General features: G+C 40.1%; 11 protein-coding genes across 20 annotated transcripts in view; 7 read left to right on the top strand and 4 right to left on the bottom strand.

The window, feature by feature from the left end:
• LOC308407609 (uncharacterized protein) overlaps positions 1 to 20,902 on the bottom strand; it is a 23,156-nt gene extending 2,254 nt beyond the window's left edge. Inside the window, exons 1-7 of one of the 3 annotated variants that reach the window (XM_080899396.1) lie at positions 20,538 to 20,902; positions 10,750 to 10,976; positions 9,754 to 9,811; positions 9,506 to 9,584; positions 7,369 to 7,832; positions 2,144 to 2,281; positions 1 to 144 (exon numbers count right to left, since the gene is read on the bottom strand). The exon at positions 1 to 144 is cut by the window's left edge and continues 2,254 nt beyond it. In XM_080899396.1, the coding sequence (XP_080755522.1) occupies positions 1 to 144; positions 2,144 to 2,281; positions 7,369 to 7,832; positions 9,506 to 9,584; positions 9,754 to 9,811; positions 10,750 to 10,883 (1,017 nt within the window). In that variant the 5' untranslated portion in view covers positions 10,884 to 10,976; positions 20,538 to 20,902. Of the gene's footprint in view, positions 145 to 2,143; positions 2,282 to 7,368; positions 7,917 to 9,505; positions 9,585 to 9,753; positions 9,812 to 10,749; positions 10,977 to 20,537 lie in introns of all 3 variants that reach the window. The other 2 variants (XM_080899397.1, XM_080899398.1) reach the window with 2 other exon arrangements.
• Positions 20,903 to 22,563: 1,661 nt separating this feature from the next.
• Positions 22,564 to 25,036, top strand: LOC308407302 (uncharacterized protein). Of its 2 annotated transcripts, XM_080898871.1 has the most exons (6): positions 22,567 to 22,709; positions 22,900 to 23,062; positions 23,519 to 23,665; positions 24,074 to 24,248; positions 24,378 to 24,543; positions 24,696 to 25,036. In XM_080898871.1, exons 3-5 carry the CDS (start codon positions 23,611 to 23,613, stop codon positions 24,541 to 24,543), a joined length of 396 nt encoding a protein of 131 aa, XP_080754997.1. In that variant the 5' UTR covers positions 22,567 to 22,709; positions 22,900 to 23,062; positions 23,519 to 23,610; the 3' UTR covers positions 24,696 to 25,036. The 2 variants fall into 2 exon arrangements, with proteins under 2 accessions (XP_080754996.1, XP_080754997.1); XM_080898870.1 differs by lacking the exon at positions 22,900 to 23,062 and having other exon boundaries at positions 22,564 to 22,709.
• Positions 25,037 to 27,089: 2,053 nt separating this feature from the next.
• Positions 27,090 to 36,486, top strand: nkain5 (sodium/potassium transporting ATPase interacting 5). Its single transcript, XM_080899471.1, has 7 exons — positions 27,090 to 27,336; positions 28,292 to 28,429; positions 30,522 to 30,602; positions 32,184 to 32,381; positions 35,700 to 35,760; positions 35,896 to 35,966; positions 36,058 to 36,486. The coding sequence occupies exons 1-6, from the start codon at positions 27,283 to 27,285 to the stop codon at positions 35,949 to 35,951; spliced, it is 588 nt and encodes a 195-aa protein (XP_080755597.1). The 5' UTR covers positions 27,090 to 27,282; the 3' UTR covers positions 35,952 to 35,966; positions 36,058 to 36,486.
• Positions 36,487 to 36,937: 451 nt separating this feature from the next.
• On the top strand, positions 36,938 to 46,432 carry ythdf1 (YTH N6-methyladenosine RNA binding protein F1). Of its 4 annotated transcripts, none has more exons than XM_080899468.1 (6): positions 36,938 to 37,891; positions 38,262 to 38,289; positions 38,801 to 38,886; positions 40,157 to 41,770; positions 45,161 to 45,205; positions 45,328 to 46,432. In XM_080899468.1, the coding sequence occupies exons 1-6, from the start codon at positions 37,862 to 37,864 to the stop codon at positions 45,340 to 45,342; spliced, it is 1,818 nt and encodes a 605-aa protein (XP_080755594.1). In that variant the 5' UTR covers positions 36,938 to 37,861; the 3' UTR covers positions 45,343 to 46,432. The 4 variants fall into 4 exon arrangements, with proteins under 4 accessions (XP_080755594.1, XP_080755593.1, XP_080755596.1 ...); XM_080899467.1 differs by having other exon boundaries at positions 38,792 to 38,886; XM_080899470.1 differs by lacking the exon at positions 38,801 to 38,886.
• Positions 46,433 to 51,086: 4,654 nt separating this feature from the next.
• LOC308407264 (voltage-gated purine nucleotide uniporter SLC17A9-like) lies at positions 51,087 to 61,559 on the bottom strand. Its single transcript, XM_080898823.1, has 14 exons — positions 61,432 to 61,559; positions 61,176 to 61,335; positions 60,070 to 60,267; positions 59,802 to 59,941; positions 56,886 to 56,985; positions 56,673 to 56,797; positions 55,156 to 55,252; positions 54,936 to 55,032; positions 54,755 to 54,842; positions 54,619 to 54,653; positions 54,075 to 54,190; positions 52,702 to 52,757; positions 52,586 to 52,615; positions 51,087 to 52,491 (listed from the first exon to the last, which is right to left on the bottom strand). The coding sequence occupies exons 2-14, from the start codon at positions 61,298 to 61,300 to the stop codon at positions 52,322 to 52,324; spliced, it is 1,377 nt and encodes a 458-aa protein (XP_080754949.1). The 5' UTR covers positions 61,301 to 61,335; positions 61,432 to 61,559; the 3' UTR covers positions 51,087 to 52,321.
• Positions 61,560 to 62,567: 1,008 nt separating this feature from the next.
• LOC308407265 (glucose-induced degradation protein 8-B homolog) lies at positions 62,568 to 67,812 on the bottom strand. Its single transcript, XM_080898824.1, has 5 exons — positions 67,615 to 67,812; positions 67,133 to 67,259; positions 66,843 to 67,039; positions 66,401 to 66,598; positions 62,568 to 63,130 (listed from the first exon to the last, which is right to left on the bottom strand). The coding sequence occupies exons 2-5, from the start codon at positions 67,251 to 67,253 to the stop codon at positions 62,957 to 62,959; spliced, it is 690 nt and encodes a 229-aa protein (XP_080754950.1). The 5' UTR covers positions 67,254 to 67,259; positions 67,615 to 67,812; the 3' UTR covers positions 62,568 to 62,956.
• A 2,172-nt stretch (positions 67,813 to 69,984) lies between these two features.
• Positions 69,985 to 72,793, top strand: LOC308407435 (tripartite motif-containing protein 16-like). Its single transcript, XM_080899069.1, has one exon. The coding sequence runs from the start codon at positions 70,034 to 70,036 to the stop codon at positions 71,723 to 71,725; it is 1,692 nt and encodes a 563-aa protein (XP_080755195.1). The 5' UTR covers positions 69,985 to 70,033; the 3' UTR covers positions 71,726 to 72,793.
• A 3,497-nt stretch (positions 72,794 to 76,290) lies between these two features.
• dnajc5aa (DnaJ (Hsp40) homolog, subfamily C, member 5aa) lies at positions 76,291 to 81,985 on the top strand. Its single transcript, XM_080898331.1, has 5 exons — positions 76,291 to 76,434; positions 77,266 to 77,394; positions 77,476 to 77,689; positions 77,777 to 77,948; positions 78,850 to 81,985. The coding sequence occupies exons 2-5, from the start codon at positions 77,285 to 77,287 to the stop codon at positions 78,951 to 78,953; spliced, it is 600 nt and encodes a 199-aa protein (XP_080754457.1). The 5' UTR covers positions 76,291 to 76,434; positions 77,266 to 77,284; the 3' UTR covers positions 78,954 to 81,985.
• A 2,254-nt stretch (positions 81,986 to 84,239) lies between these two features.
• On the top strand, positions 84,240 to 91,126 carry LOC308407186 (tumor protein D54-like). Of its 2 annotated transcripts, XM_080898703.1 has the most exons (9): positions 84,240 to 84,332; positions 85,242 to 85,351; positions 85,455 to 85,603; positions 85,835 to 85,882; positions 86,316 to 86,417; positions 88,975 to 89,001; positions 90,552 to 90,587; positions 90,689 to 90,737; positions 90,811 to 91,126. In XM_080898703.1, exons 1-9 carry the CDS (start codon positions 84,320 to 84,322, stop codon positions 90,886 to 90,888), a joined length of 612 nt encoding a protein of 203 aa, XP_080754829.1. In that variant the 5' UTR covers positions 84,240 to 84,319; the 3' UTR covers positions 90,889 to 91,126. The 2 variants fall into 2 exon arrangements, with proteins under 2 accessions (XP_080754829.1, XP_080754830.1); XM_080898704.1 differs by lacking the exon at positions 88,975 to 89,001.
• Positions 91,127 to 94,011: 2,885 nt separating this feature from the next.
• On the top strand, positions 94,012 to 96,612 carry ppdpfa (pancreatic progenitor cell differentiation and proliferation factor a). Its single transcript, XM_080899067.1, has 5 exons — positions 94,012 to 94,169; positions 95,625 to 95,727; positions 95,840 to 95,917; positions 96,012 to 96,105; positions 96,200 to 96,612. Exons 2-5 carry the CDS (start codon positions 95,673 to 95,675, stop codon positions 96,354 to 96,356), a joined length of 384 nt encoding a protein of 127 aa, XP_080755193.1. The 5' UTR covers positions 94,012 to 94,169; positions 95,625 to 95,672; the 3' UTR covers positions 96,357 to 96,612.
• A 7,428-nt stretch (positions 96,613 to 104,040) lies between these two features.
• nol4la (nucleolar protein 4-like a) lies at positions 104,041 to 138,526 on the bottom strand. 3 transcript variants are annotated; one of them, XM_080897851.1, is made up of 11 exons: positions 137,295 to 138,526; positions 124,555 to 124,710; positions 121,388 to 121,499; positions 118,994 to 119,103; positions 115,879 to 116,020; positions 114,898 to 115,190; positions 114,614 to 114,799; positions 112,504 to 112,692; positions 112,295 to 112,414; positions 111,961 to 112,150; positions 104,041 to 109,615 (listed from the first exon to the last, which is right to left on the bottom strand). In XM_080897851.1, the coding sequence occupies exons 1-11, from the start codon at positions 137,634 to 137,636 to the stop codon at positions 109,398 to 109,400; spliced, it is 2,058 nt and encodes a 685-aa protein (XP_080753977.1). In that variant the 5' UTR covers positions 137,637 to 138,526; the 3' UTR covers positions 104,041 to 109,397. The 3 variants fall into 3 exon arrangements, with proteins under 3 accessions (XP_080753977.1, XP_080753978.1, XP_080753979.1); XM_080897852.1 differs by lacking the exon at positions 137,295 to 138,526 and adding an exon at positions 129,172 to 129,249; XM_080897853.1 differs by lacking the exon at positions 137,295 to 138,526 and adding an exon at positions 125,992 to 126,044.
• Positions 138,527 to 141,187: the final 2,661 nt, after the last annotated feature.

Here is a 141,187-nt window from a genome sequence, read left to right as displayed (position 1 = left end):
GACCACTACACTAAACCCCCCATCCCGGTCTCGGTCCCGGTCACCTCGACCCAAGGTCCGGAAGCCGGGGTTGGCTGGGGGAGACCCCGGCACAGCTCTCTTCTTCTTTCCTGGTTTACACACCTTAGAGTACATCTCGGCCACCTGCAATCAAACAAGTTCAGAGATTATCTTCTGTAAAAAGGACTTTAAATAACCCACTCAACCTGCCATTTTATTCACACTATAGCTAAAAGTTGTGTTAGGCAAGCTGCGTAAACCTCCAGAGCTGAAGAATAAAGCCAGCAAGAAGCACCCAAAACCTTATAATCTCTGCAAGACTTCACCTTTACCAATTTGAGTCCCTGCATTTGTACTTCTCACACATATTGTTGACCTTTGGAAGCTTTTAATCTGCAGTCATCTGATAAATGGTCTGTATTTGTATAGCGCTTTACTAGTCCCTAAGGACCCCAAAGCGTTTTACAACCAGTCATCCACCCATTCACGCACACACCACCAGTAGGCAACAGGTGAAGTGTCTCGCCCAAGGACACAACGACCGAGGGCTCGAACCAGCAACCTTCCGATTACAAGGCGAACTCCCAACTCTTGAGCCATGATCGCCCCACAATAAGTAATGTGCTTTTCTGAGTGGTAGAGCCTGTCAAACACATTAGTTTTTTAGTTTTGATAACTGAAATTCTTTGTTAGCACTTCTACATTGTCTTGATAGGGCCAAGGCCTAATAACTTGTCATTAGTGATCACGAGTGACTACAGCACTCTTTGCCAGCAGGATTTGTTTGAGAGCACTTGTTGGATTAATATTTGGAACAGTGAGGAAGTCCAAGGAATTCAGTGAAGCTCCAAGAAGGAGAACTGTAGATTTTCACAACTTGAGAAGGTCTCTTGGAGCCACTTATAAAAAACTGCGAAATCCAACATCATCATTTCAAAATATTGTGATAAATACACATTATTAAGATGTGTAACCACTTTTTCAAGACCTTCAAGAGCCAAGCTGTCACTCTCAGATGAGAGAAAATTGGTAAGGATATTCAGGAACCATCAAGGCTCAAGCCTGCCATGAAGTGGAAATTTCTGGAACACCAGCATCACTGTCCACAGTGAAATGAGTTTTACATCATCATGGACTAAGAGGGTGCTGACCAAGTAAAAAGCCACTGCAACAAATCTGACACCTTAAGGCTCCACTGAAATTTGAAGTTGCCCTCATGGCCAAACCAAATGCCTTCTGGAGAAATATTTTACAGTCAGACAAAGATGGAGCTGTTTGGCCACAGTGACAAGATGTATGTTTGGAGCAGTTCAGGTGAGGCTTTCAAACCTAAGAACACTGTACCAGCTGTCAAGCATGGTGGTGATAGCATCATGCTCTTGGGTTATTTTACTGCCGGTCCAGTATCACCTCAAATTAACAGCTACATGGTGGAAACTTGGACAGAATTGGGTGTTTCAACAGGACAATGTTTAGTAATGGATAAAGGAAAAACAGCCCATATGCTAGAGCCACTACAGGTAGGGAATTAGTACGTCTAAAGCTCACCAATTTTCTTTTACATCATTTATTAAACCTTACAGAAACCCAAAGAAAAAAGTAAGAGTTTTGGGTTTTAAAAAATCACTGCTCCCAGACAAGAAGTAGTCCTGGTCATACAGCAGCATACACAGTTTTATTTTCCAACAGACTAATCAGTTAAGTTTCTTATCTGTACACTGGGGGAGTCAGGATGCACACAGATCCAGGCAAGCTGCTTCCTGTCATTTATGCTCAGTTATGTGTCTCCTGGGTCCTGCAGATATGAGGTAGTCTCTCGTAACCCTTGGTAAGAAAGCCATGGCTCCTTTACCTCTTTACCCCATAAAGACAACCTCCCCTATACCCTTAATGATGAGTTTTGAAACCTCAGTATAGGTCATTAAATGCGAGGTTTGACAACTCTTTTTTTCCAAGGCCAGACCTAGTAACCCATATAGGAGGAGATCATCCTCCCTAACTTCTAAGGAAAACCCAGTTTTTAAATGATTAAATCAATTAAATAATGTGCGTGAAACATCTTGTTAAGCATTCATTTAAGAGGGAATGGGGAGCTCTAAATGGGATGATCCATAGACGGAAAAAATAGAAACCCCCAGCTTACCGCAGCAGCAGACGGCTGTATATTCTCCACTGTGTGAGCACTCAGCGGGCCCAGGGCTTTATTTTGGAGCATGAGCATGTCATCATCCTCTGGAGGCTTCCAGATGTACTGCTCTCCGTTGCCCATAAACATCACTTCCTGTCAACAGAACAACAAATCACATTTGGGGCAGAGCTGGTCACATGGTCATGCGTGAATCTGCACTGAAAGAAATGAGCATTCATGAATTTAAAAAGCGGATTTTACTAAACAGACGCAACAGGGCGGATGCATGGCAAATTAACCCCTCTTAAGAATCCTGCGGCACATAAAAACATACTGGATGGATTTCATACAGGGGTGAATAGATTTTCCCTGGAAGGTGGAGCCTGCTTATATTCTGGATGACTCAATTTCAACACCTTGCGTCATCCACGGGAAAATCAGCAGTGAACAGGCCTGTGAGCAAACTGCTTACACATGTAAGCCTGTGAACTGTGCGTGCTGTTGAACTCAGGTCACAGCAGATAGAGTGACCCCCCTGACCTCACGCGGGGCAGCAAATGGTTTCCCACTGTTACCTGGAGGGGTGCACAAAGCCTTACAGCCACAGTAATAGCAGACAGTCTGCCTACACTCCTGCTGCTGCGAACATATGGAGGAGGTGACACTGCTGAGAGCAGAAATACCCCACTATCACCAAAAACTCTTCGACAAATAAACACCGCTCAGCGCCTAGACTTCAAAGAAATTCTAACATATCACAGCACCATGCATGATGTAGCCAAGTGCTCTGGAAACTGCAACACTGGCACAATTACAACCGAGCAGATCCTCTGCAGTATCAACAGGAACTGTGAAAGAAATACTCTGCAGATCCTGATCACAGCACCACAAACTGCATATTAATGCGTCGTACTGCTGCTGACAGAGAATAACAGAATGAAATAATGATCACAGTGACATTTCTGACATTTCTGTCCAAACAGAAACTGATGGCCCCATGTTCTATGGAAACTTGTTATCCGTTTACTTGGCTTCTGTCATGTCTATATGTACAATAGCGGTTGCTCATACATGGCTTCACACTGCTCTAAGCGATCAGTTTCAGACAGTTGATTTTTTTTCTCATGGCTCTGTTCAGTGTCAGAGATTAGATATCACTAATGTGGACATCTCAGGCACACAGCTTTGGCTGTGAGCACAGAAACCCCACCCACATCTTGGCCTAACCTTCTGGTTTAGAGCAATAGCCAATCAGAAGAAAGGGGGTTAAAGGAGGAGGGACTAAAACTGCTTGTTTTAGAAAGTGGATGACCTGAGATACTGCACCAAGCTCCAGTGTAAGGAGTGGAAAAAAATCCAAGGCTGATCTGCACAAGACACTAAAAACTCAGCAGATAATTTTTTCTCTCCCTCTAGACATCCTCCTTAACTTCCTTCAGTTCATAAAACCGACCACTTAAGGTGATGCTGTGTTTCTGTGGCTTATTGCACAGAAATATGTAGCTGTCAGGCATCAACATTACTTTGGGTTTTATTTATTTAGGAATCACTTTGCATTTATTGCTTAAATGATAAATATTACATGTTTTCCTAAGTATCGTGATGATTTGTAGAGAGGCATATCCGTCAGTCTTTGTCCTCTCATTTCTTGTGTGCATCTCAGCAAAGTGCTGCTAAGTTTTGCCACCCAGCTGCAAAATGTGACAATGCTATCATATGAGAAAAGGTAATTAACTGCATGTTTTGGCAAGCTAAGTATAATTTCACGAGCCACGCTAAGGCCTGATTATTGCCAGACCTGTTGAATCGAGAAATTACTCAAACAGATCCTTTTGGATAAAATGATTTAAAATATTTAGAAAAACAACACCGTGCCACAGTCTAAAGAAAATCAAGAACTACTGAGACACAAAGTCATGGACATCCATCAGTCTGGAGAGCATTATAAAGCCATTTCTAAGGCTTTGAGACCGCAGTGAACCACAGTGAGAGCCATTATCTACAAATGGAGAAAACTTGGAACAGTGATGAAACCTTCCCAGAAGTGGCTGGACTACCAAAATTACACCAAGAGCGCATCAATGATTCATCCAGGTCGGAAAAGAACCCAGAACAACATCTAAAGAGCGGCAGGCCCCGCTTGCTTCAGTTAAGGTCAGGGTTCATGTTTCAACAATTAGAAAGAGACTGGGCTAAAATGGCATCATGAGCGAGTTTGAAGGAGAAAAATAAACACAGATGAGTGAAAAGAACACAAATGCTCGTCCCACATTTGCCAAAAACACCTTGATGACCCACAAGACTATTGGGGACATATTCTGTGGATTGATGAGACAAAAGCTGAACTTTTTGGAAAGTCTGTGTTCCTTTACCGCTCGTGTATTACCACTGGTTATCAGTTCATGCCCAGAAGTTCAAGCACACTTGGGCTATGCAGCAGGATAATGATCCAAACCACATCATTGAGTCCACCTCTGAATGCCCCTAAAAAAACTTGCAGTTCTCGTTGCCGTGTGGCACAAGCTATTTGGTTTAGGAGGCAATTACTTTTTCACACAGGGTCAGATAGGTTTGGATGACTTTATTCCCTTAAAGAATGAAATCATCGTTTAAAAACTGCTTCTTTTATTTACTTGGATTATCTTTGACTAATATTAGAATTTGTCTAATATATATTTATATAATATAAAACATGAAAAAATAAGAAATCAGAAGGGCGCAAATTTTACTACACTGTACCTGAGAAGTTATTTTTAAGAATTATCTTGATTAAATTGAATTTTTAAAGTATCTCTCCCTCTTTTCATTAAAATGATCACTTGAGTGTTGTATAAAAACCACGTCTAAAAGTCATGTGGAGTCAGCATCAAGTATAAATCACACCTGTGACAAGTTTTAAAAGAATAGTTTAACATCTGGGGAAACAACCCGTGCTTATTTTCATGCTAAGAGTTAGATGATAAGATTTCTGCTGCTTTCATGTCTCTAACGGAAATCTGAAGCTTAGCTCTGTCCACAAGTAACAATATCCTATTATCAGGGCTCACTAATTAATTTGTTTGATCTAATTTGATAAATTCCCACTTAAAACTGATAAAACTGAACAGCAGGAGAAAAAGAATGGTTTTATTTCTATTTCTTTCCTTCTGTTGTAAATTGCTCTTTTTCAAATCAGTTCTCTAGTTCCAGGTGCAAACACCAGCTGTTCAGGTGTTAGTATTTTTATAATGTGCCTGAGAAAGTTTTATTTTTCTAAACTTGAATGTGTAATAACCTCAGAAAGTACTCAAAAGCTGTTTGCGCATCTTATTAGGGGTTGGGAAGCTCATCTTGTAACCGGAAGGTTGCCGATTCAATCCCCAGCTCTGTCTGTCTTGGTCGTTGTGTCCTTGGGCAAGACACTTCACCTACCACCCAACTGGTGTTGGCCAGAGGGGCCGATGGCGCGATATGACAGCCTCGCTTCTGTCAGTCTGCCCCAGGGCAGCTGAGGCTACAACTGTAGCTCGCCTCCACCAGTGTGTGAATGTGAGAGTGAATGAATAGTGGAATTGTAGAGCGCTTTGAGGGTCTCGAAAAGCGCTGTATAAATGCAATCCATTATTATTGTGTTGTAGATTCCATTTGAAAGGGAAAAATTATAAAGTGAAAATAGATCTTTGGATTTTTGTTGCAAACTTATTGAGATCAAAAATTGAAAGCTTATTTATAAAAATGTTCTGACCCTCAGTTCAATGCTTTTTAAAGCCCCTCTGGCATCCTTTAGAGCATTGAATCGTCTTAGGTTAGTCTCTGAAGGCTTTGTACACCTGGATTTGGACAGCTGATCCCATTCGTTCTGGCTGATTTTAGTGGCAAAAACTTCCTCCTTCTCAAAATTATTGAATCCACTGTACTCCTGGGGGCACTCGAAGCTTTAGAAATGGTGTTGATCTATACTTCACCACATTTTTATCATGGAAGTCTACAAAGTTACTTAAACTTTATGGCTTGGTTTTTATCCTGACCTGCAGGAAGAAGCAATGTGCTTTTTGAAACTGTTCAGCTGATTTATTTTCTCATAAGTGGAGTTCGGTTTGACTTTAAAAACAACTGAAGGTTTATTAAAGCAAATTATTATTAATCATTATTTATGATCATTTCTCATGTTTAGTTTTTTGAAAAATCAATATAATAAAGGTGTTTTTAAGTTGTGGTGAAGATTGGCGTTAAAGCAAGCCTTTCTTATATATGGGAACATACCTGAGTGGTGAACGACAGGTATATAAAAGCAGTAATTGAGATGAGGATATCTGATATTGTGAGACAAACAATTCTGAAATGTTTAATAATAGTCTTTGTAGAAATTAGAGAATATTTAAGCGAGAGCTCCAACTGGAAAGTTATTTGTGTAGTTTAGATCATTCTAGTCGGTGTTATTTAGCATGTTAGTGGTTTCCCAGTAGATATGGGCAGATTTTACGGAGTTGAACATATTAAACATTTATGTGACCTTTGTAGCTTGGAAAAACTTGGAGATGAGTGTCATTATTTGAATGCAGTCAAAAATATCTGCCTGTGTATTTTAGGTTGAGACCAAAGGTTTGGAATAGTTGTTTAATACTTAGGATAGTTTACTGCCTAAACTTGCAAAAATTAGTAAAGAAATTGTATCTGTATTTGGATGTGGGTGATTTGTTGACAGTTTTCTTTTTTCTTTTTTGTTAACGATGATTATTGATGATATGTATTATATAACCCTATGTTTTGTTTGTTGTATATTTTCTCTTTTACCTCTGGAGGAAGTTTAATGGGAATGAAATAAAGTCTAAAGTCTAAATAAAGGCAATCTCAGCGTAGAAATGCCAAAAAACTGCAGTTCCTCTTTTGGTCATTTAAAGCCGAATTCAAAAGTGAGTCAATAAGCTTAGAGTTTAATGTTAAAATGCCCATTTTTACACAGCATAGTTACAAAAAAATATGGGTTAGGTCAATCTAGCAAATTTCCTCCTTCATGGAAAGTATACTTGTAATTATTCTCTATGACTTATTTGTTATAGCTACCCATTTCTGCTGCATCAATCTTTTTTTGAGGTTTGTTGCAACTTGGCTTCATACAGTCTACAAATGCATCTTACTAACCAGCTGATTACTCCAACTTCTGATCCAAACACGGTAACTTCAAATCTAAAATGTCAAACTCTTCCTATCAGATCATAAAGATTAGGTTTTCAGCATGCAAAACATTTAACCCTACCAACCTTTGGGAAGGACGGGACATTGAAGGCCTCGACGTTTCTACGGGGCAACTTGGTGCTGTGAGGGTGTGGTGGAGGAGGAGCTGGATGTGAAGGCGGGGCATGTCTTGGAGGCGGTGCCGGTGGTTCTCCCATATCCGTCCCGCTGTCCCTCTTTTGAGGCGCCTTATCTGCTTTCCTCAGCTTCCTGACGCAGGCGTACTCGGCCGTCTCCGGAGGGTGAGGGGGTGTCATGACCTGGGCCTCAGGTTCGGGGAGCCCTCCTTCCACATCGCCGTCTGGGTCTGGGGGCGCCGGGGTGTTGGCAGGGACGGCCGGAGGGGCCGGAGTGTCTGTCTGCCCGGCCCTGCCTACCATGGCGTAGAGGGCATCATCAGTACGTGAAGTGGAGGAGCGCCGGCCCACTTCAGAGTAAGTGTGCTCGCCGTCCTCTCCAGTCCCAGAGGGGATCTGGGGAAGCTGCCTGCCTTGAGAACGAAGGTCAGAGTTAGACCGGCGGCTGGGCAGCAGCAGAAGGTCCGTGCTGGCTAGCCTTTTCTTTTTAGATGCCTCTGCAAGGCACATACAGCCTGCTGTTCTACCGTCCGTGCAGCCGATACCCCCCTAGGGAGCAGAACTCACAAACTATGCTCCTCTTTTACCGGAAGGTTCAGCAAACATTTGTGAACATGAATAAATCTCTCACTGGTAAGAGGAAATCTGAAGCTGACAGTAAACTGGGAACTGACATAGATGTTTGAGAATATGCATCCAAATGGGCTTCATTCCACTGCAGTGGAAGCAGGACAAGTATGAAGCAGGACATATGCTTATATTTCTTCAAACTCTCTGAGGCTACTGTCACAGTGCCCACAAACACAGTTCCCCTGTTGACTGTCAGCGATGTAGCTCCAGGATTTATCTTGGCACTGTGATTTGTGTCTTTGAGAGCGAGAGAGAGATGCACGTTCATAAATCAAGACTGAACCGTCTAGTGGAATAAGGCTGAGTTGTAAATGTAATGTGAATTCTGTTTCAGGGTAAATTTCTCCGCAAATATGTCCTCAAATCTTTTCAGAAAAGAAGATTTGTGGATTTAGGGCCAGATCGGATAGTACGGATGTGGAGAAAAAATGTTGCACTTATTTGCAATATTTACATTAATTTTTTTTATCACCGCCAAGGAAGTTATGTGATTGGTTTAATTCTTTTTTTTCCTTTCTTTCTTTTCTTTTAATTTTTACTTTGTTGGTTCGTTAGCAGGATTACTCTAAAGGTTACGGATGGATGTGCATGAAATTTTACCAGAGATGATTAACTTTTGAAGTCAATCCAGATCCAGCTCTTCATCCAGGAAGTTTGGGAGGATTCTTTACCAGATAGGGCAAAATTGGACATTTTCACATCATAGCTTCACAAATACATTTCAGATTGAAATAAGAAAAAATCTGGAGATGTCATCGTGATGACCTCAAAACAATATCACAAACAAGTCTCAGGAGGGAGGGAATTTTCAGTCTCAGATGACTGTTTGAGTCAGACTGTGACCTGGAGGCTGAAAATGAGGACAAAATGAGTAAACAGATAAATATATGTATAAAAAAAAATCCATTAAAGTCCTTTCAAGTGTTTCGCTTTTGAAGATTTCTTAAAATCTGACTGACTTTTGGAGTTGACCCAGACTTGTGTCCAGCAGTTTTCCAATACATGATTACAAAACTGGATATTTGTATAAATGTATAAATAATAACTATAAAGTTAAACAAGCCAAAACAGAACAGATAGTGGTTACATTTTATTTATAGTACTTCTACTTGTTATGCTGTTAATTGGCTGTTACATTTTTCAAATTATTTTCTGTTTTATCATTTCATGCACAAATTTGTTCTCGCTCTAGTGTATCTCCAGCTTTGGTGACTGACACGGATTTAAATTAACAAAACAATTACAAGCTTCTAATGTGTCTAAGGAAAAAATGAAATACCCCATCCCTCTGAAAATTCCCTCCAAACCCCCCTGCATAATATCAAAAGTGCTTTGTCATGCAGCTGGTCGGCTCCTAAAGAGCTGATATCATGGCGATGCAAGGTTTTCGTCTGACACCAGCGGCGTACCATATAAAAAGCCCAGGTCAGGATTAGTACGTAAAAGATGCACTCACTTTTGCCATTGCAGTTCATCTTGTTCATCTCAGTGTCTGATTTACTGATGGACCGCAGCTTCGACTGCCTGAGTATACCCTGACAACACAAACGCACACAAACAGACAAACACAGGGGCCAGTTAAACACTAATTAAGACTGAAGAGGTGCCCTCTGAATGATAGTGCGCCCTGCTGGATTGAGTTTATTCAGCTACCTCTGCTGCAATACAAACAAAACACTGAGGAGCATGTTGTCTGATACCTACCATGTCCATGAGGCGGTGTTTTCCACCCTCGCCGGGGACATTGTGTGTCTTCCCCTTCCTGTGACAAACACAACCACTCTGTCATACACGATTCAACACTGTGTGTGTGTGTGAGCCTTGTTTGTGTGCGGCTGAGTCATCCTATGACTGTGCATATGTGAGAGAGACATTCAAAGTACATTTGCACATGTGCATACCAGTGGTGGAGGATTACTGAGCACTCGAGCACTGTAGTGCAGGTTTGATGTTCTCTACTAGATTACAAGAGCCCTTCGACCACATTTAACCAGATTTCAGATTAATATGCATTTTTTTAAACAGCAAGTTGTTAAACTTTAAACCGGGCATGTCAACCTTTTTGCTTTTTTCCTCTTCAAATCAGTTTTGCATCAAAAATAAAGATTAGAAGAAATTCAAAGTTTAAAACCTTTTTTTTTTGTTATTAATCGTGTTATGAACCCTCACTTCTGCCTTTTGACCCTTTGCAGGGGGCCTAATACTTATGCTTGAAACCACAGGATTAAACCACTCAAGTAGGTAAAAGTAGTTCCAGCTTGGATTTTGCCAGTGGAATAGAGCTTCTACTTTATTTTACTGGCACTTCTGCTGAAGCTTATTTAAAAGGTTTGAAATAGGGATTCATTGATTGTGACTCGCAGGGAATCATAATTTGGTCTAAAGATGCTGCCAATACCAATTTGTTTTTAGTCTTTATATTTTGTTTTTGTTGTTTAATTCTTCTTTGATTCTAGCAAAATAAAGTAATCTTTCTAAAGCAATATCTGACTTGTTTTAAAGTCTTTCTGCTCGTATCACACAATCTTTAGCTGCGATAACTGACAAATATGAGTAACTGGCATCCATAAATCTAAACTCATCCACCAATATACCAATATCATTCAAAAAGGCCAAGAGCAACCAATATACAGATCTTAAAAATGAACATCCTGATTCTGAACATGTGTGTACGGTCATTCATGCGTGCATAGCGCTCACCTCTGGCAGCCCACGCAGAGCACCACAATAAGGATCGTAACTACAAAGGCTGAGGCAGCAGCGATAGCACCCAGCAGCAGGACCTTGCCGTAGGGAGGAGCCGTGAAGTTCAGCCCGTCCTGCATGGAGGCCATGTGGGAGCGCTGGCGCTCACTTGCTCTCACACACACTCACACTCACACCCTTACACTCATGCACGCCGGGAAGTGCCACGGTCTCACTGGGATCTGCAGGGAGAAGGCACAGAGCGGTGCTTAATTACAAAGTGATCTAACCTTTACGAAACATTAAGTACGTTAACAAAGCAGCGGAGCCAAAATATTATATTCACGGTGCAGAAGGAGAGCAGCAGTTTGAAGAGAGAGTGAATTCCCATCCAGGATGAAGCACTGAAGTGAACAGACATTACGCCTCAGGCATGTGCTGCTGCTTTACCTTGTTTGAGGGATTACCGAGCTTTGTGTCACACCTACATAGACATCAACAGCATACCTGCTCGGCAGCATAGCATCTATGTCTAAACATTACCGCATCGATCCAACAATACATTTAAACGGGACCTACAATTTTTTTTACGTTTTTTTCCCTTTTCAGCAGTGAGTACATATAAAACTCAACCAAAGTTGTCCCTAAACCAATTTGAGCAGCCAAGGAACAGAACAACAAGCTCCTGCCTTCAGCTGCTACCTTTCAGTCATTGCCCAAGATCTGTGAGTAGTGATTGTAAGAACAAGATGGTGGATATGAGCGGCAAAAGTGAGCTTCCATCAAAGGGTATCGGGGCTCAGCCAAAAGGGTAAGATGAAGAGTATTTGGCAATGTGGGAGGACTTCTGGCAGAGAGAGTCTCTCCTTTACTGCACCAAAGGAGAAAGTTGAGGTAGTTCGATCATCTGATTGGGATGCCTACTGGGTGCCTCCACTGTCCAACTGGGAGGAAACCCCGGGGAAGACCCAGGTCACGTTGGAGAGATTATGTGTCTTGGCTGGCTTGGGAATGAACAAGTGTTCTCTTCTTGAAGAGCTGGAGCAGGTAGCTGGGGAGAGGGAGGTCTGGGTATCTCAGCTTTAGACTGCTGCTCTGGTCACCCAGACTTGGATACACAGCAGAAAAAGGATGTATAGCCAGATTTTCAAAAAGATTGCAGTACTTGAGTCGGCAAATCTCAGGCTACACACTTCTCTGAACACTCAATTTCAAACACTTGTTTTCTGCTCTTGACTCTGCATGATGGAAAAAAAACAGAGCAGATATCCTTAACATGGCCATCTCAGCCCAAACACTTATGGCTGTTAGCACTAAATGTGCACACACTTGCTGTTTTAATCTTTAAATTGTGAGGGCCAGCCAATTAGAAGGATGTTATAAAAGGAAGGAGAAGGAAGCCTTTTTTTAAGAAAGTCTATGAACTGACAGACTGCAAGAAGACCCAGAATAAGATAAACTCTTTAGAACCATGAATTATACAAAACTACTCTAGAAAAGTCCAAGAATGCAAACATAAAGTTTGAAACAAACATAATAGGCCCCCCTGTCACTGAATACACTGTTCTAACTAAAAAAAAAAAATCTGAGCAGTTTTGTGAGACACCGTGCTATTTTTCAGGTTGTTTTAAATGGTTAATGTAAATTTCCCTGTTTTGCTTGTTCTGCCATGAACAAACTTCCATATTGAGGAGGTACAATGAGTCACAGTAAAGCCGAACATGCCAGCATGCAGAGTGACCTGAAACACCGAAGGAGACAAGTGTGAAAGCGGAGCGAGCAGACACACACATCTCTCCCTCTTCCTCTCTGCTGCTTGGTGCTTGGCAGACAATTTTCACATTTGGCAGCATAATATGTTTCAAGTAAACAATAAAAAACACGGAGCTATAACAAAAAGACCAAACAAACAAGCCTAATCTCTGTCAAATTATGCCATCTGTCTACTATGACAACATCTTTTCATGTGTGTTAATGCGTGTTTGTCACTTGTCTATCAGCAAAAACGCTGCAGACTGCAGGAAACATACTGAAGTTGCATGTATCTGATTCTTATCTGTTTATTCAGTTTAAAGCTACAGATTTCTTTTTAAGCAACACAATCTATTGGACTGTGTCCTTTTAGACAGACTCTTTGTAAGGTTTGCGTATGGGCATCCTCTTTAAACAACGTAATTTAGTTTTGGATTCCACGCAGACAATTTCCTTCTATTCAAGATTTAATCACCACAGACTGAATTACTTTACCAATTTGTCTGGAGTCTTGTGAGCAACATGTATCCTCTCTGAAGGTTAACTAAAGCCTTGAACACCTTCGGGCTGTTTTTAGGAGGAACTACCACATTACCACTGGGCTTTTCAGAAACAAACACATCAGCCTGAAGCGGCTCCGGTAATTCAGCCCTTGCACTGCATTCTGAGTGTGAGGCCAAATAAGGATTCAGATCAAGTGTGAATTGCTGTTATACTCTTCTTCATTCTTCCTTGTACCTGTGCACATTCACTGTCACCTTGTGATTTGGTTGAATACAGTTTGGGGTTCATTTTTCTTTGGGACAGTCATAGATTTGAACTGTATTTCTGGTGATTCTGTCCACAAATATTTTATGTACCAAGTACCTGGTAACAAATAAATTACTAATTAGTCTCTCATCCAGCTCATCAAGTCTTAGACTACAGTCCTTGTTCCTTGTTAGGATCACTGTGCATGAACCAGAACCAGTTATCCACCTGCCACAGGTTCAGCTTTTAGAGGCCAGTCCAGCTTACGACAGATCTCAGAACAGAAGGAGGACTACCATCATCATCTTCAGTCCAGGATAGTGGAGGCAGGCAGCTAATTAATAATAACAGTTCTCATGACGTCGAGTTACTGTTTAGTCACTTCCTGTTTTGTTTTGAAATCTATGTTTGTTATGAACATCAGTTACTCCTTTCTTTACCCGCCTTTTCATGCCACAACTCCTACATAACTCCTCCAAGTTGACTGATTGCCCAATTTGTTATCACCATTCAGGATTTCATGCCATTTCTTACTGTCCCCTGTTTTGGCGACTTATGAATGTTTTTGTTTGTTTTATTTGTAATTTATGCTTTTTTTGAGCATTTGCCTATCTTGATAGATTTGTTTCCGCTCTCCAACTAAACACCTGTATATAACCAGTTAAAAGTTCTGAATTTTGGTCTCCTGTGTCTCCCTGTGGGAAGGTTGCTCTTGCCTCCCAGCAAGAAAGTGCTGTGTTTGAATTCACCATCTGGCTAAGGCCTTTCTGTGCGGAGTTTGTATGTTCTCCCTGTGTCTTCTTGGGTACTCCAGATTACTCCCACAGCCAAAAGATTTGCATCTAGTGGGGCTAGGTTAATTGGTGAGACTAAATTGCCCAAAGGTGTGAATGTGAGTGTGAATGGTTGCATGTCTCTCTGACTGGCAACCTGTCCACGGTGTGCCTCTTGCCTCATGGCACCTGGGCTAGGCTCCAGCTCCCTGTGATCCTGAATTGGATAAATGAAAGAACACGGATGGATAGATCCCTATAAACAAACAGTTATTCCAATTCATTCTGACTGGGGATGAAGATTTTGTTTAAAACCCTAAATGAGAACCTGAAATGGTTTGTCAAATCTTTTGTTAAATGTTGGTAGATTTCACTTGATGATGAAAACTTTGACCTTCTGATGGCCCTACAGGAGAATCACCAGACAAAATTTGCCTTACGGGAATTATAATTACCACTACCAAATTTTATGGCAATACATCCATTGAGTGCGGCTATATACTGTAATAAGTGGAAACTAAAAACTTTAAACATAAACCAGGTTTCAGCCAATATTGATCTGTTTTACTCAATAATGAATAAAAAATTGAGGGAATCACCAGTAAAATGTATACTTTGGGAATATTATGAAAATCTTACCAAATTTGATGGCTGTCTCTATCAGATATTTATTTTCAATTAAAAAAAACTCTGCTGTGGCCTCTTCACAATAAAAGTCTTTGTTGTTCTCCAGTGGAGTTGTACTGTGAAGGAAATGTTGACTGAGTATTAGCCACATGAAAAAAAGCTGCGTGAAGTGTTGAGTTTAAAACAAAAAACAGTCAAATGTTTCTAAAGTTGCCTGAGAAACTTTGCACAACTCAGAGAATGGTGGGATTCTTCTCGCTTTTATATCAATGGTCGCTGCAGTAAACCCACAATATTTGATTACAATGACTATTATTGATTCCCGTGGCTCATGCTAACATTTATCCCAAGTTAACAAGAAAACAAGTCTAATCTCTCACATTTCATGTTATCTGATGTACCTTCATCTCTCCCACAGCCCTTAACAAAGCATGAGCATGTGTCTCCATGTTGGGGGAATGTACATTTGAAGCTATGAAGAACATTTAAATAAAAGTGACCCAAGTTTTAAAGGCAGACATAATGTCAGAAAGGGGCTTTTAACATTTATTTTAGTTCCTGCTTTCTTAGTCTTTCCTCCAATCGGTTGCTCAGAACATATTGTTTAACTCAGTTAATCACATAAAGTACAAACATATGGCATTTTTGAATGTCTCTATGGTATTGTAGGAGTTTTGCAGACTTTTGCTAGTTTGCATTTGTTCCAGTAGAAATCCAGAGATGAACTCAACTGTTCCCACCATCAAATCTAATTTGCACAAAACTTCCTACACGGTCGTGTTGATCGGTTTTTATGCGCTCTGGTTAATTTTTCTATTGCAAGTTCAGTGTGATCTAACCAGAGCGCTACACTAACGAGCTTTGTTTTCTTCAGTGATTGTTATTAGTAAGATCCATGTCACATTTTCCCACAGTGGGTAAAATGCAATTTTTAAATTCTCTGAGTGTGTCTCAGGAATCTGGTTTCAAAGCACATCTGACAAAACTATTCTGGCTGTGACCTGCTTTTAATGCCTCTTAATCATCTACCGGTGCTACGCCTTAGCTGAACAACTTCCAGAGCAAGTAGTCTGAAACATCATGTTGGATTTAAAGAACCATAGTCACCTAGGAGGCAATGACCAGTTAATTCATAGAGTAATTATATGTGTGCAGATTTGACAACAGAGCAGAGGAGTGGATATGGAGCGGGAGAAGATAATTAGAGAAAAGAAAGGGAAAAGATGTAGGTGTGGAGGAATAGAAAGGAGAGAGAGGAGGGAGGAAGACATGTGTGGGAGTCTTGTGGCAGGTGTTTTTGAAAACACTGAAAGCAGATGATGAAAAGAGGCTGTCACATTTCCTAACAAGGTTTCCCAGCCTTCCTTCCTTCCCTCTTGCTCCTCTGTGTCAGTGAGTGTGTCCACACCTCTCTGGCCATTCTTCTTTCTCTCTATCCCCTTGCCTTCGCCTGCGGTGTTGAGCCAGAGTGACGCCTCAGCACTGCAGTGTAATCTCTGGCCCTAGAGCTGCTTCGTATGAGCCAACCAATTGAACGTAGTGCTCAGAGCAAGAAATGGCCATCCACTGGCTGCCTTTATGCTACACAAAGCCCACCCTCCCTCCTGTCTGTGATGCTTAGTGTGCTCATTACAAACCACGGGCTCTATCCTTCAATACCTGCAGGTGTGGATTTGCCAGGTGTTGCCCTGACTGTTTATCACAAATGAGATGAGACCGTATGTGACCAGGAAACTGGAACATCATTGATCAGTATTGGTTTTGACAAATGTGGTTCTTTGATGATTCAAAATATCACAAGGGAGCGCGATTTTGACTTTTGGGAGTAACAAAACGCTATTGATGTGGTTAAAAGCTCCCAAGGCTAGAGCGTAAGGTTTTGGATCCAGTTTTGTCTTCATATTTTGTATATCTTCATCTCTGCACGCATCAGGGGAGAAAAGGCTGCAAGCGCCGCAGCAGTCAGTCGATAAAGACAAAAAACAGTTAAAAATATCTGACACCGTTTCGTTGATGTCAATAAATAGCCTGTTTTGTTCAAAATATTTTTAAAACATGAATTGATCACATGGTCATAACGCATTGACTGTGGGAATGCAGCGATTATTCAGTTAACTGACTCACAGAAAACTGATTTGATGACTGACTAAGAGTTGAATTTTCACAGAGAGGATTTGTTATGTTTGGTCTAAGGAAAGAGTAAAAGTGACAGTGCGATATTACTACAATGCAATATCATACATTCACCACAATAATGATGGCATCACAATACAGCAATTCTACAACACATGCAAGCTATTCATCTGTGATGCATTACAATTACTGTGTAAATAAAGAAGAAAATATTGTATTTTTTGCTTAAAAAAAAGCTAAACTCCACATATTACTTAAAGCTGACTCATTATGCTCATTTTCATTTCCATATTTTTATTCTTGGAGTCTAATTGGCAAACTTTGCATGGTTCCCCTTTCAAAACAAACCCTGTTTCTCTTCCTCTGGGGCTCAACTCATCATGTATCTGAAACAAGCTGTTTTAGCTCCCTCTTTCAGGTAACTGTCTTCTGATTGGCTGCCCCTCATATGCAGAAAGTTTAAACAGCATGTGGATGGAGCTTCTGTTCTCACAGCCAGATCTGTGCCTGTGATTACCCTATCAGGAATATCTGCTCTCAGTGACATCATCCAGAGTCAAGAGTAGAAAAAAACTGTTTGAAACAGTGTGTAGAACCGTTTGAACTTTCATCTCACAGGGATTAGAAATGCACTGACCTCATTATGTAACAGTATATCTAAAACAGTTTCTTCTTTTCACCACAAGCTGACTTCAGCTTCACCTTCATTCATTTGATAAGCACCACTATGAGGAGTCATGAAGCGGTGACTCTGGTGAGTCAAACTGATGGCATGTTTTAATAAAAATAGTGAAATATTTTGCTGTGTTTTTATTGCATTCCTGTAATTTCCACCTTATGATAAACTGGTTGGCAAAAATTTAGAGTGTTTATCAGATGACGCAAAAATATTTGAGAAAACAGGAGATTTTGCACTGATCTCCGATGTTTTACGGACCACAGCGTGAATCAGAAAAGCGGTCGATAGCTGCAGGTCACCTGTTGACTTGGACCTGATTGGAATGGCTGCAGAAGAAGAGGGATGGTTTACAGGACTGATGTGGACTCATACTCTGTAACCATAAAATTTCACCCTTTTTTTTAACATGTACATGATTTCAAAAAATAACATGCTCATTTTCTCTATGTGTGGCATAAAACAAGCGCATGGGGATAAAATACAGAATTATGGTGTAAAACCCACAGAAATGCATCTTCAGGAATACATTTAACGCTAGAAGCAAGTCATACTAGTAGGCCTTTAATTTTCTAGGAACATGTGTCATCCAGGGAAGGACGGATGTTGTTTTGCTGTGCTGTATTTTAATGTGAAGTGTACTTATTATTTTTTATATTGCATGTATTGGTTATATTTTGTGCAGTGTTTTATTTAGTTTGCATGTTTTAGTTATCGTCAAATTGTCCTGGAGAGACTCCGCCCTTTTCCCCGTTTTGACTAATTGGACACACCTGAAGAGGAAAGGAAAGGTAATTTACAGAGTGCTCAATGACACATAAAAGGGTTGGAGCCGGTGTTCAACGGAGGATGCAACACGAAGAATGCGAGACAGACAGAGGAAAGACACAGACGATCAGAGGGGAGAGCGAGAGACGATCAGAGAGTAGAGATGATCAGATGAAGCAGATGACCAGCGACTGGAGAGCGAGAGATGACCAGCGACTGGGGAGGAAAAGAGATTACCAGTGACTAGGGACGCGTAGCGGCAGTCAAGTGGCAATAACGACAAGAGCCAGCTTGTGCACTGCGGGAGAACAGAAGCAGTGAGACAGCGGTACCGATTCCAGTTTAAGGAAGCGGCGGGCGGAGTTGAGAGCTCTGCCCACCCGGGTAAGTCTTTGACTTATCCTTTTTATAAAGTAAACTGCCAAAGGAATAGTGACTGCCGCTCCCTCCCTTTCTTCAGTGCACCAGGACGTGGAATGCGGGGAGGAAGGCGAGGACTCCGCTGGGTTTCCCTCTTTTAATACTACGCTGGACCTCTTAGTTTTCTGTGACTTTTAGGCCGTGGTGGATTCCACTGGACTTTTAATGTTGTGTGTTATTGATTTTTATTGTGTCTTCCCTTGGCCAAGGTTGTTTTAATTCATTTTATATTTTTAACTATTTAAACATAATAAATTATATTTTTAATCTTACAGTTTAAATTGTGTGCTTTTCCCTCGGCGGCTCCACTGCTCTGCCCGCTTTGAGGAAGGTTTCCTTCCTTTTAAAAAACACAAACCATCTTGGAAACATAATCAGCCTTTCCGCTCCGGTGTCACACATGCACTGCATTCACATGTTTGTTCATTATTAATAATCCTGGAGCTCCTTTCAAACAAGCCCAGCCAGCCAACAGTGGCCTCTCCACCAATCTGCTCAGGTTTTGATAAACCACCTGGGAGTTCATGTGGAGCAAAAAAAAAAAAAAAACCTCACCCTCTGTGTGACACAAATAACAGCAGTGTGTGTGTGTGTGTGTGAGAGAGAGAGGGAGGGAGGGAGAGGAGTCTGCTATTGTGTGAGAATGTGAATTAGGTCAAATGTTTGCTTGCAACAACGACTAACCATGCCCCTGTGAGGAAGAACGCTGAAGCCCGTGTGGAAGAGGCTCCGTCTTTATCCGTGGCTACCCCTGCCTCTGACACCATGTGACACTTTCCTATCTAAATCAAATCAGAATAAATATAATTTCTTGAGATCATATGATTGCCATCCTATCCGAAGTGAGATGCTGGAGAAATGGTGTGTTCACACTCAATGATAGCCCTCCACGAAGGGCTTGCGTGCGTGCGTGTCTCAGGGGAGGTTGTATGTATGTGGCTCATGATGGCACCCACTCAGCAGGCATCAATCACACACTGGGTGACGGTTCGGCTGCTGGCTGCCCGGCTCGCCGCGCCTCCGGCTCTGGCAAACTGCAGTGATGCTGGTGACAACAGGTTACAGACCACGACTCAAATGAAGCCGCCTGAGACCGAAAACCATGCAGGGTGTGAACGGGGATTATTTAGGGTGGGAGGAGGGGGTTAAAAAAAAAAAAGAAAGGAAAAGATGCCCGTGCAGGTAGATGCTATAGGCGGTTATAGAAAATGAAAAATGTCAGGCTGATGCAGTGTGCTTTTATCGTGGTTTCATTAAGCCTGTAGCTCATTTTTCCCTCCCTTTTCTTCTCCTCTAATCATCAAAGCGTTTCCGATTAATTCCAGATCAAAGTGAGGATGGTAAAGGATGTTGTGTCCCTGAGGTCAGGTGGTAACTTACACGACAAAGCCTGTCCCCACCACCACAACCACCCCAACCCCCTGCTCCCCAATTTATGAGTGCTAGAAGGGAGGGAGACGGGGGGGGGGCTGCAAATGTTAAGGGCAGGTCTAACGTTAATGATCTTTTACGCTTTACAGTCAGAGAAAAACGCGTGATCGGAGGTTTCCTGTGCCCCTCTCTCGTCAAATCACTACTAAGTTCTCTGATGAATCCCTTAATTTCGGGGTTTAAATCACGCAAGACAGCGCAGTAACGCTGAGGTGGGTGCACACGTGTCTCTGTGTTAAATGTATGACCAGGGGAAATGAAGAAACGGCAGGTCGGGCACAAAGAAAAACAAGAAAAGCTGCACAGGCTACAGACCCTGGATGAATTAAGGATGTTGAGTACGTGTGCAGCTTATCGAGCTGAATGTATAGTCACATATCAATGACCCCCTCCGTTCACTCTCTCCCTCCTCCCTCCAGCCTGTCACACAGCCACGGGCACAGAGCATTGCGCTATAGCATCCCTGTACTCACTCAGCTCAGAGATTTTGGGAGGCGCAGCGTCAACCCCGGTCGCTTCCTTCAGTGTCTGCTTCCCCTCGGACCGGCCGCTCCCCGCGAGCATAATCAATCAAAGGCGATAACTTGGCTTTCCTGGGCTTCACAAAACAGGAATGCACCATATTGCATGTGGCATCCTTCGAGCGCCCGCTGACCCCCTCGTGCGCCCTGTCCGTGCTCCTCTGCTCCCCAGCCAGAAGGGAGGCTGGGAAGTGTTAACCTGCCTTTCTGCTGCCGCGGCTGTATCTCCACTATTATCTCCAAGGGCCAGGTTTTTCCTCCACAGTTCCTCAAGCCCCCTCCATCTCTGCTCGCATCCCCTCGACTCAGCTACTGTGCTTCCATGTGACACAGGCAGAGCTGGAGACCCCCCAATTATGATTTTTGTCTTTTTGATTCTAGCGTCATCCCTCGGCAGGACTTGGAAGTGCAGGTGGAGGTCTAATATATGGAGTGACCCTGGTTTAGGAGAGTTTAGGAGGGTTTCTCAGTCCCCGCTGTAAAATCAAATCAACGGTTCTGTTAATTCTGATGCAGAAAAAATACAATTTGATCTGTATCAAAAAATTTGGAAAATTCAGTCAGAATTATAGGCAGTGTACTGCTGAAAATGAACAAAAATAGTTTAAGGAGTAGTATTTTTGTCCTAGAAATAACTTTTCTGGGGTTGTTTAAATGGCTGATGTGTGAGGCAAGGTTTATGGCAGCCTACAGTAAAACCTTTAGTGTCAGAAAAACTGCCATGACCAATTTAAAAAAAATTTGAACCTGGACGTGAGATCACACATAAGCTTCACAGCACGATCATGACCCCTATAAGAGCCTCTAGTGTGAGATACATTTACCCTATCCACTTAGGTGAAAGCTGGAGTCAGGGCAGATGAGATGAGATATATCACATTTCCCTAAAGTTATTTTATGTCCAATGTGATGTAATAAAGGGATATAAAAGTAGGCCAGTGATGATTTTTCACTGGTGTAGTTTGGCGTAACCTTGCCATACGCAGACCTTTGAAGCCTTTACCTCTACCACTACCACCACCTGCTGGTGTTTTCAGAGCATTGTGGAAGCGCAACCGCCAATCAGGGCGCAGTAGACGGTGTTGCTGTATGAGGGTCGATCCGTGCCACAGAGGATCGTAGAGGACAGGTACTTTAACACTGGAAGTTCAGTAAATGTCCTGAAATAGTTCATATGTCTAATTGTTGTTTGTGTTTCATACTGGCACTAAGCATATATTCTAAGTACTCATCTTCCTCAAACCCTGACCAATTTGTTTTTGCAGCTTCACTGTTAACCTTTGCTGTATTTTTCACAGTAAAATACCACAAAATGCCCAGTAACTTACCTGAAAACATTTCTACAGTTAATTACTGTAATTTGCTTTGCATTATGGGTATATTAAGGTTATTTACATTTACTTACTGTATTTTTTAAAATTGCGGTAGTAGTTATACCTACCGTTAACACATTAGCAGTAGTGCTACTGTATTATGTGATTTGAATGGTTCATCATACTGTTTGTGTATTTTTACTCTTTCAGTGGTTGGTTGCAATAGTGCATTACATTTTAACTCTTTCACTGCCAACCATTTCCAGATTTTCCTCCAACCTATGCCATTTGTCAGTATGATACCAGTGAAAGTATTATGGTTTTGACTTTTTAGGGGACTTGCCTGTGTGTAAGGTTCAAGAATTCTGATCATCTAATCTGCTGCATGCAGTTGTATGCACATGCACAGCTGCTGCAAATGTGTGCTTGCCACTGCGTTGCCAAAGGCGAACTTCAGTCAGTGGAGAATATTGTAATAATTTGGCGGAGGCTTCTCAGTCGAGCAGTAACTGAATTGCTCATTTACTGAACGTGCAACATGTACAGAACTCTTCTGGGAACTAGTCAACCCAACTTAGTGAAACACACACTGAATGCATGCTGGCCCCGCCCACCCACCTACCTCTACCAACCACCACTCACCACCACTCCATATCCTGACTGACATGACCTGTGATCCAGTGATTGACAGGAGAGGAAAGACAGTCCAACTTTGTTAACTCTTCATTACGATATGCTCGAGAGGACAAAAGATTTTGCACCTCGTTATTGTTGGACCTCTGTGTGGAAACTGCAAACAGGACGTCATAAGGTAATGCAAAGGACTCTCCTACCTAACATACTCGTTTATTAATTCTTAAGAGCATATATATTTTTTGTGTGGGGGGGGGAGGGGGCTTAAAATCGGTGTTAGCTTGGTCGAAATAGCACATTAGCTGAATTATTCTGGAAAAAATAGGTTGTGTGTGTTTTTTTCTTTTCTTATTTAAATATATATTTAGATATATATTTTCCACGGGGAGGGGCGAAGAACACAGGCACAACGACAGTCTTTGTCTTTTTCCCGCCGAGTGTGGTGCATTGTCCTCCTGCGCTTCTGTTCTATGACTATTGAGAAGCTGGCCATGCTAACAGTGGGACATTTAGCTTCAGCTAAAGCAGCAGGTAAAAATACACATTTAATGAGAATAAAGAAAGACAACTTTTTTTTGGAAATTTAGAGACTGCTAAAACAATCTTATCCAGTTTTGAGCTTGCTCATGTAGGTTAGCCTGCTTTATTTAATTTTGTGTGAGCTGCAGTACACAACACTAAAAAGTTAATATAACATTAGGTTGGTGGCATGAGGAACTCCAACCTAAGTTTAATATTTATTATTTTTTTAAGTGGGAAGGGGAGCATGTTTTTTTTCCTTTAATACAACGTCTTCCAGGGTCTTTTTCATAGGAAAACCGTGTAACGTCTGTGTTAGGTTGGTCAAAAGAGCAATTAGTTGAATTATTCTTGAAAAGATGGGTTGTGTGTTTTTTTTCTTTTATTTACTTATGTAAATATATTTTTCAAGGGTTAAATAAATGCAACATTAAATTAACAATTGTCTCTCTGTCTTTTCCCGCCCAGTGTGGTGCATTGCTGTCCTCCTGCCCTTGCTGGCTGCGCTGACAGTGTGATGTAGCCTCAGTGTTTGTGTTTTAAAGGCTTTTTCCACCAAGATGTCTGTTGAGAGAGAGATGACCTTACCCATCACACCAAGGGTAATAGCGCTTGGTAAGTAAATAGTTTCAATCCTCTTGTAATATTTTTGTAAAAAATCTATGTAATTATTGTGGTATTTGTACCCACAACAACTTACTTAACAGGGGTTTGTCTGTTTTATATTGTATAAAAATAGAATACACACAGTTTGCTGCTGTTTCTCTTATTATTTATTATACACAATGACCAACAGGAAAAAACAGCCTAACATTTCAGCACAGGCCAAAATGCCAAAACATTAGGCAGTTTTTTCCTGTAATTGATCATAATTTTCATTACATAATAAATAATAAGAGAAATAGCAGCAAACTGTGTGGATTCTATTTTTTTACAGTGTGAGGCCTGCTATCCAGCATTCTTGTGGAAACCTTATTTGTAAGGTTGAGCACATTGTCTTATTGGACTCTTGTCTGTTTTTAGGGAATAATTTCATGTCTGCAAGCCGCTGGATGATCAGTTTGGAGGGCAAGGTATTTTATGAGCCTGAGCAGATGCATGACTTTGCCAGCACCCTTGCTGTCTTCTTTGCGTCATACTACGTTTTCAACCTTGAGTATCAGGAGTCAGCGTCCATCACACTGGAGATGATACAGAGGTAAATACTTTACACCATTTAAGAATGAAATATATGTGATAGCTTGACTACAGTTGCAGAAACATATAGGTGATTGCTGTAATGTATGTTTTAATTTTGAAATTAAAGCAGCCTTTTTTCCGTTAAAAGGTTCTTTGTGAGGATCAATCCAGACATGGGAACAAAATGCCCTGCAAAACTTGGTACAAGCTGCAAGACAGGTCGTGTCGTAAAGAGGAAGGTTACAAGCATCAGCCCTCGGATCACCACCTTCCTCCAGCGGCTCTCTGAGTTTGAATGGAGGACTTCCAACTAGGTAAGAATACAGAGATGATAATATCTTTTACATAGCTGATAATTATATACATACTGTACACACATCCATACAACAGTATGAATGATCTCAGACAGATGTGAACAAGTGAATAACCTGAGCAAACATGAATATTGATGATGTGTCTTTGACAGGTGGTGATAAAGACTACGCTGAACCCGACCATCCTGGTAACGGAAATCTAAATCCCATGTCACATTCTATTTCCTGGGACCCACTGATAATTATTACATTTTGTAAATGATTTTTGTTTTACAATTGTAATAGTTTATTTAATGTTCATGCTGGTGGGTTTGTCCTGTTTTTAGTGGAATGAAAAACTGTTTTCCTTAAAAAAATCAGACACGGAAAGGTGAAGGACTGTGTAGTTTTCATGTACGCTTCTATTTATTTTGGTTATTGACATTGTTTTTATTCAGTTGAAAAATGTTTTTCTTGTTAAAAAAATATCAACAATAAATGTTGGTTTAATTCACTATTCTGAGACTACTTTATTGAATTATATTGTTTTTTGTAAATGTTCTTATATTGAATATGAATGTTAATATTATTTTATATGCTGTAAAACACAATTACAGTCTAAACAAATTATACTGTACACAATTACAGTGTTATACCATAAACCACATTTGCAGTACAGTGATACTATAAAACTTAATCACGGTAAGTCTTTCTAACTGTAAACCACGTTTACAGTAAAGCTGTTATACTGTAATATATGTTTACAGTAAAGTGGTTGAACTGTAAAACATCACAACAGTAAAGATACTGTAGATTAGTAATTACAGTAACTTACTGGCAATAGTGTTGCCAGTAAGTTGCTGTAAAAATACAATAAAATGTCTAACAGTGTTCTTTAAGCAGAGATTTTTAGAAATCTGACTGACATCCTGCTTTTGATTAGAAAAAAACATGAGTGAGTGGGGGGAATGAGAAATAACGCATCAGAGTTTATTTTACACTTTTAAAATGTGCCAGTTTTTATCTAAAACTAAGATGTATCAAGGTTAGTCTAAGTGCTATTTTACTTTAAGCGGTGTTAATATTATTTTACTATTTTAGTTATACAAACTGAATTATTACAGCATCTGCTGTGCTTCGGTTCTGGCAGAAGAACATTGATTTATAAGGAAAGGAATGAAAATTGCTTCCTGGATGAACCCAGGGGCAGTACCAGGGTACAGTAGAAGATAAATATGGATTATTTTGAACTTTGAATCATACATATCATATTTTATGTGGGCTTGTTATGTCAATTTTTTTGTTTTTTATTCTTGGCCTCTACAAAAATGATTTTGCTTGCTTTACAGTATATTTTAGGCTACAATGTGAAGCCGTTCAGTCCTGGGAGGCAATGTAAATCCCTTTGGAGTTGTCTCAGGAACGATATTCGCTTAAAAACAAAGAAAAATGTCTGCCAAATCAAATATGCAGATCTACCCGCTGTGGTTCCCTCTAAGCTGAGCGAGTGAGCAATCGCGCACCGCTCACATGGTCTCCCCACACAGAAAATCTGCACTGCACACACAAAAAAATCCAGTCTGAATTGGAATTAAAGTAAATACATGTATTTATTTTATTTCGCTGATTTTCTGTGCGCGGAGACTGTGTCAGCAGTGCACGATTGCTCACGCGCTCAGCTTAGAGGGAACAGTTGGGGCCCTTGCTAATAAGAGAGAAGCTACAGTCAGCTTTAATACCCTGTATTTGAACATATTGCAGTGCATATTGCATTGCTTTTTGTTTGTTTGTCTGTGGTAGAAAGTACCATTTACTTTGCTGTTGTCTGCTGGGGTTGCAGGATCAGTGCCAGAGATGCCAACAGGATCAGTAAACTAATTCAAAAGTCTGGAACCATCATTGGCCAGAATCTGGAGGCATTTGAGTCAGTGGGGGACGGGAAGTCACTGAACAAACTGCTCTCCATCATACCCACTCCATGCCCCACAACAGAGGCAGCAGAGCGCCGTCTCCCTCAGACTTATTCAACCCCATTTCAGGAAAACGTTCCCACCTTCTTTTCAAAACCGTCAGGCATAAGATTCCTACACTTTTAGAAGCTGTTTCTCAGATTTATAGTGTGCATATTATTTATTCATGCATTTTTTACTACCCTTCTGCACAATATCATCCTTACTTTGTTTTTAACTTTTCTTTAATGTAACCTCATTTTCATTTTTTTCCATTTTTCTTTGTTGTTGTTTTTTTTAAATCATTGTCACAATATAAGATACTTACTAAGCATCTGTAGTACTTTTATTTTACCTAAACATACCACAGGTACGCAAATAAATGTGCAATTGTATCACATAATCTACATATGGCATATTGTGCAGTTTACAAGGTTGAGGTTGAACCGAATTGAAAACCAACAGCAACATGAAATAAATTCAGCAGTAAAAGATGAAAACACAGTCTTTAGTTTCACTGAGCATCACAGACACTTTCTGCCAAAAAAACATAAATAAAAGTTTGGTGTGGCACTATTCACCCTTTATACATCAGCCTGCCCTCCCCCTTCTCCGTAGTTTTCGCGCAGCAGCCTCCGTGTTTTACTCGTGGAGTAAAGGTACCTATCCTCACAGAGTCTGCCACTGGGTGTGAAGCTTCACAGGTCTGGTTGTTGTGTTTGAGCGGATTAAAAAAAATCCTTATTATCCACATCCGCATCCCCACAACCACCATCATCAAACCAGCGGGGGCAGGGAGCAGAAGAAGAAGATGGGGTGCTGCTCGGCGCGATGCATGTTGATCCTCCTGTGTTGTTTGCAGCTGGTAAGAGCTTTTCGCACATGATGCTTCGACATAAACACATCTGTTTAGGCATCAGGCCAGCTGCTGTCTATCCCCTTTAATAACTCAAAGCAACCTAAAAGAAAAAAAAAAAAACAACAACAACAACAGTAAAAATGCTATTTAAAACTGCATGTTAATGACTGTTATGCTTGAATCATTTCTTTGTTGTTTATAGTGAAAGAAGTTCCGCAGCATTAAGCTTTAAGGCTTCAGTTTTTTTAAGACTATATTAAATTTAAGACCATTTAAGGCAAACTGCGACCAAAAGCAGGTTAAACGGTTTTACGCATGTTCTTTCATTCACATTAACTCAGGTTTGTCATTCAATTATACCGCAACAGTTGGTAATAAATTAAATTATAGTAAAATTTGCTAGTAAAATCTAAAAAGCAGAAACGCCTAAACGAACTGCTCTTTTATTATTTGCCGTTTTGTTTTTTGTTTTTTCTGTTAGCGCTTCTGTTACAGTAAAGTCAATTTATTTGGGACTTTTGGTTCGGCCAGTTGAAAATGACTGCATTATGGCATTTTATAGATCAAACAATTAGCAGAATAGGCTGTAATGAAAATAGTAGGCTACTACTTGTTGACTGCAGCAAATCATTTATTTTCTGTAGCGGGCAATTTTAGTTGAAGGTGGAGAATAGCAGTGACCGCCCACCACCACAATAAAGGGCTGCTCCCACTTTGCCCTCCTCCTCTGTGTTTCCCACCCTGCCCCCTGTATGGCTCACTGGGACTGTGACCCCAGAGGACATGACACTATAAACCAGCTGTATTTCCCTGAGAATGCTTTGTCTCCCATGGCTCAGTTGCCTTGGAAACTTATAAAAAGAAAACAAGGTCAAAGATCATGGTCTAACAAGCCATGGCAGCATAGGCTCAACTGACACTCACTGCTGTTTTAAAATTCATTTAAAACTCTGCCCTGCAGATTACAGCGCTGGAGAGGCAGGTGTTTGACTTTCTGGGCTACCAGTGGGCTCCCATCATGATCAACTTTTTTCACATCATCATGGTCATCCTCGGCCTGTTTGGTGCAGTCCAGTACAGATCACGCTACGTTATAATGGTAAGTCTAATACTGAGTGTTGTCTCATAAGAAACAGCTGTTTTTGGTTTGTCATAAAAAAGTTCATTCAAGCTTCCCATCAAGAAGATCAGTACTGTGAATACACAGTAGTCAGGCTCAATATAATGACTGCTAACTTTATTTAGACTTACCAGCATCTCCACAGCTACTTAAATCATATGTTATATCCGGAGTTGGCAGCAGACCATGTGAACTAGAAGGCAACCAACTTTGACAGAGGAGTCAGAAGAGTGCAAAATTATCTGTCTTATATTTCAGGGGCAATGCAGGAGGGAAAAGAGGAGGGACAAATTCTCAAGGTGCAGAAACAGGTCAATGAACTCCCCACACACTGGGGCAGCTGACTGTGAGCACACAATATCTTCAGCACAAAGGTCGCGCTTTAAAACAAGCAGCTCAAGCTGACCTCTTTTTAGTTTAAGAGACATCAGGGCTACTTTCCAAAATCTGACCTGCACATGCCCTGTCCGCTCAGTGTGCTCCTTTGTCATACTGGTTGCCACAATTGCTGCAGAAACAGTAAGATACTCTGAACCAAATAATTAAATTGTGCTAGCACTGCAGAAACATATCTGTCTTATGGGTGTTTAAGTTTTTCATTACCAAACTGTTATGAATCAGTGTAACTTACAGCTGAAGTATATCAGGAGAGATCAGCTGAGTGGGCACAGTGACATTATTGGTCTCGTCTGAACTGCTGAGGCCTCTCTATTATGCCAGTGCTGGTTATATGTGAGATATATATGAGTGGCCACTTCCAGGGCTGAAAAATTCAGTTGTGCAAAGGCTGAAGTTCCTCCAATGACCACTAGACGCTGACTCCAAAAGCATATCAATCCCCTTTGACTTCCATATTAAAATGTTTTTATTGATGTATTTAAAGCCTAAAAGTTAAAAAATGTCCCTATAGGTATTTTCCCCTTTTCATAACAACTGCAGTGTGTATCAGTTATTTATAACTCATCTATTTTGATTTTAGTTTATGCTTTAGTTCAGTAATAAATTGCACTCAAGCATAAGTGTACGAACACAAAGAGATAATCCACCAGCCAGAACTGAGAAAAGCTTTGCAAAAAGAACAATTGCACAGTTATTCACAATATTATCTTATATATGTATACATACATACATACATACATACATACATACATACATACATACATACATACATACATACATACATATGTATGTATGTATGTATGCATGTATGTATGTATGTACATACATATATACATATATATATGTATGATAAACAGTGATATTTAATGGTTATCTTGCTGATGACTTTGCTCTTCTCATTAAAATATGTTTTAATTCTAGCTCTAAAAAACAATATAACAGCAGCCAGATGCTTCAAGATGCAGTCCAGAAACAAATGGGTAATGCAACTGTAGCTATACTCATCTTTTATACACAGTCACAGCCAATAACCAAAACGAGTCCTACTAGAAAACAACATACTAGAAAAAACCACTAAAAATGGCTTTTACACTTCCTTTTTGCGAGAATTACAAAAACAAGATGCAGTTTGTTTAGTGCAGATTGAAGTGCCATCTAGGCTATTTTCTCCCATTTTCATGTCATTGTACCAAGCTAAGCACTAAAATGATCAGTATTTTCTGCACAGACAGAGGTTTTCAGCCTTTGTTTTCCATCTAATGTATGACAAAAAAGGGTAAGACATTAAAAAAACATAATGAAACGCATTTAAAAAAAGCCCCACAAAATATCAGGTAGTCAGTGGAAAAAAGCAGCTCCCTGTGCTATGCAGCATTAACTGTGCTGGTAGTGTATGGTATGGTGTTTGTGACCAAAACCATCTCATGTTAAGTTTGTAAGAAAGCTGAGTAGTATAATAACACCAAGCAGCAGTGAGCTGGGTTGATCTGGATTATGCTGAATATGTCATGGTAGTATAACTTTACTGTATTTAACAGGAAAAATATATACATTTTATTATATAGTGATATATATATATATTATATATATTTCACTACATCTCAGCCCAGCCAACCTCAACCTCAGTCCATGCTGTCATTCCCAGTGTAATTCTGTGCTTCTATTTTCTCAGTACCTGCTGTGGACGTTGTTGTGGGTTGGCTGGAATGTCTTTGTGAGCTGTCTCTACCTGGATTTGGGAGGGCTTTCAAAGGTAACTTTAATGGTCACGTACGTGTCAGGTAATTAGGGACCAAGAGCTCCTAAATACAATGTTCAGCTCTGTCCATGTCACTCTTTTCAAGATCTGCCTCCAATTACAGACTCAGAGTGACAGACACCTTACAGCAATGTGCCTATCCTCAGCCGCAAACAAGTCTCGTTAAGTTGTTTATGTACACTGTCTGCACTCGGGAAGACCAAACCCTAATTATAATTTAGGGAAATGACGACAAATGTTAAAAATAAAACTGTTCAGAATAATTTTCAAGTCAGTCATTCAATCTTGTCTTAGCTCCCCGAATACAAACAATGCTTTATTTTAATTTTAATGATGGTTGGATTCTGTTCACTGATTTAAAATGTAACATTTGGTCGAGTAAAACATTTCTTAGGCATTTCTCCTGCAAATCATCCCTGTGTAGTGTTTTCATAACTGGATCACTACAGTTATGCAATATTTATTAGTGTTACTCTGTTATATCAATTTGAAGATGTAGCAATGCAAGTCTCATCAGCTAGTTACATCACAGCAACTCAATGTATGTACACATGTAGACATGGTCAAGACAATATGGTCAGAGGAGAATAAGCAGACTGCTTTGAGCTGGTACAAGGGCAACAGATACTTAAATAACCACTTGTTACAACCAACATATGCAGAAGAGCATCTCTGAATGAACAGCATGTGGAACCTTGAAGCAGAAGACCACACCAGGTGTCTTTCTTGTCAGCTAAGAACTAGAAAATGTGGGTAAAATTCACACAGGCTTACCAAAACCAGACAACAGAAGATTAAAAGAATGTTGCCCATCTCTATTTGTGCCAAAACATTCAGAATAGGGTCAGAATTTAGGTTAAACAATATGAAGGCATAAATCCATCCTGCCTTGTATTAGCGGTTCAGGTTGCTGATGGTGTAGTGTTATGGGTGATATTTGTTTTGGCACACGTTGACCCCTTATTGCCAATTTACCATTGATTAAATAAATAAATAACAGCCTACCGGTTCTGTATTAGTGTTGACCATGTCCATCCCTTTATGACCACAGTGTAAACATCTTCTGATGGCTGCCTCCAGCAGGATAACGCACCATATTACAAAACTCAAATTCATTTTGCTGTACTTAAACAGTGAACAGATCACAAAAAGAGCACCTTTGGGATGTGGTAGAATGAAAGCAGCAACTGTGTGATGCTATCATGTTAAAATGGGCTAAAATCTCTGAGGAATGTTTCCAGTAACTTGTTAAAGTTATGCCATGAAGAATTAAAGCTGGGCTGAAGGCAAAGGTCAACCTAGCACTGGCAAGGTGTACCTAATAACATTTCTGGTAAGTATATGCTTGTAGCAACACTCTTACGTGACTGGTGCATAAAGAAAAAGGACAAAAAGTAAAATTAGGTGAAATAAGACTTGGTTCTTAGTGCATGGATTCATTTTCACTAAAGTCAGAATAAAATTTGTACTGCATTGAGTTTTTTATGTTTTCTGAATTTTATGGATATCGTGCTGCTTTTCAGGCTTAATAATATTAACAAAATGAACTACCACCTGTCTGTTTGCTCCCTTAAGGATGGTGATATTCTGTCCTTCGGTGTATCCTCACATCATTCCTGGTGGAAGGAGAATGGGCCGGGATGTGAAAGCGAGAGACTTCCCTCTGCTGGATGGAAGAACCAGCAAAATCCAGAGCTTACCACAGTGCTGAGCTGCTGGCTGGAATACCAGTACATAGAAATCCTGCACTGCATCATCCAGCTCCTCGTATCAGTGAGTCTTTAGTTTTGTTCAACACTTCATTTAACAAGACTTTAACACTAGGAAGGCCCAGGCTTCTACCTTTCTACCTTTAAAACCCGCCACCAGCCAAATGGCTGGTAGGCTTTTAGCTAAGCTTTAGCTTCAGGCAAGTGGAAGCTAAATTGGCTAGTCATTCATATGTAAATTGGGTTGTTACCTGGGAATTCTGGAGGGAGGGGAGTGGGGGTGTGTGGATGAGGGGGTGGGGGAGCTGCTAAAAGCGGTGAGCTTCCTTTTGTTTCATCTTGATGCATTCTCAATCATCCAGGGAAACAAATCTCCAAAAGTCACCAACTTGGAGTGTTTCAGTTTGCCATCTTAGGGAGAAATCAACACACATGGGTGTATGTCCTTTGTTGCTGAGATTTATTGATAAAAACAGTACAAAAAATCAACCATTTGTACACATTTTTACAAATAATTATAAAAAGTGAGTGAGTACATTTCAACATTTTCAGCAATCACTCACAATCCTGGCACTGCCATGGTATCTGTAGTCTGCATTTACCTTGGCTTGGCTTCCTGATCAATTGTCCACTACCAAAAGGAAGCCAAGCCCTGTGATCACACCTTGTTTTGTTGTAAAGGGTGGCAGGGCTTGGCTTCCTTTTGGTAGTGGAGCATTGATCAGTCGTCCATTGTGGCATCAATGTGATCACACCTTGTTTTGTTGTAAAGGGTAAATGCAGACTACAGATACCATGGCAGTGCCAGGATTGTGAGTGATTGCTGAAAATGTTGAAATGTACTCACTCACTTTTTATAATTATTTGTAAAAATGTGTACAAATGGTTGATTTTTTGTACTGTTTTTATCAATAAATCTCAGCAACAAAGGACATACACCCATGTGTGTTGATTTCTCCCTAAGATGGCAAACTGAAACACTCCAAGTTGGTGACTTTTGGAGATTTGTTTCCCTGGATGATTGAGAATGCATCAAGATGAAACAAAAGGAAGCTCACCGCTTTTAGCAGCTCCCCCACCCCCTCATCCACACACCCCCACTCCCCTCCCTCCAGAATTCCCAGGTAACAACCCAATTTACATATGAATGACTAGCCAATTTAGCTTCCACTTGCCTGAAGCTAAAGCTTAGCTAAAAGCCTACCAGCCATTTGGCTGCTCTCCGGGTTTTAAAGGTAGAAAAGCCAAATGGCTGGGCTCTGGGCCTTCCTAGTGTTAAAATGGCACCATTGCCAGATGTCGCCTTCACAGCAAGGGCTGGTTAAAAAGTGAAGTGGAAAAGCTGTCTTTTCATGTTATTAGAGCTACACTGGTCCAGAAATCCATAAAAATAAGATCAGCATATGTCACCCCATGACAACAAAACCAAATAATAAAATAGTATGGCAAAAATAAAAAAACATGTGTCATTACCCCAAAACATATGGACATAACTGTATTTATATATTATTTAATGTCATTTTAATTGTAATAAGCATGCATCAGTACACCTGGGAACTAACTGTTGCTTAGCAACAGAATCTGTAGATTAGTAACAGAGCCGATATTTAAGAATAACATCATATTATCACACTAGAGAGAGCTGGTACACACTTTCAGTTTGTGTATTATCTACAAAAGTGAATTACTGTGATATTAGGTCCTGTTTTTGAAAACATTTTGAAGCCAGTTCAATCTGCTGGGTGTGATTTATTTCAATTTTGTTCAATTAATGAATCTATATTTATGTCTTTTTTATACAGCACTTCATTTCTCTGGTCAACACTGGGTTAATTTACGTGACTAAAAGTAGTTTTAATTATTCACTTCAAACAGAATATAAAAAAATTGACGGTTGAGTCTGTTTGATATCAGATGTCGTGGAGACTCCAGCGACACTTAAAGTAATAGAAATCTTTATTAAGTGACCAACATAGTTTGGCTTGTGGCCTTCATTAGGGGACCCTGATGAAGGCCTACTTCCTTACACAAAGTATTGCATATGCTAAATACACTCAACACAGCAGCTCTGCCATAAATTCTGCTTTTATAAAGCGTGTTTTTCAGGTTTGCTTATGATTAGGAAAGGTTGTGTTTTTGAAATACCAGTAGTTGGTTGTGGTGTTCTGGACTCTATTACAAGTGCCTTCATTTCATTGATAAAAAGAAAAATATAGTTCTGATTTGATTTTGGTAGATCTTCACTTCTAGTAATGTCCTCACACATTCCTATTTTGGCCACTTGCACTTGTGCATTTGTGATCTCCTTCTGTGCTCAACTTAAATTTCATGTTGATGAAGGAGATACTGTAGAATTGCAAGAAGCTGTACTTGCAAGTAGAGCAGGTGGACAAAGATTAAGTCTTCAGTGTCCTGTGAGCAGGCATGAAAGCCTCAAACACCTCAGGGGACTAAAGCATAAATCTACACAACAGTCTGAAACTGCAGGGTGCATTCATGGGTCAAAACCTTTATGAATATCATGAAAATGACCAGTATACTCATGTCTGTGCTTCCTTCACACTTTGAAACATAACTGTTCCACTGAATGCTGCTCTTTCCTCTCTGAGTATCAGGAGTATTAGCAGTGATAAACATAAAAGTTGATGCAAAAAGTGGATGCTATTTTGAGGTGCATGCTAAAAATCATTAAAATGCACGAGCAAGTGGTCCTAATAGAACATAAAGGTAGAAAGTTAAGAATAGCCAAATTTCTGGCAGCTCAATGGCAACTTTTTGATTGTACTCCATATATTGAAGACCCAATCACTATTAAACTGAAGACTTGGTCACATGATGTCATGTGATTGGTTGATATTTTCTCTGTATTATTGTGGGGTCCTTACCGTACAGTATAAATCGCCTTAAGGTGTATGCTGGTGAACATGTATATTAAACTGTGTTTGAGTCCTTATGTGAAAATTTCTTCTAGCTGATGAACGTCAGTTGGAGAAAAAGGTTTTGATTTAATAAAGTCATGGCAAGCAAGACGTAGTGCAGAGGTTACAATGAATCTTTTCAATACTAATTCTTTCTTCCTACGCACCTGTTGTTCATTCAGGTGTGCAGAGATTTTAAACCATTAATATCTAAAACAATTTCTTGTGTAATATTTTAAGAGTACATCTACAGACAGATAGTTTCTCTGAGTAGGAATGCAAATAAGATAGCTAACTGGAATTAAGAGGTAAGTTATTATTTACATGTTTTTTTCCCACTAACTCATAAAATCTTTCGCTGTCAGCAAAGTCTACTGTCTGCTTTGTGTTTTGCGTTAATATTAAAAGACAGAAGATTTTAAAATATGCTGTTCTTTTCTTATGCTTTTGTGATAATCCTACAGCTCCCGGGATTTGTTTACGCCTGCTATGTGGCCAGCACATTTTCAGAAGAGGATGACAGCTGTAAGTGTCCTCCTGATCAGTGTCAAATACAATCTCATTTTCTTACATTATCTAATTTATTGGATAACAATCCATTACAAAGAAACGGCATGTTTATGCACGCCTTTCATTCATTTTGTTTTATGTTTATTTTAGTTAACTTCATTGGTGAGTTTCACCATCCATCCAAACCCTCTAAGTTGCTTTTCTAGTGTTACAATCCATTGGTAAGTAGCCCACATTTGTTTGCACTCATGTAAGCTAAGCTAGGCCCATCCTCTGCTGCACAATGTATTTCCTATGTTTTTTGTTTTTTAGATTATAAATAAAAAAAGTGAAAAGCTGAGAAGGAACTAAGAAGAAGATCAAACAACTCTGCAGAGTCTGATAGTGCGTCATCTCTGACATGGTCAATAACACTCACACAGAGATGCCGAATCTCACTGTGTACATTTCTCACACTGTGGCCTGATTCAAAAGAGGAGTCTCCAGTCTATTGCATGTTGATATTTTCTAGTTTTATCCAGTAGTAACGCTACCTCTCAGCATGTATGTGAAAGACTGTTTGTAGGTTCGGCTGTCTGACAGAATACTGTGGTTCTAAATTTGTACATATGCAGCTGGTGTTCTTTCTGATGTTTCATAAAATGTACAAATTATTATTATGTGTAATTTCAATTAGAAGAAGGGAGGACCCCAACGTGTATAATGTGTGTCATCAGTCAGTGGAATAAACTGTGTCCACAATTTGCCTTATAGTGGATTACTGCTAATGTTCATCTAATGTTTATTCATTCATATACAGTTTTACCTCCATTAGTGAAATGTAAGTACATTTACTCAAGTACTGTACATTACTTAAGATTACATTTCTTTGTGTGCAATTTTGTCTCGTGTACAGTTTAGATTAAAAAAAAATGTTGCACTTGTTACACTGACAGCTTTAAATGCTAGCTACATTTAAAATTAATTATGTGAACTTATAAAATATGTTTCATTTATCACCAAACTACCAAACAGTAATAAAAGAAAGAGTAAAAAATAAAGTAATATAGCAATGTTGTCATTTACTTTAGATGATTTTGTACCACTACTGCACAAAAAAGCATTATGAATGTAAGTGACTGTAATTTGATTATTCGTCCCATATTTTGGAAATTATTATTATTAAACATAGTGTTATAGTATAGTGTTCTTGGACCATTTTCAGTTGATTTTTTATTTATTTATTTGTTGTTTGCTTTCAAATATTTTTTCCCCTTAAGAGATTTCTTTTGTCATACTGGATTGTATTTTATTGAGCTACAGTTTATACTGTTCCACTTATTTAGGTTATTTTGATATATTTTGTGTTTAAAGATAAGATATACTGATTTATTTATCCCCAAAATTTGGACCTACAGAAACATTTTTGTCATGCATATTTCAGGATTCCGTAGCATTATCTCAAATGGTTCGACTTAACTAAAAACGTCCGAGAAAAATCCAAATAACTTCTGAGAAATTTTTTTATTTAAATTAACTTAATTTTTGACCTATGATTAGTAAGTTTTTAAAAAAAATCGGTGGCAGAAAAAAAACTTCCATTCCTAGAAAAAATGTTTTCTTAAAAAGCCGTAATTAGAATTAGATTCCATACCTTTAAGAAATGATTTAATCAATTAATTTATTTTTAATTAAAAAAAATGAAATTAATGACATGAGCTCGCTCTGCTACTTCTGCTGCTAGGTAGCCTTGGACGCGTTTTTCACATTAGCGGCGTCATTTCCGCCCCGCAGACCCCGGATGAAGCTGCCGTTTGGGGCAAGTGAAGCAGGGCCACCGAGGCTGGTTGGGTTTTAATTTAGCAGAGAGGGGGGTCGGAGCGGATCGCAGCCCCGCTGGATTAATGTGGACAGGGCAGCGCGGAGTGCCAGCAGGGCTACGAGGAGCAAACAGTCCGGGTCGAGTAGAGACACCGGCTAAAAGCTGCTGCTAACTCTGTTTAACTGTTAGCAGCAAAGTAACGCAGAGCAAGCAGCCAGCTTCTCCGGCTAATAGCCTCTCCACACCGCGGAGTGTGCAGCTTACACACGGCACGTCTCATCGGAGCTCCAGTCTAACACAGCACCTGGTGAATGAATGATGTCTGCCGCTAGCATTGACCCTCAGGTAAGCAGCAAACAGGGGGATACCTTCAGCTTCGGGTTTATATTTCTGCAGGAAGGAGAGATGAGCATGGTGTGCACCCCTCTCTGGAGACGATGCCCCCGCTGCAAGCTAAGGATAGCTGGAAAACTACTCACTGCTGGTAACAAACCAAGGCCTGGACCACAGCTCCCAGTGGGTATCAGAGTGGCCCTAACATACCACATCGCCGAGCGCTGATGCTTTTTATGTGTCAGTGAGGTTTTTCGGAGGAAATGTCTGAATACATCTCAGTGTGAGGCTAGGGTGATGTCTTAATGCTCTGAATTTTCCAGTCGTGACCCACACAAGCTCTCTCTCTCTTTTTTTTCATCCTCCCAAAACGACTGATAAGACATCGAAAGGACAAGATGCAAGCAAAGGTAAGAGATGATGGATCTCTAGATGTTTTCTGTATCTAGAGGGGGACAAACTGGCCTGGCAGGCTTATTACTGAGTGCATCACCACCTAATATGGAACATGTTTCTGTAGCGGTTTGTAATAGTGATAACCACTGCAAAAATCTTTTAAAATTAAGGTACCTCACATATTTCAAAAGGTCAGCTCCTAAATGCTATATTTATCAATCAGGAAGACAGAAAAATCAATTTTAATTCTCGGTACTCATCATTCACGTTGACCTCCTCTCATTTGTCTACAGTTGTGTAGCACAAAGTGCACATCTTTTGGAAACCTATTTGTACATTTAGAGTGAATACATGCTGGTGTTTAGTTTGTATCATTGTTAACTGCAATGTGAATATATCATGAGGTGTCATAATATTAAAAACGGGTATTTTTCTTTTTTTTTAGCTTTGTTTTTTTTTTTCTTTCAAAGTGTGTGTATAAGTTCCCGTGTGCAGCTTTGATTCTATTTATTGCAGCCTTTTCAGTTTCGGTGCAGAATGGCTCCCTCCATCAGAAGGATGCTGTCCATGATAATGACTTTGAGCCCTATCTTACCGGCCAGTCCAGTCAGGTAGGAAAACTTTATTGAATCCCACAGGGGGGAATTCACCTGTTACAGCAGCTCAAAAGTAGTGATGAGATGGAAAGCACTGAATAATAACAATGTAATATAACCAAACTAGTCTTTGAGTTTTAGGAAGTAAAAGAATTAACATATGATCACATTGGTTAAATATACATGTGCGCACATATGCATGTTCGATCTGTTGAAAGGGAAAACAGTGGGGTCACTGTTTCTTTTAACTTTTTGGAGACCTTATAAATAAAATGATTTTAGGATTTTAAGGTTTATCCTCTTATAACTTTGAATCAGTGTAGCGCTGGGCAGTATGACCAAAAAATCTGGTGAATTTTGTTAACATTATAAAAAAATATAAAACTCTTTAATGTCATCATTAAAAAAGAAATAAAATAAAATGAAACAGCACGACCAAAGGAACAAAAAGTCTGATCTTAGACTCTCATACCTAAAAATAGTATTTGGACTATACAGTCAAAACTAATATAATTTTTTTGGGCTGCTGTCTTTAAACAATGATTGTTTAGCTCATTAGCATTAATGTTTAAATGCAGCTTTCAAATAAAAACCATTTGAAATTATTCTTCCCAACTTTGTGGCATAAATTGTTCTGTCTCTGGGTAAAATCGCCAGTTAGCCTTGATTAGCATATTTTCTTCCCATCATGCTGTTCAGTGGTGTCATTAAGTAAGGTTTTCATTGGAATTGAATAGAGGGACACCTCTGGTTGATTGGTTCAGAGACAAAGTTATAGAGGCAAAGTTGAGATGGTTTTTGGACATGTGCAGTAGAGGGATTGTGGGTAGACTGGATAGATGGGTTCTGAATATGGAGCAGGAGGAAAAGACGAAGAAGACAGTAAAAGAAAGAGAATGTAGTGACGGAGGACATGCAGAAAGTTGGCGTGACAGAGGAGGATGCTGGTTTGTTTTGTGACATAATGTTTGCTTTGTTCAACAGCGTGACCTGTGGGTTTATAAGTGGTGTTTCCTATTATCACGTATGAGTCATGATTGCATCCGTGAGTCAAGTTGAGAAGAGGAAAGTAAAATATCTCAAATTCAACAAAGCAAAATAAAGTACCTTACTAAAAGGCGTACTAAATGGAGTGGAATCAGCACGACAATTATCAGGTGATTAAAGCGGTTCAGTATAACAGAGTGTAAGGTGTAGGGGACAGTGGAGTGTGGAGAAAAGGGTGAAAGAGCAAAACATTTACTTTGATTTTGTTAAAAGGATCTTTTTCTGTTTCTTTTTGCAGAATAACAGTTATCAGTCCATGACAGACCCTTACCTGTCCAGCTACTATGCCCCCTCTATTGGATTTCCTTATCCTCTCAGTGAGGCTCCTTGGTCTACAGGAGGTGATCCACCGATTCCCTACTTGACACCCTATGCCCCGCTCAGCAATGGAGACCACCACTTCATGCACGACACGGTGTTTGGGCAGCCGGGCGGGCTCAGCAGCAGCATCTACCCTCACAGGTTTAACTTCTTCCCAGAGAATCCAGCGTTCTCTGCCTGGGGCACCAGTGGTTCTCAGGGACAGCAGACTCAGAGCTCAGCCTACGGGGGGAGCTACAGCTACCCACCAAGCTCACTTGGAGGCACCTTAGTCCCTGATGGCCAGACAGGTTTCCATAGTGACACCCTAAGCAAGGCCCCAGGTATGAACAGCATAGAGCAGGGCATGTTGGGCCTCAAAATAGGCGGGGACGTGACTGGAAGTGGCTCAGGTGTGAAGAGTGCAGGCTCCGTGATCGGTGGCAGCGGCAGTGTAGCGGCTGCTGTTGCCACAGGCAACGGTGGCACACCAATGGGAATGCCCCCTCCGAAGCCGACATCGTGGGCTGCAATCGCTAGTAAACCTGCCAAGCTGCAGCAACAAAAGACCAAGAACAAGCCTCCTATAGTCGGAGGACCTCTGCCTCCACCTCCCATCAAACACAGCATGGACATTGATACGTGGGACAATAAAGGGACTGTGACCAAGATGGCCCCTCCTTTACCCCACCACCACCAACAGCACCAGCCCCAGCTTCACTCCCATGCTCCCAGTCTCTTGCCTCCCCTTCAGCAATCCTTGCATTCTGCCCAGTCCCTGGTGCAGCAGATGACCCTGCAGGGTCCGCCTCCGCCTCATTCTTACCAGAACCACAACTCTGCTCCCACACCTCAGACCCGCTGGGTAGCCCCACGCAACCGCAACTTGTGCTACGGTGGAGGAAGCTTGGACAGCAGCGGCTCCTCCAACGGCGGTGGTGTTGGTAATGGAGGGGGTGGGGTGGGGCCTCCAGACCTGGGATCAGAGTCCCACCCTGTGCTGGAGAAACTGAGAGCGGCCCATAGCTACAACCCCAAGGAGTTTGACTGGAACCTGAAAAACGGCCGCGTGTTTATCATTAAAAGCTACTCCGAGGACGACATCCACCGCTCCATCAAGTACTCCATCTGGTGCAGCACAGAGCACGGCAACAAGCGCCTAGACTCAGCCTACAGAGCCATGAACTCTAAAGGGCCCGTCTACTTGCTGTTCAGCGTCAATGGCAGCGGGCATTTCTGCGGCGTGGCGGAGATGCGCTCGCCGGTGGACTACGGCACCAGCGCAGGTGTGTGGGCGCAGGACAAGTGGAAGGGCAAGTTTGATGTGAACTGGTTGTTTGTTAAGGACGTGCCTAATAGCCAGCTGCGCCACATCCGCCTGGAAAACAACGACAACAAGCCGGTCACCAACTCACGTGACACTCAAGAGGTTCCTCTGGAAAAAGCAAAGCAGGTGCTCAAGATTATTGCCCAGTACAAACACACCACCTCCATCTTCGATGACTTTTCCCACTACGAGAAGAAGCAAGAGGAAGAGGAGGTGGTGAAAAAGGTAGACATGTCTTTGATATTAAATACAAATGAATGAATCTGTTAAGGTTTTGCTGCTGCTGTATGAAAAAAGTTAATGTGGGGGAAGAATGTTTTGTTCACATTTCTACTAAAATATCTTCTTTGGACCCTTGCTTTTCACTTTTGTTTGCACACATGCTCTACAGCATGTCCTGTGTGTTACTAGAGCTTCGCAATTGATCCGATTTTAATTTCTTGTGATTAGCAAATCAAGATAATCAAGAAGGTAATAAAGCCGCTATTTAAATCCATGTTTTCAAAGTGGGAAATCATAATGAATAATCACGATCTCAGTACTATCATTAATAAATCCATCCATCCATTCGCTTCCGCTTATCCTTTTCAGGGTCGCGGGGGGCGCTGGAGCCTATCCCAGCTGTCATAGGGCGAGAGGCGGGGTACACCCTGGACAGGTCGCCAGTCTGTCGCAGGGCCAACACATAGGGACAGACAACCATTCGCACTCACATTCACACCTAGTGGCAATTTGGATTATCCAATTAACCTATCCCCACAAGTTGCATGTCTTTGGACTGTGGGAGGAAGCCGGAGTACCCGGAGAGAACCCACGCAAACACGGGGAGAACATGCAAACTCCACACAGAAGGACCCCGGCCTGATGGTGGAATTGAACTCAGGACCTTCTTGCTGTGCGGCAACAGTGCTAACCACCGTGCTCATTAATAAATCCTTTATTTAAAGACCTTCTCTCATTGAGGTGCACAAAAGAGTTACATTATTTAGTTCAAGACAGTTTAAGACAGACAGATACAGCAACACATTATTCGTTAATGTGCAAATTAAGAACAGCACCTACAATAGCTGTGACAGATACATATAAATAATCTGTGTGAAAATAAGGGTACAGGTAATATTTAACTGCCCTCTGGGCACTGCAAGTGCTGTGTTTTAAACAAAGAGCACATGCGACCAGGTAATCTTTGCAGCACAACCTTGCATGGAAACATCAGACATTGTTGCTGTCATCTGCTATTTAAAGAAGACCATCTCACTTTTGTCTCCCAGTGATGCAGTGCAGAGTGAGAAGGCTCAAAGTGGCCAAAGAAGCGCGCACATAAACAGTATCACCATACTCGAGCCTGTGGGTACATGCAGTGAGTGAGAAACAGGATTTCTTTCTTTATAAAAATACAGTTTTTGTCTTTAGTTTTCTTGACAGGTGTTCCTCACGGGTGTAAAAATTGACTAGAAAATTTGGGATTTTTTTTCCATAATCGAGCAGCAGTAGAACCTGTGCAACTGCAGTCAGATCAGGCATCAAACGGTTTTAAACCTGCCAGCTTCATAGTTCCAGGTCTGCGTGATGTCTGATAGTGCCTGTTTGAGAACAATGCAGGTAACTGTCCTGTGAATTCACAACAAGCGAGTGGGCGTCATGTGTTCTGCCTCCTGCACGCTCTGTTCAGTCAGCTCTCTTGCCTAAACCAAAAATAGTATTTCCAGCAGTGAGAACCCATCTGACGCAGGTTATTTCCTGCTGTGTGCTGCTTGTGAGAAAGGACAGCTCTGCACAACGCTCAGACCTGATTCTGGTGACGGTGTCTGAGGTTCAGGTGTAAAAACTGCTTCAGATAAAAACTACAACACCCCTACCATAATCCTATTGTAGACTTACTTTCTTACACATGGATTATGCCTAATCCTAGACTAAATACAACTTCCTATTGTAGTCGACATTGAATTTTCTTTTTAGATTAGGACTGCGTTCAATCACCGACTGCGAAACCGACTCTTAATGTCTTACAACAAGGTGCTCAAGGTTCAAGGACCTTGAACCTTGAACCTTGTGCACCTTAACCGACTCTTAATGTCTTACAACAAGGTGCACAAAACGTGTACTTGACCTGATTTATGATGTTGCCTTATATGGAGTTATTTATGTTAACTAACCATAGACTTTATATAAAGATGGACATAGCCACATAATATTACCTGAAACTAGTAACTGAGCCCATTAAGTCATCAGGAACAAGTCAGAAGTGACCATATTTAGAAAGTTGCATGCTGAGTTATCAGCTAACACTAATCAAGCTTGATTTGTGAGTTGGTTGATAAACTATTAAGGTTTGAAGCACAGGTGCATTTATCTATACTGATTGATGTTGTCTTTTGGTGGCTACAGATGCAGCTCATCATGAGTTGTGTCATAGATGAGAAAAATACAAAAAGACATGTATAGTAGGTTAAGTGGTGATTCTGAAATGGTTGTGGGTGTGAATGGAGACCTGTTGCTCTTGGTTAAACCTCATTTATACTTCCCTGTTCACCCGAGTCCCAGTTTATATAAATTTCATCATCAGATGGTGAGCGCAAGATTTCATGTGGATATCAATGTTTTTTTTTTGTTTTGGGTTTTTTTGTGTGTGACCATGGGGATTTGCATGCACCTCAGGCGGTGTACTTCAAAAAAGTATAACTGGAACGACTACTCAGCCATGAGGCTTCCACCTGTGTCCACAGTTAGTTTGTCACTAGTTTATCAGCCCACTGATAAACTAGTCACGCACAAGCCTATTATTATGTATTGCGTAAATTATGCTGTAAAGATTCATGGTTTTTCCTGGTTTTTATTGTGGATCATAATACCTATTGCGTGGTAATTATATTTTAAATAAAAGTTTTGTTGCAAAATTTATAGCATTTATGCTACAGTCCCACTAGTGAAAACAGTGGTTGGAGATCCCAACACTACCAAAATTATTGCCACCCATTGCGATAAGCGTACTCTGAAGACTCGCACTAAGTCTGCAGTACTTACAGTAACTGCTGTCTTCAAAGCAACTTTGGTGCCTCGAGATGGTGATTTAAAAATCAATGAGAGAGTCGGTGTGCTGGTCTCAGTTGGGTGAGGTCAAGCACAGCGATTTAACTGCATAATGACACAGGTGTTTGGTGACTTTGCATTTTTATAGGAATACAACCAGAGCTAAACCAGCTGATTCAAAGTCTTCTACTGCAAACAACTACGTTGCAGTCAAGACTCAGATTGATTGTAACATGTAGGCAACCTGTGTGCGTCTATAAACAGACAGCAATTGTTTGCAAACATTCAACAATCTCTCTGAGTGGTTGCAATTGTTTGGAGACAGGCTGCCTGCCACCAGATGAGCACTTCTAATGAAGTAAAGGGAACTTCTTGTGATTGAAATTGGTTGCCCAGCGGTTCATCATCCTGAACCTCTGGGCATCCAGACTACTTGCAACTGGTTGCTGACCGTAAATCACCAAGCAACTACTGAATTTTTCTAGTCGTGAGGAGATTTCTACTCCAGTGTGACTGAGGAGATGCTTCCTAGCATAATTCTCTGCTGAGAACTTCATTAAGTCTTCATGTGTTTTTTTCTAACAGAGCTACGAGCCTGCCTCAATACAGAGTCGATCCCGAATCGATCAGGTAAAGCTTATCTTACTTCTTTCTCTCTCAGGTGGGGGTAAAGTTGGAATGAGAATATGAATTCTGTAGAAACATGGATAACGATTCGTTTGTTTTTTGTTTTTTTTAATTCTCTCTTTCAGGACCGTCAGAAGTAAGCTATAGAAATCTCTTCTGAAAGCTCAGCCGACGGTTGTGTTTGAATGGACATGCTGAAATCTAGGTTTAAAAAGAAAACACAAGGACACCAACAAACACAAAAAAAAATATCTGAAAACGAATATTTTTTTTTCTATTTAATTTTTGCGACCAAACTATTTGAGCCACCGGTTCCAGTCTTCAATATGCGTGCAGGGATGAAGCTCGTTCCACCAGATGAATCGCTTCAATAATATCTATTTTCTTGTTTTTTCTGTATTTTTTAGCCTTATAAATCTCTATCGCTACCCTCGAACATCTGAAATTGGTAACTAATTCTAAATATCTGCACGTCTGTTTGGAAAAATCTCTCGACAACATGCTGCTGATATTCAGTGACTGTTCACTTTGTGGTTTGTGTGTTGGAGAAATGTTAAGTGCTTGTATTGCTTTATCTTAATGAGTGAACAACAACTTTATTGACAAATGTCTGCTATCTGTATGTGGCCAGTTGTATTTTGTATTATCATAAGACAAAATAATGACTTCTATCATGCCCCCTCCTCCTCCTCCTTCTGTTTTTTTTTTTTTTTTTTTCCCCTCATGTGAGGGGTCTCTGAAGGTTTCTATATGCATAGACATAATTGTGCAAAGGTGGTGGCATTAGAAGGCATTAATATTATAAGAATATATTGAAGGATGTATCACCAGGTTTAACGTAATGTTGAGAAAATGTGCGATTTTGTCATTACAGGGTGGAGCCGTAACGTTTCTTTGCAGCGGTAGTGTGGAATATTTTTTATTTCCAGTACTGTACCTCAATTTATTTATTTATTTTTTCAAGCTAGAGATTCAGGGAAAATAAGTCTGAAGATCAAACGCTCGTAAAGGTGGTCCTGCTCTCACTTTAACGATGGAAATTCAAATAATACTGTTTAAGTTGATTTTTTTTTTTTTTTTTTTAATCAACACAGGATCTGCTTTCTTTCCCCTTTCTCTGTTTATGAAATTCTGGGCAATGTAGCATGCACTGCTTTTAGAACTCAAGCCAGGCCCGTCGTTTAGTTTTATTTGTTCTTTCTTAACATTATAATAATCTTTTCATCATTTCCATCACTATAACCTTCATCCTCGGAAAATGTAAGCTTTAATGTACTGGCATTTCTAACTGAGATCGCCTCAAAATGTTTAACTGTAGCATTATACTTAACTGATTTATTGTCAAGTGTATGAAAACGCAGAGACTAGCCTATATGGTATATGTTTGTGACTTTTTTTTTGTTATTTTCTTTTTTTAATTGCTTGCTGTATTGTGTGTGGATGTGGGTGTGTGCGTGGGTGTGGGTGTGTGTGTGTGCGAGTGGAAGAAAAAGAGAGGGACTGTGGAGCAATCAGAATTATATAATGGTATTGGAATATAGAAAATTTATGCAAAAAAAAGTTTTAAGTCACCCTTGAATTAAATATCTATTGTATCAGAGGTCACTATCACATTCTTAGATTTGATCATATTCATTATTAAAGACATACTTATCTGTTGTTTGTGTTTCTGTTTTTATGACCATTCAAGGAAGTTTGTTTCTGAAAAATAAAAAAAGTTGCCACAAAAGCTTCGCGGACAAAATTAGAACGTCTCAGAGATCGATACGGCACGTCTCCAGTTGAGGTTCTCAGTCACTGATCATGGTGACGGTAGGAAGAAAGAACTCTTCTTTAACAGGAAGTGACCTCCAGCTGAAACAGGCACATGTGACAAGTTTGAGAACAGAAAGTATAGTATGGATGCTTGTTTCCACCAAAACAAAAACTTTTTCTCCTGGCACAGTTAAGTGAAAACTTCTTATATTATTTAAAATTTTTGACTATATTTTTGACATCTCAACTTTCTCTGATATTTTTACTAACTCGAAGTTTTGACTTAGGAATAGCAAAAACAAAAAAAGTGTTAAGAAGAAGCTTCCAAGTGTAGAGACTTGCTTGTTGCATTGATTGTTTTCTGGAGGAATTCCATTTTATAAAATGTTGATTAAAATAATTAATTGCAAATATTTATTTATTCGATGCTAGCTTTGCATCATTCAGTTTTAAATAGTCCTTATCTTATATTGAGCATTAGCTCTTCAGTTCACCCTCTGAAACAAGGTGTTTTAGCTCCCTGCTTCTAACTCAGCCCATGATTTCAGGTAGCGAGGAAAAGAGCTTAGTGGCTTTACTGACCAGAACAGAGGCACAGAGGAACCATAGGTGGTGCTGTGGGAAATCAGAAAAGCATGGTTCAATAACCATTAGGACCATAGACTGTATGTAAAAGATGAGCGTAGCTTTCAGGTCACAAAACTGAAGCCACAGCAGAAATACTTTCAACCTTCCATCTTTCTAATGAACAGCAGGGGGCAGCATCTGTAGTTTGAAAAGGTCCGGTTACATAAAAGTCTAGCAAAATTATAAATTTAACTTGTGACCTCAGTAAACACTTTCCTAACGAGTTTATGGCCTCCGGCACCAGTTTTACTTAACACAACATAAAGGTGATTTTGTCTGGTTATTATTACAGCCAGAAAGGATGACTGCATGGGGTGTGCTTTATTGGCTAAAGACTCCCAGCTTCTCCTTCAGACACACCTCCGATCTTTACAAGTTCATGTTTGAATCAGCAAATACATTATTTACAGTATATCAGCTGCTTGTTATCTGATGTCTCCATGAAGATCACTGGAATGCAGAGGTGTTTCCAGGATTTTTTTTAACGAGAGGACCCAAAAACAACAACATGAAGAAATCAATATTTAATCAGATGAAAATACAGATGCAGGAAATAGTCACAAATTTCAGGGTCTACTGAGGCAACTATTACCACTCTTGTAAATCCTATATGAGTAGAATACAAAAATCTAAATCACTGTATCATATGTGTGATTACTGGATTATAATCTTTGCATAATACTCATACTCATAATACTTACATTCTATAGGTAACGTCATCTATAGTATTACAGCCTAACATCTTAGTAGAGTTTTATTTCGTTAAGTAATAAAAGAAATAATGTGATAAAAGCTCTAAAATGAATGGTCTGAAATACAAAAATCAGTGTTTTTATTTAAGCTGTAGTTCAGAAAAGGAAAGTACCCGTAAATAGTAATACTGGAAGTATAATTACATTAAAATCTTTTCTTAATGTGGACAATGTGATTCAAATTTATTTCATTATCTGCTTGGTTGTTTTTAAAAAATTAGTTTTCAGTTAAGGTATCAAGTGATAAAGCTGTTGTACTCTTTAACATAATAAATACAAAGCTCATACCAGTTTGCGTCATGCTGTTTGTGTTTATTTTCCTCCTGAACACAGTTAAACACACATATGAGGACTTTATTGACATAAAGTAATGAACTGATTCATCCTCACTGATAGGAAAGCAGCGACAGGCTGAATATGAGTATTTTGTGGTTACGGGTTCTTAAAAAAAATACTTCTAAACCGATAGAAAATGAGATTAAATGATTTTCTATTACTCGTGGTTAATTTTTGATCAAAAGCGATGGGATGAGAAGCAGCAGATGCGCTCCCTCCTGTCTCAGCAGCCCTCCGTCTCCGTGAATGATGCGGGGATGGTGCAGAGTTTGATTCCTCTCTTGGCATTCACCGCGTGCCTTAATTGTATGGCTAATAAATCAAGGTCCGCCGTGAACACGAGGAGCGGCAACCCTGGCTCCCTTATCGAGGAAAGTTGGAGCTTCTGACCGTCACAGACAGAAAAAACACACAAATAACCCGACAGGCCTGAGCGCCATCACTCTGCATCGCCGTTTACATGTCTTGAAAATATGACCTGAATTTCACACCAACCATCAACATAAATTAAAACACATCACACAATGCGCGCCTTCGTCTTCTTTCCCTCCTGCGCGACCGTGAATTATCAGTCCATCGTCCCCGGCGCGTCTTCATTCCGTGACACAGCACCTGTCCTGTTTTATTCTCAGTGATGGATGTGTGGAGGTGAAGCAGGCCAGACAATGCCGTCCACAGTCCGAGGCGGGCGGGCAAGCCCACTGGTGATGCTCAGCCAGGCTTTGAGTCAGAGGAAATAAAAACCTGCGTCAGCCCTCCGGACTCCGAGGTTTAAGTATCTGACAGATATTTTCGGTTTTCTGGATATTTCACATTTCTCTACAGCAAAAACCGCCCCCGTTCTGATTTGCATGCGTCTTTCATATCCCGGTGTTCACAGCTGAAGCAGTAACGTCATGACGTGGATCCGCTATGAGACGCAAAGTGTTTGACCCCATTAAAGCGTCTACAGAGCGTGTTAATAAAATATATGGACCCGATGCCGAGCGGTACTGCAATGTTTTCATTTCTGTGGGCAGGAAAAGATCCGCATGCGCTGACCAGGGTGCTGAAAGCGGACCCGCTGGGAGTCAGTTAACCGCACAGGAGCCTCTATACAGCTTCATCCCCTAAATATATTCAATCTAATAGTTTATAAAGTTGTATTTTCTTCGCTGTAACCGCATTAAAATCACAGAAGAAGCTGCTCCTTGAGGACAACCATTCACACATCCTATAGACAAATGCAACATTTCTAATTATGCAAATAATGGAAAATATCACGACTGTGATAAATAACGAAAATGCATAAATTACAAAAATGAAAACATAAAATATGCCGTTTCGCAGCATTTGTGCAACACATGAGGAACAACGGCTATCAGTGACTCAACAATGTGCATTTTTAAGGGTCTGATTCCCTTTCAGGATACAGACCGACAGATAGAACTGTCCATCATATCTATGAAACCTGAAATGGAAGAGAAATTAAAAAGCGCAACAATGGTCCAGTTCCGATGAAGCTGAAATATATAAACTCACCGCAGAGGGCGCCTGAACACGCCGGGTGAGATCCATTCACAGATACGTCACTAAACAAGAAACAGAATAATGTGCAGCTCATTCATCAGCAACAAGAATTATTGATTTTCATATTTGCGTCACCAACGATCTTTTGCCTTATTTTCTTTCTTCTTTATTGACATACAGTACTTAAATGTATTAGATCACCACCCAGTGTAAGGTTTATGCCAGAGCTGCCTTAAATTAACAGTATTGGTAATTAACAAAATCATTTTTATATTTTTGCAATGGTCGGTACAAAAACAATAGTTATATGATATTATATTGTTATATTTATTGTGGTTATCCGTGGATTTTCAGATTTACAGTGCTGATTTATAGCTGAAAATGATAAAGTGCATAGCTGTTATGATCAAGATGCCAAATTACAGTTATTTACATGCATTCATGAACAATTAAAAATAACTTTAGTTCTTGAATGTTATGCTTTATTAATTCCTGACCTCCAGAAGTCCAGAGTGCCCGCTCAAATTTAAGCATAAAAAGGTAAATTTACTTTGCTATTGAATGTTAAGGTAACTTTCTGAACCAAAAACACTCTGTTTCAGACAGGTTTTGTTCTACTGGCTCTCTATGATGTCACAGAGAGCAATTATCTCAGACACAAGATGTGAAAACATGTTCCACACACCTGCTGTTTTGAACTCATGTTTGTGTGGGACAGCCAATCAGAAGAGAGCTGACTTTAAAGCGGGAGGACCAATACAACTGCTGCCTTAATGTGTTGTGGCCCTTACGATATTTGAGAGAGGCACCATCAATCAGAGGACGCCCTATGAGCACTTGGGAACAGTGAGAAGGAAAGACTCCCTTTAAACAGGAAGAATAAAATAAAAAGACATGTATGCCCCTTTATTTATTAAATTTATATTTTTATTTATGGAACAAAAAAAATAATTTTTTTTCTTCACGATAGAAGTGGACTTTTGTAGTGCACTTTTCCCAATTTAAGCCTGACACATTAAAAAAGTAGTTTTTATGTTACTTTTTTTACAAGACTAAAAGTTCCTATACAAGCCATATACAAGCCTATGCTTTCAAAAAAGTACTGCAACATTTTTACAAACCAAATGACACATTATTAAAATCAGCTGAATACACATTCCTAATATTGTAAACCAATGGTGAAAGTAAAAAGCCACTATTATGTTTTAAATAAAACCAAATTTAAATAGAAACTAAAGGAAAAACACCCACAAAACAAAACACCTTTTTGTAGATGTTAAATATCAACAACTGCACAGATCAAGTATAAACATTTAAAACACTTTTACGACCCAAACTTTACAGCACCATTGAAAACACCTGAATAAAGATGTTTATAATGTCATTATAAATACATATAAAAGAGTTGTTTTATTAATCCTGCTAAAGTTTAACATTAGGTCTTCAGTGCTGGTTAAAACTAAAGTATGCAACATTTAAACAAAACAAAACAAAGGAATTACAGATAACCTGAAACTCCTCCTATAAGCTCCTCCCACTAGACAAGACCCTGATCCTGAACCCTGATCTTCCAGGTAAAAGTCCTTCACCTGATGCATACTCTACCTGTTTTTATATACACTTTTTTGTTACCTGTTCTGAAAAGATCTGTGATTGGCCGAAGTCTCCCATCACATATTACATTTTCTATTAAACCCTGAAAGCAGCCCAGGAGTCCAGCTGCCTCTCAGAAAAGTTTAAATAACCTGACAGGTTATTGTGACAAATTATGACCTCTATACCCTCTTGATGCTCTACTTTCTAATACACTAAATCTGCTGCTTAATAATATAATATAATATATTATTTGGTAAGAGTGGCTAAAATTATTTTGTCAAATAGACAAAGTTTTCGACTCATATGCACACAAAATTGGGGGGGGGGGGGGGGAAACTGCACGATAACTAAGGACATGTGCTCACCATTCAAAGGCTGCACTGCAACTATCCAAAAGTAGAACTTTAAACATGGCCAAACATACATACAGATAAACATTTTTGTGCGATGTATTGTGTATTACCTGATTCATCAATAAATAAATAAATAAATAAATAAAGACTAACATGTTCTGAAAAACATAATTATCATAAATTACTCTGGGTCATATCTCAATAATCCTGGAATACTCCACTAGGTCCACACGGCGAGCACCTCCAAAGATGAGGAAGACACCGAGACCCGTGGCATTTACTAAAGTGATGAGGGCAAAGACCACGGACCATGACTGTGTGACTTCAATCAGGTATCCTGATAAAGACACCAGCACCACCCCTGTGCAAAACAGAAAGATATCAGCCATCAGATATCACCCCCTGTGCTCAGCAATGTACACTTCTACAGTAAAGGTCAGACTTTGGCTACATACCCACAAAAGAGCCCATCATATTCATAAAACCTGAAGCAGGAAAGAAAATTTTATTAGACATTGAAAAAGCCAGACACTGGGCCAGCTTGAAGAACCTAAAAACCACAGAAACTCACCAAACAGGGCGCCTGCACACGATGGTGTCAGATCCTGTACATTCACAGAAACACCACTAAAACAGAAAAATAAGAAGCAGACGAATTTGAAGGAATTTTAACAAAGATTTACAGCAGGAGCAAACACATCAGCTACTGTTTAAAAACAAACTATTGTGATTTTTTGGTTTTTGCTTCTTATCCAGTATGATAGGATTTACCACATCTGTTGCTTAGAGGGAACTAATGTTAAAAAATAAAAACTAATCTCACAAGTATTGTTTTTAAGCAATCATCTATAGTTGAACTTACTGAACAAATTAGATTTGTGGGGGGTTTACTTGAGTCTTTTGTGTTATTTCAATGAAATACTGTGTTTTGATAGGTTAACTATGGCTTTTCATTGACTTCTCTTGACATAACTTTTACAAATTCATTCTAAGCACTAAAACCCAACATGAAACTAAACAATAAAAACTAACAAATACAACCTGGTACATTATCTGGTTTTTGTGTGTCACAAAGCTTTGCTGTCAAGCACCAATATTTTTAAATAAGACACCAGCGAGATGCAGTGTTGTTCTGAGTCACATGGTAATAAATGTGGGCACTGTAGTTTCTTTTGAGTCACTGTCATGCTGTTGCACCAAATGTGCCTTGCTACTGAAAACAGAAATACATTTTGAATTTTCAGGACCATTTGCCAAAGACCTACAACCCAGCTGACTCACAGAGCCACAAATCTATTTTTTTTCTTTCTTTACTGACACTCTGCATATACAGCATGGCCCACATAAGATTCAGTGTCTAAAGCTGGTAATGGGCTTTGGGCTGTGTATTAAAAGGTGTTTCTACTGAGGGCAATTAAATATGCTGTGTTAACTGTTGAGTGTGAAGAAAGTGTTGTCATGACTCATCTTTTAACCAATTTTAGCACTGAAAATAAATGACTTTCTCTGAATATTTTTTACCCTTTCTAACAAATGTCTCTCCACTCTTTGGCAAGAAGCCACTGCAGTAATGGTGACTTGTTTACTTCTGATACTCTCGTAGATTCATATAAGAAGTTACAATAATCCAAGCATGAGGTGACCAGGGCATGAACCAAGAGACCACTATCTAATCTTTCTAGAACACACCCCTTTCTTTCTCAACACAGCACATAAGTCCTGGTTGATGGTTTGGATTAACAGGAGTCATTTTCCACACAGAGTCTACTGACCATATTATAACCTATTCTCATCTAGCGTCAAAAGCAGCACTGAGGTCAAGGAGAATGAGGATGGTGAGAAAGCCAGGATCTGATGTGAGAATGAGGTCATCAAATGTAAAAAGTGCCTGAGAAACCTATTAGTAGCTGGTCTGAGTATTTAGTATAAATCGGACATTTTTACCCGCTGGTGAAGGTGGTGAGACCCACAGCAGCACAAATGTAAATCACAGCTGCAGGAAATGTGACAACTCCAGAGAGAGGTAAAATAAACATACTTGATACTCCCATGGCAAAAAACTGAGGATCAGACAGAGAGACATACAGGTGAGTATTTAAAGGCACAGTCCACAGGCTAAAGATGAACAAAAGTGACAGCCGGGTGAGCAAATTTCTAATGGTTTGATTATGTCAATACTTAATGCAATGCACATGTTCATAGCTGTACTTCAAGATGGTCAGAATAATAAAACTGTGCACATAAAGAACAAGCGTTTGAATTTTTTTTGTAGTTTTTACACAAGTTTACACTTACAGAGCAGATAATGCAGCAGTAATCTAGAGCACTGGCATATAAACAGTTCTATGAAAGCTGCCAGGCTTGTAAATACATGTTTAAAACAGACTGCATAAATTCCCAAAGAACACTTCAGTAACTAGTCAGGACAAATCTCTCACCGCACACACGCTTTTATCAGTTCAAACAACAGCTACGCTCTCACACTTACCTGCATTATCTTTCTCACAGATGCTACACCATATCCTACAGATACCAAACCAGAACATTTCATACATCTTTAATAAAACATATTCTAACTGCAACATAACAAACATCACAGTAGAAGAGCGACCTTTTTTTGATACCTCGGTTAATGAGGAAATCTGAAACGTATCCTCCAACGAGTGCTGATGGGATTGCAGTTAGCCATGGAACAACATTATAGACCCATCCCTGCAGGAACAGACAGCTTCAGAGGGTTGTCATGTAGGTCCAGGAAACAGTGCACCATGCTTATTAGCTAAGTAGCAGTAATGGTGGAAATACCGTGGCATGAGGAAATGATTCTTTGAAGTATGTTGGCAGCCATGATAACAGTGTGTAGGATGTGCTGCACATACACATGTGAGCAAACACCATGGCCCTTAGAGAGAGAAGAAGATAGCGACCAGAGAGAGAGCAGAGGAGAGAGATGCGGTGAGGCTGGGAGACTCACACAAATATGAGGTGGTAATTATGAAAAAATAAAAGACTTTATAAGCTGTACCAGACAGGCGGCTTCTTAAAAAGGCTCAGCCAGGGTATTCTTGACAGACTCCACTCTGAGTTCTTCTTTGTTTCCATCACCTTTGGGGTAAGTTCACCTAAAACATACACTGAGCATGAGCTTAAACTACCATCTTCCATTACATTTGAGATTGATAGAGATATAAATATATCAGTAAATAAAACTAGCAAAAACGCTTTAAAACACATCGGTCTTCAGCACCTGTGTTTCATAACAAGTGCTGAAGACTGATTTCCATAAACTGGCTAACTTGCAGAAATATTTATTTTCAGTGTTTCACTACTAGACCTTCATCAGGCAAATTTTTATGACAAAAAGAAGCAGTGTTATTAAGGAAATGGCTGGAATCTTACAGCCAATCACCTTCCGCACCATAATAAATAGAAGAATGAATGCAGTGTAGTGTGTCTATTACAGGACTGTCACAGAGGGGCGTAAAACTATTCATGGTTTCTTTCACAGCTACAGCCAAATTAGATTCAGCTTTTAACCTAACATTAATGTCGACTGTTAGAGGAAGCACAGGCACAGCGAGTTCATGCAAACCCGACACAGAGGGGCCTCACGTGCAACTGCACCTAATATCTCTCTTCAACACAATATTTAAATGTTTGGGACAAAGACATAGCAGGCGTTTCTTCAAATTCTGTTTGTAGCTTTCAGTAATTTTGGAAGATTTTAAAGTATTTTTAAACACAAGAACTGAAGAAAAGTAGCTCGAGCTCTTTAAAAACAAGGTTACATTTATAAAGGAACTTGCAGGGATGTATCATTTATCTGCATAAGTGCATATAAACATAAAGGCCCATCAAATCAAACATATCAAATCAGACAGTTTGTGGAACTTCTAGATTAAAAAAAATCTCCTAGGGATCACCAGGAGACAAATATATGTCAATCCAAAAAAAGGATCCCTATCATAGAGACGCCAGATTAAAAGTCCCAAAGTCATTACACTTAAAGTCATTAGACATGAATTTATACATAAACTTTTATGCCAGTGAACTCAGGAAATGAGCAGCTGCCACAAACAGCTTCTCCATGCACCACTTTAGCATTTGGGCAACTGATTCCTATCATGATGTTTTTGAATCTACTCCTAATCTTCTGTTTTTAATATGAGCTTTGATTTTATTTTCTAATTTTCCACTTGTAATCACTCATTGGAATGTTTTTCAGTGAACAGACTTGCTAACAGACCTAGGGTGAGATTCAGACACTTCCTGAAGTACATCCAAGAAACCGGAGCAAACCACTCTGTGTGGATGATGGGCAGCTTTCAGAGGCAAGTGCCGTTTCAGGGAATACATTCAACCAGCCAGGTACAACATAAAATCTGGGATGGAACTGTGACACCAAAACTGCTTTTGTTTTCTTTAAAAAGTGATTGAAAATTATAAATAAATAAATAAATGAAAAAATTTGAACTATCTGTCAAAGAAAAACAGTATATTAAGCCTCTTTGTTATTTAAGAATACATGATTCACTGCTGTACCTTTTAGTAAACACTGCCAAACAATGAGAGCCCAGAGTCCGGACAGGAAACCGATACTGTAGAACATGCTTTCCCAGCCATAGCGGTCGAGCATCAGGGTCCCCAACCCACCAGCTAACAATGTTCTGAAAGAGAAACAGAGATCAAGACAAAAGCATGCCATCAGAGATAAATGTATATTCATATGTCAGCTGTTATGTGTGTAAAACATACCCAAGATGTGTACCGCTTTGCAATGTGCTCATTAAAAACCCTCTCTCCCCTTCCACAACACGCTGTGAGCACAGGCTGGCCAAAGATGGGAAAAAAACACCTGTGAGAAATTACAAGACACTTTAAATTCACAGAGTATTCACCAATCAGCTACAACATTAAAAGCACATGACCACTGGGCGTTTCCCCTCTGAGGTGAATTCTGGTGTTTGGCATAGGGTGGTCAGGATCCTTTATATCCAGGATTAGTGTTGATAGCATGCGGCACATATCAACATACAGGAAATGAAGAAAAACTCTGGTGTTATAGTGGTGAGGGCCACAAGCCAAAACATGTCAGTCAAACAATAAAGTAGTGTAAGTGTGGGAGTATTAACCTCTCCAGACTTTGTCCTCTTCCTCTTGGACTGGAAGCTGGTGAAGTTGCACCCACAGTTGTGCACACAAAAGTTCACTACATTTACAGTCAGAAAAAGGACTGCTGTCGTTTCAGATCTATTATACATGTATGCTAGCCAAAAAAAAAGACACCTGCAGAACCCTGCAGAACTCGGGGGAGGAACTTGTGAGCCTGAGCTACCCCATCTACAATATGTTTAATAAACCTGGAGAACTTAAGGTTTTATTTGAAGGACTAGTTCAGCTTGTGGTCAGATATGGCTGCGCTTACTTTTGGAAAACTTATGCTAAACATTATGAATCACATTCCCCGAGTGGTAGCATGAAATCTGTACCAGGAACCAGCTTCCTTAAACTAGAGCAAGCTCAACATGCATCTGTCATTGTAACGGGTCATAGCCACGCAATTACTAAAAACAAAACAAAGCAAGCAAAAGAAAAAACACCATGTTGAACTTGTGTGATTTTACTCTGCCTGACAAAACCAGTATGTTGGCATGGCTACACTTGAAGGTTAATGGCATTAAAATGGCACAACACTCAGCTGGATATGTTTTGTACTTTTTGAAAGTGAAACGAGCAACAAGTCAAAAATTCTGTTTGAAAATCTGCCTGCTCGCACTTCTGACTGGGAACACTCACTTCCTAACATTTATGCTTGTTGCCTAGCAACTGCTCTCAGTCAAGAGAACAAACAAACCACAAATTCCCATTTTTATACTTTGGTTTTGAGCAGCTAACAAACTGGATAAAACAACTTAATTGCTGCAGCTTTTCGCTACTTGGAGTTGTTTTCATCACACTATTTATGCTGCTCATCTCAACAGACCAGTCACAGAGTTGTGATTTCATAGTTGCAGCTTGGAAAAACAAGACTAAAGTGTGGCTCATTTTATAATATAATATTTAAAGATACGATTGTTTTATCCTTTTGTCCACCACAAAGAGCTTTAACCCATGGGACTGAGTTCTGTGTGTCAGAGGAAACCAGAAGTATAAATGTGGAATTAAGCTGTGACCTCGGTAAACACTTTCTTGATTGCTTAATGGGTTTGATCACTGGATTTAGGCAAAACAGGATAAAAGATTGGGTCTGTTTTGCTAATTATGGTCAAAAAAGATTCTGCAGAGCATGCTCACTGAACTCTAACATGCGACGTCTTCTCTTTTATTGTTAGAGCCACAGCTCGCTCACCAAGTTTGGGTTCATAACACCAAGATGGTAAAAACACTCAGCTCGACGATGCATGACTAACTTTTGACTCATAGGTAGCCTGCTCAACCAGGTGACCTGTAGCAGTGTGCCCATTTCTGAAAGCTTTTCTTCTTTTTTGTTGGAAACTTTTGACATCACAGTAACATGATTGGTCATTTCCCATGATGGCCCAGGACTACCATTGATTACAAAGTTATGATAACATCACCAGCTATGGGTTATCAGATCCACCGTCCACCAACTGACTGTTTCCAGTCTCTCTCACTACTTTGTATTTACTGAACAGGCATCAGAGTGTTTTTGTCTTATTCAATGTTCAGCATGAGACTGAAGATGGGCAACAAGCTTGGACTGCAGTAATCTCCAGTGAGTGTTCTCTTCAATGCAGTGATTTGCTGGAAAGCATTAAGAGGGACTAGGAAAGACTGGTTAGGACAATGGGCTCTGCAGTTATGGCATGCAGCTTAAGCCCTTGCATCAGTGGTTGAAAAAAAGAACTAAATAGACAGCTGTCTGTCATGAGCTTGCTCAGTAAGAGACTCCTGTGGCTGTCTTGTACTACTTTGAGATCGAGGAAGTCTTTTGTCTGCTGGGCTGTCCAACTCTTCAGTGCACCACAGAAGGGGAGACAGATCAAGACACTGACTTTTCAGCCTAACTATCTGCAAAGCAGCGTAAAACTCTTAACCCTGGCTCGATTTTTTCTCTGTACACATGCAAATTTACACTTTTTTAGTTTAGTTTAATTCAGTTGCCTGTGTGAAAAAGACAAACTGGACTTCTTCTGTCACCAAAGAGGCTTCTTTAATAAATCCCTGGTAGGGGCCGACCCCTTTGGAGGTGGTCCTGAGGGTTGGGTCATTAACCCACTATTGATCATGTGATTTACACGAGCCAGTGCGTGAAAAAAAGGCATGGGTCATTATCATCACCAGGGGCAACTATGTTTTGGCTACCCACAATCCATGCTTGAGATTGTTTCTTCCACTCGCACCTTGGTGACCCCAACAGCTCACAGGATGGTGGGGTGGGACAATGTCTCACCGAGGTTTCATCCGGTGACAGTAATGATCCACACCGTTTTTCACACTTTGGCCCCCGTCACGGGTTTATTACCTGCCAGTTTTTGGAATTGACATTTTTGCACAGACAAGTTTTTAATAAATGTGTTGTTTTATATTGTATTGCTTTGCACCGTTATGTATATTTTTTGTGTTTTAATGTAAAGTGCTTTGGGATTTTGATCTGTATAAATGAATTGTACATTCTTACTAGAACATAATCACTGGTAGAATACTAACCTTGTGATATTCCCATGAGAAACCTGGCCACAGTCATGAGAGCCAGGGTGTGAGAGCCAAGATGGGCCAGCAGAGGAGTGCCAGCTGTGATCAGAGCCCATGATGATGCAGAGAAGAACAGGACACGCTCTCCTCCCACTCTAATAAACAACAATCATTCACAGAGCAACATCCTGAAACTCAAAATCTAACTTCACAGTAAACAGACCTGGAAGGTTATTTGCTCATTAAGCGAAGTCATGTGTGCTTTAACGCATCACATCCTTACCTGTCACTCGCGTGTCCTCCCAGGATCTGTGTGAGACAGTAACCCCAGAAGAATCCACCCAAAACCACCCCGGAATCAATTTTACTCCAATGAAACGTAGCAGCCATTGAGACGGCGCAGACAGGCATGGCCATCCGCGCACAATAGAGGAAGCAGGTGCCCATAAACAGCATCACGATCCATTTTCGAGCCAGGGATCTGTGAGGCAAACAGCTCTTGCTTATATAGTCAGATTTTGCAGTAAACTGCTTCCAGCGAACTGGGTGAGCGAAAACCAGTCTAGTGATGTCAGCAGCACTAAACAAAGAGTCTATAGCCACTGTGTGCACCTGCACTTGGACAAATGCAAATGCTCATACTGGCAAGTAAATATCCTCACAGAGATGGTGTTTGACGTGCTGGTGTGATAATGTTGGTTTAGTGCTTTAACGTGCTAATATTTGTTAATTAGTACTAAACACAAAACACTCCAGAGGCTCATGGACATCTCAATATTTTTGCAAGTAAAGCAAAGACAAAAGTCATTACATCTCAGGTGCAGCATAATTCTTTATACAGGGCTTCACAGCAGTCTGTGCAATAATCAAGAAGTTTAAATAATATATTTAAAAACACTGATGTCAATTTGTTGGTGCTACATCTAGTTGGTAGATGCTGAGAAACTCCACTTCTAAGTGAAAAATTTCACTTGTCGGTGATAAAATTAAGCTGATGTCTTTAGCAAAATGTAATCTCAGTTCATCTGGGAGTTGCTGAGACATTTGAGCCTGGACAAAGCCAGATGAACATGTAAAAACACACCAAACTAAATAACATACCTAAAAAAGATAAAGAACTACCAGTACCTTTGTTTTCACTACTACTGTGTATCATATCGGTCTTTACATTTCTAGTGAATAGTTACAGTACACATGTAATTTCTTTTGTCACTTAGTATCCAGTTGCCATTGTTCTTATAAAAAACAAACAAAAAAAGGCATTGTGAGTTAAGACAGCCATTTAGTGTATCAAATGAGTACATGTTTCAAGTGAGCTCTCAGTAATACCCTGACAGACTACAATCTAGTCATTAGCTGTTTTCTTAGTCAAATCTTTTGCCGTCTCACCTTGGCCATAGGTTTCGGTCTCCCGACTCCTCTTCTTTACATTCATCAGGCTCACAAATCTTAGGATCCAATAAAGAACCATTAGAGTCCTTCTTGTCGGCTCCTGATGTGTGTTTGTCAGCCATTCAGAGAACGCTGCCGTATCTGTTATCTCTGCAGCCTTTCCGCAATAAAGAAGCGTCATTTAGCTGAACCTCAAAGCCTCAGGCAGATGAGCCTAACAGGTCAAACTTGTTTGAAGAAAACTCAAATGCACCTGGTTGTGATTTGCAGTGCAGACAGCAGAGGTCTCTGGTGGTTTTAGTGGATACAACATTTGCATGTTTCCCCTATAAAGGGCAGATGAATTTCGATATGAATTTTAAATCAAAATCCAGGTAATTTAAAATCTTCAATGAACTTTTATCTGATTAAATTAACTTTAATTATTGCATCTTTTTATAATTTACATACATGTACACTCTAAACTCAGAAAATGCCAAAACAACCAGTTTATGGTTCACAAAAGTTTATTTTAATAATTGCAAATCTGAGCTTAGAAATGTGGAATAATAAAAGGGATGTGAGCTTTCTGGGTCAAAGCCAGTTTCTATAAAGACAACACAACCTTAAAAGAAATTAAGGATGGACAACTAGCAGCAAGTTTGTTTCTTTTTATAAAAATAAACAAACCAAACAAAAATAAACACGCACAAGTACTTTCCCCCCCATTTGGAAAAAAAAAAAAAAAGGGACACTTACATGCAGGTAAAGTGAAAGTACCAATGGCTTTGAAAAGTGGAAAAATGATAGCACTCTTCAAAATACCTGTTTAGAGACCAAAAGTATCAGCTTTGGGTCATTTTAAGTTACTAAAACAAAGCCACTGACTAAAGGAAACTGCTCCCGTCTGAATTAATTTCATACGCGAGGGGGTTGAACTAGACAGTAGCCATAACTGACAGCTCCATCATCCAGATACAGGAGCCCTTTCTCTCAATCCTGCATGATCATCATGCAGGATTGGCTGAACTTAACCAGAACGTTAAACCTGTGCAGCAGGAAAAACCATTTGGAGCATGTTGGAGGCAGTGCACACTGTAGATATCAGAAAAGGCCTCAACTCAGTAAGAAACCAACTCCATTTGGACTCCCTTCACCTTCTCAAACACTTAAATAATGAATTTACAAGGCATCACATAGACACAAGGTACAATCAAACTTCACGGCGTAAAAAGCATGTGGCTGATTTTAAAGCTGACAAAAAAAAGAGGCAAACGAAAATGAGAGTAAATAAAATCATAAATATTACATTGTTAAAATTAGATAAAGTGTAGATTTCCATTTATTTGAAAAATAGTCACTTTTTCTCATTTCACCAGTCTCAAGAGTCTCAATCCCCCCCTCCCTCCCCGTTCTATGCACAGTACCAACAGTGCTCATTCACACCATCAACTTTTCCTGGCAAAGTAAAGTCTGGTGGGGAAAATGTTCACGATAAATAATACTACCATCGTAGCTTAAAAAGACAAAATATAAAACAGCAATTTAAATTTTGTTGTCTCTGAGAGCTACCTAAAAATCCAGGTTCTGTACTGAAACTAAATAATTTCTGCCACTTTGCAAATACAGCAATTTACAGTTTGCACAATGAGTTAAGTCTTACCTCTCATGAATGAAACATGAAAAAAAAGAAACACTGTAGCATTTGTTTTTACATATATGTTACCTGGTTGTCACACAGTCACTGACTGATCATAAATTAAGGGGAAGTGGAAAGTGGTGGTTCTTGTCTGTTGTGTTCACTTGGGGTCCTCGATGGTGCCTGTGCTAAGGTCAGTCATTTTGGGGTATTTCACCTTCTTCTGGTCCAGCTCATTTTGAGCCCACAGCAGCAACTTCAGCAGTTTGGCCAGTTTGGGTGTCGACTCCCTGTTTTCATAGTCCAGCACAGCCTGGTTCACCTCACTCCACACCTGTGCACCGAGATGTGTGCGATAGTCAAATTGAAATAAACAAATTTTTATTGCTGGCATTCACTGCGCTCTTAATGTTTATATTCAGCTTCACATGACTCCACAAAACAGGAATTAAAACACTCTGAGACAGCATACCTGGCAACCCTAACCATATTTTGAAGAAAGTCAGGACTATTTTTTAAGTTAATAATTTTTTTTATATCTGCCATTTAGAATTTTTTTTTGTTCCCTGTATGCCAAGACGTGGGAAAACAATTTAAGACAAAGAAAAAAGGAGTAAAAATATAAACAACATTTATCACAAATGTCCTGGATGTTGCTGTTTATGATCATTACAGCTTATTTTCAGAAGTTTGTTTATCTGTCAAAACAAATACAAGCTGATTTATTAATAAGCATCATGTCATTGCCAGGATGACTGACACATTTATTAGTGACTTTCTTAAAGTGTGCATTACCAAAAATGTCATCATGTGATGAAATGGACAACTTCTAAAATACAGTTTCTTAAATTATTGACTGCCTTGCTCCTGTCAAAAGCACCCTGGAGAAACAGCTAAAAGGTAAAGATGGCAAAAAGAATCTCCAGGAGATCTGAGAGAAAATACAGACAAAAGACAATTACAAATTAATTTTGTAATCTATAAAAATGCCCTTTACTGCTACACCAATGAAACCAAATCAGCCAGACAACCCTTCACATCCCAACTGATCAACAATAGCCAGTCTAATTCTGCTTTTTCATTTTAATGCATTGATAAACTATTTAATCCCCAAAACCATACCAACTGAATTTGTTTCAACAAATAAATGTGATGAATTTGCATCTTTCTACAAGAAAAGGTAACATCTCAGCCTTTCAAAGTAATTTATCTAGGATGGACTAGGGCTGGGCCATATCATACCGTTCACGGTAATACCGGTATAATGTTGGGCAACAATAAGAAAATGAAATATCGCAATAGAATATGGGTAAAACGCGCATGCGCAGTGCCTTTGTTTTTATACGCACATGGCGGAAAAAGCATGGCGGCGACGGAGAATGAGAAGAGCGAAAGCGGATCGTTGAATGAAACGGATGAACCAGAATTGGTTTGTAAAAATGCTGCAACTTCAGTGGTGTGGAACTGGCTTAGCTTTCGTCCATCAGATACACAACAAAGCACTATTTTTGCTAAAGCATGCTAGCAAAAATGTTATTACCGTGTTATTACCGTGTTTTTTTGGAAAATACGGCACACTTAAAATCAATCCTTTGTTTTCTGAAAATGGACAGTGCTCCTTATAATCCCGTATGCCTTGTGTATGAATTCTGGTTGTGTTTACTGACCTTGAAATGATTTTATGTGGTACACGGCGCTCGAAAATCTGTCAAATGTTTTAGTACGACTTTGCTAAGCTATGAACCCGCACCGCTTGATGGATTGTCGGAGCATTACGGCTATCGTAGGCAAGAGCCTCGCGGAGTGATACGTACTGTGCTTCAACATAATATTACCATATTGTGTGTGTATAACCTCTTTTTAAGTTTTGTGGATATTCTACATGGTTATGCTGAGGATATGTCGGCCAATTTCCACTGGAAATGCCTTTTGGTTAAACTGTCAGCAAGGAATTTGCATTTGTACTGTTAAATTTTTATATAACTTTAATGCACACAAAAAACAGCTGCTTGTTTAAGTAAAAATACATTGATGGGTTGTTGTTTTTTTTTTTTTGCACTAATAAAGTTGTGGAGTTGTAAAGTATTTTGTCTAGTGTTAATTATATCGTCAGTTATATCGTTATCGCAAATTTTCAAATGTATATCGTGATAAATATTTTTGGTCATATCGCCCTGCTCTAGGATGGACTCACTTTCTGATCAAATTGCTGCCACAAGATCAATGTCCACTTTGTCACCTGTAAATTCTAAAGATCTGGAAGAAGTTATTTAAGAGTTAAAGCCTTGCACCTCTTTACTTGACCCCATCCCCATCAAACTATTCAAATCTGTGTCTCACCATTTAGAAATAATTTAGGAAATATTATTAATTGCTTAAATGTACTGTAATCCCACCATGACCATAGAAATGACTTCTATCCACTGGTAATTAATAATTATAATAACCTATTTCTATGTTTCATTTCTCAGCAAAGTATTTGAGGAGTTGCTCAAGAGTCAATCTTTTGTTTATTACCACCTCCCACTTGGTACTGTCATAAAGAATAATAATATAACCTGTCATTCTTATGCAGATGAAATACAGCTGTGATTATCTAACCTCTGTTCAAAAAATAATAATGTGATGGCATTAACTGTTGGATGTCTCAAAACGTTTTAGAACTTAAAAGAAATAAGCCAGGAAGCTTGTTGTTCCAAAAAGTCAGAGACCAAAAATACTGTTCATATTTTCATCCATTTCTCTGAAACGCAGTGAGCAAGTCAGGAACCGTGGCATAATTTTGGACAGTGATCTCAGTTTTGATAACCACAACATTAAGGTTACCAGAATTGCCTTCTGTCACTTTAAAAATACATCTAAGGTTAGAATTTTCACATCTCAAACCAACACTGAGAAAATGTACCGTGCATTCATCTAGGTGAGATTATTGCAACACTATTTGCAGGCCTGTCTAAATCACCACTAGGACATCTTAAGCTTATCCAAAATGCAGCAGCCAGAATCCTGACAGGACAAACCCTCCATTGGCTTCCAGTACAATACAGAATCACCTTTGAAATTCTTCTATTAGTTCACAAAGCTCTCAATGGTTTGGCCCCCAGTACATCTCTGACAGTGTCTCCAACCCAGTCAGACCTCTCGGGTCATCAGCTTCAGATCTTTTAACTGGTCCCAGAATCAGATCTCAGTCTACTGAGTGTGCATTCAGTTACTGCAGTCCTGTTTTTTTAATAAAAGCTGCCTGCTGACTTGAGATCAATTATATCTGTGTGTACATCTAGAAATAGATTCAAAACCTTTCTATTCACACAGGCTAACAGTTTATATGCATTTTTCTTTTCTTTCATATGGTTTTGTTCTGTTTTGCTGGTTTCATTGCCTTAAGGGATTGTAAACCTACAGTTATTAAATTTCTTTAATTTATGTGTTAAGCCCAATGAGTTTCAAGTGATGAAATGTGCTATATAAATAAAATGATCATCATCTGGCTGCTGGATCTCTTATTCCAATTTCAGATCCACAAGAGTCTACAATACTGGATGCATGCAACATAAATGTCAAATAGATGGCCAGCTTTACAGTCAGACTAAAGCCTGCCCACCTTTTGCCGCTGCATCATGTTGAGCAGATCTCCAAAGGGTGACTCTTCTGGGTTGTCAAATGCCAAAAGGGCTAGCGTTCGCTCCATCTCTGTCAGACACTCTCGGCTCTCCTCCCCCTGCTCTGCCAGCTGTGTCTGAGCAAACTCCAGCGCTGACTCAGTTTCTCTTAGCCTGATTAACTCAATCAAATGTTGCTGCTGCAAGAGGGGAAACGAAGCAGTGAGTGTTGACGTTCAGGCTTTGTCTTGTCAAACTTTATCTAATATCACAATAACTTCCTTTTCCTGTGGGAGGAGAAAAAGAACATAATCTCATCACAGGCAATGGCAGGATAGGTTATTAGAGAAAATGCACTGCAAAGCAGAGCAGACCTACATCAGATGTCTTACTGTTATTTCCAACGTTAAAATTAGAGCCCTGCACAGCTTTTCGGAAACGCACCTGCAGATGAAAATACAGGTATCGATTGGTGTCGAGCAGCTCCGGGTGTAAGCTGTTAATGAGTGCAATAGCTTCCTGAATTTGGCCCTTCAGGATCATCTCTCTAATCTTTATCCTTTCATCCAAAGAATCCAGGTCCACACTCGGCTCGATACCAGACTCCATCCGGAACTTCTCTGCTGCCTCTTTGAAGCCCTCTTAAATCAAACACAGACAGACACAAAGAGATAAACAAGACTTTACAATTTGTAAATTCAACTTACAGGTTGTATCTTCAATCTATGCCTCACCTGTCACCAGGTAATTCATAATGAGCCGATTCATATCCGCCCTCTGTATGTGAACGTTGTTTAATTTGTCCATCCACTCTTCTTTTGTGATGTCCTCTGGCTTTTCGGCATAACTCATCATTGGATCCTGAAAAGTATTAAAAAAAAAAAAAAAAAAAAAACACAAACAAACAAACAAATACTGTAAACGTGAGCAAGACTGACACAGCTTGGTCACAGTTTGTACCTACACGAAGATCGACGGGACAACCGTGCAAATAAGACCAATATTACAAAATGAACACGCACAGAAATCAAACACGCAACGGGTTAAAAAGTAAAATTAATAACACAACATTTCTGATGCCTAAATTGGTTTTACACGATTGAAAATCTTGCTAAAACATAACGGGAAAATTCTCCGAGGCTTTCAAAACAAACCCATTTCCTCCTGAGCAACAGCCCTGACCAGTTAGCAGACAGCGAGCGTTTTCATGGCTTACCGTGCAAACACAAGGTCCGGCGATTATGCTTTCCTGCACGCGTTAGGAATCAATAATCAATAAGCACTGCTCAGCCCTCTCAGCGCTTTAGAAGAATAAAATAAAATCATAAACAACGGACACACGTTCAGGGTTTCCGCAGCTAGCTAACTAACCAAGCTAATGTGATAACCTCGCGATAGATGCGTCGGTCTTGCGAGCTCTTCGATTGGCGCTAGGTGTGACGTCACGGTTGCCGAGGAACAGTAACGGTGAGTGCAGTGGGAGATAGTGATGGGAATTCCGACTCTTTTTAGAGAACTGACTCTTTCGGCTCGTCTCACTAAAAAGAGTCGAGTCTTTCGACTCCCAACCGACTCTTCAGGTTGTTTTGTTGCTTTAATTTATTATCAAGAACAATATAAAGTTATGCACAAAAGGAATTACAGTGGAACCCCAACTTATGAAGACCCCATTTAACGAAAAATTCAAGTTACGAAGGCACTTAACAGCAATATTTCTGCCCGTGGTACGGCAAAATGCCTGCGTAACGAAGTAGATAAAATGCAAAAAATTTTAAAAAATAAATTAAATTCCATAATGTTATGTACATGTGCACATACGTATGTATGCATTTATACGCATGCTTTCTTCAACCTCCGCCACCTCCTCCTCCACCAAGAACTTCGTCTTCAGCCAGCATCGCCTCACTCAAAAGGTGATGGAAAAAGGTGCTTCGACTTACGAAAATTTTGACTTACGAAAGACCCTCTGGAACAAATTAATTTTGTAAGTAGGGGTTTCACTGTACTAATGTAAAAAAAAACAAAAAAAAAAACGTGGTTATTTATATATGTTTACATGTAAATATCCGATTGCAGTTTGTAGATGCTTCGGAGTTTGTATGTGTTTTGGAGTTTGTACGTGCTTTGTCTCTAGGGGCCACCATAAATATACTTTTATTTATTCACTCCACATAAAATGTAATAAACAAATCATATAATGCAAAAAACAACATTCTTCAGAGTTTGTACGTGCTTCTGAGTTTGTACGTGCTTCTGAGTTTGTACGTGTTTTGCAGTTTGTACATGCTTCGGAGTTTGTATGTGTTTTGGAGTTTGTACATGCTTTGTCTCTATGGGCCACCGTAAATATACTTGTATTTATTCACTCCACATAAAATGTAGTAAATAAATCATATAATGCAAAAAACAACAATTTACATACAACTATTTATATTTCAACTTTTAACTGTTAAATTAAATTTAACTATTAAAATTTTCAGCTTATCCTTTTAAACAAATTTAAAGTGAAACAACACAAAACACTGAAAACCACAACATAATTAAATATAAATTAAAATATACAAAACAAAAAGAAGATGCAAAAAGAAAGATCTGTCATATAGGCCTGCATGAATAAACTTCCTGAACTAAAAATTGTTGTGGATGATTACTCTACCTTTCTAATATGATGTTGTTGTCCTTGGCTCTCTTTCTCTCTCTTTCCCTCCACACTGTTCCTGTGCTACTGCAAGTATAACTACCGCCCCTCCCCCCTCTGCTCAGCGCTCGCGAGGAGCGAAGCGGAAAAAAAGTGCGAGAGAGAGAGAGGGTGAGAGAAAGAAAGAAAAAACACAGCTCCCAATAAGGAGTTGGATCGCATCGTTCACTTCAAAGAGTCGGCTCTAAGAGCCATTTCGTTCGCGACCGACACATTACTAGTGGAAGAACCAACCGGAACTACTGATTAAATTAAAAGTCGGACAGCATTTTCTTATTTAATGCGCCCATAGGTTCAGTTTGAAATTATACAAACATTTAGAGGAACAATACAGACAAAAATAAAGAAAAGATGGACAGATACATGTCATAATATAAAAATATTAACTTGTGAAATCAAGCCCCTACCTCATTTTTAATCAACTGAGAATTTAGCAATAGTAAACTGCTAGTAAATTGTGGACTTTATTAATATTTATTAAAATACTAATATGTACTAATATAATAAAATTCTGTTATGACAAGAAACTATAGGAACAAAAATTTAAAAAAGAATATGTGTTCTGTGTGTCCCGTTCTGTGTGACTGGTATGGGAAATGCAGTTTATTTCATGTGTCTGTATCTGACTTTGGGTCAATTGCTGTTGTTTTAAATGTTATAGCTGTCTTTACTTGACTATATATGACATTTAACTGAGTACAGCCTAAACACAGAGTACTGTTCCTCTTCTTGGAATGAAAAACAGCTTCTAACACTTCTTCTTTAAATACCGGAGCTCCTCTCTGTCTAAACATTTGTGTGTTCCCTCCCCTTTGGACCTGCACTTTAGAGATGGGCGTAACCAAAATGTGGTGACGTGTATTGCGCAAACACGATTCTTACATTCAGTGGTCAGAGCAGTTTAAGTTCTCAGGAAACGAAACTCACACAGGCACAGATGCTGAGAGGTAAAATGGCACAGAAAGGAGTTCAGCTGCACCCAGAAAGCTTCTCTTGTTCAATCTGTTTGGATATACTAAAGGATCCGGTCACAATTCCCTGTGGACACAGCTACTGCATGGACTGCATTAAAACCCACTGGGATGAAGAGAAGAAGAGAATCTGCAGCTGCCCTCAGTGTAGGCAGGCCTTCACACCGAGACCTCTCCTGGTGAAAAGCACAATGTTAGCAGAGTTAGTGGAGGAGCTGAAGAAGACCGCACTCCAAGCTGCTTCTGTTTTTCAGGGCTGTGCTGGTCCTGAAGACGTAGCCTGCGATCTCTGCACAGGAAGAAAACTAAAAGCTGTGAAGTCCTGTTTGGTGTGCCTGGTCTCTTACTGTGAGCAGCACCTTCAGCCTCATTATGATGTGGCTCTTTTAAAGAAACACAAACTGGCAGACCCCTTCAAGAGGCTCCAGGAGAACATCTGCTCTCTTCACAGTGAGGTGATGAAAATTTTCTGCCGTACTGATCAGCAGAGTATCTGTTATGTCTGCTCTTTAGATGAACATAAAGGCCATGAAACGGTTTCAGCTGTAGCAGAAAGGTCTGAGAGGCAAAGAGCGCTCGAGGTGAGTCGACTGCAAATCCAGCAAAGAATCCAGCACCGAGAGAAAGAAGTGAATGTGCTTGAGCTGGAGGTCAGGGCAATGAGTTTCTCCGCCGATAAAGCGGTAGAGGACAGTGAGAAGATGTTCACTGAGCTGATTCGTCTCATCCAGAAAAGAAGCTCTGATGTAAAGCGGCAGATCAGATCCCAGCAAGAAACTGAAGTGAGTCGAGTCAAAGAGCTTCAGGAGAAGCTGGAGCAGGAGATCGCTGAGTTGAAGAAGAAAGATGCTGAGCTGAAGCAGCTCATAGACACAGAGGATCACAATCTGTTTCTGCACAACCATCCTTTACTGTCACCACTCAGACAGCCTACAGACTCATCTAGCATCAATATCCGTCCTCTGAGGTACTTTGAGGATGTGAAAGCAGCTGTGTCAGAAACCAGAGAGAAGCTACAGGATATCCTGAGTGAGACATGGTCAAACTTCTCACTCATAGTCACTCAAGTGGATGTTTTACTGTCAGTTCCAAAACCAGAGCCAACGACCAGAGCTGGATTCTTAAACTATTCACGTGCAATCACCTTGGATCCAAAAACAGCAAACAAATGGCTGCTCTTATCAGAGGGGAACAGAAAGGCAACATTAATGAACCAACAGCAGTCTTATTCTAATCATCCACATCGATTCACTGCATGGTCTCAGGTTCTGAGCAGAGAGAGTCTGACTGGACGGTGTTACTGGGAAGTGGAGTGGATAGGGATAGGATCTCACATTGCAGTCGCCTACAAAAATATTGGCAGAGCAGGGTGGGGGGATGAATGTAAATTTGGACGCAATGAGAAAAGTTGGGCTTTGAGTTGTCACAAAAAAGCATATGAATTTTGGCACAACAACAGCCACACTTCCACCTCAGGTCCTCACTTCTCCAAAATAGGAGTGTACCTGGATCACAGTGCAGGCATCCTGTCCTTCTACAGTGTATCTGAAACTATGACCCTTCTCCACAGAGTCCACACTACGTTCAGTCAGCCGCTCTATGCTGGATTTTGGCTTTTCTCAGGTGTCAAAACCACTAAATTCTGCAAACTCAAGTAGAGAGGAATCTTTCATTTGTAGTGGCTTTAAAGTTGTATTTCACCATTACTTTCACACTTCATAAAGATCAGCTTTCAATCAAACATACACGCTCTTGTATGCAATTAGCTATTATGCTATATGGAAGGTTGTTTCTGCCACTGAAAAACAACATCCATAAAATAAAACCTTGGGTTATGTATACTTCCTCAGTGGCAGAAACAACCTCCCATAGGCTGCTGCTCTGCATGATTATTTTTATTTACAAAACTATTTCTGCACATGACATTGTAAACTGCTTTACATATTTGCCAAAAAATTCTTTCACTTTTGCCTTGAAAATAAAAAGCACAGTGTTATATGAGAGCAACACATTTACAAGAGTATAAACACAAATGTTAAGTGAAACACAAAATCCAAACTGTAACTGAGATGTTTGTTGCATTTTTCATTTTTGAATTTGTCTCCACATATGTTGCATTTCTTAATTTTTTTTCACTCCTGTATAAATGTTGTCTTTGTCGCCCTCTTAATGTACAGTTCACTTAAAACCAAACATAGCCTTTGTGTTTTGTTTCTCCAACATTAGTTTGACATTAATGGTAGAGTTTCCTCTATGATCTTTCAGTGCTTACACTACACTGTACATGTCTACTTTAGAGACATTTCTGAGACTGACCTGCTTGAGAACATTTTAGCCATGGATGCAAAAGCACATGGACTGTGCTACAGTTTCCTTTTTCATATGATGGACTGAACACAGGAGGTATCTGCTTTTGACTATGCAGAGATGAATCTGATCCCATTTCTACCTGTGTCTACTGTTTTATGATTTCACTGAAGTTTGCTCAACTTTAATTGTCAGGATATATGTTTACTCCAGCTCTCATGATGCAAAGGAATGAAACAGACTTATCAAATGTGCTTCGATTAGGTGCACAATGTGAAGTTCATCATTTTTCTTACAAATAAACATGTAATGACAAACGTGAACAGCTGTGCTTATTTGGGAGACACAGAATGTTTTGTAAACAACTTTATTTTGTATAAAACAATATTGAAGTCATGTCTTGACCCTGTGCAGTGTGTGGACGCTGTGCACACAATCGCCTCATTCACTGCAGTAAACACGCACGCTAGTTCACATGACTGACTCTGTCTCCATGGTTACATTATATTGTATATTATTAAACAGATTCCAAAGATACCGCCAAAGCCCTCTGCAGCTGTAACACTTTCACTCTTTGTAAATTATTTCATATTTTTGACAGTTATGAAGAAAGGACATGTTTTTTAAGGTCATACACTAGGCGGTTGCTATGGTGGTTGCTGTGGGCTAGGGTGGACGGCGCGTTCAATTCCTCATGTTAGCCGTCTGCCTTTGGAGGGCTGCGTTCCATTTCAAAGTGGCGACTGTCTGCTGTAACTCGAATTCAAACCCAACTTTGGTCTTTAAGAAAAGTCCTTTCATAGCCATTCACAACACACACACAAAAGCACTTTGCCTCACCATGGTAATGCAGCTTTACTAAAACCTGATATCTGATATAAAACAGAAAAATGAAGCAACTAAAGGTTTAATGATGAAGACTTGGGGGTCTGCAGTTCTACTGAATTATAGAATTGACTGAATTGGAGTTTAGAATCCACTTTTTTAGACTGTTACTGTTTCATTGTTCACCTTGTTACCTTGTTATATCATAAATAAGGTTTATCTATGTGAGTTTGATGAACTATGTGATGGTGTATTTTTCCAGTGTTAGTTCTGCTCGCTATTGTGCAGGTAGAATATGGTAAGTGTTCATAGTAATTCATAGAAATTCAAAAGCTGGCTCTATCTGCACCCCTTTAATATTTAATAAACTCTTAATTACAGTTAGAGTGTGGCTGGTAAAGATGAAAAGACATACAGAATGCAAAATGTCTGAGTTTGGTGATATTTGTGAGTAACAAACAAACCAAATAACTGATACCAAGTAACCAGGTAGTTAGAACTGGATGGCAGCATGTGTTTAGAGTGACTGCTTTATAGTTGCTGTAGTTAGGTAAGTATACTTACCAAAAGCAGAAGCACACAGATGAACAAGAATCAGATGCTGAATGTTGCAGGAACATGCTCATGTGTGGTGGTCACTGAATGCTGCTCTGTTCTTTTGTCACTTGTCTCAGTCCTTCTGGAAGTTGGCATGTTAGACAGTCCAATAGTGATATCCTGTCAAAGATATCTACAGTCAAAGTTGGATGTTCATTTTTGTCTTTTAAACATGTTCCTGTATTTTAAAGTACTCTAATTTAAGGCTCAAATGGCTCTCTAAGCCATTTAAGAAAATGTAGTTTGTTTCCTGAGCGCAGGGCTGCTGCAGCTTGTGTTTCCCTCAGAGTGACTGACCTGGGTTAAAGATGGCAAACAGGATTTAAACGGAGAGCGATGGACACTTAGAAAACTGCACAGCACTTTAGAGGCGAACCCACTTTATGAGCAGCTGATATCCAATCACCGGCACACAGCTTTAAAACCTCCGCTGAGTTTTAGCTCTCAGTAGAGTTTAAACACTGGACATAATTCACTCAGGTTCTGTCTGTTGGGTCACATTTACTTCACTGTTTTATTTACAACTGAGAAAATCAGTTTGGCTCAGATTACAGTTAAGTTTCATAACTGCATAATTTTACTGAAGTTTAATGTCTCACTGGAGCACATGTTAGACTGAACCATCTGGTGCTCATATGTGTTGGATTTTTTTAACCGTGACTTTTGAATTTAAAAAAAAAAATTTATGCAAGGAGGAACGAGAAGGTTCCTCCTCGGATACTGAAAGACTCCTGTCTGTCCAGAAATATTACATTATCTGTTTGTTAATAGTTATTCAACTGTAAAATAAAAATAAATGAGGTTAATATATGATTTGTGAGGTGTTTTGTTTTGTTTTTTGATGTTGGTGTTTCGGTCATGTTACCTTTAACTCTCAAAGGCTTGTTAGAAACTATGAAACACATTGTGCAGACTTCTGGATGTTAGAAGAGAACTAATACTGCTCATGAATGAGACTAAAGGCAGGAAGCTGTCCTTTATAACTAAACATGTTAATCACACCTTCACATGTTTATCATAGTTTATTATATAGCAGGTGTATTTCAGTAATAGCTGATTTATTTCTGTATAGTGGTGTACAGTCACACACCTCACGTGGGCATTATGTATGATACTCCGAAACTATAATTTAAACAACAATTTTACATATATGATCTTAAAACAGGACACAGACACTGTAATTGCTGACCTCATATCAAGTGTGTATGTAGACTGAGTTTATGTTTGACGTTTGTTTTATATCCAATCTTAACTCTCAAACATTTAAACAGCAGCTAGTCTGCAGCTGAGAGAATACAAACTTAAACTGGTTTGATTTTTAAAATCAGCAGGAAGTGCCACATTTTCACTCAGTCTTTTATTTGCTGCATGTTTTAAGTGTTTAAAAGGGGGAATGATGGAGGAATGTGTTGTAAGTGAGCATTGTGCTGTAAATCTCTGCACAAACAGTGTGTTGCATTGTCAATTTGGTTATTGATTATTCACAAAATCACCAAATGATTAATTTGGTGATTTCTTAAATGTAAAAATTTTATTATACTTGATTCTAATCTGCTGCTGAGTCTCCTACTCTGATGGAAATGCAGATAACACAGAACACAGATGACGAACACCTGTTCAACCAATCACATTCATTCATTCATTCATTCACCCAATCCGAAATCATCAAAGCAATTTTGCAAAGAGGCTGTATCTTGACAATCCGACCAGATATCTGAAAAAATAAACCACTACATTCTCGGCTAAAAAAAAAATATTAAAAGCGTGTTTGCTGACACACAAACAGTTTTTTTCAGTACAGTTCAGTTAGTTTCTACATGCCAGGGTTGCTGGTGTGCAGAAACGGGGCCACCAGGCCAAAGTTTTGACTCGATCAGCGATAACCCCGCCCCCTGAGTTTAAGATAAGATAAGATAAGATAAGATAGAACTTTATTAATCCCTCGGGTGGGTTCCTCTGGGAAATTCGATTTCCAAAAAAGCACAGCACCGACAGAAGTTACAGAGTTACAGAATATTATATATATATACACACACACACACACACACACACACACACACATATATATATAAATACAGAGGGCCACCCTGAAAGATAAAACTAATTCATGAACAGCCAGGGGTCAGGACTGCCAAAATGAATTAATTAAATACATCGGTAAATAATTAATTAAATGTGTCAATAATTAATTAATTAAATATTTATTTAATTAATTAATTCCAATTTAATTTAATTACACATTTAACTAATTATTTGATGGTGTATTTAATTAATCCATTTAGTCACTCCTGGCCCTCCATAGAACTCAGTATCCATTTTAAATCTTTCTTATACAACTTCCAGTGGGTAAATTAAATGTAATATTTTTTAAAGGAACTCCCTTTTTAGCTTTCACGACAAATGCGGAGCTGCACATCTTTCCTCTAGCATCCTCCCCGTCGTGCACGCGCAGGTCGGGTCGTCGTAGGGTGGTGGGGGGGCGGAGCCAGCGGACTGCTGCACTGTCCATGGTTGTGTAGTGGGAGCCAGAGAAGGTCCGGGTACGTGCGAGGATATGCGGCCATAGTCACGCTGCACTGTCTAAAATCATAACCTGCTGGGATCGTTAGCTTCGCAGCGCATTAGAGCCTACTGAAAGGTGAGCCTCCTCCTGCATTTCCATTATTTCCTTTCTTCCTCGACACTCTGGTCCTTGTCCTTGAAAATAACTGCTGACGATCCATTCCTGTCTTGCATCAAGAGCAGGCCGGGGAAGCGAACCAACATGGATGCTGTGCGCTATAGCAGTGCTGCTGCTGATGCTTGCACGGAGATTATGCTCTCAGCATCGTACCCAGAGTCTAATCCTTCCTATAGACATCTTTTGGAGCGGGATGCGATTCGTGACGAGTGGAAATTTGACAGCCGTTTGACTGAACATGTAGTTTTTGATGAAAATTTAAGAAATTAGGCATTATAGGGCTTCAAACAGCGTAGTAGATGTTGATTTGTGTCGAGATGACACCCATTTGGAGGCTTCTGTCTTCTTTAAAGAGTGTGTTTTCTGGTCTTCACCTGATGAAGCCTGTGCTGTTGCAGTGCGTTGTCTCTGTGGGTGTCAGCTGCTGATTTACTTAAAGCAGCATATGCATCAGGGGTCCTGCCAAGATGTCACACCTTCAAAAATCAATAAGGAGAATTTATCTCCTGCTGAAAATCTAAAATTTATATCATCAAAATAAAAAAAGGAGAAAAATTCACTATTTTTTCCCCCTTTCCAGGACTTTTTTTTCCATATATTTCCCACACAGCTGGGTGTTTCTAGTAAGTACTGGACATCTGTATTTCATCCAGACAGCACAGGACCAGCTGTTGCCTGCCTGCAGCAGAGAGCATGGAATCACAAGGGCCTCACTTTAGTTGAATGAATGTACATCCTGGTAAAACAGTCCAAGCAGTGCCTCTTAATTTTGTGCATTTCTGTGTGCAGCCTGTGGACGTGAGGCATCATGAGTGAGCAGCAGAGGCAGCGCTCTCTGTCCACCGCGGGTGAGTCTCTCTACCATGTGTTGGGAGTTGAGAAGATGGCCACGACGGACGATATAAAGAGATCTTACAGGTGAGGCTTTACTCTGGTCACCTGGCTTAGCTCACAGAAAGGTCTGATAACCTGTAAAGCTGACTGTGATGCATTCTGCAGGAAACTGGCGTTAAAGTTCCACCCTGACAAGAATCCCGACAATCCAGAGGCCGCAGATAAGTTCAAGGAGATAAACAACGCCCACGCCATCCTGAATGACCCCACGAAGCGTAACATTTACGATAAATATGGCTCTCTAGGCCTATATGTGGCAGAGCAGTTTGGAGAGGAGAATGTTAACACTTACTTTGTCCTTTCTAGCTGGTGGGCAAAGGTAAGACAGGATCGTTTACTGTTTGCTCTTGTACAACCTTTTACACCTGTTGTTTTAACCTTTATTTCATGAATCTGTTTCCTACAGGCTCTGTTTGTATTGTGTGGCCTGGCCACTGGCTGTTACTTCTGTTGCTGCCTGTGTTGCTGCTGTAACTGCTGCTGTGGAAGATGTAAACCACGGCCTCGAGAGGGCCAGGAGCAGGACTTTTATGTGTCCCCTGAGGACCTGGAGGCTCAGCTGCAATCTGATGAGAGAGGTGAGAACGAGCACCGTTTTGTTTGTTTTTTTTCTTCTCACAAGTACGTTTTTTTGTATAGCACTTATAAAAATAACAGTGCTACAAAGAGTGTCACAAAAACACATAAATCACACACACTCAAAATCCAAAAAATCTAACTCTTGCTGGAAACGGGTGGGAACAGTCTGCAGGCTCCTGCCTGAGGATCTCAGACTACACTTGGGGTGTTATGGGTACAGCAGCTCCAATATGTTTTCTGGATACAGGCTGCAAAGAGCTTTAAATGTAATAAGAAAAATCTTAAAATCTCTTCTAAAACAAAGAGGAAGCCAGTGCAAAGGCGTTCAGGCTGGTGTATTATGTTTGCTTTTCCTGTAAGAAGTCTTGCTGCTGGCTATTGAATCATTTTTATTTAAGTATTTTAATTAATAGCATTGTACATTTTACACCTTGCTAGTGTTTGATTGGACCCCTTTTGCCTTCAGAACTGCCTCATTTCTCTTTGGTATAGATTCCACAAGGTGCCGGAAGCATTCCTTAGAGATTTTTGGCCATATTGACATGATAGCATCACATAGTTGCTGGAGATTTGCTGGCTGCACACTGGGCACACTAAACACACTATTATATTCAAGAAACCATATATTTTGAGATGATTTGGGTTTTGTGATTCCTGGTGGACTAAGCCAGTTGAAGACAAGTTCACTGTGGTCATAGAGTCAGCAGCACTCAGGTAGGCTGAACTACAAGGCAGGATGGAGCTACGCTTTTACATTGTTTATGCCAAATACTGACCCTAGCATCCAACTGCAGCAGAAATTAAGACTCATCGGACCAGACAATGTTTTTCAGTCTTCTATTGTCCAAGCTTGGTGAGTTTGTGTGAATTGTAGTGTTTGTCCTTGTGTTTGTCGTACAGAGGCTGGTGGTGAACCTATAGTGCTGCAGCCGTCAGCGACAGAGACAACCCAGTTAACATCAGATGGGCACCACTCCTACCGCACCGACCCCGGCTTCAACTAACCCTCCGTTCCCATCGATCCTGGCCTGCGGTCCTGCCTGCTTCCCTGCTCCACCTCAGTGAGATGAACGAAAGGGGCAAAACATCTTTCCACTTCAGAAAGAGAGCCATGCGGAGGTGAAGGGGACTAGTAAGCATGGCCCATGAAAGGAACTAATGAATTCGCATCCCTTACACCTCCCTCCCTGATCGGTCCGCTACGTATTTCCCCGCCAGTACGAGAAGAAATCCCTTTTATTTCTTCTTTTGTATCTCTCAGCCTTTACTCACACAGGTCGCCTGCCCTACCTTACCTTTCCCATAGTTTGCATTATGGTGTAGCATGCACTGTTTGGAAAAAAAGGTCTCCACGTTTTCTTTAATCCTTTGCAACATTTTTACTTTGCAAAGCCCATCATGCAGGTGCAGTTTTTTCAAATGAGTACAGTACATGAGGAGGGGATAAAGTTTACCAGATGTTTTATGCTAAAGGAACAGAGAGCCATGGCTCAGGGAGGTGCTGGTTGGAGAAGTGCTTGCTGGCTTAGGTGGTCGGTACCATCATCAAACCTCCAAGAGCTAAGTTGTCATACATATTTACACTTTTCTCGTGTGATTCGCAATCGATATTCTTTCAGTTGAAAATGCCACCTGATGTTGTCAGACCTGCAGTGTGCGCCCCACCAGAGTGTTTTTAATGTCAATCATGAGGTTATTAAGGCACAGAGCTTTATTTGCAGACAGTTTGCTATAGATTTCTGCTGACGTTAGAGTTTCTGCTTTAGTTAGTAATTCGCTTTGGCATTTTCCTTCCTTCTGAAAGCCCCTCATCGCAAGACAGACTACTTCCCCCTGTTTTTCCTGCAGCACTGAGCAGGTTGTTATAATTGTTACTTTACATTAATGCATATTGTCTTTTAATGTATTTTAAATCAAATATGGCACATTTCAACCCCATGGTACAGTTCACTGTTGTTTCATCATATCACCAGCTACAAATTGACGATGACACTGGATACATAAAGTAAAAAAAAAAATAAAATCATACATAACCAACATGTTCTTATCTCAAGGAGTGATATAATGTTGTTTTGTCAGATGCCATAAATGTTTCCAGGTTAAAGATAAAATGTCCTTTGGTGACAGTGCCTTAATGCAATGGCCATAGTTAGTCCGTGAAAGTTAATAGTCTGGTTTTAGACACCTATGAAGTCTCTGTTAGGAGGCTGAAGGGGTGGAGGTGCATAAGTTGTAGTTTTGTCATGGAGGAGACCCTGGTTTGGTTCTTGTTTGAACTTATGCATCATGGTTTACCAAGTTGAAAACCAAAAAGCAGATTCAGAGAGCTTTAATTTTAACATAAATGTAAGCAGTCCAACAGAGAGCAGCGATTAGAGCACAGGGAGTCATCTGCTTATCTCGTAGAGATGAGTTCACAGACTGGAGAGAGCACTTTGGCAATGAGTAAATGGGCTCTTTTATGTGCAGGAGGTAATGAGTTGATGGGAAACAGGTACACCAACCTGCCGCTCAGCAAACAGGGGAGAGGACACACCTCTAGCTTGCTCGTGCACGGAATCCTACCAGGGACTGAGAGAGGCCATGGCACTTTGTGTTTTTCCTCTTTTAATTTTTGCTTTCACTCAGTTAGGTTTAAGCCCTAAAACTACTTGGTTGGCCTCCCTTTAAAATAGCAGCCTTGCTTGATGACGTTGGAAGTGACAGTTCTGTGTCACCAGTGCCATAACCCGGTGCATCGTGAGCTGCCACCAAAGGACACCTTGTGCATAAATGAGCCTCGGCTTTGACAAAACAGCGTTATCTGACACCCGACTAATGAGAATGGGCAGATGAAACAATAACATTTCAATAGATTGTATTTATTTTATGGTGACACATCCAGTCTCTTCTTCTCTTCTGTTTTCCTGTCCTTACCTAAGATTTGTACTAATAGTAAAACTATTTTTTAGAGCTACTGCAGCTCACTAAGACTGAGAGACCTTTATTTTATGTTAGTTTTATTTTTCTGCTACGTGAAGCCAAGGAGCTCCAGGTAATCCAGCTGGCTCTGATGAGAACTGCTAAAAGGTAGAAATAACAGATATTTATCAGCAGCAGTGCTGGTTAGGAGGGTGACATGTTTTTAACTCTAGATAAGGTTTAGGGGAAAAAAACATGTTACACTCTTTTGAGTTATTATTATAAAAAAAATAATTAGCATGGAGGATTTCTATTTTCAACTCATTCCTGTGTTTTGAACTGTCCGATGACTTTGATATTTTGTCCGATGCTGTGTGATCGTTCCTCATTGTCGACTTTTCTGAATCCATGCTCATCAGGCATATCATCTGTGAGCCAGTGCTACAGGCAGCTCAGAGTAAAAGATTTTTACATACTGCTGAATTTGCATATATTGCCACACATTTTTGCCATAAATCGCCATGAACATCTTCGCCACTTTGTCAGTTTCATGACTGCTAATGATGTGTTTTTAATGGTTTACAATTGGTGAGCTCCCGTTGCCCACCCTCTGCTATTAACGGTATGGATGTTGACCTCTGTGGCCCTTGTATCATGTTTCCTGTAACCCTTGATGAAACGTAGATGTTCCTGTCATGGCTTTTTCATTGAGATACTGAAAAATGCTACTGTAAATGTTCTAAGTTGAATGCACTGTGTGTTTAAAAAAAAAAATTGTAATGGATCAATGATCAGGAAATGACTCCATAAAAAGACAATATAGTATATAGTGTAACTATAGTGAAATGGTTATATGATGCATTTTTGGAATTTTATTTATTTCATACTTGGTCATGTTTCAGATGATGATCGATTATGATTTTAACTGGTATGGTGTTGTAATGTAGCCATTAAATTTTGCAAGGAATGGTTTAATGGTTAAGGTCGCTTGTACATACACTTGGCCCATATAAAGTATAAACCTTAACATTTATGTTGTAGCATGGTAACTGTGTGTCTGGAAGAAAACAAGTGGATCATTGATCTCATTTGCTCTTGGTGAATAAATGTTCCTCAACATTTTGACTCGGGTTTTTATCAAATTAAGTTACATACAGGTTTTTTGTTTTGACACGGATTTCAGATATTTACAGTAGTAGTAATGATATTACTCAGGTAATGTTTTAAGCCGAATAACCAACAAGTTAATGTCAAGTCTTGAACCAACCTTCATTTCTTTATATTTTGTTTCCAGGGAGCCAGATTTGTAATTTTTTAAGAGGTCTTGAGTGATAGTTGTCTGGACTTTTGAAGGTATGGCTGCTTTTTCACCAATTTTTCCGTCCAGTCGGTGTATATGTACGGAGCCCCGCAGGGGACATGGGAGAAAAAAAATGAAGACTGACTTTGCGAGATCCCGAGTTCGTTTTGTGAGATCTCGCAAAAGTCCGTCTTAATTTTTTTTTCTCCCATGTCCCCTGCGGGGCTCCGTATATATGACCATTTTCAGAGGATTTTTGTTTTTTTAAACCTGATACAGGACATGAGAGATGCATCTACTTGGCCACTGGCCCATCTAGCCTCATCAGAAATAGTGTCAGTGGAAGGAAAACAAGAAGAAAAAGCTCAAGTATGCCAAACTGGAGTGAAAATCAGCAGCAGCAGGTCTTATGGAGCAATGAAATCAAAAAATCTTTGGCCCAGTTCATTGTCATTTCTTTATGAAGGCGGTCAGGAAAGAGGTACAGCTGTGAGTGTCTACAGCCAACTGTAAACTCTGCATGATCAGTTTGGAGCTGCATTTCAGCTGACGGTGTCTTGTTGGTTTTTCACAGTTGCTGTAACATATGAAAGTACTGTCAAATTTTCAATCACCATGCAGAAAAGTAAGCATCTAAATGACAATAACTAAATAAATGTCATATTAAATATTAAAAAATAAGCATGAACACTGTTGAAATCCTTTACACCAATTTGTCTTTAAAATTATTATTATATTATTACTTTTAATTTAAAATATACTGCACATATATAAAAAGAATAATAAAAAAATTTAATAATTAATTTTGACAATGAAATGCTAATGCTAAATGCTAACATAACAGCTGTCAGTTATTACATTTTTGCTCACATGTGAAGGTATTTGTTAGATAAACAAATGTATCTAACTGTAATTAAAAATCAATTTTTTTATGCAAAAGGATATTAATTAAAAAAAACAAAGTAATCTGACTTCCAAATAAATCATCCCTTACCTTCATAGTGTGGTGGATTGTTTAGCCAGCAGATGGAGACAAGTCATTCTTCCAACTTACCTCAGGATCCTTGTACTAAAACATCTCTCAACTGTTCAAACTAGCAATTTGATTTGATTTGAAACTTTGATTTCATGTACATGAGTATAGATTTTATTTGTGATTTTACCCTTGTTTTTTGAAGCTATACTGTGCAGGGGATAAGGCTAGATGCAGCATGTTTTTAGTTAAACTAATTTAAAGGACAAAGTAGGCATATGTGAACATCTTGCTCCTCTTCTTTGCATGGGTTTTAATCTGCATGTGTGGGTGGCCTGGTCAACCATGTTCACAGACAATGATTTCCTTAATAGAATCATACCTGTTTTAATGCAGTTCCACCTGTGGGCCTGAAGATCTCTGAATCTTTTGATGATATCATGAAGGGTAAATGGAAATATATTTAAAGTCTTCACAATTTTATGTTGAGGAATATTATCAAAATTGTTCCACAATTTGCAGATGCAGCTTTTGCAGACTGATGATCTTTTTGAGATCATCTGACTGATGAAATGAGTTAAATATGAGCTACTACTTTTCTTAAAATGAAGCATTGTCTCAGTTTAAATATTTTATATCGTCCTGAGAACCAAGGGAAAAAAATATATTTCAGTTTAGCTGTTGTCCACTACAATGAATAGGCTGGCTCTCAGGAGGATATGCTTTCTATGATCTGTTGATAACATATGGGTTTATGACATTTACACAATGACACAAGTTATTTTAGAATTGGGGATGTATATTATTGTACAACATAAGTACTAATAATTATCTTTCTCTTTTGTTGTTTTAAGTATGTTTTGATGGTTAAACCTTTGACTTCAGTTAAAAAACTCTAAATACTTTTGTCACCAATTTGCAAGACAACGTTCAATGCTACTTTATGTAATAAAGTCGTATTAGATAGGACACTTCTTTTTCCTTTGCGTGAGTTTTAAGGAAGGTTTAATTGTGCTATAGGTTTCTTTAAAAAAAAATCCTGCTCGTGGTCATCATTGTTCCTGTGGTGTGTATGTGTGTGGGTGTAAGCCCATTAACAGCCTCGGTGATCCTGGCTGCCTGCCTCCTGCTGAGCTCAGTGGGGACAGTTGGCAGCAGCTAGCCAGTCAAACACTTGCGAGGTGAAACTGGCAGCAATGAGCAGACAAGGTAAGACCGTCTCGCCATGTCTGTATGGGACCATGTGTGAAATTAGCACCGACATGCATTTACTTTAAAGGTTCATGTTATCAGCTAACAGCAACAAATGTGCAACAGGTGAGGTTAGCTGTTAGCAGAGCAGCTACTTATTAGCTAGTTTTTTGTACAGGAAGAGGGGGAGGAGAGTTCAGCACTGAGGACAGCTCCAGTGTCTGTTTATATATGTCTACAAAAAGTGTTAAAAGTATGCAGAAGTTTCATATGTATCTATAAAAGGCTTTTCTGTGGCTTTTTGTACATAACATCTATATTAGCTATATCGTTAGCTGTGTATATGCTATACTGTGTATCTATACCTACATTTGGTGTATTTTGTTGTTGTTTTATGCATTTTAAAGGCATTTCTAAGTTAGATGAGGTTCTGAAGGCTAATGATATTTATGTCTGGTGAGTGCTATGTATTTATCTGTACAAATAAACAGGAACTAAACAGTTATGTAATAGGTGTTTCCATTTTACATGGCTTTATCTTATAGTTCATTGCCCTCATTGTTCGTGATGGGTTTTTTTATTCTCACTGAATATGTTCTCTTAGGTGTTTTTAATTAAATGTGAACTCTTCATCCAGTGCGCATTTTGTTGTTAATTTGCATGTTTTTCAAAGGCCTGTCTACTTCACAATCAAAGCACTAAATACTATGGTTTGTAGATTTGGTTAATGCAGCATACCTTTTCTATTAAAACATATATTAAATCAGATACAAATACATTATATATATAAGAGCCAGCTAAGTTAACCTGGGCTTCAGTTACACCACAATAGCCAATATTTTGTTAATAAAATAGTCAAAGGTAACAGGAAAGTATCTATATGATTTTTTTAATTTATCTGGTCTTTTCCTCTTTGCTGTTTCTAAGGTTTTGGTGGAGCTTCTGTTCACTTCTCTCCGAGCATACTGGGAAATGGATCTTCACCCACAGATCTTACAGAGGAGGACTTAGATGCTCTACGTTTTGAACTTACAAAAGTAAAGTTATTCATGGGGGTATTTGGGACAATGTGGGATAGAAACCCTGCTCTAAAGAAAAATTGATATGTGTAACATCAGCTTTTTTTTTTCTTTCTCGCAGATAGAGGATGAAATTCAGGCCTTGAGGCAGGTGCTTTTGGCCAAAGAACAATACGCAGCAGACATCAGAAGGCAACTAGGAATGAGTCCGCTCGGTAACATCAAACAGAGCATATCCAAAGGATGGCAAGAGGTCCAGACCTCAGCCCCGTATGTGCACTTTGGTCCCCATAAACATAATAATGTTTGCTAATTGTTTGAAAACTATTGATAGTTTAACTGATTGAAAACACCTAAACCACTGTCGTGATAGATCGCTTACCACACATATCTTAGTGCACTTTTGTTACGTAACCATGGAAAGTACTCTAATGACTGTCGTAGGCTCTCTATTGTGTCAGCGCAATAATCTGTCAACCTGTGCATGTTCTGTCCATTCAGATATCTCACAGCCTCTGCAACTCTGGATGACATCAGCCACTCCAGTGTGTGAGTGTTCCTCATTATATGCACAAAATAATAAACGTTCTTACTATGTTTTATGACGCAGGGATTTTCCAAAGTTTTGTCCTGCACTCACATGCTAAAGAGGGATCTCTTCAAAGAAACAAGGGATGGGATTTTCCTTGTCAAATAGGATTGGTGCCCCGTTAATAGCCTCACAGCCTGACTTAGCACAAGGAGCAGCAGTATTAACGGGAAACAGGAGGACCAGCCTGAAGCGTTCATTAGAGACAGAGTGAGAGATCTGCTTCAGCCAGATGGACTGTCGCCAGTGACGTCTATGAGCTTATTGTTAACGACGTCTGAGTTAATACCTTTGTGCTCCCTGTATGCACCTGCCTGTTATGTAATATATTACAATAGCGAGAGACTTTTCTTAATTCAGATCCTGACTTCTACTGCTAATTTCTCCTTGTAGATATGTGAGGACACGGGACAGTCTCTCTCATGCAGGCCAGGTGACATCTGCTGCAATGTCTAGTGTGGGCGTGGTCATCACCAGGAGACTGGCACAGATGAGGTACACCCATAGTCAGTTCCTCCACTCAATCTTCATAATAAAAGGCTTTTTTTTTAAAAAACTTTTTAAATTAGCTTTGTTCAAAAATGACTCGGTAGTGAGTAAAAAGTAATAGGATAAATGTCGTTAAGATTGTACTTCCTTTAAGTTCCCTTTAGCTTAAAAATCAAATGCCAGGCTTTTCTTGCACATAATGAAAGAGGACTAAGAGTTCACAGTGCAAAGGCTATCATAGGGGTGTTGGAAAAGCTGTCTTTGGCTAGTTCAGCTGGACAGATGGATGGATAGGAGGCCAACAGAGAGGCATGACAAGTGGACAGCATGTCGAAAGGGTGATTTGAAGTGTAAACTGTGGCTTTTTCTTTCAGCTGCTCCCTTATTCACGAGATGTCACCACAGCGGGTGGCTCTGCATATTTGATTTGGCAGATTTACATGTTAGAAAACACTATCAAAGACTGCAAGTTACAAGCATTGCAATTAGGTGTTGAGAGGAGGCAAATGCAGGACACTGAGGCAGACATAGTGAACAGAAAAACAAGTCTTACTCTGATTGTGCAGAAACACAAAATCATAGAAATAATAATAACTTTATTTGTATAGCACTTTTCAAAACACAGGGTAAAACTCGAGAGGAAACACAGGAGAGCAAACAGGAGAATGAAAAATAAGTGGGAAATGATGGACATGTGAAACAAATAAAACACAGCTAAAAACAATCAAAGCAATAAATAAAAGTAGGACTGGAAAATAAAATATAACTGATATTAAAAGGCATAAAAAAAGATCAACACTAACATGAAACATGGAATTAGGCCCCTAATGTAGATCAACAGGAGATAGAATGAGTGAACCAAAGGCAACCCACTCAGTCACACCAATATGCCAAAAGTCCAAAACAAAATTGATTGTTAAAGTGGCAAAATCGTGCCGCGGGCATACACAACCCGAAATACACAAGGAAATAGGACACAATGGGGTAACGAGATGAAGGTGAAGATAATCAAAGACACTTGAGAAAAGTAATTCTACAAAATTAAAAAAGTAAGTGAGACCTGTTTCGGAAACATGATATACAGGAGTTCACACAAGAGAATGGGAGAGGAAAGATACAGGGAATAAAATAAACACTAATACAAACTGAAACTATGAGCCCAAAGATAGGTTAAGGGCTCCTTAATTTGTGATTATGTTAGTTTTATTTCTGTATTTACATCCTAACTCTCGCATTAGGATTCACTTTTCTGTCTTAGTTTAGAGTTTAATGTTGCACAACTGAAACAGCTTGTATAATTTCACATCCGACATCGGTACTGATAATGTTAAGCGCACATGTAAAGTTTCAAATTATGGTACCGAGTACTGACTGAACAGACTCAGACGGAAGCAATCCTTATACATGCTGCTAACGTGTAATCCTGCATTAGTCACAATTATAGCTACTCTAAACTCCACAGGAAAAAAACATCAATACTAACAAAATCCTTCACTGTCGTAACCCCTAGAATTTGCTTTCATAACCATCCTTTCAAAAATGACAAGGATTTCTTCTGATACTAACATTTCCATTTGAGTCTGTCAGATTTTTAGAAATTCAATAAAAATAGCTGATTGTTAACAGGTTAATGTCAGTTAGACCTTCACTAATCCGGGAGTCTTTCATCAGTTATCTTACAAGTCTCTGGGTGCAGTAGGGAGTATGTCATGGTTTCATGGTGGTTTCATTTATGAGTAAATTGTATTTTATATCCAAATACCTTTTAATGGCTCTATATGTGTTTCTTATTTATTTTCCTTCATCAGTGGCAGATATTCAAAAATCTTATAATTGTATTAATTATCATTTTAATGCAAAAAATAGTCAAAAATACAAATTATATAAACAAAATTACATTTGCATTTTTATTTCTTACCAGATCAATTTTCCTTGTTTTATCAATGCTAGAAGAAGATTAAAACTTTTAAAGTGATGGTATGTTTGAGTGAGGTATGTCTTTACAGTGTGCTGGTATTGGTTTAAAACCCAGATTAGATGAACAAGAGATTGCTTGAGGGATTCTAGTCAGGGTGGGGCTTTTTCATCCTTTGCCACTTCCAAACTTATTTTTCCAACAGAATTTCTACAAACATCTTGTTTTTGAAAGATTTATGCAGAAAAATTCCAAACCAAAGCTTCTCCAGTAGTAGATCTTAAAATTCAAGGTCTGGTAACCGTGGCTCAATGCAAAATAGTTACAATACATTCAAAGCCTGTAATGTTAAAAAAAAATACATATAATAATTATATATTATGACCCCATACCACAGCACTGGGCCAGTTCCTGAAGAAAACTATTAAAAGATGTCAAATAAGTAGATTTAGAACTTCCTGACAGGCTCGAAATTTTGGTTGAAGTGCCTCTTGTGTTTATGTTCAACCACTAAACAGCTGTAATCCAATCACCGTGGAGCACCTGGCCATCAGCAGCAGTAGCTGTTGTTGTAATCCTTGTGGAAACAGAAGCTGATGTGATGTTATCTGTGTCTGTCTGTTTATCTTCATGCTGCAAACTCAACAGAGCTCTGCCTCTTCCAAGCCCACCACGGTAAGATCTGTGAGCGGTAAGACTGAAGTGAGCTGCATGAGAGGGTGTGACCTAAAAAGAATAAAGAAAGAAAAGTGGAAAGTGGTGATTTAGAGTGTTAGAACATCACACATTTCACATCATGCAGTCACTGAAATGGAACTGAAATAATCAGCGTGATTTAAAGAAGATGTTAAATTGTTTTGGGGTTTTCTTCATTTCTATCTTTTTAGATCCAGATGTTTGACATGTCAAGTGTTTTTTAAACAAAAACTTATTTTCCACCTTTTTTCTCTCAATTTTTTGACTAATTCAAGAATTTTGAGAACAAGACTTAAATTAATTTATAGTTCAATAAGGAGAAATTGTTTGAAAGAAAAGAACAAATTTGTTGCATGTAAAATGTAAGCATTTCTAGCAGTTATTCTATGATAAGAGGCAAAATCATGGAGCAGATTCCCAGATAAAGGAGACCGTAACTTCACCACCCAGTGTCTAGGCCAGAGGTCTGGAGCCTGTGGATCTGTTGCCCAGCTTTAGCAACTCCCTGTGATTTTGACAGAAAAATAAATAGTATAAAATAATTAATATACTGTTATAAAAATGTGTAATATGTGCCTACATCTAGATATCAACTGGTGCCGTATCTGGTTAATTTTGCTGAACATCAGTAGCAGTGGTTTCCATGAATGCAGACACATAAACACCTCATCATTTTCAAAATGTGCTCCAGCTTCCTTCCCATTTCCTAACGAGTCACCACAGGAGAAGAATCAGCATGCTTGTGATGCCCCAGAGGCTGGGTTTGGATCCTCTACTAGTCTTAAGCCAGAGATCTTTAATATAAGGTCAATCCTCTACACATATGGAGCCACTGAGCTACTGACTCCAAAAATGTGTCGTGGACAGATTTGTTTGCTTTCACTGCCCACGCTGATGTTTTACCATTATACTTCATCTACAGCTGGGCTTTCAAATTAAACTAAAACTGGTCTTCTTTTTTATTTTTAAAGTTTTTGAAAGCTATTAATCTGCTATATGTTAAACTTTCTATTATCAAAGTGGACTCCATAGTGCTGTAGCCATCACAATGATGGCCTAAACATGCATTTCTCCCTTCAGATATTTTTTTAGTTGTGTTACACAGATTAAGATTTGTGTAAAACCCTTTCCACACAATCAAGAGCCGAGCAATAAAAGTGCTTTTTATCTATATAAGATATGACATCATCATATTGGCCAGCAACCGCCTACAAACAGGCTAAAATTTCCCACTGGCATCTATGAGCCTGCAAAACTTTATGAAAACATAATCTGATTTTAATTTCATGACGCTAACATCTAATTAATCCCACAAGAGTTGAATTATTCATGATTATATTATTACATATATTATCACAGATAGATCTTCCTTTCTGAACTAATCTGAAACTGTTATTATAAACGTTTTAACCCTTATTGTACAAATCTACAAAATCTGCAGCAAAATAAAATGTATTTATTTATTTTTTGTAATTTTAAGGCTTATTTGTCTTTTTTAATGCTTAAATGTCCTGCTTTCTGTTTCCCAGCACACTGAGCCACACCATAAGTGTGCCGAGTATGAGGTAAAACACCATGTCTCTTTGTCTCTTTAGATCTTTTCATATATGCATGGCTTAGACATTAACTTTGCTCATCTTTTAATATGTCCTTTGTCTTTCCTCAGGCATTCCTCTACATTCAGATCTTTTGAGGAAATGGTTGGCAATATGAAGGTAAACAGCAGGAAGGTGGATAAAACAGTTAGCTCTGTGCTTCTTGTTTTGAATACTGTCACTTGTTTCATAGGATAAGGTGACTGGCAGCACGTCAACTAATGGAAACACGTCCGGGTTTGAAAGAAGATCCCATCGCCACAGTCAATGAGGAAAAACCAGTCTAATGTCAATAATTATTTTCATGACTTCTAAAGCTATAAAAGAAAATAATTTTGCTCCCTGTCTGTATGAATTTGTTTTTTGACTGTAATCTAAAACCGATTGTCTGATAGAATATGTTAAATTTTTAACTTAAGCTCATTTTGACATAAAACATTTTTAATATTCAATACTCAGTTTCATGGATGTAATTTATTTTGACATGTGTGTGCAGAGACTCATGCAGAAATCAGCTGTAATTTAAATTATAAGTATTTTTGTAATTGAACATTTTTCAATTAAAGTTAATAGAATGGTGTGCAGTCTTTTGAAATGGATGTTAAAATACATTGTCCATATTGTTTGATCACGGACAATATAAAACGATTTCACTTCATAGGTATGAACCTCTAGGTGGTGCAAGAGATACACAAGGGGTGTCAAGGCCATTTTAATTCTAGGGTCTCATACATCCTCATAGATGGAAATCAAGTGGGACAGACTTTGTTTTAGAAACTATTAAAACTTTAATCTTATATTTCTAATAACATAAAAAAAGTTAAATTATATTTATTATCTGCAATTTTCACACTTAGCAAATTTATTGATACACCTATGCTGCCTACCTACTTTGTGTCCATTCTACTTTACTTAATCAGCCTTTAGCTAAAAGCTGCAATCCCAAAAATGAAATCCTACAGAGAAGGACCCAATATTTATAGATCATTTATCATTTATAGATCAAAAGGTTATTATAAATATGTATACCTGGCTTATCATAACGGAACATTTATTAAAGTGTTGAAAATAAAAAGCCATAAAAGTGACAACCACGAATGTTAGCAAGCCTTAATGACATTAACCAAAAGCTTTATTGACTGACCAATGCATTTTCGGCTTGTGGCCTTCATCAGGGCCACAGTAACACATAATAGAAGTTTGCTTAAATAAAAGGCAGGAAACAGAAAAAAATCAAATTAACCAATCACGTCTTCATAGAAAAACCATCTTAAAATAATACATGTATGAAATACATAAGAAAAATATTACAAATATACAAAAAAACTATAAAATGATTACAAAGGAAAGTATTTCATGAAAAAAGGAGTCAGTGCAGCAGTTAGATTAAAAAACAAGAGTACATCATAACATGGAACCACATTTGTGGTAAGGTCCATGTAAAATCTCTAAAATATAAACTTAAAATGTAGACTTAAAACGAGATGTCTAGAAAGCTACTCTTTCTTTTGTTGATGAATAAATAAACATTACCCATGCGAGAATAATTGACAAAACAAAGTAACTGGTAAAAAAGAATAAAAACAGTAAAAAGGGTACAGTTCACAAAATCTCATTGATAGAAAAATCCTCATTCATACCTCTAGGGTGCAGACTCTATCCAAAATGCTTGTCTTTTTTCCTGATAAAATTAATGTTACCACCTCTTTGGTTTAATTTAATGGCTTCAATGCCTAGAAAGAATAAAGGTGAATTTGGATGTTTATCATTGAAGTGTCTTGCAATAGGGCTGGTTAGATCATTCCTCTTGATTGAACTTCTGTCTTCATTAATTTGATCTTTCAGAGGGCGGGATGTTTCTCCTATATATTTTATTGCATGGGCACTGTATCATGTAAATTACATTTTTAGTTCTGCATGTGATAAAGCACTTAATGGCAGTGGTTTTGTCACTTATGGGATCTTTAAATTATTTAACATTTTTGATATATTGAAAATTTATGCATTACCCACATATGAAATTACCTTGTAGGTTATGGCTTATCAGGGTTTTATCTGGAGTATAGGGTCCTGGGAAGCTCTAACAAGCCTATTTTTAATATTTCTTCCTCTTCTAGGTTATCATTGGTGGTTCTCTAAAGGTACTTAATAAGTTTGGGTCATTTTAAAGGATATGCCAGTGTTTTAAAATCATTTCTTTAATGTTCCTGGTTTTTGGTGCAAAGGTTGTACAAAAGACAAGTTTAGGTTTAAGTTTTGGAGATTTCTTACTTGCTAAATAGAAATCCCTGCTTATTGAATTCACCTACTCTTCTGCAGATCTTAACCTGTCCTCTTTGTAGGCTACTATCTTTCTTTAAATTTGTTCAACATCTTTTCTTTGCTCTTATTATATTCATCCGGAATTCACAGATATGTTTGAGTCTAATCAGTTGGCTTACAGGGATGCTTAACCAATTAACCAATACTAACCTGTTTTAAGTCAGCTGGTTTATCTATGAAGACATGATTGGTTAATTTTAATTTTTTTCTGTTTCCTGCCTTTTATTTAAGCACACTTCTACTATGTGTTACTGTGACCCTGTTGAAGGACACAAGCCGAAACGCGTTAGTCAGTCAATAAAGTTGTTTCTCTTCCCTTGAAGTGTTGCTGGAGTCCCTGCATTGTGAATTTTTTCATCCTCCCCACGCACCTTGTAAGCATGTGAAGTTGTGCCAGAAATGTTCGCTGTGATTAACTAAAAGCTCAAAATGTCTTGTTCCCTGACCGGGAATCGAACCCGGGCCGCGGCGGTGAGAGCGCCGAATCCTAACCACTAGACCACCAGGGAGCGACAGTCATTTTTGCGAATCCTGACCCTTTAAAAGAGACCTTCAGCTTTACGAACTCAAAGAAATGCTGTTTTTAACTGAGACAGAATAATGCTGCATTGTTGTCTCATGTGGTTTCCAGTACGGGAAGGGTAATAATTTCGGTTACCATCTCTACTTAGATACATGCTCTGAGTTAAGAAATTTATGAATGAGTCTTTACAAACGAACTGCTTTTACAATGCCTTTCAGCTCAACGTAAGGCCGAAAAACCCTTTAAAAACCACTCGTCCGCTACCTTGTTACTAACTCAAATTTCACCTGTTATTGAAAACGGCTTGGCACTGTCTGCCTGTTCCCATTTCACCTCTAAACTGGCTGGCTAATGTGGATTATCCCACGAGTCTGTGCCAGCAGCGGGTTAACATAAGCCGCTCCAAGCCTGCTTCTCCTTCTCCTCAGTCTGGTGTCACCGATTACAAGGTTCCGCACGTTCAGTGGCCTCGAGCTACCACAGGCCACACCCCGTGGTTCCACAGTGGCACGTGCCAAACCCAGCTTGTATAAAATGGCCCTCGGTGACTCTGCGTGAACCAGAAGCGCAGCAGTAGTGACCGACGAGGTCATCACCGATAGTTCCTTTACAAATGGGCCATAGAAACAACTAGTACCTTTTCTAGTTCCAGCCATCCGCACCTTACAACCGCACCTGGTGACAACGACACCACCCCACTCTTGCAGGTAAGTCCAAATAACATCACTAGAAAAGCGTTAAAATATCAGCAGCTAATTATTTGTATGTTTAATTGTAACCTTGATATGTAAACTTAGTGAAAACAAAAAATGTTAATTGAAAAATATAGAATATTAGTTCATTATTTGTAAGTTAAAGGTGGTGTTTAGTGATGATCATTTTCAAACCATAAATTCAATTTCAAATTAGACTAATTCAAATTCAGTTTTCAAAAGCATTTATTCAAGTTACAATTCAGATTCAATCTGAGCAATTCAAATTCAAATTGAACTCATTCAAATTCAGTTTCTGATGGCACAGATTTCTGCCCATAGGTGTTCTCCAAGTCTTTTCAAGTTGCCTACAAACCATCTCACATCACTGGACAGGCACATTTTTATTCTAATTACCCGAGAGCACACTCTGGCTTTCTCTGTGTACAAAGCAACACAAATATAATGGCCATTAATGCACCAAAGTGAAAAGGAAAAACAAACTAAACTATTGTTAAAGGTATACCCGCTTACCGCAGAAGGCTGTGAAGGTCACAGTTACACAAACACTTTTGTGGTATTTTTTAATGTAAATCTGTATCTCGTGCATTTTTGTCTACAAATGCAGTAAATATTAAAGAAGGCAGGTGAAACTGCCTTCTGGACTGCTGGTGTATCTGTGCGTCAGCTCAGATGTTAATCTGGGTTATCAGGTGCAGACCTGTACCTGCTTCATGAAATCCCTACAGCCATCTGCTGCTCACCTGGTATTAAGCTCTACAGCCTTCAGCTGGTTCTCTGTTAATACGTGTTTTTCAAAAGGAGTCATTTTAAATAAATAAATGTAAAACTACAAATATTATTACTATACTATATTTAGTAATTAACTACCACTAATAGTAAGTTCATTTGGTGGAATAAAACAAACAGAAACAAAAATGCACTTACAAAATAAACTTAATTGCGAAGAAATATCATTAGTTAGCCTGCAGATGCTTATTGTGACTGAGCTGCCTCAATCAATGGGAAAGTGTTGCATTTGTCATAATATAATAGTACTTTTACAAAGTTAAACCTTTTAAAGCACTAAAAATGAACTGAAACCAGTAACAGTATGCTGACCTGGCATCTAAAAATAAAAGTTAAATAAATATATATAAAATTAATATAGGAAGCTATAATAAGTCTGGATGCAGGCCTCTGTTGTGACCTAACAGAACAACCTGATTTTTCTGTGTCAGTGGTCACGCAGCCAGCTCATGCTGACATGTCCTCACACATGTTTTGGTTATTTGAGTCATGGGAAACCATACTCCCTGAAGCAGCTGTTTCTGTTTTAGCACTCTGCACTCGAGGCCCTTAAACTAAGCACAGAGGGAAACGTGCAGCACAGATGTGCAGTATCTCTGTGGTACAACATGAAGGGAATAAAATTATAAATAAACTTTTTTTTTCTGTGTTTGCCTTTAGGTTACCATTTTCCATCTTTGAGCGGTTTTCCACCTAAGGTCGGCAACAATGGCAGCAATTCCATCAAGTGGCTCCCTTATCGCCACCCATGATTATTACAGAAGTGAGTCCCATGTGGTTTATGTACATTTCATTTTTGTGTAAGTTTATTTTTTCTATTAATTTTTTCTTCTAGAATAAGACTTGAATAAAAAGCCAAACTGTGTTTTCTCCAGGGCGCATCGGGTCCACATCGAGTAACAGCTCTTGCAGCAGTGCTGAGTACACAGGAGAGGCCATTCCACACCATCCAGGTATTCAGCATGACCTGATTTTATATGCAAAATTTTTAAAAAGGAAAATCTTCCTCTCTCCGCATCAGATAACGTTCAGTTTTGCTCCTTGCAGCACTTCCACGGCAAGACTCTGACCACTGGTGGACTTCGTTTTTCTTTGCTAAACAGAACCAGCCCGGCATGCAGAACAGCTCTGAAAATCAAAAGTGAGCATTGTAATATTTGTGGAAGGCAGTTACCTTTGATTTTTTTTTCCTTGTAGTTGTTGGTTTTTAAACTGTGGCTTTTTCTGTGTTGCAGGAACAGTACCTACACAGTGGCCAACGGCCAGGTGACCTGCATCGCCAGGCAAATGGTGCTGAACAGACAGGTCAGCGAGAGCAGTGAAAACGGGAAGTCTGAACCAATGAGCCCTCCTCCAGTTACCCCATTCGCACCTTACTCACCCTCAGCTTGACCGTCCATCCCCATAGTCCAAGCAATGGAGATGGAGATGACGATGGTGATGGCAACGAGGGTGTTTTTTCTAACTTTTAGTCGGTAGAGTTTGCTTTTCCTGTTTGCCTGTATAAATTATTACATTTTTGTTATGACCAAAAGTAAAAAAAACAAAAAACAAACAAACAATGTTTTTTCATATAGTTCTTCTTATGACTTGACAGTGTTATCATTAATACTATTACCAGTACTACTAATAAAATGCTTACAGTGAGCACTTGTGTGTCGCATTTTCTTTCTGTTATTGACATTTACAGACTGGTTGTCAAAAGAAACTGAGCTTTTATTTAGGAAACATTATGACAAATCCTCAGATTTGCAGCGGTTCATGGGATGTTTTTCTGTAGGGGGAGAGAGAGGCGCGCTGCTTACCAAGCAACCTTAATCTCTTTAACTTCGTTATGATTATAAATGATTATTACAAGGGGTATTACAGTTTATATAACACTTCACCTTAGCTTGAATGTGGGTCACCAAGCTCCTGGAAGACACACTGCTGCAGAGAGTAAAAGTTAGGACAGTCGGGCATGATTAACAGTTAAATAAAAATGCAGCGGGTTTATTCATGTTTTGTTCTGTAGATGCATAAATTCACTGAAAACAAATCACTGTTTAGACACCTACTACAGCAGCCATGCACCCGCTGCTGTTTGCCACCATAAAACCCACTCAGCATGAATGTAAAGCACTCCTATTAAAGCTCATGCTGCCATTGTTTTCAGAGACGGGCACATTATTGTAAAATATTCAAGCTGTTCATTCTCTAAATGCTGCAACCGGAGAGATTTTAAAGCTCCCCTGTGATCCTTTAAGACTTAAAATTCTACATGTGTTCTCAGTTTGTGAATAAATGTTGATTTCGTTTATATTTGAAAGCACCTAAATACCACATTAAAAGACAAAGAGATGTGCTTATAATCAAATTAAATTAACAATCACATTTTATTAGAAATGTGATTGTAGGATTAGTATGTGATTAGTAAGAGAAGAAGTTCAAGATGGTGATTAGATCCTGATATGCCGGCAAGGATTTAAGAAAATAATGTTTTGAAGTTTAGTGCAACACATGTCAAAGGGTGTAATGAGCTGCGTTCTAGCTTTTCGTTTTTGGTTCTTGTTGAATCCAGAATTGGGTTAAAATTCTGCTTCTCACATAAAGTGGATTGACAGGCCTCTTTGTACCACATCCTCCCACCAGAGAACTCATGCTGAGTCCAGGCTTATTTGTGGTTCTTAGAATGGAGACAGACCTGCTCTCCTCTTAAGATGTTAAGATTAAACTTTCCTTTTTGACAAAACATACAGTTTGGGCTGGACTGGGTGACTCTGAACTATCCTTTAGAAATGTAGTCAGCTGGGAGAAATCCAGTGATGCACACAATATTTATTCTCCACTCTCCTCTTCCCTTTTATTTCTTTTCTTTTCCTTTCAGGTTCATATGTCACTACTGCATTTTATTGACTGTTGTCTATTCCAGCTTTTCCACAATCATTAGAGTGTTCAGTGAAAGCGAATATTACAGAAATTAATTAATTTGGTCTTAAATTTATACACAACATTTTTCTGTGCATCACGAGACGAACATTATTGGTCACAAACAAAATCCTTAATGCTTTCATCATCTACCCAATGACATGTTGTTCCACAGCTCAACCATAAATGTGCTGGACTGTACGCTTTAAAAAGAGCTACTTTGACATCTTGTGCTGATGCATGCAGTGCTACACAGCATTATCATCATCACAGAAATCATTCCTGGTAGAGTATCTTTCATAGTTACCGCATTTAGCAACTGCTCTCTGAAACAGAATGAGGGGAAAATTTTGAATCTGATCCTCATTGGTTGTCGTGAGCATTGTTACATTCTTCTTGGTACTAATTTAAGTATCGGGGTCAGCTCATGCAACCTGAGCTACTGCTGCAAATTGGCAACATAAAGATGCAGAACTAAGTCAACCAAGTCATGGAAGATTGATAAGGCCTTTACCGATCATACATCCTGTTTTCCTCTTGTTTACAAGGATTCAGGTACACAGTGAGAAGAACAGTTGCCAACATCCAACCATACTTTAATTGAACTGTGAACTATCACCATAGCACATTTCCTTTAAAACCAGTCTTGTGTAGCTCTCTTATTAAGACTATCGTCATAAAATAACTATGTAACAGATTAATGATAACAGGAGGATCAATAGGTGTTTCCTTGAACTACAAGTCAGAGAAGCTTTTGTAAACTATAGACTGACAACTAAGAATAAACTGAGCAAAGTCTACGTGCAGTACTGTCCTGTTCACAAGATAATCTATCTGGACAAACCAGAAATGCAGACAGTTCCAGTACTCTATGCTGATCATTTACAGCCGTGTCAAACATGATTCATGCAGTCAGAACTGGTACAACCTGTTCTCAATGCCCTCCAGAGCTGACCTATTCCTGGCGGTGTGTCAGGGAGGGCTAAAAATGTCTCATGATCCCAGCTGAGCACAAGCAAACCTGTGGCAATGCACTACCGTGGGACTTTCCCCTCGTGTTGGTCTTTTTAGTGACTCCACATGGTATCTTGAGTTTCTCTGTACAAAGTTTACAGACCAGAGTGAAGGACAAATACAGGTTAAAGAGGTTAAACAAAAACAACACAGCCCGTGAGGGCATCCAGGAGCAGCAAATACAAGAAACACCAGGGTGTCCAGATCCTCTTTTATTGTCATAGCGCCATGTTCTTCTGCAGTATTTAATGAGTTTTGGTTGCTTATTCACTTTATTAATCTTCTTTCGGTGTTTTTGTTTTCCTATTTGTCTCCAGTGTTTCTCAGACTTTGCCTCTGTCTGTCTTGTCTTTATTTTAGTGTCTTTGTACTCCTTATGTCCACTGTCTTTTTTATTTTGGTTAATACACTTCCCTCCATGTCTGCTGTGCCTTGAGTTCCCTCCTTTGTGATTGTTTTCCTCACCTCAATTTTCCCTTATCTGGATTCCCTGTTTGGTTTATGCCTATTGAACTTTACACATCTTTAGTTCTAGATCAGCTGAAAAAGGCTGGTTTTATTGTTGATAACATTGCCAGCGTGAGCTTACTGAACTTGGGTCATTTCTCCACTAACCAATAAAAGCATAAACCCAAAGCTTTTGTGCAAATAGATGCAAAATAATTACTTTAAGTTTTGAAAATGCCTCGTGGTGGTGGTTTGGTTCCCTGCCTACCATTCTCTCACTTCTTTAATTTGCAAAGGTGAACTTTGAAGGATGAGTGAGAACTGTCTGTTGAAATGGGTCAAAATCATCATGCTAGCTCTTCTTTTCATGCAGAAATCCTACAGCAGGCTAATTTACAATATAAAATATGCTGTCTTTTTTTAAAAATGGATTTAAAACACTTATAATATCTCTGATTATATGACTTTTTAGTTGCACTTTTTAATATCAAACTATATCATTATGTCTATTTATAAAGATGGCCTAAGGCCTAAGAGGCCTAACTGGTTTTTGGTTTCCCATTTATATAATCCTAAAGATGTCCCTCCATCTAAGGATTTATTACAGAAGTACACTACTTCAGGTTTGTGTTATTCTTTAGGGTATGTTGTTATTAGACAGACTGAATGTTTTTCTCTATATGATGCATGTCAGTGAAATAGTTTAGGAAATCATATCTTTTCTGAATGCTGACTCTGTGCAGTGAAAGAGCCTGGCATGGCCGCAGAGCTCCCATCCAGACCAGACACTCTAAAGATAAATGGGGAATGTGGGGCAAAGGTATCTGGTTCATGAATCGATGCCTCCCCAAAGTCCAGCCTCTGACTCCCAACAAATGTACAACTTTAAACTGCTTTGATAAGATAACAGGAATAACAGGAATCAGCTTTGTTTGACTTCTCAAGTAAAAGGGTTTATACTGTTTGCAGGGGCACTGCTCGCATCCTTTTTTATGTCTATGTTTGACTGGCAGCATGGCCTAAGAACGTGGGTTCATCTGTCACTGAGGGACATTTCATGTTGAAATCCAATCCTGATTGATTTTCTCCACAGGCCACTGATGTTTGTCTGTGTTTTTGTTAGTATTTCTTCACAGGATCAAGTTTAGCAAACTGAAAAAAATCTGTTTTGATTTGAAGCGACACTCCGAAAAATGCATTTCGAAACACTATGATTTCAAAGGCTTTGCAGTAGCGTCTTTTATCCAACAATGTCTGAGTGAAATTTATTCTTAACTCTATGTAACAAAAAAAAAAAAACAATAAAGTGTTTGGAAATAAAATTAACATAAAAAAAATGGTGGTAAAATAGACCTTGGGTCGAAAACACTCATGTCAAATTGTAACTTGAACTTCATATGGCCTCTTTGAGGCTATACTATTATGTATGTTTGACTTTACTAGAAGATTTAAATGCCTCATTAACTGTTTTACTGGCGATGATTTGAAATAGTTCAAATGATCAGTTTGATTGTTATAGACTCAACGACCACCATGTTACTTTCAATATTAAAACAAACAAAAAAACATTCACGCACTTAGATACGCCAGTTCAGCTGCTACTAGCAGAAACTCACAGAGGAAAGACGATTTAAGTGAGTTTAAATGTGGCATAGTTATTGGTTGGACAGGCTGATCTGAGTAGTTCAGAAACTGCTGATTTACTGGGATTTTCCCCAAAACAACCATCTGTAGGATTTTCAGAGGATGGTCTGAAAAAGAGAAAAGTGTGCAGCAGTTGTCTGGGTGAAAATTTCTTGTTGATGTCAGAGGTCAAAGAAAAATGATCCGACTGCTTCAAGCTGATTGGAAGCCAGATACTGGAAAAATGTTTCCTGGTCTTGTGAGTTCTGTAGGAAGGGTCAGCAATTAGTATAAAACAAAATGAATGCATCAATCCATCCTATATCAAGCTGCTGTGTGTGGGTTAATTATGTGGGGGATATTTTCTTGGCACACTTTGGGTCCCAACTGCAGCAGCCTGCAGCCTACCTGAGTATTGCTGCCTGACCATGCCCGTCCCTTTATAACCACAGTGTACCCAGCTTCTGATGACTGCTTCCAGCAGGATAACACATAGTGTTTTATCCTGCTGGATAACACATAGTGTTTTCGATCCCCGGGCTCTCTGTCCTGGTCGTCGTGTCCTTGGGCAAGACACTTTACCCTACCGCCTACTGCTGTTGGCAATATGGCAGCCTCGCTTCTGTCAGTCTGCCCCAGGGCAGCTGTGGCTACAACTGTAGCTGCCTCCACCAGTGTGTGAATGTGAGAGTGAATGAATAGTGGCATTGTAAAGCGCTTTGGGTGCCTTGAAAAGCGCTATATAAATCCATTATTATTATTATTATGTCACAAAATCATCTTAAACTGGTGTCTTCAACATGACGGTGAGTTCACTTCACTCCACAGTCTTCAGATCTCAATCCAATAGAGCGCGTTTGTCATGTGATAGAAGACATTTACATCATAATACTGGCTTTCGATTGTCAAATGATTATTTTTAATTCCTAATAACATTTTAAGCCAGGTAAAGCCTTTAAATACTAATAACCGTTGAATAAGCTGACATGTATAATGATGTAAACAGACTTCTATTTTGTTTTGTGGGAATATTTACTTGTTCTGAGTCAGTGTACTCACTAGTACAAAGTCAATAACAGAGAACATGTGTCAATAGTCTGTCATGTGATTGCTGATTATTGGAACATTCACGCTTTACCTGTGCAGCACTTGCTGCACACTGTTTCCAGCAGTGAGCACCCTACGTCTCTGACACTCACGATATCCTGATGTCACAGCACTGATTATTTCTCCATGTTCTCGTTAATGTACTTTCACTGTTTTCTGATTTGCAGTCTTTTTCTGCTTATCTGCTCCTATCTCTGGCCTATCTCAAGTTTAGTATTTGGGGGGGGTTTGTGCTTCAGTGTAGGATGACTGATCATTTCATTTTTATTTTGATAAAGAATTTTGTTTGTGTACTTTTTGGTTTTCCTTCCTCCCACCATGTCTTGTTGTCCTCAACTAGACTGGAGAATATGAGCTTCTGAGTATCTAAAGTCCTTTCCTTCTCTTGTTTCTGCTTGACTCTTGATCCACCTGCTTCTGTGGTTTTTGTTTGTTCATCATTCTCGTCAGTCCTCACATATAAACCAATATTAAAGTGTTTGCAATTTCAAAGAAATCTCAAAAGTCCTGGTTTGTCACTTTTACAACCTTAGAAACTGAGGCCCCCACCTGTGTCATGGAACTGCTCCACCCCTCTTCTTCAATCTGGGGTTCTCAGGTCCTCAGATAGAGGCCTTCTCATGATCAGAAAATTAAAAAAGGGATTCTGCCTTCTAAGTATTAGCTCCAAAACAATGGATTAGCTTACCACTCTGTATTTGCTCACTTGACTCTTGGAATCGTTTAAAAAGCAGCTCAAAACTCATCTGTTCAAACAGGCATTTAAGTGTTTGTAATTTTGTACTACTATGTTTATGTTTGGCTTCTGTCCGTCCACTTTGCCTTTGGCATGGGCAGATTTGTATTTGTTTACCTATGAAAAGCACCTTAAATAAACTTTAAGTACTTATAATTTTGTTTTGTCGTAGTGCATTTTATTGAACTGTTTTGCTTTATTTCTATTTTCCTATAGATTGTTTACACATTGAACTACTGTCTGTAAGGCTGTGCTACATGCAGCATTTATTTGGTTCCTTTGCAAACGTTAATCATTACTTTTCCATCTGCTTTCTGTGGCTCTGCTGCCCTCTTGTGCACAATATACTTAATACTGAATAAAATGAGTAAGTGTTGAAGCAGCTCTGTGTTTAATTTTTTTTATTTATTTGAGCCTTCAGTTGATTCAAAATGCTGCAGCAAGAGTACTGCCAGGGAGTAGAAAGAGAGACCATATTTCTCCCATACTGGCTTCTCTTCATTGACTCAGAATTTAAAATTCTTCTCCTTACCCACAAGGTCTTAAATAATCAGGCCTCGCCTTATCTTAATGACCTCATAGTACTATATCACCTCAATAGAGCACTTCACTGTCAGACTGCTCATTTGCTTGTGGTTCCTAGAGTAATTAAAAGATGAATGGGAGGCAGAGCCCTCAGCTTTCAGGTCCCTTGTCTGTGGAACCAGCTCAAGAGACAGACACCATCTCTGCTTTTAAGATATAGCTTCAAATTTTCCTTTTTGATAAAGCATATATTCAGGATTGGATCAGTTCAGCATGAATCCACCCTTAGTTACGCTGTAATAGGTGCAGACTGCTGGGTGCTTCCCATGATGCACTGTTTTGTTTTTGCTTGCTATGTGTTTATTCACAACTTCGCATTTAATAATTACTTATTAATAATCTCTGGCTCTCTTCCATAGCATGGCCCTCCTCCCTGACCCTGGTTCCGCTGGAGGTTCCTTCCTGTTAAAGGGGAGTTTTTCCTTGCCACTCTTGTCTGGTGCTTGCTCATAGGAGGTGTTTTGATTGTTAGGATTACAACAATCTCACAATATAAATATAATACAATACATTTACAATATAAAGTCCCTTGAGGCAACTGGTCTTGTGATTTGGTGCTATATAAATGAACTGAACTGAGACTCTTTATTTTTGCAGAAATTAAAGAAAAAAAGTAAAACACCACGAGCCGAGGTCTCAGTTTGATAGCTCATCGCACTGTTTTATTCAATTACTGACATCTCAGGAGAAGAGGAGAGCCTTGCAACTCTGCTGTTGGTAAACCACTGGTGTTTTTTTTTTTTTTTCATAGCGTTGATGCAACACTGAAAAAGCGCTATTTCCAAACAAACACAGGTCCCTCATTAGTGATATGTAAGAGGCAGAGAGAATCTCACCTGGACAGTTTTGCATGAAACATACAAATGAAACAGGTTCAACCTTTTTCTTTTGTCTTTTTGTAGTTTCACATATAATAATAAATATCCATACCTATAAACACTCCAAAAAATTAAGTCACAGGTACTGGAAAAAGCTCCACTTTTAAATCACAATGATAAATGTACAAAACAATAGACATCTCATATAAATGTTAATGGTTTTCGTTAAGAGATTTAAATCTCATTTCAGAGGAAATCAGCGGATAAAAACTAAACTTGGAGATTCAGTATTACCTGAGGTTTATGGGTTCCCCTTAAAAGGCCAGGAGAGGGGAATGGCTTTTATGTTACCGAGGAGATATTACAACAGGTCAAAGTGTACCTTTCAGGACACCTGTCGGGTTAAGGACAAGGAGTTTTCCCTGACAACGCGGCCGGGATATTAAAAGATTATGAGCACTTCATGTAGAAAATAAATGTACCTACACTCCATCGTTCTCCGTTTAGGCCACAATAGTCGTTTAAAACAGCTGATTAAAGTAATCAAAATCCTTAATTAATCTTTGCTGGTCCACTTTGAGAAGTTGCGAAGCTCCCGTTTTACTTAATATTAACTTTTAAAATGCTGGAAGCCACCACAACGCCGAGCCGACAGCAGCCAGTTGTCACGGCACACTCTGACCATGTGACCAGGTAGTCAAAGAGGTCACGTCTGCACTTGATGCAATGAAACAACAAAAAGAAAATACCTGGGCAAATGTACACAGATTAGAAGGAGAGGAATAAGTGTGAGAGGCAAAAAATATGTCGGAATAAAACGCGAAAAACAAACAAAAGCAAAATATTCTGAAAAACTGTACATGTAAACATCACACTTTCACTGAGTCCAAAACCAGAGGGGAAAAATACAAAGCTTCACACAGGTTTACAGTACAACCTCCTGCACAGAGCTACAGTCACTTATCCGTGCAGAAGAGGCAACAATTGAAATAATATAAATAACAATAGAAGTAATACAGACCACCACCAAATGATAAGTTAAAACAGGCAAGGGCTAAACCACTTTGATTTTTTTTTAAACAGCGCTGTACCCACAGAAAAAAGAAAAGGTTTAAAACATCTTTTATCACTCTTTGTACAGCTATACAGTACATTTATCAGACCACTTTAGCAATCCACAAGCTACCAGGGCATTTTAATCAACACCAATAGATTACATTGTCCAGTCAATACAAAGAGAAAATCCATTGGGCATTATCAAAAGAAACCAAAACGGAACAAAACAAAAACAACAACATGACAACTAATGGTTGTCGTTGATCACAGTAACTCTAGCACAGCTAAAATGTTGCTCAGCGTAGACTTGAGACAAAATATCGATCTGCAAGCAAATGTTTGGTTGTGAAGATGGGACGAGGTTCAACAAGGTGTCACATGTGGAGGATCTGCTATGGCTACAGTAACAAACAAGCAGGTTGGAGGAGACGAGGAAGACGTGTGTGAGGACTCACGTCCCGTGTACATCTATGATTATGTCTGTGTGAGGCCAGAGGGGTGTTTCATAAAGTAAGATGACCAGTTAAACCAAGGCTGTTTCAGCAACATCACAAATTCACTCACCTTTAGGAGGCTTAAACCATAAATTCCATATAAAAGATGGCTCTCATATGATTAATTGGTTTGTGAAGCCTCAGTTTAAGCATTTTGACTGAGACATGTTGGGATTTTTGGAGCCAGAAGTGATCGTATGTGGATAAGAAGGCAGATTGCTGAGATATCAGAAAGCCTGGGACAAAAACTGCATCCAAATAAGTCCAAGCATAGACACTTTTCATCTAGTTAATAAAACACTAGACTTTAACGTGCCAATCACAAACTTTCTGGATATTTGCACTGCGCAGCAAAAAATAAAATGTCTCAGATTTTCCCATAAAAAATTCTACAAAAGGCACGAACAGCAAAAACATGGCGATAACACAAATTAGCCAGGGTGAGGCCTAGCAGACTCTGATTACATCCCCTAACCTTGAGCTTTACAGCCTCAAGTGGTCACTAGAGGAACTGCAGTTTTTGGCACTTGGTTAAAATGTTTCCAGTTCTGCCCATTCTAGCCAATCATGACCATCTACTCCGTAAAAAGCGGGTTTATTAGGATGACTGGCACACCTGTAAGCTGTAGCCCAGTTTCAGTGCTGTATAACAAATTTCATTGCTATGGCCAGCTCTAACTAATTAAGTCTGAAAGCAATTTGGCTCCTTGGTTACATGTCAAGGAAATCATAACTAAAGTATATAAAAGCTGAAAAGATTTCAGACTAACTCTTACATTTCTCTGCTAATTTCAGGCCGCTGAGTGCGATTAGCTTTGATGTTTTTTCAGTCATTTTTTAAAGTGTTTACTATACCTAGGCCATAAGACAGAACAGCTCTTGAACTGCGACTTCATTGTTCAGCCCCAGAGGCCACTGCTAACCTTTTTTTTTAAACTTTGCTGAAATTTTTCTTTTAAATCTCTTTAATATATCTTTCACGGTTATTCAGCCACGAACGTTACAGCTACTTTTCTGTTTTCTTATCTATGAACTAATCAAACTAAAGTTTGAAGTCGGACTTTACCAAAGCTAAGATTACTAGGTGCGGCACAGTGGTTAGCACTGTATGACACTTCAAACAGGCTCCAGCCCCTTGGGGACCTTAACTGAATAAGTGAAAGAAATCTGATTGGTCATTATCAGCTTTAAGGATGGTCTCCAACAAGGCTTATTCAGGCCTTTCATAACAAGCATTGTCCTCTATTATGAAACACCGCTCAGATGGACCGAACACACTGATGAGTTTAAACTCCGATAAAGGAGCTGTCTGCTGTTTTGTTTTTTGTTTTTTTGTTTCTTGATGAAAACTACCTCTGATTGTGACTTATGTCAGATTATCCTTTGTTATAATCATTTGTCAGAACTGAAGCTAATTATTCAAATGAGGTAAAAACACACTCAAATCATTGTGTTACCTTAATCCTGAGCTATAAAGTGCTTCCAAACTTGCAATAGATAATAGAATTTAAATGTGAATGTAAATGTGAATGCAGCCCAATCATGACATGGTAATAAAACACAGGTCCCGACTCACTAGCCAGGCCTGCAGGTGGTGAGAAAGAGGTGAATGACCCTGAAGAGACTGATTAATGATACATGTGATAGGATTTGTGATACATACAGAAATATAGCTCTCTAAACTTTGACAAATCAGTAAGGTGCGAGCCGCTTTCGGCTGCTCGAAGAGTCTTTGTCTGGAATGTTTCAGCCTACTGAATTAAATCGTCACAGATTGATGCTGTTTACAAACTGCGTCACTCCACTTATACACAAACAGGAAATCAACACACTGTCAACATCGACAGAAAGGATTAAAAGAACACACATAAACACACACACATACAGAACTGTCTTTGTGCTGAGTGACTCACCATTAAAAGTTGTGAGGCTGTGCTCTTGATCGGCTTTGAGTACTCGTTTGTGTCCTCAGTCCACACACATGCACAAACATAAACACACACACACCATAGCAGAGAGCTGGGAGAGTAAACTGTGATGTGATTACATCTTTTTCAAAGATTGTCTCTTGCTTCTTTTCAAACTGTGTGTTTTCAGACGTGTTTTTAATGAGACTGTGATGCAGGGTCAGAGGGGACGATTCAGACGGACGCGCGCCCAGACGAAGGAGTTTCTTTTTGTCTGAACATCCCGCCCGCTCGCGCGCTCACACGGCCTCCGCCGCAGTCTCTAATGGATGCATGTGAGCTCTATGTACCTTTTCTAAACGTAAGAATAGTCACTAAACACTTCCTCCACGAAACAACCCGCCCTCCCCTGAAAAAGACGTGCAACATAAAGTCCCGTTTTTTTCTGCCAGGTCCCTTTTTTCCTTTTTTGTCACTGACTGATCCAAGTACACGAAAGTGCCTCAGTTATGAGGTTAGCGATAAAGATCAGTAATCACAACAAACAACAACATTGAAATTGGCTACAATGCTGCATGGGATATCATTACTTTTTACAACTTGACAGTAACAGCAAGAGGGGAGGGTAGTTAACCCTCTTAAAATGCCTCATCAAGTCATTTCAGCAACCATTACCGATTATCTTCAATATTGCACCTTTTTCCACTTTTCTGGTTATAAAACCAAGAGTCTAAACAATAAATTCATCTCCTTTCTCTCCCTGACAGGAGTCTGTGACCTCAATTTGCATACCCAGGCCTCCGAAAAAGCCTCCTTCCCTTTGAGTAATGAGAAACTGCCCGTGATAGAAATATTCATAGTAGGATAAGTGAAAACGAAAAGGTGCGCTGGGTAATGACTCTTTGTCTCGTAGTCTGGAAATCACTCCAACCGAGCAGAGCAGAGGTATAATATTGACCACGCGTTGATGGATCTGCTTGTTTTGGTCAAACTTTACAGGTGAAAACTGTCAAACACTGTCACTGCTGATATTTTCGTGCTCTACTTTGTAACATTTTTTAATCTTATTATTTTTTTGGAGTATATATATATATATATTTATATATATATGAAAGTCAGCATATCCGACAGTAGCTGTTGAGGTTAACAGGTCAAGTGGCAGATCGCCACATCTTTTAGCAGCAATTCATCTGTGGACTTTCAGTTATCCGGTTATCATTTAGAAACGACTCGATTCACATGACCCAATCAAATCACGCCACTGTACAGCATATTTTACACACAAATAGAAAGAAATAATGATGCTAATTCACTGCTAGGAAACTATTCATTTGTCCAAACGTCTGCACAAATGAGCTGACTTGGCGTTACGGTGGTTAAGCTGATTCAACACCTCAGTCTGTGCACCAATTTTTCCTATTTTTTTTTTCACATAGATCATCGCTTCCTGAGACAAATGGAGGTTGAGGTGCTAAGATGAATTGAATGGGATGAATGGCTACAGATAACAGGGCACTATAAGGTCAAAGTGAACCAAATGCATAAATAAACATCTTTCAGCCTGTGATATGTTCTGGCCCGCCCAAAGACATAAACATGTGGGGATAAGTATCATACCTACAGGGCCCACTGTGCGCTGCAGTATCACTCGTGTACAACTGTGTCTTTGTATGTGAGAGTCTGCCCCGAGACGGACAGGCCGAGGAGGGGGCAGGGAGCTGGCACGGTGTGGCTCGGACTCAGTTCTGCTGCAGGATCAGGTTTTCCAGCTCGTCTGCTGAGCGGAGCAGGAAGGCCGCGGACTCCCGGTACCCCGCGATGAGCTGCCTCACCGCTGTCACCTCTGGAGGGCTGAGCTGAGCGGAAGCGCCGCCTCCGCCACCTCCCTGACCGTGACTGTTGGAGCTGGAGGAGGAGGAGTTTGGGCCGACAGATTTCATACTCAGATCTGTGGGACCTGCGGAGGCAAACAGAATATTTTAGGGAAGTCAGACGATACAGGAAATACATTTAAGTGGCTCTATGTTCATTTCTAGCCTCATCTTTGTATTTTTAGATCGTACTAAAGTGGCTTTGGATGGTTCACAGTCCAAAGAAATCTGTAATCCCTCAACTGTTCATGACAGACAGCTGCCCCTCCCTGAGCCTGCTGGAGGTTTCCTCTTGCTAAAAGAAAGTTCTTCCTTCCCACTGTCACCAGTGGGAGGGTGGTCGTCTGACTGTGGGGTTTTCTCTGTATTACTGCGGGGTCTTTACCTTAATATAAATCACTGAAAAAAATCAGTCTATTCTATTATATAAGCAAAAATGATGCTTTAAATGGGCTAACCATGGAAACTGGTGAAGTGGCAGTTAAAGTGTAAAGACGTCGAAGTAAAGGACAGTGAGAGATGGGGGCGTCAAGAAGCCTGTGATGATTTGGACACGTAAAGTAGCCGTCCTCCCCCAGATATAATTGTTTAGTCAGAGGGCTGGTTGAACGTCACATGTAAGCAAGAAGAAGAAATCTCAATTAAGGAGATAAGAAGAAATGGATGAGTGAAATGATGAAGGTGTGGCCTGAGAACTGCTGACAGTGAGTCCTCAAAAGGGAAATACTGCAGATTACAGCCTGCGTCATTTGGTGTAAATGTAAGTTTTGTGTGTATGCTGACACATTATGCCCCAATATATACCTGTAGATCTAAGGCAGGGGCGTCAAAGATAAGGCTCAGGGGCCAGAATCGAACAGCCAAAGTCTCCAATACGGCCAACAGGATGACTTTGGAAATGTGAAGAAGGGTATGGGTTTTGGACTTTTACATGTATTTTCATAAATTTTACAGCTTTTCCTACTGATGAAAACCTCCAGCGTCATTTATACTACATCAAAGTAATGAAGTAATACATGAACATTTAAATGACCGAGAAGTTTCATATTTTTCACTATCTACAATAGAAATTGCTATTTTGTGGCTCCACACAATTTAATAAGAAAAAGAAAAAACAGAGGGTAAAAAAACAAGAAAAAAACTTTGTTTCATTAACAGATCCGATCGGGCAGTTATTACTTACAATTTAGTCCCAAAAGTCAGGCTGCTAGATTTCATATTTACTATAAAAGTATTTCTCTATCATGTAGAAAAACTCAGACATGCTGTTGAAGTACTTTTTTCTTATTTGTCGATAACTGAGGGATTAAAGTTCTTTATAGCGACAAAAACAGGAGCTTCAATGGTCCGGCCCACTTAAGGTTGAAGTGGGTTATATGTGGCCCACAATGTAAAATTAGTTTGACATCGTTGGTCTAAGGGAGGAAGAAGTGACCTTTAGAGTATCAGGGTGGAATCACTTCATTGTATTTAACAGAGAAATTAAAGAGAAAATTGTGGGAGTATGTTATGTATCAATGCACATCAATGCACAGATTATTATTATTATTAGCTTTTTTAAATGTATCTGAATCCATGAACGTTAACCAGTGACTGGAAGAGGAAGTCTTCATATGTATATCCTCAGGCTAACTGGAAGCTCCTGGTGAAAGGCATCATCACCAGAATAACTCACCAGGTCTCAGATTATCTATATGCTAATCTTACCAAGTCACACTGGTTTATTTCAGGCAGGGTGGTGACCATTAAAAGAAGTCACAAAGCAGGCTTCTGAGCTGCAGCTTATTTCACAAAGGTACAGATGTACAAATGTTAGGTAGTTTTGGTAAATCTTAGCAAATGTGTAGAAGTCCTTTTGCCATTGATTACCACTGATTCCATTAATGACAGATAGCCATACAAAAATTCATCCTCATTACCATGCGCAAAGTCTACAAAATGTGGAATATGTGTTTTCAGTGTGAATGGACCAGCCATGGAGCATATATAAAAGGTTTTTTTATTTGTTTTTGGCTCTACCTATGTTTGTTTGTTTGTTTGTTTGTAACTTGGTGAGAGAAACCAAAGTCGATGAACTCTTATATGGCAACATTTGATTGTAAGAAGGCCACACCCAAAACACATCTATTGTCTATTTTACTATAAAGTAAACCCCAGTTTACAAAATGAAGATCAAGTTTCAGATCAAGGGGTCATAAATAAAGTGAGAAGTAGGGTCATTTTTCCCCAAAGGCCTCTTTAAAATGTGGCTTCCGTTTCCTAACCAGAGGTGATGCCCCCTGCTGGCCATAAAAAAGAATACATGTATTTTTACACTAGCTTTTATATCTAGTTCATTAAATACAGTCTCTTAAATACTGTGGGTTTCCTTTTGACCCTTTCTTTTACAAGTTATGAAGGCAGATGATACAATCCAATGAAAGCGACTCACCGTTGGTTTGCGCAACATCAGAGTTTTGCTGGGTGCTGCCGACCGTCCCATATCCCCGCAGATTATAGTTGAGGCCTCCGTTGGTGTAGAGCTGGTCTTGGGCAAAAGCTGCACTGGAAATGGAAAATCCCGAAGGAGCCACGGGGGCTGGGTCCCTCAAGATGGGTTTGTCAATAGAGGCTGGCTCATCCTACAAGAAATTAAATATTTTCAGTTTAGGCAGAACATTGGATTTTGTGTTGTGCAGTCTGCTGTTAATGACGCATGGCCAGCCGAGCACATTCCCAAATCCCTGCTGGGCAGATTCACAAACACCAACTGCCAAGACATTTACCGTCGCTTGGTAGACATCGAGCCGCATCCTCTTGGCAGCATTTCGGGTTTCGCTCTCGCAGGCGGCAGCGAGGATGTTCTCGGCCATGGCAGAGGTGAGGTGGGGAGGTGTTGGTCGTATCTGGCAGTGGGGCGAGTGAGAGGTTTTCATTATGAATGTGAATAGTTATGAGCTGAGCAGAAAACACTTAATCTGGGGGCACTTTGTACCTCAAAACCGCCTTTTTTCATGCGGCGACAGGATTTGAGGTAGGTGCGGATGCGCTTGCGGGAGCGCTCCTGGAATTCTGGGAACTGGCGGCTACAGGACTCAATAATGGCCTGGATCTTCTCCTTGGGCTGTTTGGAGATGGGCACCATGCGGTCCAGATTCTCATCCACGAACAGACGCACAAACATCTGACAGAGAGAGAGAGAAGGGGGAGGGGAGAGAAGGGATGTAGAGCAGAAAAAATCGTGGGGGTGCAGGGTAGAGAGAGAGGGGTGTGAGAGTCAAACAAAAGAGGGAAGGAAAGGCAGGGGAGGAGGTTGGGGGGGGGGGCAGTAGAGGTAGAGTGGAAGAAGAGAGGATAAAGAGGGAGGGGGAGGTGATGACAACAGGAGGGATGGAAATTGAGTCACTGCTCAAATCCAGGGCAATATTTCTGGTTGTGTTGGCATATTTGGAAGTCTACTTTTGCTATTCTACTGGTTTCTTTTCAAACCAGAAATGCACAGAAAATGGATTTCACAGAGTAAATAGGATAGTTTGGAACAAGCTTGTATATGCAAATTCTTCCCATCTAGAAAACTTGTAAATATCATGCCCCACACCCACCTCCACCGCACCAGTAGAAACTGTGGTGTAATGAGCGCCAAACCCTGCAGAGACCCCTCTGTGTCACATAAAACTACATTTCAAAATATCAATTGTCAGTCTGTTTCTTCTTTGATACCTTTATCAACCCTTCTTACTACCACCACATTATTATTTACTTAACAAGCTACTTTTAGCTGCTCCCTTATTCACGAGGCATTACCACAGCAGGTAGCTCCACATATTTGAGTTTTTAGGGATTTTTGTCTCCTCCCAAGATCAAACCAGGGGTCTTTTGCTTGTTAAGAGAATGTGAAAAACTACTACACCACGAAGCCACTTAATAAGAGTACTAATACAAATGTTTTGGGTCATGATTGCCATGATTCATCCTTTGTTATTTGTTTGTTTTCACAATAAAAAGAGCAAATGCAGAAGATATATTATAAATAAATGTATATTGCTGAAAACAAGGTTATTATTGGTAACTAAATCCTCTAAACTCCACCTCTGTCACAAATGAGATAACAATCTCAAGCGAAAGCTTTCAGCGTGTAGTAGAAGATAATCTACACCCCCCCCCCAAGTCCCGCACAGAGCCTTTCCCAAAACTTGATTTGCTGCCAAAAACCCCTAAAAGTGAAAGCCACTGTGTCCATAACACCACCAATCAGAAAACACACATCAGATCACGTGACATTTAAACAGGTCAAATTATCATTATGTTGTTTGTACATACCTGATATGACGAGTACAGTCAAATTATTTATTTCATATCGATTTTTTTAAATACATCATTTCATATTTATCTTTATTTATTCTGAGAACAGTTTATGGTGTAGTTATTGTGTAAGGTCTCCTGTTATTGTCAAGCAATAAGGTGTTCTGTTTTACTGCTGGTCAGTTTGTTCCAAGTGCATCTTTACTGAGTTTTGTCCTCTGTCTTGTCCAAAGAGGCGGACTTTGAGGTTTAAAAAGTGCGCATGGACATAATGAATTTTTGTTGCAAAAGACAAATTTGCTACTAACCAGTGAAGTGACTTAAGTTCCATATCTGAAAAATTCATTTAATTACTAAAATTCTTGTAATTTAAATTGAAGAGAAGGTACCGAACCTGAATGTGGAAAATAAAATTAAAAAATTATTCTTGTGATGTTCTTAAATCTCTGTCTGACAAATACCGCCCATATCGCAAAAACAAAAATTAAGAAAATGATTAAAACTAAACATTATTTACCTCACTTCAAACTACACTAAGCTGAAAGCAAAAAATATTAAACTGAATAAAAATAAAACCTACTGAAAAAATACAAAAACTAGACCCCGTTGTGCTGGAAACACATCATTAAACCATAGGCTGTCATCTTGTGAGACTGATTCAATATGTAGCAAAGCAATAAAGAATAGCATGTGCGCGGAGTAATAATACATATGATTTAACATCTGTGCTGACAGGCTGATGAACAGCTCTGCGCTGTATTTTCCATCCACATTAATTTAGGTCTGCTGCAAATATTACTTACATTGAAGGCTTTAAGTCTCTCAGGGTCCAGCCCCTCAGCGTCATTAATCTTGTCGCTGTCATCATGGTCATCATGATCGTCGTCATCGTCGTCAATTATCTGTGCTCGAGCAGAGGTCAGGTCCTCTGCGCTCATGCTCAGCTCAGTTTTCACAGAGTCATAGCTTCCTGAGCTGTACGGAGGGGACTAAACACAGAGAAACACACAAAAAAATCCATTGTTGTGGATTACACAGACACACGGGAGTTTATCGTGATCAGTGCACATCATGTTTCTGCTGTTACCTTGTTGGTGTACTCGGTTTTTATGGGGTACTTCCTGTTGGGGTCTGCAGGGTAGGAGTTTGGTGGCGAGCTCCCCGCTGGCAGCAGTCTGTCGCTCAGATTCACCGGCTGCTGATCCTCCGAGGAGGATGAAGATGAAGTGGTGCTGAAGTCCAGGGGAGCGCTCACCCCGTTCTCTGCTACCTCCCCGTACGATGCCCCACCATCTGGGACGTTCCCACCCACGGCTAGCACCTCCGGGGAGGTCAGAGCCGGCAGCCCGTTGGCGCTGCCACTCTCTGAGGAGTCGTCATCTGGCAGAGGGGAGGGAAAGAGACACAGACGCAGATACGAAGATGAGCTGTGCAGATGTTTTCATAATTTAGCATTAATGTGGGGCTGTTTACTGGAATAGATTTTAGAGTGGGAGTTGGAGTAGGAGAGGGGACTTCCTGCCTCGTGCTCTGCATAATGAAATTGTGAAGGAAGTGTGCAATGAGGTCAACTGTCACCACAAATGAAAGTTAGAGTAAAAATAGGGAATCTTAAGAGTTTTGCAGGGGAAAAAACAGAAAGAGATGAGGAGGGACCAATGGGGAGAGGGCGAGCCTTCTTTTCCTGCTGTGTGCAGCTTTTAAAGCCAGTTACTGCTAAGATCTCTGCACGTGTCACACCTAGGTTTGGCGAAACACAGAATCAATCCCTTTCAGTGACTTGCCCCAATTTTTTCTCTCTCCTAATCTGTGAAGGTTAACATCGGCCTTTGTCCTACTTCTCTAAGCGGGGTGACGAGTGGATTGGGGCTGTGGTGGTGTCCCACCCTCTGTAAGACTGGATTTATGTGGATTAGTCCACTAAGAACAAGGCAAGCTGTTTCCTGCATAACACCAATCTGTAGCCTTCCAGATGTAAATAAAGATAAAAGGGAAAAAAAAAATCACAGGGCGGAGTATGATGCTGAGATAAGAGAGGACTGTGCTGCGGCGGTTTGCAGCCACTTACCATCTTCTTCTTTAATGGTGGCTGCCGGGTTGCTGACCCTCTCTCCATTCGGTGGGCTCGACTCAGGCACTGGGGGCTGCTCAGCTGCGACCCATGTGGGCTCAGCGTTGTTCATGTCCTCGCTGCTCACCGAACTGTCATCCTGAAGGGAGGCGGCGTGAAAGAAAGACAGCGAGAGAGTGGAAAAGAGAAGTGAACAGGAGGGAAGAGGGCGTGGAGTGGTCCCTCACAGTTCTGACAACTTTGATTACAGTTTTTGCTGCTAAGGGACAGGTTGATACCGACCGAGTTTATCACAAACCGATATGTGCTTCGCCCTGTGTTAGTCCTTCCTTCAGTTTCTATAAGAAGCTAATGTGAGGCTTTATATTGATGGTGGGGATTTTTTTTCACAGATAATATCCTTGTTTTTGCAAAATGATGGCCATTTAAATTGCTTCAAGCTTCAAGCGCTGAAAATGACTGAGTGGAGTAATTTATGACCCCATTATATTTTATACAGGAATACCTTTTAATGGCTTTATTTGTGTTTATCATACCTATAACATTTCCTTTATCCAGTACAGAGATTCAAAAATATTCCAACGTCATTAGTCATAGTTTGTAAACATGCTTGTGCAAAAGGGAACTGAATGCGGAAAATTATACAAGCAAATTATGCTAAGAGCTTACAAAACAAATGTTTTTTTATTTAATATTATAAAAGCTGTACTTATAGTGTCTCCATAGTGCAGAGGTTAACACATTCAGTTGGGAATAAAAAAGTCTCGGGTTCATTTCCAGCTGGAGGAAAAAAATTCCCATTAGGGTGGCGTTAGGAATTTTTTTTTTTGTGTGAAATCTAACAGCTAAAAGTAGCTATCCTCTGAAAAAAAGATGCTTATAGTGTGAGTCTATCACAGTACAATTTAACGGGATAAATGGGTGTTATCATGTTACATCATACTGTTTTTGTCATTTGTTACTTCCGTGTTTCTGTTCCAAACTAAATCTAAACAAACATCTTATTATATTCAAAATATTTTTTGCAGAAAAATTTCAAATATTTTTTTGCAGAAATATATCAACACTGCTTAGGAAGTCTTATTATCAAATAATTACCAAACATTTTACCAATTCCAATAACATTAGTCTATAATGTTAAAATAAAACATATGTACAACATGTATAAATGACCCCACACAACCTTTTATTATTACCTGCTGCACCAATTCCTGTAAACATTCCTGTAGGAAGCATTTTTATGATTAAAAATACCAGAATTGCACATATAAATACATAAATTTGCTGGCTTGAAGGTTAAATTCTTCCAGCGAGGTCTCACTGAGCCCAGAATGTTCAGAGGAAACATCACAGCCACCAACTTCCAGTTCATATGTTTTTGGTGGATATTTTTTGGCTAAAAAGTGATGACATCAAAGAGCAGAATAAAGCAGGAGACTCTCTCTTTTAACTAATATTTTTCTTGGAGCACTGCTATTTTTAACTGTGTTATGCAGAAATCCTGAAGAAGCTTGTTCTAGCGTAAGACAAACATGAGTAAGCCACGAGGGTGAGGATTAAGCAAAGGAGCGCTAAATAATCTCTCAAACTATTCACAGACTGTCCTGAGTTGGCTCCAAACTAAATGCATGAATCCTATTTACATTTCATACCAAAGCTGAGCTTCAAAGTGCAACCCAGGCCGATTTAATTCATGTTCGCATAAATGACCTGCATGCACGCTGTCATGTGTCTCACTCAGAGGGAGCACAACTACCAATGTGTGTCGTGAATGGAGCAGAAATGCATCTCGTCATCTCATTCCCCCCCACACGAGTACACAAATAGGCCTAAACTCCTGGGAATACTCTGTTAGGGGGTTCGTGGAGGACCAAAATGCTCAGTGACAGCTCTATTAGGCACCAAGTGAGCCGTGGAGCATCAAAGAGAGAGAGGGGAGGGTTCCTAATTACATGTTTCTAAGTAGCTGAATGTGTAGCATCATTAATGTCTGTGCTTAGAAATAGATACATAATTTAAAGAGAGGCAAGGTTAACTTTTAAAACAGGCTCACTTCATGCATTGTAGGTTAGATGCATCACTCTTTGAAGATAGTAAAGCTTACAGTGCAGATGAAAGCTTGCAGATGTTTGTCTTAAGATGGACAGAAATCTGCAGAGATCTGCAAAAAAAAATCTATTTGTCTTTGGAGCAAATATCTCAACCTCAACCCAAAATATCTTCTATTTTACCAACTTAACAATTAAGAAACACACCTAGAATACTATTTAATGGCAGACCATTGACTTTCTGTTTATATTTGAAGGCCTGTGACAAACCAAAATGGCCTCTTTAAGAGCACAACAGTGAGATGAAAAGGGTGGAAAACAAATCAAAGACTTGGTTTTGCCGCATGTTCTTTCACTCATTACATCTGCCGTTTGTTTCTTTACCAGACAGAAAGTGAGAGATGAATGTTAGCAGCCAACAAAGTTCTGCAAAACAACATGCAGGCAGCTGAGAAGTGAAGCTCCAACAGACTAAACACACAGTCGTGAATTTACTTGTGATCTGCTGCATTATGAAACAGCTGCTGCTCTGAGCTCCAAAACCAGTGCTGCACAGATATGGAACAAATTACTACAACGCTGAAATAAACCTCTGTGATGGTTAATAATTAAATTATTGGCCTGCTCACACTCTTGTCTGCGCACAGATGCGACCAACAGTCTGAGCGTTTGTTAATTTGTACTCACCTGCGAATCACAGTCTGGGTCATTGTTCCGGATAATCCTAATTATGCGTGAGTGAGGTCTACATTATCAGCATCAAGTGCCGCTCCCTGCACTTTAGTGGCAGCAGTTCCCGAGTGTTTCTGTCACAGCTACACATGGGAGTGGTCTCTCACATGACGTCACCACAGATTTACTAATCCTCATTTCACACTGGGCTGCTCCCCCCTCTGATTGTTTCGTATTACGTCCTATTTTCCCCGTACAGAGCATGTCTCCCTGCTGCCTCTAAAGAAAATAACGAGGTGACTCGTGCAGTCGGTGCAATTATACCTGGGGTGGAAAAGCTTTTATCTCTGCCCACACCTCACAAAGATCCACTTAGAGAGAGAGGCACTTACCCTTTCAGTGGCAGTCATGCACTGCAGTTTCATTTGTTTCAGGTAGGTGGCAGTTAGAGGCATGTTGTAATCGATGAGGTCCGGGACCAGCGAGGTCGGTCTGTCGTTCTCTGGTGAAGGAAAGCATAACAAACATACAGTTTATTGTGTAATTACAGTACAAGCATGAATTAAGGTAACCTAGTCATTATTATAATTGTGTTGCTGCTGTAATTATAATATTGAGGTGCTTTAATATTTATACTATTTAATATTTATACACTAATTATTAGTTATGCCACTACATTTACTTACTTGCTACTTTGAAATATAAAATATGTGATCACATTATAAAATATTCATTAATGAGTTACTACTGAGCCCATGTTAATACATCACTCTTGGGGTACTTGAAGTATATTGACTTTGCTATTTTAGTTCTCCACTCCTTTAACTAGCTTTCTTCTGATTGGTTGCCCCTCGCAGCAGTTTGTTTGAACACTAGGTGGGTGGAGCTTCTGCATTCACGGGCAGACTTGTTGTTGTGTTTCATTTCACTCAGAGGTTTAATTTCAGAGCTGGAAATGACGTTACTTCTAGTTGAGAGCGTTCCAGTAGCAAATTTGAAAAAGCAAATGCTGCTTAGCAAGGTACAGCCATTCATTCATCACTAGCATCACTGTTGTTTTGGGGGGGTTTTGTGCTTAAAAACACAGATAAAGTACGTTCATGGATAGAGCCTTATCAGTGCTCTGTGTATGGCTTATTTAGCGAGTCACAAACACACATCAGTGGCTGTACAGATGACTTCTTTTAGAGTTTTACCGCCGTTTATGTGAATTGCTGCCATCTTACATTTTTAAGTTCGGGTTGGTGGGACTGCTCTGACTTTCTGAATTGGAAGACTGACTTAAGGGGTGTTTCAGTTCAAAGCTACAACTGGAAAGTGTCGCTGAGATGACCATATTAGGGATCTTCCCTCTCAATTACATCATAGAGAGCCAAGAGTAGAAAAAACTGTGAGTAACAGAGTGTTTAGAGGAGTCTAGAACGTTAGCTTCTGGCTCACAGAGATTACTTGTGCATACAGCATACTTAAGATTTAAAAATTCGGCCATATTTAATATGAACATCTACCATTCTAACTGTATCAGAGAAAAGCGCGATAGATCCTTGTATTTACACTGGGTCAGCTCAGATTCTGTGATTTTTATATCTCTGTCTGTGATGCTCTAGCGTGGACGTCAAAGCAGAAGAACCTCACGATGTAATGCAGTCAGCTGTAACACTACCACATTCTCAAAAACTACAACAGAAATGAGATCAGCACATAAACAACTGCAGTTTGCAGTACTAGCAATTAGTGTCTGTCTCTTGAAAGAGTATTTATTTAGCTAAACAACTATAAAACTTGAGAAAGAAAAATAAAACACAACAAAAGTGCACGGTTTCCGAAAATACAACTCACCTGCTGGAATTTGGAATATTTTAAAACAGAAAAACTACTATCTTTCTGTACACGAGTTAGTTTTAACATCATTTGTCATACTTAGTGAGTGACAGCTTTCTGGGACTTAAAAAATAAAGTTTATTGGTGTTTATTAATATCCATTTTCATTACAGTTATGCTATTCTGGCTAGAAACAGCCTCGGGTCTTGTTCAGTTTCTTTTAATATAATTTGTCACCTTTTACTCTGACCCCTTCTTAATGTCTTTTCATTTTATACATTGTCTAATACAGTGAACCCCCCTCTTTTATCTGTCTATCATCTCTTTTTCTTATAGTTTTGAAGAACTAGCACAAAGACTGGACTGGCTTTTCTCCCTTTGCTGAATCCCTCTGTGGAGAAGTTCTAAAAGCTCTCAGTTAATCGTGCAGACAAATGCTTTGTGTACAGCAGAGTTGCTTCAATACCCTGCAAAAGAAATCCAAGTCTCTGCTGTAGTTAACACCAGAAACCAAACAATGTGTCTGGCAAGGTGCCTGCAGTCTCCACACCGACCACTAGAGGAACTCTGTGATCATTTTAGAGGCTGTGTACGGTCCCAGAGAGCCGGCCCTCTTGAGTCTTTGTTACATCATGTCAGTGATGGATACACACATATGTTTTATTAATGAGGGTTTGATTCAAAACTCTTCAAAGTACAAATCCCTCAGATCATATCAGCTCATATTTAGTGTCTGACAGGACAATGTAGCATAATTTCTGTCATCCAGATGCCAACCCCCTCTATCTTATCTCTGTCCTATGTGATAAAACACAGTATATCTAAGAATATCATGATCACGTGATAGTAATTAGCTCTTTTCCATGTCAGTGTGTCAAAGCATCTCAGCATTAACAACTCTTAAAGGTTGATCTCAAAAATAGTGCATCAGTTAATGATGTCTCTGGGTTAGTGTGTGCCTTTACCTTTGAACTCAGCAGTGCTGGGGTTAATGTGCATCCTCTTCTGACACTCTCCACAGCTCATTAGGAACCGAGTCACCGCCTCTCTGGGCAGGAAGGCGTAGGTCTCTGCAATCTGTGCCGGGGTAGCAAGCGGAGGACACTGGGTTAGCAGATTTGGCTCAGGCTGTGGCTGAACTCAAACTGTGTGCAGGTGTTTTTTTTTTGGTTTGTTTTTTAAATTCCTCTATGCATGTGTGAAAGCATGGGGTCAGTGATTATGTGTTATCTCGACATGGCATGAGGAGGAATCCTCCCTCTAGGCGATCGCTGGTGCTTTTGGATGGCCTAATTCCAGCTGCAGCCCCCCTCCGTACTCCTGCTTTGATACCGTAAAACACAAGTGGTGCTCATCTTTTCCGATTCCCTTTCTCTTCCTGTTCTCTGGGGAGCAGCTAACTCATATCTACACCTCTCCTCTCATGTTCAGCCTTCCTTCCCTGTTTGTCCCCACTGCTGCCATGCCACCCTCCCCTCCTCACCCCCTCTGGCGTTTCCCTGTAAAATGCAACCTTCACGTGACCATGGAGAGGCAGTGGGGGTGCCCACCACCCCTCACGGCCCCTAGAGGCAGCTGAGAGGGAAAGGCCACCCAGAGGAGCGCGCACATCCCAGAAGGCCACAGTGACAGTTCCATATTATGCCCGGCCCCAGTGATGCTGCCTGCTCAAAAGGGTACACTCTATGAGACATGACAGGACCTCTCTATGGGGCAAGAGGAACTGGCTTTATGACTTTTTTTTTATTCCTGGGGGGGATGGCAGAAGAGGAGGGGTACCAGTGTCCTGCTAACCCCCCCATCCACCCACCCAGCCATAAATGCTGCCGCTGCACCTCTATGGCTGCAGACAAAGCCCCTCATTTTGTCAGGACAGCTTACACGGCCCGAGACCACACCTCAGTCTGCAGCAGAAACTAACAGAAGCTCTTTGTTCTAAAAGGATGAATAATGTGGCAGAAAAAAACATTTGTGGTTTGATCCCCGCATCGACTTTGTTTACTTAAAGCTAAAAAAAATATATATATATATATATTATGATTCCCAGACTCACAAAATTTGGCCTTCTTTGATTCTCCTGCTTTTAGCCATGTGGATGATCAGAGTCTGGGACCCCCTACAAAGACCTCACTTGTTGCCTCTTCTTTTCAAATCCACTAATCACATTGGGATTATTTTAAGCTCTCTGCAACTGTGGGCCACATTTCACACAAAGGAAAAGAGAGGTTGTCAACACGCTTTTTATAGTCTCCCAAAAAAATCTGTTTTTAGTTACGCAATATTTCCAAGAGCTTCCACAGGCAAATATTCAGGTGAGAAACAGACAGATGATTATTAACTTTGGATAAAAATTACAGCTGCTAGAGCTAGCCTAATGCACAATACTTCTGCATTAGGCACGGATTTATTTTTTCCTTTGAAGAAACTTTATTATGAATTGTGCATTTTCATACTTTTCACGCACAAATGAGTTCACATTACCCAGTACAGCTACATGAAGTGCTCTACATCTTCCCAAGTAGTTTAATCACAGTGGTAGAAAAGTTACACTTGCAGGCCTCACAGTTTTTCACCAGTGGAGGGAGATTATATCTAGATTTTAGATCTTTATTTGTATTGTTTTCTCAGAATCACAACGAGTTTCAAATGTTAAAAAGCACACCAATCACAGTCAGATATTGCAAACTAAATGCAGGCAGGCTTGAGTGAAAATTTGTGCGTTTCCATTCAGAAATCATGGCTGTGTAGTGGATTACGAGTACGTCGATGCTATAAGAGAAAAAACACGTTTGTAACGCTTTACGGACGCCTACTCGGCTACAGTTTAGAGAGTATATCAATCGCTATGCCAATGCCTGCTAGCTGCAGGTTTTTAGAAGGCACTGATGCTACATTTGGGGGTTTTTTTTAGTATCTTTTTACTGTTAAATAACTCATCTTGAATGTAAAAGGCAAAGTAGTACATCAGTCCCAGTGAATGTGTCAATCATCAAACAAGTGTGCTGCACAATGATGCAGAAACAGGAGTATCTGAAACTACAAATGCTTGTACAAAATTTCATGAATTAAAGTGACGTTGGATGGGAAGATGTTCAGGTATATATCATATAAGCTTCTTTATGTTTTATATGTTCATAAACAACAACATGAAAGGGTCGTTTTAACATGTCCACCCACGGAAACACAGACAATTTGTTAAGGTAATTATCTCTGACAGCGTTGTGAATAAATTCATGTAAAATGTGCAGTGTTGTCATCTCGCGATGGGTCGAAACCCTCAGAAAATTGAGCTGTTCAATGTGTGTTTAATTCTGCAGAAGAACTCTTTTTTTAAGTGAACAGATTCCTTTTAAACCCTAATCCTGATCGAACAATAAATAAAAACTGAAGTATATTAGAGACGAAGCAGTGTATCAGTTACATGTTAAAGTGTCTAAATGAATGCACCTCCACCAGCCTCAGCATTAAAAATGGGATTTTTTGGCTCTGAAAACTGGCAAATTCCTCACTTCATGAATTTGCACAAGAACCAGCTGCAATGAGACTCTGCTGTTTGTGTATTTGGTGTAAGGCTCGTTGACGTGGGATCTTTCAGCTCCAGGACATGTTGGAAGATGTAATCTATTACTCCTGTTACAGCTAGTGAAAGGAATGTTGCATGTCTCAGCATAATTTTTCCCCAGAGGACGAATTTTGTTGATGTTGGTGGTCAAAATTTGAATAATCCAAAACTCACTGACCAAATATTTAAAATAAAAACTAAACACATTGGTCTCAGCTGCACTTTGTCTTTATAGCTTTTAAAATACTTCTAAAGATAAGCACGGTGAATCTTATAAACATATTTCTGTTAATAAAATTTTTGGGAGCTTGCAAACTTCAACATGTGAACAACCTCTCATTTTTCTGAGCTGAATATGCTCACTCTCCTGTTTCCCACCACAGGCAGCAGCACTACTGCTCGTCGTAAGGAAACAGAGGAGACAAGAGGAAATAAAATATGATGTTAATACTGCCGAGTTTATATTGACTTCATATAATATTTGGCTGCTGTTACTGTCAGCCCACACACTATCAGCAAGGAGCAGCATGATTACTTGCACCTTGCAGGCACCTGGTTGTGTTTACTCACTGCTTTGTAGGTCTTCTTTTGGCCTGCATGTTTGGGTGCTCTGCCGGGATCGGCGCCCATCTCCACATGCATGGCGTAGATTATGTCAAAGAAGTCTTCAACCACGGCTACGCGCTTCAGGGAGGAGTTCTCCTGGGTTGAATTTCCATCAGAACACTAAAACACAGAGAGACAGGAGTTTATTATGTAGTCAAGCTTCAGGACTTCTTATTTTACATTTTACTGTCTTCACGGCACACAAGGAACTTAAATGAACGACAGAATGATTTGAGTATCGTCCAAGGGACAACTAGAGCTGCACTGCACCCTTGTGTTTAACGTCACAGAAAAAGGTGTTTCAAGTCTTCAAAATCCACTTGACAGTTTAATAGCAGGACATGCCTAAGCCCTCGTGGATTTAGGAAGGATGCTGAAAGTCTGTGAGTATGGCCCATCTACATCCTCAGATGAACCATCCACACTGTTGAAAACACAGCACATGATGAGAATTGCTGGCCAAACCATGTTTACCCCAAGAAATTTACATTTATGAACTGCAGCACCATACAGCCCCATTCCTTCTGGAGAGTCTTCTACAAAGCTGGAAGTGTGCAGAGGTGTGGCTATGAACAGGGATACTTGGTTGGCTCTACACCGCCTGAAATTTGATAGGCCGACCTAGGGCCCACCATAAATTTGTGTTCTTGCATGAAAGCAACCAATTATGGATATTGTTGGAGAAAAGGCGGGTCTGACGCCAATACAGTAGATCCATAAAGTTTAAAGTTCAGTACATTCTCTACTTTCTAAGTCCTCGCAAAGCTGAACTTAGAACAAAGGAGGTGTGAGACACTGATTTTAAGTCACTGCCATCTCCATCGCTACGGGGTTAAATCCTGTGCTTTAATTTAGCCAAGATATCGTTAACGAGGCAGCCACGTCTCCTAATAAACGGTTATGGAGGCAGGAGGTCTGCCCACAATTAAAACCATCAGAACAATTAAAATGTTTTTGAAGTGTCGTCGGGCTTTGGAAAAGAATATTCATAGGAATTTAATTTAATGAGCATGGGTGGGAAGCTTTGAGCAAAGGTGAAAACTGGGATTAAAAGGATTTTTCCTTCTTGTCATAGTTTGAATAAATAATAAATTAGGTAAGTTGGCTATAAAATTGTGTGCATACATGGGTTTTTATGTTTTAATGCGATACATAGGCTGTTTGTAAAAAGATGGGCTTATGAAATATGTGCAATAGCACTTAACGGATTTTCATTTCAGATTTTACTTATTTTCCCACATAACTGTAAGTAAAGAAAAAATCATTCAAACCTACAAATATTCCATTTTGTAAAGCACGTTGGTTTGCTATTTATTTCAGATTTCTGATGGGCCCACTCTGACTTGCTTTCTGTCCCCAGTTTAAAATTTAAAAAAAAAAAAAAAACCCTGTCCAGCTCACCTCCTGCAGTCTTTAAATGTCTCCGTTAGGTGGAGAAGTTTGGGCCCCGGCTGGGTCTGCAACCATCACCTCATCTCTGCTATGTTTAAAAATAACACTGTACAAGACCAACAGTCCCTCCTACCACCACCTCTGGCAGCCATCCTGCCTCCCGTACTGCTGACCCTGTCGCCATAGAAACTGCCACTGATTTCTCTCGGGCAGGTGTGCTGGGCAAAGGGTCATGTGACACACCATAGAAGTAGGATCGCCAGGACAACGGCCTCCATCCGCAGCACCACATGGGGCTTTCCTCTCCTTCCCCCCCCCACCCCCCCACCTACACCCCCACCCCTTCCTCCTTATCTTCCCCTCTAAACAACACCTTCATACAGAACACTCAACACTTTGCATTTTCACCAGATTTTGTCGTTACAGCCGAGCACCTGCTGATATTTTTGAACGCAAAGTCCTCCAGCGAGCGTAAAATGGAACAAATGGATCTGGACGTTTAATTAGTTTTTTTTTTTCTCCACCTCTTCCAGGCAAATACGAGACGGGCTCTCTGACATTTCCTGGAGATTGGGTTCTAGCTGGGGAGTGATCTTTTCGTGTTTGAGTGAGAGGAGGGTCCCGAGTTCAAAAAGTTGTCCCCCTGGCATCGAGGAATCACACTCCCCCGCACACCCCACCTCCTCCTCCTCCTCTCTCTCTCCTGTGACATTTTTGCACACTTCCTGGGATCTGACATTTCCTTTTTTTTCTTCTTTTTTTTTTGTTTTCCCCCAACTGCGTCCTCTCTCCTGCTTGCATCTCTTCATCCCATACCTCCGTCCCGTCTCCCCTCCTCCTCATCCTCTCTCTCCTTGCTCCTGCTCTCCCAAGTGCGAGGTAATGATCGTTGCCATGGCAACTAAAACCAGCTCACAGAGCGGGTTTGTTTTAATCCGGCCCTCCTCTCCCTCTCTTTCTCTCTCCCTCCACTCTCCCCTGTCAGCATGGGCTAAATGTAATGATAATAAATGAAATAATAGCGATCCTCCGCCTCATCATCACAGCTGTAATCTATCGCACTTGGAGGTATCATCATCTTTCCCCTGGTGACATCACCACCACCACCGCCACCGCCACCACTGAAGCTGCTGCTGCTGCTGCTGCTGTTTGGGACAATGGTGTCGGCCCATTCACGCTGGATTTGGATAATCTCACACAACTGTGGGGTGTGCAGTGCACCCACACCACTGCTGCATCCTGCACTGAATTCTGCTACTGCAAAATATCCACAGCACTCACCGGATATTCTGCTGGGAGCGTTTTCTCTGACCTGAAAGAATCACACGCAGAAAATATTGCAGATCATCACAGTCAGACCTGCTGCATGAGCCTGAACCATAACCAACATTTGTTTGTTTGTTTGTTTGTTTTTTTGCATCTATTATTTTCTCTCTTTCTGATCTGTTTGTTAAACTTGTTAAATAAATATGGAGACATTATTATTTTGTTGTGTTTATTTTAAATTATATGTTGGGCTAGTTTTATTTGTTTCTTCACTTTTATTGAAATATTCTACTTTTTACTTTCCAAGCTTTTGTTGTTGTTATTGAAAGTGTGTCTATTTTAAAGCGGCTGTAATGTCGCAATTTACTTAATATTCCCATACATTAAGTCTATCTGTCTATATATAAAAATAGATAAGTAAGAAACTGTACCTGGGGGCCTGTGCTGTCAGCCTCATCATGAAAAACTAGGCGACTGTATGTCAAAAATACATCGTCTGCAAAGTGAAACACATTCTTTCTAATGGCCACCAGGGGGCGACTCATGTATTAAAAAATAAATAAATGACTCCTCACTTGATCTATGATCTCGGCTGTTGCTTAGTTTGAGTTTATTAATTCTTTCCCGTGTTTAAGGTTCTGTGAATGTTCATCTTGTAAAAAGTGGTGTCCATTAGAGTCCAAATGGGAAATAAAGCGGCTGTGCTAGATGGCAGGACTACGTCAGCCCTCGTCATCACCTCTGATTTCAAAGAACCAAAACGGTGACAGCCAAAACGCCAAAATTTAGGCAGAAGGAGGAAAAAGAGATTACTTGATAAAAAAAAAAAATCTGCTGGCTGAGACCTGCAGGGATATCCACTTTGATGAGCTGTTGCGAATAATAGAGCTGCTGAAAGTAACTTTAACTACTAAATGTTAAAAGGTAAAAAATAGATTAATGAATAAATGAAATCAACATAAAAAAACTGCAGTTCCTGTAGTGGCCACTTGAGGCTGGTTTCAACCTTCAAACAGACCCATGGTAAAACGAAATAAACCAGTTTACAGCCTGGTATCAAAGCGTCTACACAGTTCTATTACTGAGTTTATAACAAATAAAGTAAGGTAACTGTTTTTATATCTCCTGCATTTGACTTGCCTTAAACGTAAAGTTTGCTTAGTGAGTGCTGCGGACAGTTTTATCAGCCTGCTCAGCGTCACTTCTACTAACCTAAATCCCTGAACTGGACTTGTTTACCATCTTTGTGGTGTTGATGCCTTTATATGTCAAATAATCTGGCCTCCTCTATGATTTATTTTCCCCAAAGCCATTCCAAGAAGTCTGTGCTCCAGTTTGGTGAGTTAAGCTGGATTTTTTTTTTCTTTTTTTATGCTGTTTAGTGTTTATTAGCAGGCATCTGCGTCTCTGTTTTGCATCCCTACAGTTTATAGCTGTTTAATTACTAACCAAGCTGATAACGGCGCACTCCACCTTCTTCCCCAAATGTGTCTCATTCGAGTTTTAAAAAAACAACATAACGTTGGCCGAAGTACTAAAACTGAGGCTTCAAAGCTGGGCTTCAGAAACCAAAGGATCCCACAGTGGCTGTAGCTCTCTTTTATATACAGTTTTTGGTGAGAGCACTGAGCTAAAAGTGCATTTCCTGCTTCATGAAGGCCCCTTCTCGGGGCTTCCCTGCGTCAATGAGTTGGGTTTTTCTTAGTCAACAGAGAGTTAAACATTCACCTCTAACCACAGCCTGCTCTCAGTGTGTGTTTAAGCGCAGTATATATGTCTACCGGGCAGAGCTGAAGCATCTCTGAGGAGAACAGCTGTTGAGCAGAGCTGTAGATATTTGGTCTCTTCAGCAACATGCCGCTCTAAAGCGCAAAGGAGACATGTCAGCATCCCTAATCGGCAACAACACAGCAAAACTCTCACCCTCCTTCTTCGCCTTTCCTCCTTCCCTCCATCTTTGTAATCCCATAGGACTTTGCTCTCCCCAGTCACTGTACAACCAGCCCCCATCCCCTGCGCCTCCCCCTGTCCCGCACCAAACCGCTCTGTTGCTAGGAGACTGGAGGGGTTGAGTCGACTGCCCCCACCCCCGCTGGCAGTCGCGCGCACACATACACACGCGCACACACACACGCACACACCAACTGTAGCCGAGAGTCGCCGAGGGGAGAGAGGAGCAGTCCTGCACACAGGCAGGTCAGGAGGAGGAGGAAGAGAGGAGGAGGTGGGGGGAGGTTCAGGGGAAGCAGCTGGGTCACAAAGACAGGCCGCCAAAGATAGAAGAGATGTATCACACAAGAAATTAGCTCCATGGCCGACCAGATAAACACGAGTGGGACAGGCCGAAATCTGAAAATCAGAAATCTAATTAAAGTGAACCTGCATGTTTCCAGCTCTGTGCAGCTTTGCATGATTCACAGTTTAAAATAAGCCTTATTCTCAGTCCGGGTCCTGGTGTCGCTGGGTTTAACCACTGCCTGAGACAATAGACTGTAGATAAAAGACAGATGTAGCTGCTGTGATGATCTCCACTGTTTTCTCTTCTCTCATGTTATCACTTTGGCAACCACCATGTTGTTTTTCTGAGCGAAAAGTGACCTTGCTTGGATAAAATGGTGGGGTGCTAATTCAACAGACTAATAAAATACAAAAAGAGACTTTGAGGATTGTATACACTGCACACTAAGTCATACTATTTGATTTATAATTTGATTAAAATGCTTCAAAAGGCGCCAAAGGCACAAAAAAGAGGTTCAGAGGTCCTATTTGGAGAGTAAACTTAGCTAAAACCTGTTAAAACAGCCAAACAGCCCCTATTTTTAAGGCTTACGACTCTCCAGCTGCCTGACTCTTTTCTTAAAAATAGGGATAACTATCCACAAAGTCCAAAATATTTTTCACCAGGCTGTAAACATGGTTTTAACATTGAAGTCTATGCATATTGACTCACTGTTGGAATTAAGCCTCAAGTGGCCACCAGAAGAATTGCAGCTTTTGCCTCTCCACTCCTTTTAAGTCATCTTTCTTCTAATTGGCTGCCCCTCTCAAGCAGAATATTACAGTGTAAACAGCAGGTGTGTTAAACCCGAGTGTTATAAGCTTTTAGGCTCACGGGATGGTTGCACATACACTGACCTCCTTATTTAAAACTCATTATTTAAAAAAGAAATCCACTTTAGCGACAGGCAAAAAAGGGAACTGCATAATAGGTCCCATTTAAAGTGAAATGCAACTTCTATTTTGCAGGATTGTTGCACAATTAGTAGCGTAAATTGATGGTGCAGGGATATGTGCTCAGGTGCTTTTATGTGTGTGTCTGTTTACATGTGTGTGTACCCAGAACACAGGGAGATGGCTGTGTCAACAGTACTCATGACTCAGATGATCTCAAGGCAGATGTGACAACAGGTCATCTTTTAAAGTCCCATCTCCCCTCTGTAAATCTATCAGCTGGCTAATGGGTACATAAATGGGCCAATCCTTGTTCCTCCTGCGCCTGTATGTGTGTCATGGGGACAACACCGCAAGACAAAGGTTTGTCATGGAAAAAAACTGGGATAAAAGAAACTCTTACCTCAACACTGTCCCCATTTTTATAATATAAAACGCCCCCCTCCCCTTCTATTTCTTTTCTTTTCACTATCATCCTCTCCTGTCTGCTTCATTTCATAAAGGCCCGTCATTAAATCCACATTAGGTGCACCGAGCTCAACCCCTCTGTCCGACGTCTCCGTGTGTGTGGGTGTGTGTGTGTCTCGGTGTGTGCTCGTCCCTCTCGGCTGCTCCCATGATGAACATTATTTGATAGAGTGTGTGACATCCCCAATATCCCACCGAGCCGGAGACACAGACGGTCCCTCTGGCCCCCAGCAGACTGGCACTGTTGACGTTTCAGTCACTGACTTAAAATGGTATGTAAATGACTCGCACATACATCATCACATCCCAGAGTCCATTTAACCGTTTTCAGGCTATTATCATGCTGTCCCAGTTCGTTAAACGTTGGCCTTGCAAAGGTATTAAAAATGACAGCAACGGTGTGGTAGGGAGATTATTGCCGTCTTTAAGGCTGTGTGTGTGCGCGGAGCACAACTCAGACTATCTCCCACACAGGGGGGAGGCCCCTGGGCCAGTTAAAAATGGTGTTAATTTCTCCTCCTATGGGAAAGCAAAGAACGGTCTCTCCATGGCAACAGAGAGGGTGCTGAAGGGAGGAAACACAGAGCATGCGATCAGCGACCCCCTCTTTGTACGAGCACACACGCTCGCGCACAGTATGGATTTTGTCACCCGTTTACAGTAAGTCACAGTAACGCAGCAAAGTCTGAGATAACCACATGAACAAATGCTGCCATAAATATACTCTTTATGGATCTTTAATTGACTCCTGTTTAACAAAGAAGACCCCAATGAGACACATCTCCAGCTTTGAGGGCAGTTTTTTTTGTTCAGCCCCTCTTAGGAGCAAAGCATGGGCTCGGAAGTTCAAATGCTCAGCTGCTAAAAGAAGAATCACCTCAGCTCCTGTTGTGTTATTTTATACATGCAGACGATCTGCGTTTCCTTGGCTATAACGGTACTAAATGGGAATCGAAACACTCAGCAGCAACGTCTCTTCCCAGAAATTATGACCCAGTGTGAAAGCCCTTTGACTATCTTGTACAACAGTTGACTTAAGCGGGTTTACAGCTGATGCATTCGTCATTTCTGGTTCACATTATGACACCATAACTATAATCTTCCTTTTTTTCCTTGTTATCTTTTCTAAACGTTCAAGCAATTTCCCTCTCCGTCATCTGATTGATATATCATAGAAATGCCTCCAGCCTGGTGCACAACAATCAAAATGTCACTAAAGTGCACCATGCCAGCAGTTGTGACGTCTCGTTTGGCGCTCCAACAGGAAAGAACAGTGACATGAAATGCTCGGAGGGTCGTCAGCTATTGCAGCTAATGCCTAGGCCTTCCTGGAGTGATAAAATCTGTCCCAGGATCTCTCTCCTGCTTCCACCTTCTACCAACCATCTTTGGTCTTTGTGTTTTGTTAGTTTATTCGCAATAAATCATTTTTTATTTACAAAAATCTCCTGTTCGGACTTCTTCCCTGTCTCTTAGTTTGAGCCAACAGTTTCATATAGGAACTATTTTCTTTCGAACTGCACCCACAAACAATAGGATGTTTGCAGCCAGCTAATGTGCATTCAATACACAGGGTGTCCTTGGACGTTTGTGTTCTGATTTAGTCATTTTTCAACATGCAGAGATGCATTTTACCCCAAACTTGGATCTTTTACTCAATGTAACCAAGCAGTTTCCAGTCTCTAAACATAACCTGTGAGTCAAAGTGAAAGTTAAAGGCTGTGAAAAACAGAACAACAATCACCAAGTAAAAAAAGGAAGAAGTGCAAAACAGAAAGGACCCGATAAGACAAGAAGCCCAGTCTCCTAATGACTTATGAGACTGCTCCCACCCTCCTATTGCAGACTTTGTGTGTCTCTTCTGCCAATATTTCCGTGGACACCTTGTTTTTAATAATAAGACCCAGGGTGACATGTGACAAAAATGCATTATATTACACCCAGGGATAAGAACATGTTGCACTTCCTGTCACAAGCAGGAGCCTGTTATCAGTGCGCAGTGATACGATTGGTGGGGATAGTTTAGTACAAAGAAAGTAGTCCCAAAGTGAAACTGCCCACCTCACAAAGGTTTGTTGATTTTTTTTTATTGTTTTTTTGATTTTTCTTAGTCACCAGGTTGTGATTTCTGAAAAGAGACATTGCTGTTGGTTTTATATATATATATTCAAACTGTTTGAACACCACAGAGCCATTTCCTTTCATTATATTCAAGACAAGGCAGACATCTATACTGTTCGATATCTCCAATACTGGGTAGATGACTCTAAAACATTCTAGATGGATAAATAACAAAACAGGCCAGAGGAAAAATAATGATATTTGATTTGGGGGTAAACAGCCACTTTAAAACCTTTAAAACAAATAAATAAATAAAAGGAACAGGGAAATTACTATTAGAGGTGCTCGGGTAATTTCTCTGCAGCTCTGATGAAGAACGAGATGTGAACAACTGCGTTGATTCTTGTTTGGGCTGCTGAGCCTTTTGCTATTTGAACCCACGAGCGTGAGCCCATGTGTTGCTCCTAATAGGCGCTGCCAGAGAAGGATGAAACAAAAAAGGCTGGACAAAAGCGCTGGAGACTCTCTATGCAAAAAATAGCATTAATGCAAATGCTGCTGAATAATAGGGCCAGTATTCTTTTGACTCTGTGGCCCATCCACAAAAGACGGGCTCTCAGGGGAAACGCGGACTAATTAATCAGATAATAATGATGATGTTCCTCATCCCATCTGACGTGGGCGAGGAGCAAACATTTAGTGCCCATTTTCCGAGACATGGATAAGGACTAACAATGTGGGGACGTCCCGAGACAAACCCTTATTTTAGGAAATAAAGCTTCATTCAGTTCTTCAGTCTGAAAACCTCTTTCTGTGGTAATCATGTCTTCCTTTGATCATGTGCTGTCACTTTGTGGCTGTAACTAATGTTTATTGTCATTGTCAGCTATTGATTGATGTGGGATTTTGTCAATAAAATGTCAGAAGATCTTGAAAGGGGCTCGAGGTTGTGTCCTTTTAAATTCTTTCTTTTATCAGCGCAAAGCTCGACATGAGTGGAATAAGAACAAAAGCAGGAAATTCTCACATTTAAGAAGCCCAAAGCAGAAAGACAAAGACAAGTATTCAATTCTTTAAAAGAAAAGGTGAAAAGGCTGATTGACAGACAATAATCTGTAGCTTTATTGATCAGAAGTCAACTGCTTTGGACAAAAAAAAACAAAGAAAGAACAATCCTGACTATGATGACGTTTCACTGTTTTCTGCTTGTTTAGATGCTGATTTCTGCTGATAGGCTCTTAGTTTTTACATCGTTTGTTTCTCTTTTGTCTATTAAACGGTTAAATGGGCTTAAATGAACACTTATTTTGTCTGGTTCACAGTCTGTGCCAGCATGTCCTGTGCGCACAGTTCGAGCCCCTTTCATGTGAAGTACTTCTGTGTGTCTCTGTGTGAGAGCATGTCCACCAAAGCCGTGAGACATGAACAGAGATATTTACAGCTTTCAGTAGGCATGGCAACAAAAAGCAACAGCTCGCAGTTTTTCAAAAATTTTCTTCAGTACAATGCTCATGTCAGCTGAAAGGAAATGCACAGGGCGATTAAGCCCCGTTTCTTCACTCAGGAAGAGGCTTGTGCTCATTTTGTGTAAAATTCTGTGGTGCATCTCTGTGTCTGTTTCTGGTCCTATCCCCCTCCTCCTCTGTAGCGTCCTCTAATCAGGACATAATGAGAGCTAAACGAGGTTGCATCTCCACACTGAGGGCTGCTGGATTCTCCGAGCAGTTGCAGGGCTCTGAGATGTGCAGAAAGAGGGCGAGACAACAGGAGCAGGAGGACAGAAAATAATTCTGTGTCCCGGCTTGAAAAGAGGCATCAGCGCTGAGTCTGTGCTACTGTGCCCTGTCTTTCTGTCCTGCCACACACTGAAGCCGCCTTGTATGCTTTGCTGACACACAGAAGAGACCTTCTCTGTCTGCACATCAGCCACCAACCATCCCTACCCCCACCCAGCCTCCCGTCATTTAGCCCCATGCCTGCTCCCACACAGAAACTTGGCACACCCTGGGAGCAGCTGCAGAGGGGCTTCCAGTGCTCGCGCTCCAGAGATACGTCCCCGGCCCTGCAGCCCTGCGAGCAGGCACTGACCATTGTGTGTGCGTGTTTGTACATGTGTATGCGTGTTCCTTTTCCAGTGGCACCGGACAGCCTATTTATAAAGCCCACGAAGACCAGCTGAATCAAAAATCGGGCTTTCTATAGCAGTCACATGCACATGAATTGGTTGATTTGTGGCTTCTGACTCATCATCAGAAGCAGCTTTTGTTGGCTGATGTTTTGTTTGTTGTTTAAATTTCCCAAGTGCAGCTGAGTCAGGGGGAGGTTTCCCCCTGCCTTCTGATATTAGCTACAAAAGTGTGCACACTCCTCTCCAGTAAACATTAAGGTACCCTGTTTTTAAAAAGAACCACACTTTTAAGGCCTTGTTCAGATTTTATTTCAGCTCATCTGCTTTTCACATGGATTTTTTTTTTTAAAGCTGATCAGGTTATATTGATCAATATATTAAACTGGTATCAACTAGAAATGGCCAAAAAAAAAACAGACAAAAGCTCATCAACATCACATTTCAGGCACCATCTGCACCTGCGGAGTCAGATCACACCTGCCCTCCTGCTCAGGGGGGAAACACAATATTGAGCCGAGATTAGAGGAGTTTTGTAGTCTAAATCGTCCATTCACACAGGTAAAACACCTGTAGAGGGATCAGTGCTATTCAGCTAAAAGTCAAAGGACTCTGTCTCTGACTGGAGCCAGAATCTTCTCCGGTTTGTTCGCAGGAAATGTGTTTCTGCTCTTTGAGGTCCGGAGAGACTCTGTCCCAGCAGGCCGGGTGGGGGAGATTATTCCTGAAGGCGCTTATTTAAAATGGTGGTTGTCTCCGTGCTGGCACAGCAGGCCCAAACACCATACATAGACATGGGCGCGCGCGCGTGAGCACAGCCAGCGTGTTTGTTTTCCGCGTGCAGGAAAAGCTGCTGGGGCACTGGCTGACAGTTCATCATGCACATGTTTATCTGGCCAGTCCGACAAATAGGCCTAATAAAACTTAACCCTTGAAGCACCTGCAGCTTCACTGACCTGACTTCCATTTTACAAGCGAAACATCGCCACACATCATCCAGGAGAACGGAGAAGTGAAGTCTGAGTACTAACTGTGGGCGTATGTCGCTATCAGCCCAGAGCAGACGCTTTTGTTTCCGCCACAGCCCCTCACGTGGTCACCAATTACGCACCGCTTATACTCTCCGCTAAAATGTGGAAATTACCTGCAGTGAGTTTCTCTTGAAGATAATCTTAGACGAGCTTACAGAGCTTAACGTCGGATCGTAGACTACAGAATAAAATGCGGCAGAGGCGGGCTGTCCTGGGCTGCACAGGTGTTGCCAGAGCAACGAATGCCTGTTAGCCGATCCGCATCCTGCCCAGGACAATGAAAAGTGGGGACTAAACACTCGGGCTGTTTGCCACGCCGTGCCATTTCGTTACAATGCCCCCTCTTTCAGTACTTTAGAAGCCTATCTTTGCCCTCCCGAAGAAAGAAAAATCAGCCAGGTCGACGCACGGACACAGCGCGTGCTTCTTGGTTTAGATGGGACAGTGAGTGCGTGTGTCCTTTGATGAATCGCTGACAATGAAACCTGCTGAGCTTCTCGGCATGAAAAACGCTGAACGTGATCATCTTAAGTTTGGATTTAAAAAAAAGAAAGAAGAAGAAGCTTCTGCAGCTTCTCAGCTGGTAACACCAGAGAAACCTGACACAGACCCACCAACATGCCGCTGCATCCACGTGCGCGCGCACAGCATCACCATACCGGGCTACACGAGACCCGAACTGCAAGGTTCACGCAAAATGCTGTCAGTAAGTAAATTATCTCGTGCTTTGCACCCGGCAGCGCTGACAGGACTTAAACCTCGCTGGTGAGATGCTTTTGCTTGATAGCCTCGACTCCCTGTTTTTTTTTTTTTGTTTTTTTTTTCAAATGCGATTGCCAGGAGGCACCGGCGTTGCTATGGCAGCAAGGGATGACAGTAGGGCTGTTCTGGTTGGGATGTGGACAAAGTGAAGCTTCATCGGCAGGGATGAGGGCGAGACGGGACGACAAAACATTTCAAGTTGGCGTTTTATCCGTGTGACAGGTGCATGTGTGCACCCTGATATAATGATAACTTATAGGCGGCGACGGGACACCTCATGCTCATGTACACGCACGTTCCCTCTCTGTGCCACACACACATATGCACAAGCATGCACACGCACGCACGCACACACACACACACACACACACACACACACACACACACACACACACACACACACACACACACACACACACACACTTTACCGTTGACTTGACCGGGACGTATAAAACGGGCTTCCCTGGAGCTCCTTTCTTGTTGTGCTCTCCCAAAACGTTGGTCCCGACCTGAAATCCTTTAGACTTCACCCAGAATTTGAATTTGGCGTTGATGTGGCTGTTGTCGACATAAACGCCATCCGACTCGTCGTTCTGCAACAGTGTCTGCATGATTTTGTTGTATTTTCGCCGGGTGACGGTCTTTGTTTTACCGGAGTCTCCATAAGTCCGGAGACACCAGTCCTGAAATTCACTGAACATCTCCGCCTCTAAAACGACCGGACTCCGGCTCCTTTTGGGTGCCTCCACGCACGCCTTTTTCGTTGCCATTGCTCCCCCTCTCCCTCTCTGTCTGAAACCGTTCAAACAGCCCAGGCTAATAAAGAACAGACTTGAACGGGTGGATGTCTTTCTCCTCTGGTCCCCGCTGTCCCGCGTCCAGGAGGCTCGGTTCAGGTTTGGGGACGCTACCTCTCTGTGGCTTCTCAGTCAAACTGACCCGGACAGCAGCACACCTGTTTGCAGAGGAGCAGTGCTGTCCCGAACCGCAGCAGTGAAAAATGTCACTTCCTCACATCATCCGCTGAGGAGCAGAAAGGGGGGCTGTCCTATGCTGAGCGGGTATCTCCCACCTGTGCGTAAAACGCTCCACACAAGGGTAGGCTATGAAAAAAAAGCCCACAGTCCTCGCTAAACAACAAAGAACACAGACAAAAGCGTGGAAACAAACGTCTCTCTCAGTTCCTATCGACCTACTTTCTAACAGACAACACTATTTTCGGATGCGGGTTGCTCAACCCCTCGAAAAAAGCGCAAAGATGCTCAGAGTGTACCTCTGTATGGCCATGCATCCGATCAACATGCGCCACCTGGGACTGTTTCTGCTCCTAACACCTGTTTGAATGGGATTAGCTTTTGCATTGTGGGCTTTTTCTACCACGTAAAGGGGGAAAAAACAACACACACTCAAATCTGCATTACACTGGTAATTTGCTGCAAAGCCTGCGGTTTACAAGTAGCTTTATGTTGCCCAGCCGCAGAGAAAATGTCCGATTTGGAGACACGGAGGATGGAAGAGGGTGGAGGCAGAAATCATTCTTTAAAAAAACACCGATGAAGGATTTTAAATAGGAAATACTTTACGCAGAGTGAGATTCCAATAATGTATAAAGTGCTTTTTTTTGTTCTTTTTTTTTTTTAAATGGCCGTTAAATCTGAATAAAATATCAATGTATGTTTTGGAAGTCAGCTTAAGAACATTATTTATATTCACGATGAAATCTTCAAAAACAATAAAAAGAAAGAAAAATGTGTTCCGAACAAAGAATAATGAGATTATTTGTGACTTTTATGTTTAGTGACAGTGTTTGAACAACCCAGCTTGCGCGTGTCTACAGATGTTAGAGGAAAAACAGGCTCATTTAGGATCAGTGGTTTCCTCCTCGGTGCAGTTTTCTACCGTGTGTCGTGCTCTCTTGTGTGTGTGTGTGTGTGTGTGTGTGTGTGTGTGTGTGTGTGTGTGTGTGTGTGTGTGTGTGTGTGTGCGTGCGCGCGCGCGCGCGCGCTTGTGTGTGACTCCTCCTGGCCTGTGCATTACAGGCCCATGCTGGCGGTGGTGACTGCTGCTGTTGCCATGACAGCAGCGCAGCAGTGTCTCCGGCCGTGCGGAGGGTGAGTGGGATGCCCCGTCCTCATCTTTCCATCCTGACTCAGACAACGGTGTGCTGCATGGGCCGAGAAGCCACACCACGACTGAATGACGAGAAGCTCAGATTGTCAGATACAGGGAAAGAAAGAAAAACGAGCTCACTCACATGTTGTGTGTGTGTGTGTGTGTGTGTGTGTGTGTGTGTGTGTGTGTGTGTGTGTGTGTGTGTGTGTGTGTGTGTGTGTGTGTGTGTGTGTGTGTGAGTGAATGCATGCGTGTTGAGTGACCGAGGCTTTCGCCAGCTTTCATTTCGTTTCATCATGTGGTCTCGTGCTGTGTCTTCTATCAGGACTGGCCTGCATGCAGGATACGCTCTGGGAGCTGCCCATCCATCCCTCAGGGGAGACGCCACGTCTCAACACAGGCTTTTATTTTGAAATGCTGAGTTTAGGACAGAAACATTCAGTTTGTTATTACTTAAAACTTGCACTCAGGGAGTAAATTGGTGTTCTCCGGGAGTGGAGGTTCTTATGTGCAACTTTCTGAGAAATTCTGCAGCACTTCTTCAGCACAGTTTTTTATATATATGTATATATATATAGCACAGATTCATAGCAACAGTGGCTTGATTGTGCTTTATGTTGCAAAGGAAAGATCCATCAACATTAAAGGGTGTTGTGAGAGTGGACAAAGGAGTGAAGCCACTCTGTCCCCATCACAAGGAGTGCGTTTTGAGAAACTCCAGCAAAAAGTGTAATTTTTACTTCATCCTAATCAGAACTGAGAGAGTAAAATCTTTATAAATGATCTTATCAGCAGGCTGTGATGTTATTAAACCTGCTCGAAACAGACACAAAAGAAAAGAAGCATAGCAGAGGTATGCTTTTTTCAGTTACCAATGAACAGCTGGTATTGTACAGGTGAGTTTAATGTGGAAAACTATCTTACACCCCATTTTTATGCTGTTTCATGAGACTGCAACAGTCACTTAAATCTACCACAATCTGATTTTCTTTTTAAATTAATTATTCTGTCTATAAAATAGTTTTTTATAGAATAAAATAATAGAAATATTTTATAGAACAGTGAGACTTCTAGATTTTCACCGTTTAGGTGAACATCTTCAAATATATTTATTCTGGTGAATCAGAGGTCACAAAGGAAATATTTTTTCCTATCATGTGAGACAAATGAGCACAGGTATTTTTTTATTTATCTGCTTAAAAATTACTAAAACAATTACTGAGTTATCAAAATATCTGCATTTATTTTCTTTTGATTCATTTAAACTTAATGTTTTTTGCACCACTTTGAATATGGTAATGTTTTATATTTCACCTGAGGTGTTGAGATAAAACACTTTCAAAATGTTTCCCTTCATTTAATGTCAACAAGCAAAGACAAATTCTCACACTGTGCTGTCATCACAAAGAAAACTTTTATTTCTGTCTCACATGTCTGGCTTTAGGTAATGTCTGTAAAACTGACAATAATTCAGATCTCTGGCTTTTATGAAAAGAACAAACTGGAAGACAAACCGTCCTTAACTGCAAAATAGAGCGAAAGACAAAAAATTCTCCCCACTTTCCTTTCATCACACTTTACAAAACCATCAGAGGCACAATTTGTCCCTGCAGGCCATGTGTTTGTCTCTGTTTATGCTATCAAATGTGATGCTTTAGTACATTAGTACATACATTAGTAAGAATCTGGGTCATCTTGATCCCAGTAATATAACTGGTTCCAACCTTTCATATTATCATGCATTAGATTAACCTGGGTCGAAAGGGGCTCAGGCAACAAGGCTGGTTCACCTGTGGATAAAAAACAGGGACATGTGGTTGCTTTGCCTGTGTGTTATTCTCTGCTTTATCTCTGAATGTTGTCTTATGTGTCATTCACAGGTTTTAGTTCCACATCTGCACATATTTGCAGAACTTTACCATCATTTTTATTGTTTTGAGGTTAAACTCGAGCTTCTATTGTAGAAACAGCTGACCGGTTGTTAACCCATAAATCACATCGGTGTTGTGCTAAGCCACACAGGGCATGTTATTACCCTGTGATTTTACCATATTGGATTTTTCTTATCTGAAGGATGTTTTGAGCCCTGGAGAGCTGAAATCATCTAGTATGTAACATACTTTAAAGATTCTTGGAAACTGAAAGGGTGAAAGAGCAAACAGTGGTAAACACGTAGCTTTATCTCACAGGAAGTCCAAATGAGTACTTG

Source organism: Rhamphochromis sp. 'chilingali' (genome assembly GCF_963969265.1).
Source record: "Rhamphochromis sp. 'chilingali' genome assembly, chromosome: 12".
NCBI lineage: Eukaryota > Metazoa > Chordata > Actinopteri > Cichliformes > Cichlidae > Rhamphochromis > Rhamphochromis sp. 'chilingali'.
This window is presented reverse-complemented; position numbering and strand designations above follow the sequence as displayed.

Coding starts and splice junctions, on each gene's coding strand:
- LOC308407265 (XM_080898824.1), bottom strand. CDS start 67,253: ATGATGAGTTATGCCGAAAAGCCAGAGGACATCACAAAAGAAGAGTGG. Junction 66,599..66,842: donor ACCTGTATTTTCATCTGCAG/GTGCGTTTCCGA, acceptor CCCCTCTTGCAG/CAGCAACATTTGATTGAGTT. Junction 63,131..66,400: donor ACATGATGCAGCGGCAAAAG/GTGGGCAGGCTT, acceptor CTCGGTGCACAG/GTGTGGAGTGAGGTGAACCA.
- LOC308407186 (XM_080898703.1), top strand. Junction 85,352..85,454: donor TACGTTTTGAACTTACAAAA/GTAAAGTTATTC, acceptor TCTTTCTCGCAG/ATAGAGGATGAAATTCAGGC. Junction 86,418..88,974: donor AGGAGACTGGCACAGATGAG/GTACACCCATAG, acceptor CAAACTCAACAG/AGCTCTGCCTCTTCCAAGCC.
- ythdf1 (XM_080899467.1), top strand. CDS start 37,862: ATGATGTCTGCCGCTAGCATTGACCCTCAG. Junction 37,892..38,261: donor CCGCTAGCATTGACCCTCAG/GTAAGCAGCAAA, acceptor ACGACTGATAAG/ACATCGAAAGGACAAGATGC. Junction 38,290..38,791: donor AGGACAAGATGCAAGCAAAG/GTAAGAGATGAT, acceptor TATTTATTGCAG/CCTTTTCAGTTTCGGTGCAG.
- nol4la (XM_080897851.1), bottom strand. CDS start 137,636: ATGGCAACGAAAAAGGCGTGCGTGGAGGCACCCAAAAGGAGCCGGAGT. Junction 114,800..114,897: donor AAACCGAGTACACCAACAAG/GTAACAGCAGAA, acceptor CTCTGTGTTTAG/TCCCCTCCGTACAGCTCAGG. Junction 112,151..112,294: donor TCGATGTCTACCAAGCGACG/GTAAATGTCTTG, acceptor AATTTCTTGTAG/GATGAGCCAGCCTCTATTGA.
- LOC308407302 (XM_080898870.1), top strand. CDS start 23,611: ATGTCTGTTGAGAGAGAGATGACCTTACCCATCACACCAAGGGTAATA. Junction 23,666..24,073: donor ACCAAGGGTAATAGCGCTTG/GTAAGTAAATAG, acceptor GTCTGTTTTTAG/GGAATAATTTCATGTCTGCA. Junction 24,249..24,377: donor ACACTGGAGATGATACAGAG/GTAAATACTTTA, acceptor TTCCGTTAAAAG/GTTCTTTGTGAGGATCAATC.
- nkain5 (XM_080899471.1), top strand. CDS start 27,283: ATGGGGTGCTGCTCGGCGCGATGCATGTTGATCCTCCTGTGTTGTTTG. Junction 27,337..28,291: donor TCCTGTGTTGTTTGCAGCTG/GTAAGAGCTTTT, acceptor TCTGCCCTGCAG/ATTACAGCGCTGGAGAGGCA. Junction 32,382..35,699: donor TCATCCAGCTCCTCGTATCA/GTGAGTCTTTAG, acceptor ATAATCCTACAG/CTCCCGGGATTTGTTTACGC.
- dnajc5aa (XM_080898331.1), top strand. CDS start 77,285: ATGAGTGAGCAGCAGAGGCAGCGCTCTCTGTCCACCGCGGGTGAGTCT. Junction 77,395..77,475: donor GATATAAAGAGATCTTACAG/GTGAGGCTTTAC, acceptor TGCATTCTGCAG/GAAACTGGCGTTAAAGTTCC. Junction 77,949..78,849: donor GCTGCAATCTGATGAGAGAG/GTGAGAACGAGC, acceptor TTTGTCGTACAG/AGGCTGGTGGTGAACCTATA.
- ppdpfa (XM_080899067.1), top strand. CDS start 95,673: ATGGCAGCAATTCCATCAAGTGGCTCCCTTATCGCCACCCATGATTAT. Junction 95,728..95,839: donor CACCCATGATTATTACAGAA/GTGAGTCCCATG, acceptor TGTTTTCTCCAG/GGCGCATCGGGTCCACATCG. Junction 95,918..96,011: donor GGCCATTCCACACCATCCAG/GTATTCAGCATG, acceptor TGCTCCTTGCAG/CACTTCCACGGCAAGACTCT.
- LOC308407264 (XM_080898823.1), bottom strand. CDS start 61,300: ATGGCTGACAAACACACATCAGGAGCCGACAAGAAGGACTCTAATGGT. Junction 56,986..59,801: donor TCTCATGGGAATATCACAAG/GTTAGTATTCTA, acceptor AATTTCTCACAG/GTGTTTTTTTCCCATCTTTG. Junction 55,253..56,672: donor TTGGCAGTGTTTACTAAAAG/GTACAGCAGTGA, acceptor TGTATGTTTTAG/GTGAACTTACCCCAAAGGTG.
- LOC308407435 (XM_080899069.1), top strand. CDS start 70,034: ATGCTGAGAGGTAAAATGGCACAGAAAGGAGTTCAGCTGCACCCAGAA.